At 50.9% G+C, this 143,180-nt stretch overlaps 1 long non-coding RNA gene and 1 pseudogene across 1 annotated transcript; one reads left to right on the top strand and one right to left on the bottom strand.

Moving 5' to 3' along the window:
• Window positions 1–21,259: 21,259 nt before the first annotated feature.
• On the top strand, window positions 21,260–69,796 carry LOC112646790 (uncharacterized). Its single transcript, XR_007410920.1, has 4 exons — window positions 21,260–21,885; window positions 63,778–63,914; window positions 64,387–64,612; window positions 64,889–69,796. It is a non-coding gene; the product is annotated as an uncharacterized LOC112646790 (long non-coding RNA).
• Window positions 36,236–36,783, bottom strand: LOC112646789 (60S ribosomal protein L21-like; annotated as a pseudogene).
• Window positions 69,797–143,180: the final 73,384 nt, after the last annotated feature.

The following is a 143,180-nucleotide window of genomic DNA, read 5'->3' on the forward strand; positions in this document are numbered from 1 at the left end:
ATGAGTGGTGGGGGAGAAGAGGCTTAATGCAGGTTACCTCATGCCTCTTGGGGGCTGGTGGCCCGGAAGGTCAGCAGATGTCCCTGTGATGACTAGTACCTGATTCTCCCACATGCCAGGGACTCAGCCCTTTGTTGAGAAACTGCACTGGACCAAGTGGTAGCAAACCAGAGTTCATACCCGGTGGGGGGCTCATGGCCCTCCCCTCCTGGGTTAGAGGGTGTCCCTTCCAAAGGGAAGTCCTCATTGGTCCTGTGGGGGTAATGGGCCAGTCTGTCTAATTCAGCCCTCCCTGGGGCGGTCTAATTGCCCATTTAACCTTTGTGGGCGCTTAATTAAGGATGTTTAGTCTGGCATGCTGCGCTCGGCTCATTAGGGTCAAGCTCCTACCTTCCCTCCAGCCCGTCAGAGGCCCAGACAGACCGGCTGTCCGAGGCGTCCCCTGAGAGGAAGGGGAAATGGAAGGTTTCGCTCAAGTGCTGCCCAGCCCGTGGTGGGTGTGGGCTGACCAGAGTGCACTCGTGGGTGGGGCTGGGGAGGACGGCTGCCCCCAGACCAGGGGCACTGTGGCTGGGGTGGGGCAGAGCTGAGGCAGGCTTGGATGGTTTACTTAGATAAGGTCTGGCAGTAGTGCCCCCCCCCCCCCCCCCCATTCACATTGGAGGCCATCAGATCCAGGGGTTTGGTCACCGCTCTTCTGGCAAATTCAAGGATGAGAATCGGCACAGCCAGGGCAGTCCCAGAGACCACCTTGTACAGGGATTGGCAAACACTTCCGTAAGGGGCCAGGTTGTTAGTGTTTTAGGTTCTGCTGGCCTTGGTTATGACCACTCTGACTGCCACTGTGGTGTGAAAGCAGACGCAGATAACATGCAAATGAACAGGCGTGGCTGTGCTTGCTTCATTAGCGCTTTATTTACCCAGAGAGAGTAGGCCCCATTTGGCTGATCCCAGACCCAGTAGATCTTTCTACAGGAGGAATCCAAATACCTCTCCTTCCACCACTCATTGTAACTCACAAGTTGCAGCACTCAGGAGCCCCCTGCCCCAGCAAACTTCATCTTTCTCAAGTGTCATATGTGCTATAGCGTTTATCTATTACTTAACCTTTAACTGACATACTGTTTTTATTAGATTCCTACTATTTCTTTATTGTGTCACTGATAAAGTTTTGTGCTCTTAACTACCTTTTCTCATAAGCCCTATGGTTGTCCTGCAGTTTTGCACAATTCAGTGGTTTTGAGGAATGCACATGCCATGTTGTAGAGGGATTGACTCTATTTATAAGCCAGGCCTTCTGAGTTCTAGTCCTGTGTTACTACTGTATTAGTTAGGATTGGCCAGGCTTTGTTGCAGTAACAAGAACATCCTGAAATTTTAGGCTGTCTCCATGTTGTGACTTGGGATCCAGGCTGTTGTCATCTGGTGGTTCCACGTCTTTTCATGTGGCTCCCATCATCACCGACAAAGCAGAAGGGAAAGCGAGGGTCCTGGTGAGTGTTTCCTAGACAAGGTGTAGTACTGGCTTAGAACACTTCTGCCCACACCCTGCAGATCAGAAGTCAGTCCCATGGTTCCCACCAGTTGCACGGGAGGCTTTGAAGTACAGCCTTCCTGTGTGTTCCAGAGGGAAACAGGATTTGCAGAGTGTTGTCTGTTGTATCATCACCCCTGTTCACTCACCCTTTAGTAATTCACTGAAACATTATGCCAGGCTCTGTTCTAGGATCTGAGGAAGTTGTAGAGAAGAGCCAAACCCAAACTAAACTATAGAAAGGAGCCCTGCCTTCCTGGAGAGCACAGTCTAAGGGATAGATGGACAATCTGCAGATGAGTAAGATACTGTAAGAGACTTGTGCAGGTGACATTGCTATGGAGTGAAAAGAAAGTGAGCAGGTGGGAGAGTGTTGGGGTTGGGGTGACATCATCTCTTTAAGTCGGATGTGTGGTCCATAACCCTCTCTGGGAAAGTGGCATTCTAGAAGTGCCTTGAGAGAGATTCTATAGGGAGCCATGTGGAGAATGGGGTAGATGACTCTCAGCCAGTACACACAGCCATTGCTGAGGCCTGAAATAGGAATGTGTCTGGACACTTCGATGAACTACAAGGAGACCGTGTGGCTGAGGAACAGGAGCAGGGTCAGAGAGCTGTCACAGGGATGGTTGCCCAGGAAGCTGTGGACTGTTCTCCAGACTTTTAGCCTGAAACCAGAGCTGTTCTTGTGATTGCTGCCCTTGAACCCGGGACATTGTTTCTGCTTCCTGGCTCCTCCACTGACCACAGGCACCATGTTCTTCCATAGATAAAGGAAGTGGGCCTTGAGAGCATAGTGAATCCCATTTCCCAGAATCAGTTATAAAACTAAAATGAGAAGGTGGGGTTTGTGTGTGTTGGGGATCATAGTTCTACTTTACGGTAACATGCACTGAATATCGAGGTTGTTGGGGAGTGCATCCTGGGAACCATGGGTCAGCGACTCTCACTCCAGCTGACCTCTGTCCCAGGACAGCGTCTCACCCATTCCCTAGTGGTCCCCCATGGGGCCGCAGACCTGGTGAGAACACTGTGCTACTTTTCCCTCTGTGGGAAGGGGGCAGGCAGCAAATAATTAAATTGATGTCGACATTTATTGCTGTGAAGGCAGTAAAAGCATCACATGGCTTCCTCATAAAAAGTCATAAGGCCTATTTACAATCCCACATTATTTTTGTGGTAATCCAAACCAGTGACATTTTCTGAAGCCCTTATGTGTTCAGCTGGGATGGAGGGGGGTGCACATCAAACCATCCATCTCTTGACCGGGGTGGAGGGAGCCTGGTTTGTTTGGATTTGTGTGTTTTATTGATTCAGGGCAAATGTCTTTTGGCCCATTACCCAAAAGGTCAAAAGCTGCCATCCTGGCATCTCGTGGGTAAGGGTCGGGGATTCTACAGATGTGCCCAGCAACTCTGAACCGACAGTGTCCTTTGGATTGTCCAAAATACCATCTCGCATTCTGTGGCCACTTGTCAACTTTCTAGAGATGTGTTTGCATGGAGCATGAGTTAGGGTTGCTTCTTGGGAGAACAAGTTGGCCACACAAAATAGAATATAAACCCCAGCAATTTCTCATCCAGGAATCGGCCCTGCAGATGCACTCACACATATGCCCCGAGGCCCATGAGTGTTGAAATGAATGTATTTCATTTGAAATATTCAAGTAATATCCGAAGTCAGTATTGAATATTGAAACGCTGAAAATGCTGAAAACCACTGAAATGTCTATGGGTAGATGATTATAAATAACAGATGGTGCGTGTCTGTAAACTGAGACCAGGTCACCACCAGACAACTGAGGGCGGTCTGTGTGTGGGTACAGCATGTCCTCCATGGTGCAAGATGAAGAAGCAAGATGCAGAAGACTGTTTAGAATAAGCCCACTTATCTAGATTTTGAAAAAAAAATTATGCTGATACTTGTGTAGAACAATTTTGGAATGATGCACAAGTAACTATTAAAAGTGATTGGTGGAGTGGTTCTCTTGGTGTCTGCTCCACACGGTCACCTAGGGACTAGGGCTCCTTCCTGCAGACCCTGCGTCCTTCGCTGCCTCCTCTGGATTTGGCCACCAGACAAGGGAAGAGCTGACAGGTGTACACTGATGGGCCAGGATCCAGTTGTGAGGCCATCCATCCCTAACCACAGACAGGAATCTGTCTCAAGGGAACAGTCTGGTGACCAGCTTACTATGGATAACACAGCACAGAGCAAGTAATGTCCTTGTCCTTTCCTTCCAGGCCTGTGCATCCGTGAGTCTAGCCCTGACCTGAGGTGAGTCATGTTTCCTCTCTGAATTTCATTTTCTTCAGTGAAAATGTTGGAGAAGATACAAGGTTTTAAACTTTTCTTGGTAGATAGCTCCCTTCAAGTGAAGTCGACTGCAGAACCCAAAACAGACGGCTGCAGGTAGGGGGTGCAGGTGGGGGGCCTAGAGCCCTGTGTGCCCATCTCCCCTCTTGCTCTTGTGGCGCAGCCCTGGACCTTCTGGGGCCCTGCGGATCCTGTGTGCACGCTGTTGCTGGCCTACATAGCTTCTAGTCATGATGTGATCCAGCCAATCTCTAGACTCTTCAGGGAACTTTCAAAATTTTGCTGTGTTCTCACTTTGGAAAAAGCTGAAGACGTTTGAAACCAGGGCCACTTGGCTTAGCTTCCTGGTTGGCCCTGGGATGCTCCTGCAACCTGCTCAGAACCACCTGCTTGGCGCTCCCAACATTACTCTACCACAATTTATTTTTTTACTAGGGGGAAATGTTTAGCATAATAAATCGTGTGGTCCCAGTGTTCCCTGAACCATTTCCATGGAAAGGGGCTCCTGAGCTGGCCTTCAGATCAGGACTCTATCGGTGGGAGCACCTGGTTGCCATGGCAGAATGGAGAAAAGGTCTTGTCTGGGACTTTCCAAAGTCTGCGGAACCGGACAAGCACATCTGCTTTGAGGAAATAGGAAAAGGCTCAGGGATGACGTGGCGATATTGCTTTATTGGGTGGGGGACAGTTCCAAACCACATTACAGATTTTTTTTACAGTGATTTTGAAAGGGAATTCATATAATCTTGGCAATTTAGACATTAAAGTCTCAAGGCTCTAATGGGCCTAAAATAAATATATACATATTTTCCACCAATTTAAAAAATAATAATCCTAAACCAGAAACTACTTCAGTCTCGTTTCTTGAATTGGCTTGCTTCCTTCCCACAGCCGAGTAGGTTGAAAGAAGCAGAGAAAGAGAAGGTTCCTGCAGCTCCCCACTTGTGCCAAGAGCCTTTGACCTTCCACTTGGGTCAGATCAGCAACATCCTATTGAAACGTACAAACCTGATGATGTCTTACCCATCCAGAGATGGCGTAAGTAGTGAGGGGTACCGAAGGACCCAGGAAATGGCTCTGTTGGCATTACTGCCTGAAAACGGGCCAAGGATTTCCTGATGCTAGTATTCTCAAATTCCCTTATAGACACACGCCTCCATGAATAGGCAACGTCCACCCCATTGGGCATGTCTTGAACACAGGTGAGACTGGACATTGCCCTTGGTCCCCTGACCTATTGTTAGGTCCCCAGGGAAAGAAGGAGATGCCAGTTAAACATGCCAAAGATCCTCAGTGTTCTGTGTCCTCTGAGCCCCTGGCCTGTGATGTTGTGCCCTGAGTCTCCTACCCTGTCCACATTCTCCGCGTTTGTAGACGAAGAAGCCCCAGGGCAGGCAGAGCTTGGACAGAGGCTCCGGTAAAGTGCTGAGGACTGAAGGTGGCCCTGAGTCTAAGTCCCGGGTGTGTCTCTTTCTTTCTCTGTGAGCGTGGACACAGCATATGGATAGTAACAGTAACCAGAGCTATCTTGTGCTGGCTCTTCTTTACCAATAAATCAGATGGAAGCATTTTTGTATCTCTCAGAAAAGGAAGAGATTTAACTCAGAGGATGAGGAGCTCTCCCAGCTGTTGGCAATCTGGAAGAACAAGGATCAGGACACGTGATTGCTCACACCCATGTTGGCCTCTGGCATCATAGTGCCTCTAGCACCGAGGCTGGTGTTTGGCAGGAACCCCAGGCAGCGGCTACCAAACCTGGCCTGTGGCACCTTCCATGTGTCCGCCCACTAATACCAGGGGAGCGGTGTCCTCAGGCTCTCCCCTACTTCTCAGAGCTCTCCTCAGCACAAACGTGTACGTGGGATGGATGCTGAGCACTCACCACTTGTGTCCTGAGCGATAAGCTTGACCATTGACATTTGAAAACAAATCATAGCTACACCAACAGGACCGTAGGGAAGACTCAGAATGGCTAGAAACCCCCTTGAGAGGCTTGGACAGCAAATGGAAAAGTGCTGTTGGTGGCCAGGGACGTTGGCCATTGGGCTTTGAACCAACTATGCAACCTGGAGAGTGCAGGAGCTGCATTGACTGGCTGACAGGACCTGTGTCCTCTGGTACTCCGAATACCTGGCCTGACGCTGCCCTGAGCAGAGCCCCGCCCCAGAGCCTCTTCCTCCTCTGAGTTCCAGTTAACTCACTTTGTCTAAACCATACACGGTTTCCTTGGCTAATGGTTCACCTTATACAGTATCTTTTTCCTAGGTAGAGTTTTTAGCTTCTTGAGGGCAGGCAAAATGTCCTCAAATCTTCAGGCCCCACAAAGAAATGTTTCTTTAAAGTAACATAAAAAATATGTGTTCATTAGAAAACACTGGAAAATGCAAGGAAGCCCAAATAAGGTAACCCAAGTCTTTGATAATCCTGCCCCCCAGAGTGATGTGCTGCTAGTATACAGTGGCTCCACTTTCATCTCCCCCGTACTCACACACGTATAAATGTGAGCCCACAGTAACACATCACTAACAAGCTAACAGAGCTCCTGATGCCTGCCAGGCCCTGACTGTGTTCCTCACTGTTTGTAGCAATCGCAAACACACTGAACCTCTGTCGTTAGGCATGTCCCTTCCTTCCTCCTCTGAGGGACCCCTAGGAGCAGGAAGCCCCCCTTCTTCTTGGCCCTCCATGCCATGAGTCCTCCTGGGATAGACCCTCCACATCCCAAGGGGACCTGTGATTTTGTTCATCAGCCGAGTCTGTGTAACTAACCGGGCCACAAACCAGTGAGGTAGAACCTGTTCTCCAGTTGGCTTTATCAGTAGGGGAAGTGGGCTATCTATCTCCATGTGCCCGTGTCTCTACCGTCCCTGCTTGGGGTGGGAGAGACGGGGGTGCATATTGACCCCTGGCCACTGTGCTAAGTCTTTACACACCTTGTCTAATTAATCCTTGGATAACAGAGCAGTTGGTATTAAATGGGCATTCTTTTTTTTTTTTTAATTTTTATTTATTTATGATAGTCACAGAGAGAGAGAGAGAGAGGCAGAGACACAGGCAGAGGGAGAAGCAGGCTCCATGCACCGGGAGCCTGATGTGGGATTCGATCCTGGGTCTCCAGGATCGCGCCCTGGGCCAAAGGCAGGCGCCAAACCGCTGCGCCACCCAGGGATCCCATGGGCATTCTTTTTTTAAAAATATTGATTTATTTAATTAGGAGAGAAGAGAGAGCTCAACCACACACAGGGGGCGGGGGTGAGCAGAGAGAGTGGGAGACAGAGAATCTCAAGCAGACTCCCCACTGAGTGCAGAGCCTGACACGGGGCTCAGTATCACGACCCTGAGATCATGACGCAACCCAAAATCAAGTCAGACACTCAACTGACTGAGCCACCCAGGCGTCTCAAAATGGTTATTCTTTTAGGGGAAAAGCTAAAGCACAGAGAGGTTAGTGGCCTCCCCTCAGTCACATAGCTGGTACCTGGTGAAGCGGGGTATGCCCTAGCTCTTTCTCCTCCTCCTCCTCCTTCTTTTAAAACAGTGTTACTGAGATACAATTCCCATACCATACAGTCACTCATTCGGGGTATACATGTCAGTGTTTTGGTGTATTCACATGTAAGTGCAATGGTAACCATGGTCACTTTGAGAACATTTTCATCCCGACAAAGGAAGCTCCATACCATGCAGCTGTCACCCTGTCTTTTCCCACCGGCTTCTTCACTATGCCCCCTACCCCAGCATTAAGCATGACTAACCAGCTCTCAGCCTCTGTGGATTTGCCTGTTCTGGACGCTTCACATAACTGAGTCAGACAATACATGGTCTTGGCGTCTGGCTGTGTCCCCGAACACGATGTTTGCAAAGTTCATCTATGCTGTGGCGTGATTAGCTCTCCATTTCTTTTTGTTGATGAATAGCGTTCCACGGTGTGGATATCCATGTTTATCTGCTTGTCAGCCAATAGACCTCTGGGCTGTCCCCACCTCTTGTCTAGGCTGAACCGCTGTCTTTCTGGAAAGAATCTTCCCCGCCTGCCCTCCTAGTGGGTTGGTGGCTTTAAGTGAGGGCAGCACGGATGGCAGAGAGCCCAAGCACTCCTAGCTTCTAAGACAGGCCAATGGCAATCACTTCCCCAACCTGCAATTTTGGCTCAGGCCAGGGAGGGGCGCGGCCTGGGCCCTGGAGCCAGACCACCGGGGCAGCCAGAGGGGGAGGACTGGTGAGTTCAGAAGCAGGAAAAACAGATGTCACAGCCCTCTCCTCCACAAAACCCGTCTCCACAGTCAGCACTGTTGCCCCAAGGAACATTGTGTTGTGACCTGGATCACAAGACAGGAGTTCTGGTTCTCTTTGAATTCTGAGCACCTAAGCAGCAGAAATTCCTGGATGGGTTGGGAAGAGGGGGAAGATGTTCCCCCCACCCCAGAGATGTTAGTGCCTGCCAGGGACAAACTATCCCAGACAGAGAGCCCCTGGCGGGGCAGCCCGACCCAGTACCCTTGGGCCTTGAGGCTCATTTGGAATTGGCAGCTGGCGTCCCAGAGGGGCTCTGGCCCCCACATGGGATCTGTGTGTGTGCCTGGAGCCTGTGGTGAGCGGGAATTAGAGTGACCCATGTCGCCACTGTGACCCATGTCGCCGGCGGGGCTTGCTGTGCTCAGCAGCGGGGGTGGCCAGGCAGGCTGTTTCTGGAAAAAATCACCCTGCTCATTACAGGCTTCGGGTGGGCTCCCAAGGGTCAAGTTGGGTTTGTTTGCCTGTCTTGGGAGTCGAGGAAACTGTGGCCCTTTTGCTGCTGGTTCAGCAGAAGCAAGGCTCCAAGATGGTGTCGATGTGCTGCCAAGGACAGTAGCAGATGGCAACCTAGGGTTGAGAAGGAAGAGGGTGTGGACTGAGAATGTGGGCTGGAGAAGGTCAGAGGGTCTCCTACAAAACACAGAGGGACCCACCTAGCTGACATGTTGTAACAGCACAACGGGTGCCGGGTACACCGAGCAAGCATGGTGGCTGGTTTTGTCTCTTTCTATGCAGGGAAAGTGGAGACTCAGAGTGTTTAAGTGACCTGCCTAAGGCACGGAGCTGGCAGCAGAGGTTGGCCCACACCCCAGCTTCCGACTGTCGCTCTCTTCTACAGGTTCATCGTAAGTGGGTCAGGTTCTTGTGTCCTTGGTGGTCTGGGGGGCAGAGGCTGGCAGGGGACACATGTTATGCTTCCCAAATGCCTCTTGTTCTTGTTCTGTTTTTTAAGTTGGAACAAAACATAGATAATGTGAATTTACCATTATAACCATTCTTACGTGTACAGTTTGGTGGCTTTAAGTACATTTATGCTGTGTGACCATCCTCACCATCCACCTCCAGAACCTTTTCATCTTCCCACACTGGAACTCCATCCCCATGAACCACCCCTCCCCAGCCCTGGCCCCAGGCTGTGGCCCCAGCCTGGCCCCCATCTACTTTATGTCTTGATGAATTTGATGACTCCAGTATCTCATATAAGAGAATCCTCTAGTATTTTTTTTTTTTTTTTTTTTTTGTGACCGGTTTATCCCATCGAGCATAATATCCTCCAGGTTCATCCACATTGTGGGTGGTGTCACAACTTCCTTTTGTAAAGCTGAAAAATACTCCTTTGTGTGTGTAGACCACATTTTGCTCATCCAGTCATCACCCCAAAGGCTTTCAACATTTCAGTCCTAGACCACTTCAGTGAGCTGGGGAAATTATGGCGTCTCTCCCAAGGAAGTGTGTGGTTGCACTTTGTGCTAGACATGATAATGGCCCCTGAATATGTTGCCTTCCTTAAGCCCAAAGCCTTTGACAATGTGAACTTAACATGGCAGGAGGGACTTTGCAAATTTGGTTAAGTCTAGGATCTTGAGATGGGGGACGATCCTGGATGGTCCAGGTGGGACCAGTGTGATCACAGGGTCCTTGTAAGGAGGACAAACAGGAGGTAGAGAGGGAAAGAAGAAAGAGACAGGACCCTGGAAGCAGAGGTCAGAGTGAGCCATTACCAGAAGGGCTGTGAGCCAAGGGACAGTGCCTTTAGAAGCTGGGAGGACAAAGAAACAGATTCTCCCCTGGAGCTCCAGAGGGAACACAGTGCTGCTGACACCTTGATTTTAGGACTTTTGACCTCCAGAGCTAGATGGTGATAAATCTGTGTTATTTAAAGCTGCATGATTTGTGATTTGTTACAGCAGCTACCGGAAACTCATACACTGTTAAATTTGCACAATGAGTGTCAGGGCTTCCTGAACCCTTCCTGAATCTCCATGAGGGGATTCTAGGGTAGGAACTGCACTCTGATGCCAGCATGTGTGGCTCTGCAGCCTGCAGTGTGCAGCACACACCCTCCTTTGCCTTCACAGCAGCATGGGCTTGGCCGGGGGCGGGGGTGGCGGGGTGGCTGTTGGACGGAGGTACACAGGATATGTCTGTGGGTGTGAACTTCAGGAAGTCTCCTTCAGCCTGTGTGGGCTGTTCACACTTCCTAGTACACTTTCCATTTCATCTGCACTTAGGATTTAAAATCTGCCCCCTGTGGATGTGATTTACCTTTTCTGTCCTCCGTGCTTTTTATGTCTACTTGGCCTTGTCTCACTGATGACACTGCCAGGAGCTTCTGTCTCTTTTATCTTGTCCCTAATGGAAGAATCCAGAGGAACACTTCTCTTCCAGCCTCAAGACAACTCATTACTTGACTAGAAATAAAATAGAATTTCAGCGTATGTTTTAACTGGGTTGGAGTTCTGCTTCTAGTGACCTGTGGCTCCACGGTGAAAACTCACCTCTGTGACTGCTTTCCCTCACCATACTGGCCAGCTGCTGCCCTGAGTCTTCTGCACTGGATTTCATGAGTGTGTTTCAAACAGGCATCAGAAGAAGTCCCCAGCTTTAGTGCTCACGTCCACCTGTCAGTTTAGTATCCTGTTCGTGGTTGGGAGTGCAGTGATGACACGTTAGACGGAGAGGGGCTAGGTGCTCTGGACCCTGAGATGGTGTGGTCCAGAGCTCCATCTGCTTTCTAAGATGGAAGTTCAGAGGTCCAGGCTCACAGAGGCAGGCTGCCTCAGCTGGGGGTGCTAGGTTGAATTTCCCGGATGAAGGATAGCCACCTTGGTGATGGCATTGGTGTCTCTCCCAGCATGGCTGGAGAGATATGTCTGTGATGCTCTGAGCCTGAGGAGGAGCCGATGGGGTGATCCTGAGGAGAAGCTGGCTCTGTGTCCAGCAGGTGGGAAGAGCATCCACATGGCATCCAGAAGCTTCCATGGTACCTTGCCCCAGCCTTGTTGTCTCCATGTCACACACTTGGTGTGTTCCCCATCTGTGTTCCCAGGGCAGGGTGGGAGATTTGAGGTGAAGGCCCAACAATTTAGCATCTGAACAGTAGGCTGTACCCCTGTCGAGAGAGCAGAGGGAGCAGCCCCCTACCTCTCCCTAGGAGAGTGGTTTTCTGTGCCAGTGGGGTAGCTGGTTTTGGGCTTGAAATGCTTGAAGGAGTGCTTGGGAAGATCCCACAAAGGGCATTGGCTGGAAAGGCAAACTGAGGAAGGCATGCAGAGGCCCCCCTGCCCCGACCTGCGGTTGTCCGGGCGGTCAGGGGACCTAGAATCTGGGTGGGACAGCTCCAAAAGGTTGATGGAAGGGTTGGCCCAGTGCCAGGTGCCTGCTGGCTGTGAACTCTCTGGGTCACCAGTGGGGGAGAGCCGACCTCCTCTGTGGGGTCTGGAAGACACCCTTGATCTAGCCACCCTCCCTCTGTCCTGGAGGCTGGCCCTGTGGGAACAGCCATGGAGCGAGGATGCAATGGGAACGGCTCTGATCTGTGAGTGACCTGAGCTCTGGCCTAGGGAGGGAGGACCGGTCCCTCCTTCCATCTCCTCAGCCCTCATTCAGCCTTCTCTTTACTTCAGCCCCCATGTTCCCTGGTGGGAATCGGATATTTTGAGACTAATTTCTGCCTTCAGGAAAGGAAGGCTGTAGTAGGGGTCAGAGTGGGTCCAGACATGGGGTTTGGGAAGGCCTATGCTCTATTTGCCCTGAGGATTTCCTTTGAGACATGGAGTCTGAACAAGCTTTTCCTATAATTAAAATAAGCTGTCACCTTACAGCTGTGGTGTGAGAGGGGCACAGTGTCTCCCTCTACCCTACGGTGGCTAGATTGCTTCTCAACCAGACTTGGATCTTGGCGGTAGCCCCAGAGTGTGAGCCCATTGGTGACAGCGGGTCCCAGGCCAGGAGGTTGTTTCAGCACCAGGGAAGATGACTGGTGGGTGCCTTTCTCTAGAACAGCTCACTGGTGCCAGCAGTGAGGAAGGGTGTAGTAGGACCCCCCGGACCCATCCAAATCCAAACCTGGGAGTGTGACCTTATATTGTGAAGGGCTTGGCAGATGTGATTAAGTTCAGGATCTCAAGATGGGGCTGACACAGGATGATCCAGATGTAGTCACAGGTGTCATGGACGGAGGGAGAGGGACATTCAATGTGGAGGGGCAGAGATTGGGGACATGGCCACCAGCCATGGTGTGGCACCTCTTGAAGAGGCAGGAAGTGGATCTGCCTGGAGCCTCTGGCAGGAACCATCCCTGCCAACACCTTGACTGTATCCCAGGGAGACTTGGTTTGAATTCCTGGCTTGTAGAACCACAGGGGAGTAACTATGAGTTATGTGAAGCCACTTGGTTTGTGGTGACTTGTTTGTGGCAGCCATGGGAGACAGGCCCTGGTGGGGGGGGGCGGTGCCTGCCTGCGTAGGAGCAGGGAAGACATGCCAAGGAGTGGGAGCTGAGGACCCAGGCAGGGTTGCCAGGGCCACATGTACTCGGAGCTTTCCCATCCACTTTCACTCACGGATCAAGGAGACCCTCTGAGGGGCACAGGACCACCCCCCCCCCCCCACGGTGGGAAATAGGCTCAGAGAGGCACCTTGCCCAAGATTTCCCGCTGTGTGAGGAACAGCTCCACGGTCCACAGTTCTCCAGTCCACCATGTCACCCACCCACCATGTTACCCACTCCTGCTAAAGAAAACACACCCACAGTCTTCAGGGGCTTTTTGCCTAGAACCTTCCACACTGTCCTTCTGGGATTCTCAGGAACAGAGCCCAGCCTCCAGAGCTCATGCATCCTTGACGATGCAGGACAGAGAAAGAGCCCCTGTCACTTCTCGCCCTAGAGCAGCTGGGGATGTGCCCAGGCATTGTGCAGGGGATCTGGCTTCATTATACCTTGAGACTCCTCTGGAAACCTCATTAGGCCATGGGTCCCAGGTGGGGACTAGGGTGAGGCCAGAGGAGGTAGCAGAGGTGAACCCACTCATGGGTGCTGACTGTGCATTGCACAGTCTGTACATAGCCAGCTCAGTTAGCTGTTCCCCCTGCAGTCCACATGGGCACCCAGTCCCAGTGCCTGCAAGCACGTGCTCTGGGCTCTGTCAGTGGACTGGAGGGCCACCTTCCTGAGCCTGCTTCTGCAAAGCTCCTCCAGAGCTTCTCCCTTCAGCCTTCCACATGGGCCTGCACTGTTGAGGGTGTGCTGTGTGTTGGGATGGTCCTGGCAAGAGGAATGGAGGATGGACCTGAAATGGGCCAATGGGAGGTGCAGGGGAAGGAGAGAGGGCCATGGAGGAAGAACTGCAGATACCTGGTGCCCATGAGCTTCAGTGCGGGACAGTGTTGGGGCTGAGGACAGAAGTGGAGGGTGAGAAGAGCTGGTGCAGGTGCAGTGATGGGCCAGAGCCAGCCCTTTGGGTTGTGAGGTGTTGGGGATAGAGGAGGCAGGGTGGGTGGGGGGAGGCGGGTGCTGGCTGAGGCACTCACAAGGGTGCCCAGGCATGTGATGCAGGTGAGTGGAGGGACCCTCCTGCCATGCTGTGCTGCTGTGACACTTGGTAAAACCTGTCTGGGGGAAATTTGTCCATACTTATAGAAATTATAGATGTCGTACCCTATTTTCAGCCACCCCACTTGGGCTTGGTCCTCTGATTAGATTTGTGTGCATATGAGCTGTCGTGCACAGAGTCATTGGTCTGCAACTTTACGAGATGGGAATCAACCAAAATGTCAGTTAAAAGGACTAGTTGAATTATGAGTCATCCACATGACAGAGAGGTGTCCTTTGTGTCCTGATGTGGGAGACTCGGTGAAGATGGTGGTGATGGTAGACATGGAATAAATAGCCACCGTGTGCCACCCTCTCTTCGTGCGGCACCTCACGCATCTGAGCTAGGTTGTAAAGTGAACAAATCTGGATATAGATTTGGTGAATGATCAGTGATGATTTGGTAGAAAAAAAGCTTTCCAGAAAGTGTCTCTGGAAGTGGGAGCAAGTGGAGTGATTGGGGAATGGTGGGGAGAGAATTTGCTACTGGATACCTGTTTTTTTTTGTTTGTTTGTTTTTTGTTTTTTTGTTTTTTTTTTGCTTATTCTGTCCTGTAAAAATTTTACCTGTTCAAAAAAAATCAAATTAAATGGAAAGAAATCAAGTAAAGACCATTGAATGAACTATTGCTTTGGAGGAGAACTGTATGAAAAGCAGGTATCCTGAAGATGCTATGACCCCAGCAGCCACCTTCCTTTTCAAGCCAACTGTTTTCCCTTAAGTAGAAGTAGGAGAGAAACATACACAGAAATAGAGAGAGAGAGGGAGGGAGAGAGACACACAGAGACAGAGATGGAGGTAGTAGAGAGAAACAGAACCCTTCACAAGTCTCCAGCCCTGTTTTCCTAAGCACTTTTTTTTTTTTTTCCTAAGCACTTTTTAATGGGCTGCAGCATGGCACTCAGCAACTAAGACTTTGCCCCAGAATTGTGGGCACGAGTACAATAGAAATACGAGGGTTTTCTTGGTGGCACATTATTTATTAACCATCATGGAAGGTATACCAGGGTAGCTAAGAGATGGAGCGGACAGACCTAGGCTTGGTTCTAATAGACTCACCAGCTGTGTGACCTTAGACCAGCCAATTAATGTTCCTGATCGTGAGGCTCTTCATTGGCAATACGGGAAGAATAATAGTACAGCCTATTAGGATGGCGGTGGGCACGTGGTCACCGACTTTGGTGATGATGGCTGTCATCATCAAACCCATTGCGGTGCTAACTCCATGTCCCTGCAGGTGCGTCTTCTGCTGGTGTCTGGACCCAGTGTCCATTGGATCTCACTGTGGTTGGAGAGGGGACAAAGAGTGGGAAGGGACACTCTGGCCTTGAGGTCCTCATTGGGAGCGTGGTGCTTGCTGGTCGCCTCCTGTTGTGCTCACACAGTCTTGTCCAGAACAACTGCTCTTTCTCTGGCCATCCACTCACTCAGCCACCTTATTTGGATCTCTCCCAGTTCTTCACAGCTATGCTGGTGTGTGTGTTCTAAATATTTGCCTAGTAGAGCCCAAATTCTCTTGCCCTCCATCCCTGCTCACTCCTGGATGATTGCACAAGGGACCTAGCTAATTAGCACCACATTTTAATGGCAGCCTCTTCTTTGGAACAGGTGTGGTTTTGTTTGATTTTCTTTTTGCCACCCAAGCATGGAATCCTTTCAGAGCTGAGCTGTGTTCATTTCACTGATAGACACCAAGAATAGATCCTTAGCTCACTTCACTGTCTCCATCCACGGGAAGAGAGTTCTAGGGGATTCTGCTGTTACTTTTTTGTGTAGAAAGGAAGAAAAAGTTCCTCCAGTTGAAAGAGAAAATTGAGTTAACAAGAGGTGACTTTTTAAAAATTTATTATTTTAAATTCTAGTCTAACACTACATTAACATACAGTGTAATATTAGTTTCAGGTGTAGAATTTAGTGATTCCGCACTTGCACATATCACCTGGTGCTCCTCATGACAAGTGCTGTCCTTAATACCCATCACCTATTCCACCCAATCCCCACTCCTGGTAACCAGCAATGTGTTCTTTACAGTTAAGAGTTTCTTGATTTTCTCTCTCTTTCTCTTATTTTCCTTTGTTTTATTTCTTACATTCTACATATGAATGAGATCATATGGTATTTGTCATTCTCTGATTGAATTATTTCATTTGGCATAATACTCTCTAGTTCTATCCACATCCTTGCAAATGGCAAGATTTCATTCTTTTTAATGGCTGAGTAATATTCCATTATATATATATATTTTTTTCACACACACACACACACACACACACACACACCACATCTTCTTTATCCATTCATCCATCAATGGACACTTGGGCTGCTTCGATATCTTGGCTATTGTAGACAATGCTGCTATAAACATTGGAGTGCATGTATCTCTTCAAATTAGTGCTCTTGTATTCTTTGGGTATTTACCCAGTAGTGCAATTCCTGGATTATAGGATATTTCTATTTGTAATTTTTTGAGGATGCTCCATACTGTTGTCCACAGTGGCTGCACCAGTTTTCATTCCTGCCAACAGTGCAAGAAGGTTCGTTTTTTTTCTACATCCTCACCAACACTTCCTATTTCTTGTTTTTTTTTTTTTGTTTGTTTGTTTTTTTTTTTTTTTTTTTTTTTTTTTTTTTTGGTGTTTAGAGTTTTTTTTGGCCACTTACAAACCATATCTGTGGGTCCAGGGGGTCTCATGCATGTCTATGGAACTGAGATTTTTCTAGAAATTCCATGTCCCCTACACTTCCTCCCCCACGTCCCCATCATAGCAGCTGGACATGTTGGTTATCTATTGCTGTTTAACAAATTATCCCCAAGCATAGCCACCTGATACAACTACAAACATTTACTGTCTACCACAGTTTCTGAGGGAATTCGGGAGTAGCTTAGTGGGGTGACTCTGGTTCAGGGTTTCTCATGATGAGGGGCTAATCAGGATGGTAGTCAGGTTGGCTGTCTCACATGAAGGCCCGACTGGGATTGGCGTCTGGTTCAGAGACAGCTCCTCATGTGGCTGTAAGCAGGAGGTCTCAATGTCTTGCCACATGGGCCCCTCCATAGTACTGGGCATTTTAGATACTATATTACAGCAAATGCGGATCCTGAATTATATTTCTGAGAGTTATTTTTATTTTATTTTATTTTAGTCATTTTCCTGGACTTAAGCTCCGAAACCTGTCTCCCCTACAGTGTGCAGCCACTGCTGTCTCTGCTCAGACCTATTTGATTCTTATTTAAATTTGCAGCCTGGCCTCCCAGTAGTCCCCTAGTATTGGTGTACACAGCTAGCCAGTGTATGTGACCAAGGATGTGCACAAAACCTTGAGCCCCAAGCCTTCCATTGTGTGCAGTGGGTCTCTGTGGCTGGGGACTATATTCACAGCTGGATCTGTCTTCAAGCTGCCTTTGCATTCACTGTCCAGTGGGCTTCTTGGCTTTATTTCTCAGAAAGGCAGGGATGAGAGGAAAGCTTACCTTGACCTTCTATGCCACTCTCATTTCCAGAATCCCTATTCAGCTTCTGGCATCTTCACTGTTCATCCCACTGAACCATAGCCACTGGTCCCTGGAGCCAGTGCTTCCCCTGCAGGTTTGCAGCTCAACATCACTAGCTGACTCCCACTCCTAAATTGAGGGTGCCCCCTGGCAGCACAACTGCTGGATTCCCAAGCAACACTGCTTGCCTGTTAAGGGTTGAGGAGATGTCTAAAGCTGAACATGCCTCAGAGTGTGCATGAATGTCTTGGGCCTCCGTACGCAATCAATGACCATTACCTGGAGGCTTACAACAGAGCTGGATTTGGGAGTTGGATTTTCTCCATGTTGTCTCTGTGCTATGACAGCTGCTGTCGTTGTAGGTGAGAATTTTAGCAGTTTCTTCCTGTTACCTCTATTTGCTTTCCCTGATTTTGGACTTGTAAGATCAAACTCCTAACTTTAGTGAAATATCCTCCGGTTTCTAAACTTACTGCTGTGGCCCTGCTGGCTGGGATGGCTGTGAGGTGTGAACCCATGAGAGGGACTCCTTCACTCTGGTAGAACATGCATAGGCAGCTTTGTCCACCGGATGCCTCTGCTCCTGTCCTGCACATATGCCTCTGCTCCTGTCCTGCACATGGTGCTTGAAAGTTTGGAAGGTCAGAAAATATACACTCTGAGAACAAATGTGGCTCCAGCTATAACCATGAGAAAGGGTCACCAGGACAAGAATCCAAGCAGATCTGAACGACAGAGTGAGTTGAGACTCCCAAACATAGGGTGGGGGGCTCTGCAGGTACTTTGAGAAGAGAAGCCATGCCATCTAAGTGGCTGCTAAGAAGTTGGGACTTGTAGGGCTTGCGTGTGAATTTGGGCCATGTGAGAGAGTCAAGGGCCTCTGAAGGAGGTCCATGCTTGGTCCATGCTTCGTCTGCTGCCAGTGATGCCATGAAGTCTTTGTCATTCATGGCCACCTCTATGTCCTTGTTTGCAATTGCCTGAATCACACCCAGGGAAAACATGGGAAGGCCAGTGTATGCTCAGAGGGGGCCAGAAGGTGGAAGGGAGTAAGGCCTAAAGAAAGGGGATGTTCACAGGCCGGGCCAGAAAGAGGCTCACTGCTCACACCCTCTGTCCTCATTCGTAGGGTCCTTATAAACACCCTCAGGCCTGGCCCTGTCCAGGCAGGATGAGTACATGCCTGGATGCCTCCACCCAGCCTTCCATGCTGGGCCCACAGTGGGACATGGAACACCCATGTTTTGGGAAGCAGCAGGGGCATGTGACTTCCCCAGGGTCCCAACAAGGGGCATGTCAGAGCCTGCATGATGAAGGGCAGCCTGCAGGCCCCAGGCCCTGCTCAACCAGAGCCCAAGTAAACATGGCTCCAATGATCCCAGAGCACACCAGCTGGAAAGAAGCCTAGAGGCTCTTCTAGTTCAAACTTCCTCAGTTGGAAGAGAAACTGAGGCTCAGAGTGGGGAAGGGATCTCCTGCAGCTGAGGTAGGCCTAGGACCCTGGGCCTGGATCTTCATTCTAGGACTTCCTTGCCCCCCACCCCCACCCCGCCCCTCCAGGGGCATTCCAGAAGCCTAGCTCCCTGCAAGTGAAGCACTGGGCCCCTACTGCCTCCTTTCGCCTTTGGGTTGGTATGTTGGTGGGGGGAGGAAGGACTAGAGTTTTAGTACTTTAAATTCCTTCAGCTTACAAAAGGAAAACACAATGATTTTTCATTCTTGAGTTTTTAAAACACAAAACTTGATTTTTCTAGAAATCCGATTTCCTGGTGTGATTTTCATTGCTACTCCCTGTCCAGTATGCAGTTAAAAAAAAAAAAAAAGATTTGCTACTTAACGTGTCTTATTAGTTAAAGGAAAGATGAGCATTTAAAAATGTTTTATTATGGAAAATTTCAAATGTCTACAAAAGTAAGAGGCAGTTCCATGAACTTGCTACCCAGCAGTGGCTGGTGGAGCAGTGGGAGTGATTTCTCCATCCTTCCATCCACTGCCCCCAGCCAGGGTTACTTTGAAGCAAATTCCCAACACTTTATCTTTTCATCTGTCACTGTTTCAGAATCTCTGAATCTCTAAAAGATATTGAGCACTCTCTTTCTTATATAAAATTTTTATAAAAAAATAAAATAAAATAAAATAAAATAAAATAAAATTTTTATGTTGTGATAATAGTGGATTTATACATCTTGCCAGAAATAAAACAGATGCCTTGCACACTCAAGGGCTCTTCTATTAGGCAAAACCATGGTATTATGATCACACCTAAAATATTTAGCACTCATTACTTAATATCATCCAGTATGCTCATATTTACATTTCCCAAATGGCTTATTGTCTCTCATTTTAAGTGTGTTTTATTGGTTAACTTTAATTAATTAGTTGTCCAAGTTCATCATGTACATCCAGGCTGTCTACAAAATCTAGTTAATTAATGAATTGAAAATTTTAGCAGCTCTTATTGACATATAACTGACATTCTGTATGAGCTACTCATTTAAAGTGTGCAATCCAGCGACTGTGTAGTAGCTTTTATTTTTTATTTTTAAAAAATATTTTATTTATTTAGTCATGAGAGACATAGAGAGAGGGGCAGAGACATAGTCAGAGGGAGGAGCAGGCTCCGTTCAGGGAACCCGTTGCAGGACTTGTTCCCAGAACAGTGGGATTATGCCCTGAGCCAGAGGCAGATGCTCAACCGCTGAGCCACCCAGGTGTCCCTGTGTAGTAGCTTATAATTTAAGAGGTAACATGCACCTATCGTGGGAAACGCAGACAGTGCCAGCTTGCAGAATGTTAGCATGAAAGCTGTTTGCAGCCATCTATCTCTGGTGCATGTCTCCTTTCATTATGTAAATTTAGTAACAATTAAAAATAATATACATATGTAGAAGACAGATGAGCCAAAACAGGGGGAAAAGTTTACCCTAAATCCTGTACCTGGGCTGAACCACCAAATCTAGTTCAAATTCCTTCCCATCCCTGGGGGTGTTCCTTTTATTTTTTAAAAAACGTGAAATTTGGATATCTTACACTTCGTGGGAGCTAGCCCAAAGTGCTTTCTCTTTGCTGACTCTGTGAGCGGGGCCCAAATGGCAGCCAGGGGCCTTGTGACCTCACCGGGGTCCCTAACCTAGGTATCCATGGGGAGAATTCAGAGCACCTAACCACCTGGATGGAAAAATATTGCATATTTTCCCCAACTGCTAATCGAAATGTAGCATTTCCTCCCATCATGGATAAAGGTAACAAGTCAGTAGCACTAACAGAATCTGTGACTTCGTCACCAGTGAAATCACAGACATTTCCTGTTGTAGTACAGTCACAGCTGCTATTTTGAACTCTGATCTGTGCAGGGTCACTTTGAGTTAAGGAAGCTCTTACACTGTGAGATCCGTGCTCCTGAGAAAGCACATATGGGGCTATATCTCAGTTAAAACTAGTTTAATCTTACTGTATTTCAGTGTAATCATTTCCTTTGTAATCCTGCAAGCTTTGTGTATTTAAAAACATTCTGTGAAGTGGTTCGTTGGTTTTATAAGACTTCCAAAGAGGTCCAAATTCCCTCAAAGGTTAAGAGCCTCTGGATTGGAAAGAAATGTTTTTTTCTGAGTCACTGATGATTTACTCTCAATTTTTAATTTTTAAAAATTCAAGACCCCTTTAGAGAGCACAGTTGCCTCCCGCTTCCCAGCCAAGCCCATTCTCATTTTTCAGGGCCAAAGGTGAACCCGGCGCCAGGTTCCGGGGGAGAAAGGCAGCGGGAAGGCAGATACTGGGATGTCTCTGCCACAGAGAGAGCTGGGCAGGGCTGTTTTTGGTGGCCGTCTGCCCTTCCCTTGGATGCGTACACAGCTGGCTCTCACAGCACCGAGCCTGCCCTCCTAGAGGGATGCTTTCAGGAAAGGGTTCATCTCCACGTCCACGTGTCCTGGTGTCTTTGGACATGGGCTGGATGGGGGATGTACAGACCCCAGAGGGGATGAGGAGGGCCCCAGCTCCGCCACATTCAGGAGGTGATTCGCCTGCCTCTGTGCTGTGGGGCAGGAAGCCCTGGGGGCCCTGGAGGTTTATGGGGGAACAGGTCAGTTCAGCATAGAGGAACAAAGACTCTGTGCCGCCCACTTCCTGTGTGCCAGGAGGGACAGGGTGCCTTCCCAAGTGATCTCCACGACACAGCCAAGGGCACAGGCTGATTGGTGCCAGTCAAGTTCTCCCCAGGCCTTCTGCCACTGGCCCCAAGCCCATGATTCTTCTATTACAGCCTCACTGTGGATGAGCAGGAGGTTCCCTTTGAAGGCAGAGACTTCAGGAAACTAAATTCATTTATTCATTTGGCCAATACTGAGCCTGAGGGCATGGTGTCCAGCTCCAGGAATGTGGCAGTGAGAGAAGCAGGGGCAGCGCTGGCCTCACGGAGACAGATGATTGGAAAGGAAATTTTACCATCAGTGGTGACAAGTGCTCCAGAGGACAGGGTACCACGCTGGAAATTAATGGAAGGGGCGCTGGCACGTCCTGGGAAAGCCTCTTTGAGCAGATGATACCTGAGCTATAACCTGGAGGGTGACAAGCATCCAGACATAGAAGGAGGAGGAGGCGGAGGAGGGACGAACCCTGCAGATAGAGGGCAAAGCTTCTAGAAGGGCCCGGAGGTGAGAAAAGGACTTGGTGTGGGGAGAGGCCGGCAGGGCTGGAGCACAGTGAGGGAGGTGGGTACGGGTCGGGGGTCAGAGGTTGCAGAGTATCTGGCCTTGTAGATCATGGGGCCAAGTTTGCATTTCATTACAAGTTTGAAGCAGGGTTGTGGCATAATCCGAAGGAGTGCTGCGGGGTGGGCTGCTGTGTTGTGAGTGTCTGTGCTTGTGTGGAATGGGAGGGTGGCCTGAGCTTCCGGGATTCTCAGCTGTACCAGCATCCAGGCTGCCGAGGGTTAATGTAGCTAGGCCTGGCTTCCCTGGAATTACTCTAGGTAAAACCTCCCACTGTCCGTACTCTCCTTCTGTAACACGCAGTGCCCTCATACCCTTGGCACTCACCTTCCCAGGGAGCACTGATGACAGTCTGTGAGGACCCCATATTTCCCACCTGACAGCCCTCTCAGCCCACCCAGGCAGACCAGAGACGCAGTCGGTGAGGGATGGGACGGGAGGATAGATACCCCAGACTCCTCACTCCGGGCGGGGGTGTGCCAAGGACAGTCCTGCACCGTTACCCCAAGGTTCCCAGCAGGACCCAGCTGCTCAAAGATAAAGCTGAGAATTTCAACATGCAGCAGCAAGCAGAGTGTTAAGCCAAGCACGACCCGGACGTCTGCTCAGGACTCACCGCAGCCCCCTCCATCTTCTCATAATTCTGCTTCCTTGTTTGTTGTACTGTTTTTATTCTTCTTAGCGTATGCTGGCTGGAGTGGCTTTGTGTGAGGTGCACCAAGAAAGCAGTGACGGGTCCTATGACCGGGTCCGGGGGTGGGCTGGGGCTCTCCTGGGCTGGTTCTTCTACCTCAGGGGAGCTGCTCAAGGGTAACCCCACAGTGACAACGTTGGCAGAGACCTCAGGAAGGTCCAGCTCAGGGGTGTGTGTCCACCAAACCACCTCGGCCCCTGGCTGTTTGGCTTAAGGTCTGTCTGTCCTGGCGCCGGGCCTTCCGGCCTCTGTGCAGCAGCATCCTGGCTTCTGTGTTTTAGGGAGACTTAACGCACACCTTTCTAATGGAAGGAAATGGCTCACAGGGGAGGCAGCATTTGGCCCCAAAGCCCAAGGCTGAAAACCCTCCAACCCAGCTGGCACTTCCAGGGTTCTAAACACGCAATTCAGAGAAGACAATGCAACGTGCAGAAAGTGTTACTGCGGGGCCCGGGGCTCAGCTTGGGGCCTTGCAGGAGGCCCCCCACCCCCAACCGTGTGTGGTGTGACCAGGGCTCTGAGCTCAGGAGTGGAAGGGATTTGTGTTTCCTTGAGGAGACAGCGAGCTCAGCAAAATGGATGGAAGCATGGGCTTCGGAGCAGACAGGCCTGGGTTCAGATCTGCTGGTCTCATTAGCTGACTTCTGTCATCTGTAAAACGGGATGAACGGCAGCCCTTCCCTCCCAGTTGTGTGGGCAGGACCAAATGAGAAGACGGCGTGCGTCACAGTGCCCGGCACGGAGCAGGTGTCTCACGTGTACCCTCTGTTGCCGTGATGATTCTGTGGAGTTTGTGCCTGACACATAGTAAATGCTCAATAAATTGTGACAGTAACAATTATATTGATAAATGGTGATAGATGGAGTACTTGCAGGTCGGCCTGCCCTCAGACCCTGGGCTCACCCCCGATTTTGAGGCTAACTCCTGGGGAGCAGGGCCTGATGAAGGAGAAGACAACTTTGGTGACAGAAGTGCCCCCAGCCCTCCAGCCCCTGCAAAGCCACCTCAGTGATGGTGGCTGATCAGCCTGATGGGGAGGCCTCGGCCTGGGGAATGTTTTCTTTCCATCTGTCTCTCCGAGACATTTCTTGCCAATCAGGGCGTTGGGAAGGCGGGTGGGAAACAATGGAGCGCGTTGTCCTGCCTCCCGTTGACTCAGCCGCCGGCAGAGTTCACTCAGCGTGTAATCCTCGAGGCATGCGGAGCCTGCGGCGCGGCCCTCCGAGGGAGGAGGATAAATCGCCCCCTGTGTCAGGGAATTGGAAACAGATTGCCGGATGGGCCAGCCTATCCCAGGTGGCCTCTCCTGGGGCCTGGCCGGGCACCGCTGCCGTCACCCTCCCTGGGGGGTGTCTGAGAACACACCCCTGCTGCCGGGCCAGCCAAGCCTGCGGTGGTCAGGTTGGCCTCACCTGGGAGACGTGGGCTCCCACCAGTACAGCGTCCTTTTCTGTCTTGTCTGCTTTTATGTTTTGATGCTTATGTTTCTAGCAGAGGCTGCTCTCAGTGGCAGAGGGAAGCAGGCACCAGGGGGTTCAGATTGGGACTGGAAGTCAGTACATAGGGAACCGGGGGCAGTGAGCCTTATCAGTGACCTACGGTGTGGCATTGGCCTCGCTCCTCTCCTGCTCCGGGTCTCCGGTCCTTACCGATAACATAAAGCCAGGATCGAGAAGCCACACTGTGTTGCATGAAGGAGGCAGGGAGGAGCTGTCTTCCCAAGAGGAGGTGGGAGGGCCAGGATGCAAGAAGGGAGCAATTTAGAGAGAATTTAATCCAGTAGTTCCTCACCTTGACTGCACAGCTGAGTCACCTAGGAGTTAAAATACCAGTTCCCAGGCTCTCTCCTGAAGGCTCCGGCAGGCTGGGGGCTGGGGTCTGAGAATGGAACGCAGACACCCTCCCTTGGAGACTCAAGGCAGAGCCAGTTTGAGGGGCTGAATCAGCTTTTTGCTGCATAGCTGAAACGTTTTAACAATGTCAGCATGATTTTGTTGGCTCACCGTGCTCCCTGCACCTTCCCTTCCCTCCTTCCTCTGTGGCCTTCTACTTGGGATGTGGCTGCTGCTTCCTACCAACTCGGGGTTTTCCCACGTCCTATAGGTGGGATGTGGGCTCTTCACCTGTGAACTTGGGACATCAGCAGGCTCACTCACAGGCTGGCTGTGTGGCTGATGAATGAATGTGTGCAGCCACATTGTTCATGACACCAAGCCCCATTGTTCATGGTGTATCTGGGCTCCGGATCTCCAAGCAGTCACTTTTACCAGAGATGTAAAGAGAGAGACTCAGACATACAGGTCATATAGCAGATGCTCACCTTTTTGAGAAGCCTGTTGGATGGTAGGTTGGGCAAGAGGGAGATGAAGAGGGAAATCATGGGTATCAACTTTGTCAGGAGTGCGATGCTGTGGGACACTGATGGAGTGGCCCCCACTTGGCTATGGGAAGTTGGTTCCCAGGTCCCTCACCTTTTGGAAGAGGGGTTAGCTTTATTACTATGGTGATTTGGATTGATATAGACTCTTTGTCATTAGTAGTGATTATCAGCACTCAATAATAATGATGGTGGGGCTGCTTGTAGGATGTGTGGGGTTCCAGGCAGCTATTTTTTCCTGGGTTTGTATCTTAATAAACTATCTTAATGAGTCCACATCAGTGTCAACACCATCCTGGTGGCCTAATCTCATGCAGTCCTGCTGACACATACTACATCACCAATGGCACAGGCCTGGGATAACTCATAGGTGCAAATCCCCAAGCTCCTTAGGGCATCTGGTCGACCTCTCCTGTGGAGGTTTGGAGGGTGGGAGGGAATGAGGATAGAGGCTTGAATGAATCCCCTCCTAGCTTGGGTGGCATTGCCTAGTGAGCTGGTCCCAGACACTGGAGGGAGTTTAGGAAATTTTGAGGAAGGTGCCCCAAAGTGTGGGGCTCCCTGGGGTGGGTCCTTGGGGGTAAGAGTCCTACCTATTCAAGTTTAAGAGTGATATGATGTTCTATCTGTATATCATTACAATTATACAATTAAAATAATTTTTATTAGATCCCTGATGTTTATGTCAGTAAGTATTATCTTTGTGATTTATTGGCTATTGTATTAGTTGGGATTGGATTCAGCTATGAGTGGTAGAGACTGGAAAAATAGTGCCTTCACGATGAGAGAAGTTGATTTCTCTCTTGAGTCGTGGGCTGTCGGGACTGGTGGGCGCCGCTGCTGCATAGCCTGCGGGGACCAGGCCCTCCAGCTCACCCCTTTCCCCTCCCAGATGTGGCCCCCGTGGACCAAGATGGCCAGCCTGTCCGAGTTCTTGGCAATGGGATGGAAGAAGATGCTCTTTTGTTCCTCTGCCAGAGGGCCTCACTCTCGATTGTTTTTTTTTTTTAAATATTTTATTTATTCATTCATGAGAGACACACACACACACACACAGAGACAGAGACACAGGCAGAGGGAGAAAGCAGGCTCCATGCAGGGAGCTCGATGTGGGACTCGATCCCAGGACTCCAGGATCATGCCCTGAGCTGAAGGCAGGCGCTAAACCGCTGAGCCACCCAGGGATCCCCCTCCATTGATTTTAATTAGAAGGGCAGTTAACCTTGATCACGTCTACTTTGTGGGCCCAGGGTGGGAGGTGACTGCTCCATCTCGGAACATGGAATAGCAGCTGTCTTCAGGAGAGTCTGAGCCCCTGGCTCCTGGCATGGGCCAGTGACCCCAGTCACCCCAGAGCTCCTCCTCCCCCATTCCCACACTCCCACCGGCGGCCCTCTCCCAATCTGCCGCTCAGGCTCTTCTCTCCCTCACTCTCTGCCCTTCTCTGGTGTTTATGATTTGCTCTGCTAGAGGGTAGTGGCCCTGACCCTTCCCCACGGGGAAGAGGAGAGCTGGGGGTGGGGGCTCTGATAGCCGGAGGGGGGTGATGCTGGGCGGCCACCCACCAGACAGGAAGGAGCGTCGCTCCTCAGCCCCGGACTTGCTGTCTGTCCTGTGATGAGCTAACATTTGCTTATTTTCCTGAAGGGTGTGTGAGTGGTGCTAGAAGCTCACCTCTGCCTCTCCTCCCCCTCAGCCCCCTGCTGCCTCGAGGTCCAGCTCAGTTCAGCTGAGTGACTGTTTATTCAGCACTTCCCACGTGAAGTATTTGGGATGATTTCCGTGGGAGAGTTTGCCAGAACAAATCAGGAGATCAAAATGTCCAAGTGTTGTCAAGGTTCTTGGGACTGATTCCTATTGCTTTCTGTTCCCATGGGTAGGGCAGGAGGCTGCTGTTTTTACCATGTCCTCGCCAGCACTGGGTATTATATTGTTTTCATATTTTACCAGATGTACCCTTTGGAGGTCAATTTTTCTCACAGGCGGTTATCCTCCGAGATGCGAGGACTGGGCTCTCCCAGGTCTCAGGCTGAGCAGGGCTCTTGGAAGGCAGGTGGGAGCCTATGCGAAGGAAGGTGGGAAGATAGGGACCCTTGTGCTCTGCTGGACAAAGTATAACCTGGTGCAGATCTCAGGGAGCTCACGCTGGTTCTTTCTGTTCTGATGGACCACCTGTGTGTACTTGCACTGGGTGTGCCCCTCCCTGACAGGCATCATCAGTCCCCAGAACCTGGGAATGTGTTAGCAAAGGGACTTGTCAGATGTGGTCAAGTTAAGGACCCGGAGGCGTGGAGATGATCCTGGATAATCCCAGCCCAGTGTCATCACAAGGGTCACTGTCAAGGGTGCAAGGGAGCCAGAGTCAGAGTAGGACCTTAATGAAGGAGGCAGAAGTCAGGATGAAGCAGCCAAGAGCTGAGGATGTGGGACCTCTGGACACTGGGAGAGGTAAGAAACAGATTCTCCCCTGGTGCCTCCAGAAGGAACCAGCCCTGCCTACACCTTGATGTTAGTCCACTGGGGCCTATTTTATTTTACTTTATTTTTTTTAAAGATTATTTATTTATTTATTCACGAGAGACACAAAGAGTGAGAGAGAGGCAGAGACACAGGCAGAGGGAGAAGCAGGCTCCATGCGGGGAGCCCGACGTGGGACTCGATCTGGGTCTCCAGGATCACGCCCTGGACTGAAGGCAGGCGCTAAACCACTGAGCCACCCAGGGATCCCCTGGGGCCTATTTTAGATGTCTGCCTTCCAGAATAAACTGCAGGTAATGAAGTTGTGTTGTCTGAAAGCCATGAAGTTTGAGATCACTTGTCACAGCAACCCTGGGAACTGAGTGTAGCCAGTGGTTCTGCTTCGGTGCATTTCACGAGGTCTGTATGGGGGTGCGGGTGAGGGTGTTTGTGGTGGAGGGGGAGCCGGGGAGGGTTGGTGAGACCCGTGGGGAGTGGTGGGCTGGTAGGGGGTGGGGGGAGCGGCATACCAGCAGGCTGCAGGGCTTGGAGATGGCAGACCAGCTGTGCACAGAGCGCCACGGGGTGGGGGACCCCCAGTGCTGACCAGGGGGACACGGCTGCACACTGGAGTGGTGGAGTGGCACCTGGGAGGGCCTGCTGCTCAGAAACTGGCGATATTGCTATCTCAGTCCAGGTGCTAATACCCTGGCCGTGGTCAGTTTGCACTTAGGGCAGGTGCACTTCTCCATATGAATATTTTCCTTCCATTAAAAGTTCTACACTTTAAAAAAAAAAAAATCACATACACAAAACAGCAACACACACCTTTCAAGAACACCTTTAAGTCTGTGGGTAATATGAAGCACAGTAAAAGGCCCCCCATGGTGGAGGGAGCAGGAGAGCTGGGTGCAGGGATAGAAGGGTGTTTGTGACTCCAGATGGAGAATGGTAACATGCTGTTAGGTCCAGAATAGAAAGGACCGGGCTCTGTGAGGCTGGGGGAAGTTGAGCTGGAAAGCTTCTGGAAGATGCCTGGGGAGTACAGGAGGGGTGCTTCCCCTCCCTTCTATCCCAGAATGGTCAGATTTCACTGTGAACGTTCAAAATACCAGATGGAAGACTCTGTACACAGCACAGTGGTGTGGACGTGGGCAAAGCCTGCCTCTGCCCCAGAAACTACTCCCTGTCACGGGAGGGAGACCTGGGCCGAATCAGTGGTCCCAAGGGGTCCATGAGGGCCCTTTGGTCTCTTCAGCAAGGCCCGAGTGCTAACAAAGGGTCTGGGTTCCTTGAATAAGATGATCATGTTGTGTTGGATCCATCAGAGGCCTGTAGCAGCCCGACTGGAGCGGAGGGGACAGGGGCTGTCCCGGGCCACACGCTGATGCGCTGGCCCCTGTCAGCCGGGTCCAGACAGGCCTCCCTTTCCTGGGACTGCTGTGAGCTCAGGCCAGGGGTAGCAGGTCTAGTGGCCCCCGTCCCTGCTGTACCCCTGCCAAGGCCACCTGCAGAGAGGGGACAGAGGCCTCCCGCTTGGGAGGTGGGAAGCAAGTCCACTCAAAACCACCCGCCTCAGCACTGCCTCGGCCAGCCTTCTACATAAACACAGCAGTGTTTAAAGAATCCGCAGGGAGGTGTTTTGGCCTGGAGGGAGGGAAGGTTCCGGGCCTCACTCTGAGCCAAGCCAGGACCCACCCATTCTTGGGGCAGAGTAAAGCCATCATCCTCTGTCATTTCTCAGTCCTGCCAAGGTCCTGCAGCAGGAGGTGGCTATTGACTATGGAGCTGCATTTGGGCAGGCTCTGGGTCCCCTCCTGGAACACGGTGCTAGGTGGAAGACTTGAGTCCCTAAGCACTGACAGAGGAAATTCCAGGGTGCGTTTGCTGATGGACGTGTCTTGGAAGGCGGCTGGTTACATTGGCACCGTCCCAGCACTCTTGCTCTCCCCTTCCTGCCCTCCCACTCCCCAACTTCTCTTTTGTCTTCAAAAGAAAAAAATATCAAAACCAGAGAGATGCCAGAAAGCACAACCAAAACAACCAGAGAGAACCCTACTTGGTCAAGAAAAGTGACAAACGCTTAAAGGCATAAAATCATCACCAGCACCTTTATAGGAGCTTCTGTTTACCGGCTGGAAGAAAGGCAGTCCCTGCCCTGAGGGCCACACACAAACTTTGCCATCTTCTAAGTACCTACAATATACTGGTTTTGTTTCTTGTTAACTGAGGCATAGTGTAAATACAGTCAAGTGCACTCCTGTGAAGGGTGCAGCCCGGTGAGTTACTACATATGTGTCCCTGAGACACAAAGAGCTCCCCAGCACCTCCTTCCTCAGCAGCGCCCGTCACCCCAGCTCACCATGATCCTGACTTCCACAGTATTCATTTTGCAGCTTTTGAACTTCGTGTCTGTGGAATCATGCAGCAGGTCCTCTTCTGTGCTGGCTTCTCTCACTTGTCTGACATCCATTCGGGTAGTGCGGTGTGGCAGGTCTGCTCTTCTCTTGCTACCCAGAATTCTGTTGTGAGAGCATGTCCCAGTGTGTTTACACATCCCCCTGCTGACACTCATTTGGATCATTTCCATTTTTTTTGGACACTTTGAATAAAGCGTCCACAAGCCTTCTTGTGTAGGTCCTTTGGTGTCTCTGTGCCACTGTAGCCCCATGGTGTGCAGACATTGTTACTGTCCCCACGTCATAAATGGGGAACCTGGGAGATGACAAGTTTTAGCACCTTGTCCAAAGTCCCAAAGTAAAGAGCAGGGTTGGGATTCCAGCCAGACCCATGTGCTGGAGAGCCACGCTGTTTGCAAAAGGCACAGCACTTCAGGAGTAAAGGGGCAAAAGACTCCAGGGTTGTGAAGCATGGGCAGTTTGTCTGAGTTCCCCTCCTCCTCCCTGGCAGAGGGATGCCTGGCCCATTCCACACTCTCCATTCTCTCTGTCCTCACCCAAGCCCAGCTGTGTGCTCATGGCCTGAGAGAGCCCCTGACAGCTGTATTCGATGTTCCAGAGAAATGCAGGCTCTCTCTCAGCTGCTGGGGGAAAGCCTTGCAAATCCTGTGACAAACCGCTCTAATCTGGTGTTTAATGTGGAGCCTGATGTCGGCAGCAGCGAGTGAGGGCGCGGGCTTTGGGAAACACGATCGGTGCCAAGCCTAGGAGCGTGCATCTGGCCCTCGCCAGGCAGCCAGCCTGCTGATCCCCCAGCTGAGCACAGCTGGAGGCTGGATAGCTTCACTTTGGCCTCATGGGCTGGGTTTGCTGACCCTGGGTGGATGTGAGCAATAATGAAATGACCCACGTGAAATGCCAGCACAGCCTCAGTGAATGTGAGCTGGCTTATTGTTTTCCATTGTTCATAATTGGGGCTTATGACCTGAGCAATCTACCCCACAGGTCCCTTATCTGCATCCCTTATCTGAGACCCCGGGGGGCATATCTGTTTCAGAATTTGTTGGATTTTAGAACGTTAAATCATTGCTTATATTGTATATCATTAACAGCCCCGTGGGATCCTGGGCATTCTGGGTAATGAAACTCACTGAGTTTCTGCAGCAAGCTGTATGGGTTTGGAGCCTTGACCAGCCTCACCACTCTCTTCAGGGATGGCTCCACTGCCAAATGAGTGTGCTGCAAATTTGGGAAGAAACTTGTATGATTTGGGAACTGGTGATACAAGGTTAGGTCATGGCTTCAGACCACTGTGAGATGGATGAGCTTATCTATGAAGAGTTCATAGAGCAAATACAAGGGACACACTGTTCATAATCTTCATAATCACAACGTGAGTGTGCTTGTGTGTGTGTGTGTGTGTGTGTGGTGTCTCTTTGATTTTGTTGTTGTTTTGGTACATTTCTAGCTCATGAGTCTGCCATTTAAGCAGAGCCCTGTGGGGACAGCTCATCTCTGCGTGGAGGCTTGAACGCCGCAGGTGATTGATGGCTGGGTTCTGGGATCATCTGAAGGCTGGCTCACTCACATGTCTAGCAGGTAATGCTGGCCGTTAACCAGGGACCACAGGGCACGGTTAGTCACCCACTGCACTTGGTCTTCCTGTGGCTGCTTGGACTTCTTTTCAGCATGGAACAGCGGTCTAGACCTACAAGGTGGAGGTGAATGGCATTGTTATGGTCTAGTCTTGGTGGTCATTTCCATCATACTTTACTGGTGGAGACAGTTGTAAAGTTCCCCCCAGGTTCAAGAGGAGGGGACATCCCAGTACTGAATGGGAGGAGTGTCAGCATCACATCCATAAGAAGAGCATGTGACATGGGATCAGTTATGGTGGTAATCTTAGAAAAATACCTGCCTGCCACAGGAAGGCCCTCTGGGAGTCTCTCAGGTGTCCGAAGTCTGGACAGCCCTCCTGCCAAGGCATAAACCACTGTGTGCTGCCTGGGAGCCTGTGGCCACCTCCAGTCTCAGGACCCTTTAAGCTAAAGATAGTTATTGGTATCCTTATTAGTGGTAATCTTGAAAAAATTTAGATATAATTCTATAATATATTTATTTATAAACATAGATATTTATTTTATACTTTTATTTATTATGTATTTATAATAGCATTTCCATATCTATAATAGATATTTGTTTTATATTTATTTATTTATTTATTTATTTATTATTTATTTATGGATTTTATTTATTTATTCATGAGAGACACACACACACACACACACACAGAGGCAGAGACACAAGCAGAGGGAGAAAAGCAGGCTCCATGCAGGGAGCCCGATGTGGGATTCGATCCTGGGTCTCCAGGATCAGGCCCTGGGCTGAAGGCGGTGCTAAACCACTGAGCCACCCAGGCTGCCCTTATTTATTTTTTAAAACATTTATTTTATAGGGGTGCTTGGGTGGGTGTCTCAGTCTGGTTAAGCATCTGACTCTCGATTTCAGCTCAGGTCATGATCTCAGGGTGGTGAGATCGAGCCCAACATTGAGATCTATGCTGGGTGTGGAGCCTGCTTAAGATTCTCTCTCCCTCTCCTCTACCCCTCCCCACTTGTGCTCTCTCTTTCTTTCAAAAGAAACCACATTTATTTTATACAATTACTGTATTTTTATTACTTTTACACAGTTGCTTTTACTTTCTACATGTAGCATATTGTATATAATATAGTCACATTTGTATATGTAAAATATATTTATTTATATATAAACATTTTTTAAAAGATCTTATTTGAGAGAGAGAGAGCTAGCAAAAGAGAGCATGAGCAGGGGTTGGGGAGAAGCAGGGAGTGGGGAGAAGGAGAAGCAGGCTCCCCACTAAGCAGGAAGCCCAATGCAGGCTGTTCCCAGGACCTCGAGATCATAACCTGAGCTGAAGGCATATGTTCAACAGACTGAGCCACCCAGGCGCCCTTATATGTAAACATTTTGTAATGATTATAAGATTTACCACTTTAATTACTGGTGATCCTCTAATAAAGACTAGAAATTTATGATCATATTGGGAGTATCTATCAGAATGTTGGCTTTTCACAGGTAGTTTCCCTAGGAATCATGTCTCTTCCAGGAGGAAGAATTTTCTGAGGGTATTTTTAGGCAGTATTTCTGGGGATATTTCAGCACAAGTGAGGAGAGTTAATGGCAGTGAAAAGGGAGCAGTTGGAACATTGGTACCTAAAGTTTCCAGCAAGTGGGTTATCCTAGGTTAGAATGGTTAAGACAAGTAAAAAAGCCAAAAACTTTACACAGGCTCCTGGATTGCCTAAACAGAGAATGACAATCCAACTTAATTTTTAAAGAAAGTCGTAGACACCCAGAACTGGAGGGAGGCTTGAGGATTAGGTAATCATGTGCATCTTAAGTTGGGGTGCACATAACCCCAAGGGTCGACAGAATGGGTGAGAGAATTACAACATAAACATACTAGGCTTTGGTTTTCCCTGGATGCCAAGCAATCTAAGACGTTTTCAGTATTCAAACAAACATGGATATATTTTGGAGTAGAATGTAGAATCTCCATAATTTTTAAGGATTAAACAGAAAACTTCAAAGAAATTCCATACTGGCAGCAGCCTGGCTTGAGGGAAAATCATGGAGAGCTCCCATCCACCCCCTACAAAGTCCTTGCTTGCTCTCTGTCATAGGGGACACTTCGGGGGAAAAGCATGAGAAGCCATGTACTAGCTGACAGTTCCTACTGTGTGTGAGCTCTCCACAAGACTAGTTCCTGGGGCAAGAAGTACTGAGGAAAGGAAAGAGAGAGAGGGTGGAAGGGAGCCGAGAGGAGGAGATTGCTGTAGGCCAATCTCCAGGAAGTGCTGGAGCTGTTCCCTCTAGCCCCCAGCCACTGTGGCCACTGACCAGAAATCCAACTGGTCTGCACTGTGGTGTCCTGTAGTTGTAAACACACACTGGTTTTCGAAGACTTCGTATGAAGAAGAATTCAAAGTATCTCATTAATTATTAGATTCATTTTATAGTGAAATGACAATATTTTGGGGATAGTAGTTTAAATAAATAGATTTTATCTATCTATTTATGTATGTATGTATGTATTTTTTTTTTAATTTTAAAAAATTTTTATTTTATTTTATTTATGATAGGCACACAGTAAGAGAGAGAGAGAGGCAGAGACACAGGCAGAGGGAGAAGCAGGCTCCATGCACCGGGAGCCCGACGTGGGATTCGATCCCGGGTCTCCAGGATCGCGCCCTGGGCCAAAGGCAGGTGCTAAACCGCAGCGCCACCCAGGGATCCCTATTTATTTATTTTAAAGGTTTTATTTTATTTATTTATTCATGAGAGACAGAGAGAGGCAGAGACACAGGCAGAGGGAGAAGCAAGATCCCCACAGGGAGCCGTATATGGGACTCGATCCCAGGACAGGGATCAGATCCTGAGCCGAAGGCAGACGCCCAACCGCTGAGCCTCCCAGACATCCCAATACATTTCATTTATTTCTTTAATGTGTCTATTTAAAACATTAGAATTATTTATGTGGCTTGCATTATATATTTTTTTATTGGGTGTATTGGGTTAGAGTATAATGTAGAGCAGATAATAGATCTGATGTAATAGACCATAGAACTATGTCCTTCCTATAACATCTTGGGTGACTAGTTTTGGGCAAAACAAGCTACTGAAAAAAGTGTTTTAGGTAAAGCCTGTATCTTTCCTGACCTCCAAACAAACATTGGGCTGGCCTACCTCCACCCTTTTGTTGACCCTGTTCTGCTGGGAATTTCCACTTCCCTTGACTATTCTAAGCCAACCCATCCTTCAACACACAGCTTAAGTTTCGTTACTGTCAAAAGTATTCTTTGTCCTGTATCTTCCACTCAGCTCCACAGAGAATCTCTCCTTCTTAGAAGTTTTAACAAGGTTGCTCTCCCAATAATTAATATGATAAATCAATAATTCACTCATCAATAGTCTTTATTCTCTTATGGGCTAAAAGCAATGGCATGACTTTTTGTTATTTCTTTAGGAGGTTGCTCAGTCTCTCATTGTTGCTCAGGCTCACTCTGAAAGTGAGCAGGAAGGTCAGAACCCAGTGGGGGAACCAGTGAGTTGTGCCACACTTCTTCCCAACACTCAGTTCATTCAGCTGCATAGGGCTGGATATCCCCATCTGTTTACCAGGGTCCCACACACAATAGCAGAAACTATTGGTTAGGGGCATCAGGATCCCCACCAGTGCTTTTCTCTAGCCACAAAGGCCTGCATGAGTCAGATATGCGCTGCTTCTGCCTCCCTTCATGCCAGGGGGTGTCAAGTGACTCCATTCTGGTTCAATAAGCCAGAGGAAAGTAAAGTCAGCAGAGAATTTTAGGGAAGAGTTTTATTCCTTTGTAAAGGAAAAGAAGATATGTGAAGAGTCATGAGAAGAGATTTTTTTTTTTTTTTTTTTTTTTTTTTTTTTTTTTTTTTTACTGTCCTGGCCCTGCCACTGAATGTCGTTGAGGTGACTGGTGTTGCAGCAGCCACCTTGGTACCATGAGGTGATAATGTGAGGGGGAGAAGTTGAGGGTGGCAGAACAGAAAGACACAAAGGTCCTGGGCAAGGATGACATTGTTGTGTTGCCAAAACAACCCCAGGACTACCTACTTACAGATTTTTAAAAATGTGATATAACTGCATGTTTTTATCATTTAAACCATCTTTAGTTGAGCATTTCTGTTCCTTACACCAGAATGCCTCCTAACTGGTATGCACTCCACATTATCACAGAGAAAAAGAACTCACGCATTAACCATAATGTGTAGTATAAATGAATGCTTCCATCGAAGCAGAAAGCGACAGTCTTACCTTTCCAAAGTATTGACCAATCTGAACTTGAATAGCCCTAGCAGCTATGGCTTCTTGGGGCCAGGCCTGGTGACCCTTGACCAGCAGTGTCTCATTTAATTGTCTTGACAACTCTGTGAGGTAGGCACTGGAGCCACCTTTACAGAAGAGAGAACCGTGGCTTGGAGGGGTGACATTGTGTGTCCAGAGTCACATGGCAGGTAGTGAGCAAATTGGAACCCTGACTGCCACCACTGGCCTCTCATGCTTCTGTGACCCAAGCTTCATGTGAGTCTTTGTAATGAAGCTGGCACATAACACCAGGGAAGATGTGGGAAAAAAGATAGAAAGAAAAGAAAAAAAGAGAAGACCTAATCCACCCTCTGTCAAAGGACATGCTTGCTACCTATTCCCAGGCTACTTACTACTTATTTGGGGCTGCATTAAAGATGTTAGCTATTGTAAGTTTTTCTTTCCTGCAGGTAGGCCATTTCTTTTTTTTTCTTTTTAAGAGAAACACTTTTACAATCCTGAGGTCTTTTATTTTCTTTACAGTTATCATGCCATGAATTCATAGGGAATGGGTTCCAGCAGTTCAGGCTCCTTTCCATTGGTTCTCACAAAGTGTGCTTCTCTGGGTGGGGCAGGCTGGCGCTTCAGTTGGACCCAAGTACCTTTCTCTTTGGCTTCCTTCTTTATCTGATCATTTTCCTTCACACACTTCAGGAAGTTATCTCGGTTCTTTGAGTGTTTAATATGCTCAATGCGGACATTAATTCTCTTGGCAAGAATCTTGCCCTTAACTTGTTTGTTTACAACAATGCCAACAGCATGCTAAGTAACATCATAGACTCTTCCAGTTTTGCCATGGTAACATTTGTGGGGCATTCCTTTTTCAACAGTGCCCATTCCCTTGACGTCCACAATATCACCTTTCTTATAGATTCGCATGTATGTGGCCAAGGGAACAACTCCATGTTTTCTAAAAGGCCTAGAGAACATATAGCGGGTACCTCTCCTCTTTCCCTTTGTGTTGGTCATTTTGACAAATTACTGGAAGATGGCGGTTCCAGCCGAAAGGAGGTAGGCCATTTCTAAATGGACACATCACATTCTTGATCTCAAAATAACACATGAAAGACATAAGAAAGAGAAAATGTTCAGTAGGTTTATAGTCTCTCCCTTATGCCAATAAACAGAAGAGGCAAGAATATAACAGTAGAGTCAAGGTGACCAACCTCCAAACACGAAACATGCTCATCAGAGAAGTTGAAAAGTGTTAATGGAAAGGAACTTAGTTCTGCTTCAAGTTAGTCTGGAATAAATCTTCTTGTGAGAGACGAAATGAATTTGCTGTTCTAAGAATGACCTGATTTCTCACAGCCTGTGGTCCGTGAAAACCGGTGTTTTAGCATTTTTTTTTATGTTATTATGTTATAATCAGATGTCCCAAGAACTACTTTCCCCAACATCCTTTGTTCCAAGTAGAATTACAGATGAGTTTCTTTTAAACTCTCAAAAACAAAAACAAGAGCCGTGTATATAATATAGAGAGAACTTGAATTTTCTGTATTGTACAATGAACATAACTGGAGTCCAAACTTTGATGATGCAATATTATTAAGCATTTTTAAGTGCTGATGGTATGGCAAGCATAGTGAAATGTGCCCTGGCTGCATTAGCTCACTACATCCTTGCAGAAACCTTGTAGTTGGTTCCAATATTATGGCCATTTTACAGGTGAAGAAAGTAAAGTTTAAGTACCCCATTTGTTATTACAGAGCCAGGATTAGAAGAACTCACATTTAATTTTAAGTCCATCTGACCCTGGAACCCTTTCCCTAACTGCTAGTCTTTTTGGAAATGACTCGGGAGCTCTCAGGAGCAGACCCTGAATCAAGGATTTGAGTGCCTTCATTTCATATGCACACACACTCAGGAATAGGATTGTTCATGAGGTGGCTGTGTATTTCATATTGTAGAAATCGACAGGCAGTTAACCAGAATGGTGGCACCATTCACTGGCGGCTGGGAGGTCCAGCAACTCGATGCTTCCAGGGCAGTTGACATCAAATCTTTGGATTTCAGCCATTCTGGTGGGCGTTAGTGTTATCTCGTTACTTGCATTTTCTCAGTGGGAAGGCATGTTTAGTGCTTTTTCACATGCTTATGGACCATTTACATCCTTTGCGAGTTGCCTCTTCAAGGTTTTAGCCTATTTTCTACTCAACTGCTTTGTCTTTTTTCTTATTGATTTGTAGACGTTCTTTCTATATTGAGTCCTTTCTCACATATGTGAATTGCAAACACACTCTCCCATTTGTAGCTTATGGTTCTACTTATAAAGTTGTTATCTTTTAGGGGTGCCTGGTGGGTTCGGTTGGTGGAGTGTGGAACTCTTTTTTTATTTTTTATTTATTTTTTTAATTGGAGTTCAATTTGCCAACATATAGCATAACAGCCAGTGCTCATCCCGTCAAGTGCCCTCCTCAGTGCCCGTCACCCAGTCACTCCCACCCCCCACCCACCTCCCTTTCCACCACCCCTTGTTCGTTTCCCAGAGTTCTTGATGTTGGGGTTGTGAGTTTGAGCCCTACGTTGGGTGTAGAGGTTACTTTAAAAAATTGTTATCTTTTGATGAACAGAAGTTTTTAATTTTGATGCAGTACAATTTAGTGATCTTCCTTTTTTTTAGTGCTTTTTCTGTCCTATATAAGAAATCTTTGCTTCTCCATTGATCTTTAGAGCAATGGTCCCCAAATGCCTCTGGATTTTCCTTGAGGGTGTGAGTTCAGCTGGCATTCTTGAAGGAGAGAATAGCTTGCTTATTCCCTGGCCCCAGCGTCCATTCCTGGATTCTTCCTCAGAGGAAGAGCTGTATCATATGGAGCTCTGGGAAAGAGGCATGTGTTTATGGATCTTGGATGAGTGGGTGAGGTTTCCACCTCCACTCTCCATTTGGATGAGAATTCTTTTGAAGGAGGATTTTACTTCATTTTCAGATATGAAATTGGAAAGTAGCTTGGTTTCACTGGAAAAGTGTGTCCTAGAGTTACTGGAGTTTTCAGACACTGTGTCTCTGTAAAACAAACAGTAAAATGAGGAAAGGAGGGAATGAATATTAATATGATGGTGGCTGGGAGGGACAACAAGCGAGCGGTCTTTGTATTTCCCTGCTTTGCAAAACTGAAAGGGCAGTGAAGCTGCCAGCCATGCACACAGTGGCAGGTCTGGATGGCAGCCCTCCTAGGACTATTCCAGTGACAAATTTTTCAAGGAAAAGACTTTGCTATGTGAGAACCCAGCATTCTGTAATCATAGAGCTAAAGAGAGTAAAGTAAACGAAGCAATTCCCTTCCTGCTGCAGAAGTGCTCATTCCTCCTCCGCAGTGACTGCGTCTGCCCCTTCCAAAGGGAAAACGGAAAGTAAGGAAGGGAGACTGGAAATTTAGAGGCAATTTAGTTCCTTCCTTCCTGCCTTCCCGCTTTCCTTCCCGTTTGTCTTGCCTTCCTTGCCTATCCCCTTTGTGCTGGGTTACCTCCTTGGGCCTCCAGTCTTGGCTCTGTCCCCTTCAAGGTGGGGACAGGAATGGTGCCATGTCCCGGGGCTGCTGGAGGGCCCAGAGTGGTGGCCGAGACCTATCAGCTGTCCCAGGGCTGCGGTTCCTGCTCTGGCTTTGCTTTAGGGAAGAGTGAACCTTGGGACATCGTCTCTCCAGATGCCTTTTCAAATGATACACTATAATGATTTGATTTGTGACACAAATTTATCCTTTCTACTGGAGCTTTGTGGCTGGCTAATCAAGAGGCCAACGTTTGACTTGACACTTTCCTACTGATTCTTGGAAGTACTTTTGATCTAGAGAAATGAACCAAAGCCATCTGTTTATGATTCTTCCCAATAATCAGACTGTCCTCCAAGAAATACCAATTTCCAAAGACAGAAAAAGTGTTGAGAAGTGACCAGGAAGTGGAGGTTAGCACCATGTAAGCAGAGGTGTGAGAAGGATTCCTATTTAGGAATTTAAGCAAACCAGAAAAATGTTGTATCTTTTCTGCTCCACTTTGTGAAATGCTACATTTAAAAAAGCAATGAAAAAGAAATGAAAAATCTGGCCAAGACGGTTGTCTAGGTCATTTTGTGTCTACGGTTCTTCTTGAGTTTGTAACTAATCTTCAATTTGTAGACAAGGAAACTGAGCTCCTGGAAGTTTTGTGGCTCACTGAGGGACCTACCGCCCCTTTAGTGCAGTGAAAAGGGGCTAAAATAGTTTGTGATTGACTTAAATAAATCCAGAAATCAGATCCTTTGTAGTGTGATATCTTCTGACCTACACGGTTCCAGAATTACATGTGGTCAAGTGGTTGGCTTGTTCCTCTTCTGGGAGTTTCAGACTGTTCTTGGATGGGGGCAAGTCCAGAGGCCAGAGCTGGTGTTATGTAGGTCTATCCCTTGTATTTGGCTAATGGCATCCTGACTTTCCCAGAGGAGACCCTTTTCTCTAATTTCCTTCCTTACAGTTGGGCTGAGCTGGCCCTCTATCACGTTCCAGGGTTGGACACTTTCCCAAGACCTATCGATAACCATTATTCACCCCCAGAGCATATGGGTCAGCTCAGGGATGGGCATGCAACCCAGGTCACCAGTCAGAGCTGGCTGTAGCACTTCTGCTGGCATTACTGGGACGTCATCAGCACAGAAGGGCAGAGCCATAGGCAGGGGAACAGATGGGATCTTGACATCATGTGAGTCTCTTGTCACTGAAAGAGTGCAGGCCAACACAAGGTAGGAGTTGGGTTGTTGAGCCAAGGGTTGAAAGTATACCATACAGACATTCCTGTCACTTTTCATCTTATAATAACAAAATTATTAAAATAAAATTTAAAGTGTTCAGATAATGCCATACTTTAGGAAAGATCAGGACAGTGACCAACCCAAGAGGCCCAGCAATGACTGTGGTAAACATGAGGCTCTGGCCCCTGTTCTGGCTCTCTGCTTCCTGGATGAGTGTCAGGTCTCTTGCTGAAGTCATTTCTTCAGCTGTAAAATGCAGACAACACTACCTGGAAGGGTTGTGATGAAGATTTAATGAGATAATGTGTGAGAAGGTGGTGGCCCTGAGAACTGTACCAATATTGATGGGACAGATGACTCAGGGTCCAAGCAACCTGACTGATATCACTACCAGGGTAGCAATAACAGTGCCCGCTAGCAATGGTTGATCACTTCCCTTGTCAGTGAGCTCTCACTGCATAACAAATGACCCCAAACATAGCAGTTTCAAACAGCTCTGTTTATTTCACTCAGTATAGCAGTTTGGGCTGGCCTCAGCTGGCAGGTCCTTCTTGTCCTGCTGGGGCTCTTTCAGCATCTGTGGCTGCGTGTTGTTTCACCTTGGGTGGCTAATCCCTGCTGGGGCTCCCTTGCCCACCCATGGGTACAGGTTCTGGAGGAAGAGCACAAGACCCTGGGGGGCCCGCATTCAAAGCTGTGGCTACTTCGGCTACTCTCTTGGCCAAAGCCGTGGCTGACCAGCCTGAATTCGAGGAACAGGGAAATAGACTTTGCCCCATGGTGGAAGGAGCTACATCTCATTTCGGAGGCTGGGAAAACTTGGGGCCATTTCTTCGGTCCTGTTAGATTCACTCTCATTCACGTGCTATTCTAAGTGCTTGACACGCATGAGTTCATTCTATCCTTGCAACAATCCTCTTAGGTGGTTATATTACTGATGCCTCATCATTATTATTATCCTCATGGCATGTGGAGCGTGATGCAGCTTTGAGGTCTCAGAGTGTGTTTAGGTGAGCACAGGGGAGAAAGGACCAAGACGTGAGCTCTGTTTTAATAACTGAGACTTGCATGCCTCCAAGCCCATGACATCCTGAAACACCAGCAGCCATGACTGGCTGAAGGCTCACTGTGAATCCTCACAACAAAGTTGCCAGTGCTGGGATGGTCTTGTCTCCATTTTCCAGAAGAGCAGACTGAGGCACATACAGGGTTGGTGGTATGTCAGGGGCACACATCTAAGGAAAGGCAGAGGTGAGACCACTTGTGCTGGACGTCTTCTCTTGGCCCTGGGGACCGGTCTTCACCTCCTCACCCTGCTTTGTGCTCCAGGAGGCTGATGGTGTGGTCTGTGTCAGTGGCATCCTTACTCTCCACTTTCAGCGTGGGTTTGGCCAGTGAGGCCTGGCAGGGACCCGAAGGTAGAAGGACAGAGGTTGGGGTATTTGTTCCTTTAGCTTTCTTCTGCCAAGCTCCTCTACCCCTGGCCACAGATCTGGTCAGGTGGCCCTCACTCTGCTGCTACCTTGCCTGGGTTCTGGTGCCTGCTGCCTCCCCTCCCTGCAGCCCTGGGGCATCTGCACTGTCCCTGTGGTTTCCTTACATTCTGCCCATACCTTCAGCAGTCCCCTTGTTAACTGTACTCAAATTCCCTCTTTTAAATGTGCCATCTGATTCTTGCTGGGACTCTGAATGAAATACCACCTGACTCAGCACTCTGTAAGTTTAATATTTATTGAAAGGATGAAAGGATTGGAATACTAACAACAAAAGTGCTAGGTGATACCCCACACTGAGCTCCTTGAACGATGAAATCAAAAGTCCCAGATGAAAATGAGACAAAATGAGGTTGTCTCCATGCTGGCGAAGGCCGGAGGGTCTGTTTCTGTCTGGACAGACACCAAGCATTGAGTACTGTTTCTGTGTCATTTCCAAAGAGCTTGGATTGCATTTTAATTAATTTGCCTTGAAATTAACATACTTCACTTTTTCTTGAGCTTTGCTCAAACTTTCCGGCATATCCTATTACAAGGAAATGCTTCTATAAATCAGAGTGAGTGTGGCATTAGAGACTGAGAGGAGAGACGTAGATATTTATATGTGGGTGTTTTATATTTTACTCTTGTGCAAAACTTTTATTTTTATTTTTTATTTTTTGTGCAAAACTTTTAAATGCATGTTTGCAAGAGGTATTTCCCAGACTGGCGGCCAGTAAATTCTGAGGACATTCTGAATGTGCTCCTGCTATTGCCAAGTGATGCGCTGTCATCCAGGCACACCCATTTACACTGGATTGTGGGTGGAGGAGACAAAAGTCAGGTCAGACCTGGGATCCAGTCTGAGCTCGGCCATCTAGTAGCTTGGGCGTGTTATTTAGCCTCTCAGCCCTTTTGCTCATGTATAAGCTAAACCAAGGCCTCACAGGGGAGTCAGGCAAAGAAAGCAAAACTCCCAGTCCTCCAGCACTCCCTCCACACTCCAGCCACCACTGAATGGTTCCTAGTTGGAGTCTTAACAGCTGTGGGGACCCCCAAACTTTTAGGTCTGCACTTCTCCTAGAAGGACTTGAAATAGCTAAAGGGCCACCTGCAGAACAAGATCTTGTGAAAACAGTCAGGACGTCTCATTTGCAGAGAGGATGTCTAGTGGAGGAGTGTGTTCAAACTCCAGTTCAAATCCTGACTCTGTCTCTCGTTAGGAAGTACCAGTGGGCATGCTGCCTTTCCTGGATCATGGCAGAGAATAAAGGTTGCTGTCTTAGAAGCGTGCCTGGGGGCTCGCCATGCCCATGAAGCCCTCAGCCATTGCCTGGCACCTCGAAGTGCTCCCAACAGGCAGCAAAGACCAAACAAGAGGAGAAAAACATGTATTCATGCAACTCAATAGATATTTGCTGAGCTCCTGCTTAGTTTGTTATACACAAGCAGTAGAGTGATGAATGAGGTAAACATAGCTCCTTTAGGAGAAGAAAGACATTTTATCAATGACGCAAATCACTGAAGAATTACAATTTTTAATAAAGCTAACAAGGAAACAAATAAAAGAGAGAACCAAGGGAGTTTCCTAATTTAGAGAGGGTTACCCAGAAAGGAAGTAGCATTTGAGCAGGAGGCTGTGTCAGTAAAGGTGATGGCAGCTGCTGTGCACGAAAGCTCCCATCTCAGGGTCTAACACAGTGAGGGTTTGTTTCTTGCTCATGCGCACTTAACTGTGGATCAGTTGGGGTTTCTCCACATGGTGATTCTGGAACACGGGATCCTTTGATCTTCAGCTCAGCCTTAATAATAATAAAGAGTTTGGCAGGGCTGTAAGAATGCAAGGTCAATAAACAAAAATCAATTGTGTTTATACAGTGGCAATGAAAAATCTGAGAATGAAATTAAGAAAATGATTCTGACGATAGCATCAAAAAAGATAAAATAATTAGGAATAACGTGAGCTAAGGAGCACAAAACTTGTACTATGGAATATTGTTGAAAGATATTAAAGAGGGCCTAAGTACATGGAATGACACGTGTGTTTATGTCCTGAACATATAGAAATACTATATACGAATGAACAGTTCTCCCTAGGTCATAGGATAACATGGGGAGATATCCAGCAATGCAGGATGTGTCCAATCATATGTTTACAGTGAGTGGATATGAAAAGTGCTTCTTGGATTGTAAGACAGCTTGGAAGGATCAATGATACAATTATATCTGCACATATAGAAATTTTATATTTTTGTATTTTGTACTATTAAAATATATTTATATTTTACATTTCATGTTAATTTTATGTAATTGAAAGCTTCCTAAACCATAGAATAGTTGGGGGTTCACATGGTACAATTTGATCTGATCCTATATATTCACTGTATATGTATGAAAAGTATTTCCTAGATTAAAAAACAGCTGGGGTTTCAGTAATGCAATGTAGATACAAACATGTGTATACAGTGTTTATGGATGAAAACTCCTTACTAGATCTTAGGATAGCTGGGGCTCCAGTGACTGGTGTATATCTGAACATATGGACACAATGTCTGTGTATGAACACACTTCCAGATCTGGAAAGCTGAGGTTCCATAATGGTGTGTATCTGACCAACACACCAGCATATACAGTGTATCACGGAAACATAGCAGTTCCTCTCTCATGTGCATTTCCCCCTCCCTGATTGTTCCTGATTGTTTTAATACCAGTGGACCCTGATTGAGGGCTGGGTGTTACTTTCCTAAGCTTTTTATATATGTTATCCCATTTAATCTTTTCCAAGAAACCTGTGTGATTGCTCTTGGGTGTGTTATTTAGCCAAAGCCTCAGAGAGGGTAGGTAACTTGCCCAAGATCACACAACTAGTCATTCGCAGAACGGAGACTTGAACAAATTTGTCTGACTCGTGAGCTCTTGGCACTTGCTAAAAGGATAGAAATGCTGCCATTGTGTGCCACGTTCTCTGCTTGAGTCCCTGGGGAAGGGGAAAAGGCTGGTGGCATCTGCTTCCTCTGTGGGGCTTAGACCCTCTATCTCCTCATCCCACTGCTCTCTGACTGTGGTCACATGTGAAGTATTGGGCTGGGCCCTGACTACTCGCCAAGCTCTGGAGCAGCCTACAGGGTAATGTGCTGGGACCACCATTCAGACCTGGGCTTTTCCTGGGACCCATGCTACCTGGGAAGTGCTTTCTGTAAGCTTCCCTAGAGAGCACCATCTTCACAGACTTTAGTGCACAGAGAGGTATGTTAAAACAAAACAAAACAGAACAAAAACAAAACCAAGAACCAAATTCCAAGCAAATATGGCCCGCAGTCTGCAGTCTGCATCTGCTTCCCCGGTGTTCCTTCCTAGGAGTTAAGGGAAGGGAATCCTGACAGGGCAGGAGGTGGCACCACAGGTTGGGTTCCCTTCCTCTGGGTCTGTGAGCCCTGAGGTTGGTCCAAGAGGAATGGTTGCTTAATAAATGCCTTTTCTTGTAAATGGTTGGTAAATCTGCAAGAGTAAAGGTAAATGAACTTGGGAAAACATGCTGGCCTCTCTGGGCTCTGGAACATGCCTTGTCCTATACCACGCATGGGCGTATCCTAGAAAAAAGTATCCTAGAAAAAAGGTTCTTCAGCTGGGTTCTTCCCACGCAGCACTTGGCACTCTGTGGCAGTGATGGAGGGTCACAGAGGGAACAGAGGAAAGGGCCTGTGGGCTGGGGGCTCCTCATCTCCAACAGAAAAGCTCTGTTTTAAATATTTGTTTCATACCCTGGGAGATATTCTATGGAAAAAATACCCTGCTCCTGGGTTACAGAGTTGACATGTTTTATGAGCATTGAGTCACTGGAGTCAGAAAATGAACCAGGTACAAGGTCAAGATTACACCCAAGAGTAAGATAGGCTAGATCAATATGGACATGGAATCCCGTTTTCATCCAGTTTCCAAGCAAGCAGGAGCTTCAGAAGCTTAGTGTGTGTGATCCTGCCTCGGTAGCAGGATCTGCTTGAGCAAAAGACCTCAGGATTGTATTGTGTGGTAGGAAGTGGGTTGGGTAGTCCTCAGGATTGCTCCTTTTGGAAGCAACAAGGAGTCTGAAGTTGACAGAACTTCAGACAGAATGCAGGAGGTCTGGCGTAGACACGTCCTTACAAAGTCATGGCTGGGTGTTCCAGTGAAGGGTTAGCTCCCATCAGCTGATGAGTTGGGGGTCACCCTGTACTGAAGGGCAGGCATGAGTGGCAGCTGCAGGGAGGTGAGGACCAAGCCCTTACACTCAGCACTACAGCATATCCACTTATAGGGTTAGTTCTTTAAGGTAATACAGAGAATGTCTTTGCTGGATGCAGATGGGTCCTTAACAACTCCCAACCACATTGGGAAGGTCTCCTTTCTACCAGGGAGCAAGGCTCAGCTCAGAGTCCGAGGAATGCAAATGTAGCTGACTTTTAAAAGTTATATTTCTGAATAGATAGTTGGCTTGTACCCTGCAATAGTGCCAATGTCATGAGAGGCGGGAAGATAGAGAGGTGTCTCCCTCCAGGTAAAAGAGGCTGACAGGATGGGACAGCGTGGAGAATGTCACCCCAGGCTGGAAAACACTGCTGCAGAGGAGGTCGCCGGAACTGTGGGAAATCTGAAAGTGCCTCACGCACTTCGTGGCAGCTGCATGTCAGTGACACCTTTCTGAATTTCACAGTTGTGCCACGGTTCTGTCAGAGGCTCTCGTTGTGCTCACCCCACACTACAGTAGAGCCGGCAAGAGGTCATGATGTCTGCAAAGTACTCTCTCCAGGTTCAGCAATCGTGTGAGTGAGTAGCCATGTAGGGGTGTGTAATGGGTGTTCAAGTGTGTATGTGGGGATGTGTGTGAGCACTGTGTGCATGAGTCTGTGAGTGTGTAGCCTTGTGGGAGTAAGGACTGCGCTCTCAAGTGTGTATGAGTATGTGGCTGTGTGGGGTGTGTAGTGTGCATAGGAGTGGGTGTGTGGGTGTTTGGCCGTGTGGGGGTGAGTATAGTGCACATGAGTACGAGTGTGTGTGCGTATGGTGTGCCCACGAGTGTGTGTGTGTGTGAGTGTGTGCACTTGGTGTGTGCACAAGTGTATGTGAGGGTATGTGGCTGTGTGTGAACGCTAAGGTGCCAATGTGTTAAAGAGTGAATCTAGGTGAAAGACCATTTGACTTACAACTATTTTCCAAACTAAAATCTTTTTTAAAAAACAGAAAATACTTGGTGGTTCAGCATAGGTGTGATGTGCTGGTGGGAGGCAGCTATGTGCTCCTCAGTCTGAGGTCGGTGGGGGGCAGAGAGAACGAATAAATCTCTTAGGTGTCCCCCAGCCTTCACGTCTGAGGGTGCCATACCCCCCAGCAAATAAACCACGTCCATATATTCCACCAAATAAAGCACATCTATAATGTAGCTGGGAAAACAAAACAAACCACGATATTCGGCAAGCATCGTACAGGGGCCTATAAATGTGCAGGTTCCTCTCGTAAATGGAGCACATGCAAACACATTCTGACTTCCTCCCTCAGCAAATGCTCTTGCAACGTAAAAACCGATCTGACTGATTCTTTCTTTGCTCCCCACCCCCTTCCCTGGTGAAGTTTACTAGTGAGCTCTGTTTGGTTCTGGCCTTTTGCAGTCAGACTTTCTCCAAGCACCCATTCTTCCTCCCGGTTGCCTAATTGTTATTTCTCATGCAGCATAAACAGCCTCCACAGGCATCTGTTTAGTTTCCGAGGGGGTCCTGGTGAAAGGCAGGGAGCCTTGGCCATAACCCATAACCTTAGACAGCCTGGCAGCCCCAGAGCACAATAAAACCTGTGCCCTGGCCTCATGGTGGAGCATCACTATGTATCCTCTGTAGCAAGAGCCCACAGATCCTGGTCTTTTCTTCTCCTGAGTCTGGCAGGGAGACCGGCTGACCCTGGAGGGTGTGATAATCCCAGGACAGGCCACGCTGTAGCCAGCAGGATTTGGGACTGGCTGCATATTTGGAGATAGAGGCCTCAAGACGAGGCCTGGGTTCCAGAGCCATGGACCTGGGAGGGTGGAGATCATTGTCCAAATCCTTCCCTCAACTGTACCAGCCTTCTGCTCTTCCTTCCTTGGCCCTGGCTGCCTTGCCCTGGCCCCAGCCCCTCTTCAGTGGGGAGGCCCGAGGAGGAGTTCAGTGCCTGAGCACTTCTTGGGAGAAGGCTATGCCCTGCATCTGCCTCTCAGGTGATTGCTGTGTGTGCACAGGGAAAGATGGAGTCTGAGGGTTCTGTGTCCTGGAGAATAGCAAATGGGGCTGAACTGGATCAGTGGCTTGTCCAGTATGTCCTGTGGAGCATGAGGGATACCATAGGACAGGATGTTACAAACACATAATAGGATGTTATACGAAAGCTCTAGCTCCCTCAGGGGTACACAAGGTTTCTAGATGTTACTTGAATATGGACAGTTTAAGAAATCAACTTCCATAGAATTGAGCTGGCCTGCCTTCCTCTTTTTTTTCACCTCCTCCTTCATAGCGCTCTTCTATTTTATTGAAGAAAAGCATAGAATAATATTATGATAAATTACCTCATGGTTTAAGACAAAAGGGGCCTTTGAGAGTACATGGTCTTCAAGGGTGGTCCTCAGGGGAGAAAAGCAAAGAGAGCTTCCCTAAGATGTTTTATCTAAGCCTTTTTTATCCAAATGACAAGATTAAGGTAAAGGTATATTCTTTGTCTATCTATTCATCCATCAGTCTATCATCTGTCCATCTATCCATCTATTCATCCAGTGATCCACCCATCATCCATTCATCCATCCATCATCCAACCATCCATCCATCCATCCCGTCACCTTCCAATCCATCCATCCATCCATCCATCCATCCATCCATCCATCCATCATCTATCCATCTGTCCATCCATCCATCATTCATTCATTCATCTATCCATCATCTACCTATCCATCTAGCCATCCAGCCATTATCCATCTATCCATTGATCCATTAGTCCATCATCCAACCATCCATTCATCCTGTCATCCTCCAATCCATCCATCCATCCATCCTTCTTCATTCCTATTTAACTCATCACCTGTCTTCTTTCCACCTTAGAATTAAAATTCCAATATAAAATTGTGTTTGGAGGCATCTACTAACACATTTGAATGGACATAAGGAAGACATTTTTTTTTTCAGTTAGAAAGTAGAACTAATTTGGATGAGAACTATGGCAGGCATTTTTCTTAAATTGAATGGGCTTCATAAAATTGCAGCTCTAAGTTTGAGATGAAAATTTACTCTATACATTATGGCACTGGGGAAGCAATATCTACAAATGCGGATTGGAGGTGTGTTGGTGACTTTGCCATTGGTGATATGTTTTTCTGACTTGGTGATCAGCCCTGAGAAAGTTTTCAATAAGTAGAATACCACCCCTGTCATGTACACAGTAGTCACATTCCTGAGAAGTTTAACGCATAGTGAAACATTTTATTTATGTGCAAAATACAGTCAGATGGGCTCAGATAATTATGAGTAGGATTTAAAAATTTATGGCCCTCCAGGGTGTATTTGAAAATGCTGTGGGATATAGGACCATTTATCAATGTAAGCTGCAAACTTGGAGGTAATTGGTTCTGCAGCAATAAGAACTAAAACACATGCCGTGAGATTAATCTGAAGCAGAAAGTTATCAAAGTAATTGAATGCTCCTGGATGCCTTTTACCAGATGGATGAAAAGGAAAGTTTGGTGAGATTGAGGAACCTGCTCGTACTCACTCAGCAAGTGGTCAGGGGGTCTGGGTTCAAGTTCAGCATCACTCCAGAGCCTACACATACTCCTCAACAGTGTTTCTCCAACTGTCATGCACAGGGCCTGCCTGGGTGCCAAGTTTAGATGCAGATTCTGATCCCGCAAGACATAAGAGGTTGCATTTCTAACAGACTCCCACCTCGAGCTTGGTGTGCCATGCAGCCCTCTTCTGGCCTGTTATGGAGAAATCTACTTCCACCGCTAACCTGGATTTCCTTTGAATTGTAAAACCCACTTTTATTTTTTTTACAGTTTTATTGAGATATAATTGACATACAACACTGTGTGAGTTTAAGTTTACAGTGTGATAATGTGGTATGTGTGTATGTATTGTGATGTGATCACCGCAATAAGGTTAGTTAACACCCGTCACCTCACATAGTTACGTGTGTGTGGTGAGAACATTTAAGATCTACGGCATTGGGGACTTTCAATTATACAATGTGGTATCATTAGCTGTAGACCCCATGCTGTTTCCTAAACCCCCAGAACTTGCTCCTCTTATAACAGGAAGTCCCTTCCCTTTGTCCAGCATACCCCCTCAAGCCCCCACCCCAGCTCCTGGCAAGCCACCTTTCCATTCTCTGTTTCTGTGAGTTTGGTAAAACCCACTTCTGAGATGGGGGGGGGGATCCAGGGCCTGAGGGAGTTGCTGTTTTCACACATCTCACACATTTTGCCACAGAACAGAGCTACTGAGTTTGTGACAGAGCCCAAACTGAGTTCCATCGAACCTACTGTTTCCATTCAGGCATAGCAAGCTCAGAGGGTAGGATGCTTTGTCAGTAATAAGAAGTTGTTGGGTTTTTTTTAAGATTTTTAATTTATTTATTCATGATAGTCACACACACACACACACACAGAGAGAGAGAGAGAGAGAGAGAGAGAGGCAGAGACACAGGCAGAGGGAGAAGCAGGCTCCATGCACCGGAAGCCCGACACGGGACTCCATCCCGGGTCTCCAGGATCGCGCCCTGGGCCAAAGGCAGGCACTAAACCGCTGCGCCACCCAGGGATCCCAATAATAAGAAGTTGTAGATGGACAGGACACTGCACACAGCATGTCTGATCAGAGCCACATGTGTTCGCAGGGAGTGTCCAGTGCCCTTTGTGTGTTTGCTGCTCCCGAGGCTGAGGTGTGGAGACTTGGTCATCCTGGGGGCTGGTGGGATTCGCTGTTCTCCTCACAGGTGTGTTGCCAGGCAGGCAGAAATATCTTCACACTGTGACCATGTGAACCTTTCCACGGCTCTTCTAAATGGTGCCATGCCACAGTCCATTAAGGCAGAGTCTTCTGTGGGGGAGCAGAGGTTTTGGAAGGGAGACTGGCTGGACGCTGCTTTTGACAAGGGCCTGCCCTACAAAGGGTCTTGTCTGGAAACAGTCCTGATGTGCAGAAATCAGAACCCTCATCTATTGCTGGTGAGGGTGTAAAACGGTGCAGTCTGCAAGCTCCTCAGCAAGTTAGAGACAGAGTTACTCCCCAACCCATCATTCTCCACCTGGGTATCTACCCAAGAGAAACAAAAACAGGAATTCAAGCAAAAACGAGTACAATGATGTCCACAGCAGTATTAGTCCTCATAGGCAAGAGGTGGAAACAATCTAAATGTTAATCAATAGGTGAGTGGATATAAAAATGTGATCTATCCGTATGATGAAATATTACTTTGCCAGGAAAAGAAATGGAATGCTGCCAAATGCTATGATGTAAATGAGCCTTGAAAGCATTTTGCTAAGTAAAGAAAGCCAGCCAGAGTGGCCACATATTGTAGAATTCCATGTATAGGAGAGGTCCAGAATAGGTAAGTCCAGAGACAGAAAGCAGATCAGTGGTTGCCAGGGGCAGGAGGAGGGGAATAGGAGTGATTGCTGATGGGTACAAGATCTCCTTTTGTGGGACGAAATGTTCTGGAACTTAGTAGTGGTGATGGTTGCACAATGTAGTGGATGTGTTAAATAACACTAATGCTAAATTTTATGTTATGTGTGCTTTAGCACATTAAAAATTTTTAAAAAGAAATAATTCTAATCAGAGTGGGAACTGCAAAGGAGCATTTTTCCATTCACAAATGCATGGTTTTAGACTTGCTTGCTGTGGGCATCCTGATGATAGTTGGGTTCCTTAGACTTACGAGCACCCCAAATGAACAGAGGGAGCACCAGCCACAGGTAGTGAACACGGGTCATACATGTGCCACACACCAGATATGGTTCTGAGTGTTCTCATGTACTATTTTTTTTAATCCACACAACTGCTCCAGAAGGAAGGTTCATATTTTATTTTCGCTTTACATCTAAGGAAACCAAGGCAGAGAAAAATAAAGTAAATTATGCCTCCCTGGATCATAGAAGTAAAGTAGTGGGCTGCACAACTGGATTTCAACCAGAAGTCCACTCAACAAAGATCTCTGACATGTGACTGATGCTGAAGAGAGGCAGTTCCCAGCAGAGTCTAGGCCTGGGGCTCTGAGGGCTCACTGTTGCTGGCAGGAAGATGCCACTTTTGGAGTAAGTGGAACATCCGTGCAGTTGTCATGTGGCAGGAACTGCAGACATCAGCTCCCTCTGCTTTAGTTTCTTCTGTGAGATGGAAAGCCTGGATCCGAGAGCCAGTGACCAAGATGGCGACACTGGGACAAGGACAGGCTGGGGAGGAGTGGTGACAGGTGCTGCTCAGCAGATCGATGAGAAGGCACGGTCATTGTTCCCAGTCTGTTGGTTAGGAACAGAGGCTCAGAGGCGCGGCATCGCCTGTCCAAGGCCACACACAAACTACAGATGCAAGCCTGATTGAGGTGGAAGCATTTGCCCCGTGCACCGCAAAATGCATCTCTCTCCACCCAGCCAGTGGTACTTTGTGTCCTGGTCCTCCAGCTAAAACACAGTGGAAGACTAAAAAATACAGAAAGAATAAAACCACACAGAATAAAATAGAAATCACTCAATGTTATTATCCTGAGAAACTTACCATCACCCTTTTGATACACTGCCTGTAATTTTTGTCTATTTGTGCACAAACACACAATATTTATATATCCTTATAAAATTAGGATCATGCTAAATATAAGTTGTTTCATACATTTATTTAATATTTTATGTTTCCTATTGATTCATTATGAGAAAACTTGAATTTTAATATCTGCAGAGTCTTCTATCATCTGGATCTTCCAGAATGTTAACTATATCACTAGTGATGGGCATTTAGGTGGTTTTCTCATTATTGCTCTTAAAATCGACACTGCTCTGATGGTCCTTCAGTATACATGCTGTGACTATTTGGCATATAGCAGGTACACAATTGATAATTATGAATTAGTTAATGATGGTTGAACAAATGAATTTCTACAGGGTGGTTCCTTGTCCCTGATCTGCTTGGCTCAGGTAGGTTTGCCCATACAGTCCCTTTGCTCTCAAGTGTCCTGATTTGGGGAATTATTATTTTTTAAGATTTTATTTATTTATTCATGATAGACAGAGAGAGAGAGAGAGAGAGAGAGAGAGAGAGAGAGAGGCGGAGACACAGGCAGAGGGAGAAGCAGGCTCCATGCAGGGAGCCCGACATGGGACTCGATCCTGGGACTCCAGGATCACACCCCGGGCCAAAGGCAGGAGCCAAACCGCTGAGCCACCCAGGGATCCCCCTGGGGAATTAATTATAAGGTCCCCTCAACCAACTAGTATGGATCTTTTTGAAATTTGTGATGCACATTGCTAAATTGCCACACAGATGTGTAATACCAATTCACACCTAATCTGTAATCTATCCCTAATTACCGAGGGCTTGATTAAAAAGTTTTGCTGAGAAGTTTGGGAAAAAGGATTACCATTGTGAGAGTTGAATTAGTTTTGTGAAAGTCAGAAACATCTTAAGTCCATTTCCCCCTTAAATCTCACGTTTTTAGAATCCACACTGGTCCTGTGGGGAGCTTGTAATTTATTATTTATCAGCATTTTGGGTGGGAGAAGTCATGATCCTGAAGCTATTTGGATTTGAATCCCAGCAGTCACTTGCCAGTAGCTGTGAAACTTGGAACGAGTCCCATAACTGAGTCTCTGTTTCTTCCTCTGCAAAATGGAAATGGATATACCCTCACTTCAGAGAGTCGTAAGGGTTAGACATCAGCGTCCAGACCAGGAAAGTCAGTTTCACAGATTGCTCAAATGCAGTCTTTTGCCTTAACGAGCCATCCACCCAGTTATTTAGCAGCAGCACCTGGTGCTTCCTGGTTCCCACACGCACACTGGCTGTTCATTCTTACAGCGCTCCAGCTTGATCCCGGAACCTGCTGGAGGATCAGGTGGGTGCGTGCACAGCAGTGGTGAAAGGCTCCTTGCTTCACTGCATCCCACTTGCAGATCATCACCCTGCCTGAATCCCAGGCTTTCAGAGGGTTAGCCTAGTAGGTCATGGCTAGGAGGACTGCATGTTGAGAACACGGTTGCACATGGTAACACATCCTGTGACTGACTTATGCTCTGATCAACTGAATGTGACATTTAGGGAGCTGTGGTAACTCCTGTTTCCTTGCCCTAGCAGGGCAGTAGACCTGGGAAATTGTCTAGTCAAGATCAACAGGAGAGTTTTGAGATGATCTTTTGGCTGGCCTTCGTATTCTGGACAGGGCAGTTGGTGATATGGAATACGGCCTCGGTCAAAGGGGATGGCTTGAAGAACTCTCACTACAGTCCAAAACAGATGTTTTAACAATTTAAGTGAGATGGATTGAACTCTGGCATTGAATTTCTCCTGGATATCACGGCACCTAAATACTTGAAGGAAGAAGGCTGAGTAAGCCCCAGAATGCATCTGACAATGATGAAATGACCTTTGGAACATTCTAGCAAAGCTCAGAATCAGGGCCAGTCAGAAGCAGTTCTGGACAGAATTGTCAGCTGCCTGGATTTTCCAGCTTCCACTCACCTGGAGTATAACCTAGACAAATTCCTCTCTGTTTTGACACAGGAAAAAAAAAAATCACGTTGGTAATTGGATGGGATGGGTGTTTTCTACTTCAAAGTGAATTGTGGTGGGATCCCTGGGTGGTGCAGCGGTTTGGCGCCTGCCTTTGGCCCAGGGCACGACCCTGGAGACCCAGGATCGAATCCCACGTCGGGCTCCCGGTGGATGGAGCCTGCTTCTCCCTCTGCCTGTGTCTCTGCCTCTCTCTCTCTCTGTGTGACTATCATAAAAAAACAAAACAAAACAAAACAAAACAAAAAAACAAAAAACAAAGTGAATTGTGGAAACACAGTTTCATGGAGTCTTCACGTTTCTAAAACCCAACAGGGACACTCAACTGCTGAGCCATGCAGGCGTCCCATCTTGTAAGAATCTTAAGCTACCTAAGAATCTACATAACATTATTTGAAGGTGGACTGTGGTCACATAAAGATCTATATTATAAATTCCAGGTAACGGCTATTTTTTTTAAAGGTGTATAAGCATGACCCATTCTCACATTAAGAAAAAACAAACATATTAATCCCACACCATCCTTTAACTACCATCATTCCTCTTTTCTCCTTTCATGCTATGTCTCTCAGGAGTGTTGTCTATACCTGCTGTTTCCATCCACTAACCTTCTCTCAGCTCCTTAGCAGATTGTAATCTGGCTTCCACTTCTACTGTCCCACTCAGGCGACTTTGCCAAAGTCACCAGCAACCTAGACATCGCTATCCAAAGAGACAATTTTCACACCTGCCTTCAGACCACAGGCAGCCTTTGGCATGTGGCCACCCCATCCTTCCTGAACACTGCCTCTCTTGGCTCTTGTGACATGCACCCCCTGATCTTACTCTTGCTCTCTGATTGCATCTGCTCTGTTCCCCTTGCTTGCTCATTTCTTCTCTATTTGACCAAGAGACGTTTGGATTCCTCAAAAATTGTTTGTAGGCCTGCTTTATTTCATACTTAGCACTTTTTCCCCAAGCAAACCCTTATACCCACACTCTTATTTTCCTTATTTCCTTATCATATGCATCCTGGATCTCTCCTCTGAGCTTCAGTCTGTATTCTGAACTCCTATGGGCACTGCAAAGTCAGCTCAAATCTCAACATGTTCCCAAAAAGGTCACCATTTCTTCCCTTAAAGTGGTCTTCTCGGAGGGTTATCTGTCTCGGAAGACGGGACTCCCAACATCACTGCTGCCATCATTCATTGACTTTGAAAATGTTTATTGAGCACTTGGTATAAGACACTGGAGATATGATGAGCAATGGACAAGGTCCCTGTTGTCCTATGGAGTTCATGCTGCAGCAGAAGAGACGGACATTAAGTAGGTAAAGAAACAAACATACCACATAATTTCAGGTTAAGTGTTCGTGCCATAAAGAGAATGAGAGCCGGGTGAGGATCACTGATGGGTGGGATCAGTGGGTGTGACTGTGCTGGCCAAGGCACCAGGGAAGTCTTCTAGAGGCAACACTGAGTGGGTACTTGGATGAGAAGATGGAACATGCAAAGGGCCAAGAGGAGGAAAAGGAGGTGAGGGCAAAGTGATTGTAAAGTCCATCAGAAACCTAGGGATTATTCTTCACTTTTGGCTCTGGAAAGTCTCATCATTGTGTGTCTCAGGTTCCAGCCCTAGGCCAGAGCACCCTCATCTGCACCTTAGGCTGCGATCCCAGCTACTTTGGTGGCCTCCCTGCATGCGCCCCTCTCTCCTGCCCAGGCTCCACATGGCAACCCAGTCATCTTTTCAAAAGGCAAATCACGGTATTCTGTATCCTTTCTTCCTACTTTTCTACTTGTGGCTTCAAAACAAAAGATGGGATCTCATTTTCCTCCCTTTGAACATGGCCTGGTCCTTGTGAGAGGCTCAGTGAAAAGAATTGTAGCAAAAATGATGTTTCGCATCTTTAGATTGTCAACTAGATGAGGTGGCACTGCTTCTGCTGGGTTCTATTTCCTGGGACATGTGTGCCTAGATCTGCTGCGGTGTGGTCAGGAGGCCTCTGGCATATGGAGAGGCCCTGTGTGGATGTCCTGACCAGCAGCCCCGGGCCCCTAGCCTTCCAGGCCCCACACCTGATGCTGTGGAGGTGAGTCACTCAAATTGCAGATTCATGCGCAAAACGATTATCATCGATTTAAATCATTAAAGTTTGGGAAGGTTTGTTTCACAGCTAAATGGAAATTGAATATCTACACATCAATTAAAAATGTATTTATAACCTGGCCTTCTTCCACCAAATGCAAATCTGATCCTGTGCCATACCCTCCCCCCCGCCCGCCCACCCTACCACCCCTGGCTCTTTTAGCCACCTGCGTAGCTTACAAACCCTGACCCTTCCCTTCACAGGCCATCCTGCTACTAACTTGCCACATGCAACCCTACAAGTGGCCTTCCCTGCCTCTAATTTGACCTGCTCTTGGTTACTCATGCTGTGCTGTCCCTGCTCAGTGAGCTAATAAATCTAACTTGGTTGTCTGAAGCCATGTTTCTGGTGGTTTTGGGCTTGGGGCTTGAACGCGATAGTGTGCAAAATGGCTCATATGCGGGGGGTCGGGGGAGACAAGTGTCCCCGAGCTCTCTGCCCTAGTTCTTTTCTAGCCACATCTGCAGCCGTACCTGTTCCAACTTGCTTTGCTTGCTCTGTTGTGTCCTCAGACCTGCCATGCCCCCTTCCTCCGACCCCCTGAACTCATGTGGGGCTCTGCTCACCACGCTCCGATGGTTTGAATAGTCACCATGTCCTTCGACATACTCCTTCAGTGTCACTTTGCACTTCCCGTGTGGCTTCCTCGGCTGGGAAGCTGTCTGGATCTCTCAGGCCAGGTCAGCTCTGACTGTTTTAGGCTTTTTTTTTTTTTTAATTTTTTATTTATTTATGATAGTCACACACAGAGAGAGAGAGAGAGAGGCAGAGACACAGGCAGAGGGAGAAGCAGGCTCCATGCACCGGGAGCCCGACGTGGGATTCGATCCCGGGTCTCCAGGATCGCGCCCTGGGCCAAAGGCAGGCGCCAAACCGCTGCGCCACCCAGGGATCCCTGTTTTAGGCTTTGTAATACCCCCATCTCTTCTCGGTTTCCTAATGTGCATTACAGCTGGAACTTCTGTGGGATGAGTTTACTAGTATCTATTTCTGTTACCAGGCAGAGTTCTCTGGGCCTGCTTTTGCTGACCGGTGTGTAGCATATGGTGTTATAAGTATATTCCTGTGGCCTGCAGCTGCCTTCTTAGTGGGCCACAAATGGGCAGGTGTGTCAGGAGTCAGCTCATGGATTGGCTCAGGGATCCGGAGGCAGATGACAGGGCTGGATCAAGGCATACGCTGAAGAGTGCTACAGCCACTTCCATCCTCTGTGGCCTGAGATATGGGGAGAACAGATAAACATGGGACCGATTGATAAAATTCCTTTCCCAGGAGCCCCATTTGGCCTCTGGTACCCTCCACACTTCACTGGGAAGGGCACTGGAGCCAGAGTTAATCAGAGTCAGCACGTGCTTCCTTTGGGCTCAGGTGCAACAAAGATACGGAGTTGGTTTAGATGGATAAAAATATAAAAATGGGCAGCCCCTTGGGCTAAGGTTGGGGGGGACAGACATGGCCACTTGTACATGGCTGTGGTTGTGAAAATTGCTGTAAGTTGGTGAGGGGAAAATAACTAGCAAGTGATTTGGAAATTTGAAGTTCACATAAAATCTGACCCTGCAGTCCACCTTGGAGCTCTCTAATTCCCACAAATGGAAAGCACCAGGATGTACGGTCCCTAGAGTAGGCCACTTAGTACAGGACATGGAGGGCCTAGCCAGAGGCAGCTGTGGGATGGATCAGGGCATGGCCCTGCAGGTAGGATCTGTTTGGCGCACAGGTTGCCACTAGACAGCGAGTTGGTCGGCAGAGTGATGAGGAAGTACTCAGCCCACAGGTGCGTTGGGATGGTCGGGGAGAGTGTGTGGGAATTCTCGGACAACAAGGAGAGTGAGGAAGCAAACAAAAATATTTCAAGTTGGGGGAGAGGCAGAGACATATTCTGATAAAATGAAAGAAGAATAACCAGAGGTATGGTCGGGAAAAGCGCTTTTATTGTTGATCAAAATTATTTGGCTGATAATCTAGAGGGGAATGGTTCACTGGGCAAGAACAAAATTAGATTCTATGCCTCTCTGGCGCCTCTGTTCTGATGGCCGAAGCCCTGGACTCTCCTCCTGTCTGCTCACAGCCTTGGGGGGCTAGCCCCATCCTGGGCCTTCTCTGACCACACCAGTGGACAGAGCGCAGGCCTGGCTCCCCACACAACTCAAGTCTTCCAGTGCGTTCTGCAGCCTCCACACGACCCCCTTTATGCCACATCATGGCTTTCTGGGCTGGGGTTTTCCATCTGTGAATTCCCTCTCAGTGCTGGAATGCTGTTTGTTTCGCTTTTTTGTTTGTTTGTGGTGGTAGCTATTTCTAGTCTTGCGGCTCTGCCGGGGGGCCCTGGCGGCTGAGGGAGAGGGACCCAATGTGAGGAGGCCGGGTCTGCTGCACTGCCTGCCGGTGCCACAGCTTTTCATCCTCACCCAAGACACATGAAACAAAGCAAAACAGCAGAGACCCCCAGGCCCACCAGGCTCTGGCTTCAGCTTGAGTTGGGGTGTGGCATGTAGTTCAGGTTTTATCCTTCCCTGTGTGCTCATCTGCAAAGTGAGGCTACTTTGTGTGCAAGCATACTCATTGTATCGCTGTTGATAATTGTGAAAGAGAAAGAGAAGGTATGGAAAAACATGGATGTTCCAGTGGCTGGGCAGGGTAGATGGGGCTTCAGCAGATGGTCCAGCAGGTGTTACAGCTTGTGTAAGTCCAAGGAGCATTCCCCAGCAGGTCTTGCAGGGCCCCGTGTCCTGGCCACGGTAGAGGAGGGACCTTCAGGGATGGGAGGGGGCCCTTCTAGAGGGGCCGGGGGTTCTGAGGGTCTGCACTGCATGACCGTGGAGCCTCAGCATCACCAAGGACTTGGGAGATGAGTGTGGATCAGACGCAAACAACATCTGTTCACCTCTGATTTATATTTCTTTGTCCTTTGCAATTTTGCCTTTTTTATCACCAAAGTAGTAAGGACACTGAACATTGTAGAAGGGAAAGGAGTTACCAGTAATCTTATCAACATCATCCACCAGGCAGGGTTAGACATTCTGGTGTATTTCTTTCTTGGCTTTGGGTAAGCATCTGGCTATTTTACATAATTTTGCACACATTTTATAGTGTAAGCATTTCCTTATACCCATTTTCCCATTGAAGAGACCATGTACTGTGCTGTCAGGATGAAAGCCTTTTGGGGTCCCAGAGGGACCAGGCTAGAGGGAGGTATTAAGAGACACCAGGCCAGGAGGTGTGCTTGTTGCTGAGGCATGGCTTTGGCCGAGTGGCTCCTCTCTTCCTGGTGTCACACAAGCCTGGAGCCCAGCTGTTAGTTATGATCCCTTTTTGCAGATAAAAAAGCTGAAGCCCCTCCAGGTCAAGCAGTGTGCCCCAAGCACTTTGAAGAGCCCAAGCCCTTTGACCCCAAGGGCTGCATGCTTACCCTGCCTGTTATCTTACCCTGCCTGTTGGCATGACTTATCAGTATGGTACTGGGGCATTTCCTGTTCACCTTCTCATTGAGGCTTCGTGGGCGAAGGTGGCTTCAGGAGACAGCTCCCAAGGCTGGTGGTCCCCTGGGCTGGCAGGTCCCTACACCCAGTGGCTGTATGGGAGAGCAGCCTCGTAGGGTTTGGGGCCCACTGAGCCTACCTTTATACTTCCCCTCTGGTTCCAGCTCATTCCCTTGGCCTTTCTGTTCCTAAGCCAGTTCTGGTGAAGACAAGAGTACAGTGAAACTTGTTGCCTCTGCTCTGGGGTTCCTCAGCAAGAGGCAGCCCTGATGTGGCCGGTTGACAGGAGGCAAGTGGAGACAGGCCAGGCTGTGAGCTTCAGATCCCAGGTCAACCACGTCCTAGCAGCGCAGCTACTGTGACTCAGCCCTCTAATCTGTGAGAGGGGCCAGGGCCTGGGAAGCCCCATAAACATAAGGAGCCCCCATAACACTCTGACAATTACTGCTTGTTTATGATCGTACTAGCTGTTTACTAGAAGTTTACTGTTCAGTACCATAGAAACCTCCGTGGCTCAGTCTAGAAAATCACTCTGAAGAAGGATGGGGATGGAGGGACTGGGTGCCTGGGCATTGCTTCATCCTCTCTGTCCTGTCTGAAGATTGAATATTAATGAGGCTCTTCTGGGGAAAGCATGTTTTTTCTGCTAGATATCCTACCCGTCTGCCCTCCCAGCCCCAGGGAGTAGGTATAATTTTAAAAGGGGGGGACTGGGGCCAGATGTTTGGAATCAGCTGTCAGGGGCAGGAGACAGGCTATGGTTCTCATTGCTAGGTCTTCTGAGCCCCTTTCCTTGGGGCATCAAATATGGGATGTGTTCCCCATGCTGGCGTTCATGTGGTGCGGTGGAACACGCAAATCCAAAACCAGTGGCAGGGACATATTTGTGGTGTCTCCATCCGTGCATGGTATCTGAGATCCTGAGACCCCCCCCCCCCCCCCCCCCCGGAAAAGCTCAGCCTGCAGAGGAGCCAAAGGGCCGGAAGCTGAGTTTGTCCCATCGCCACCTGGTGGCGTCCCCGTCGCTGCAGGGGGAGCCATCGCTGCAGGGGCCAGAAGGCTTGGTGGGGTGGGGGTGGGGGGATGCTGCATCCACGTTCACTATGGGGGTCACGGCTGCCAATACCAGCTCCCTGTGAGCACGCCAGGTGGACAGCTGGCCCCTCTTTGTTTTCCTATGTGTCTGTCTCCCAGGGATAGGGCCTGTCTTTTTGGCCAAGCCTAGCAGGGAGGCCCCGTTGAGGCAGGAGGTTCACCCCAGGGTGGTTTCCTACTCTGTCACCTGTGCCAGGTTTTCGGACATGCAGGCAGACTCAGCGGGTGCGCTCACCTCTGTGGGCAGGGGCAGAGGCCTTCTGGTAATCCCAGCTGACAGGCTGACATTCAGCTGTGAATTGGATCTAACCAACTGCAGACAGAAAACAGGATTTTGGTTTATTTATAGTGATCCTGTCACTACACTCAGCGCAATGGGACGTTACTGTAAAAATAAAAGATAAATGGCAACGCCGATGAAGTTAGCCTGGCTCCTGTCGCCGTGGCCGCCCCCTCTGTCCGCTGAAACCTACCTGGGAAACATCCCTGAGATCAGACCCCTCCTGAAAGGGCCCACGCACGGGTGGCCAAAATCGCTGTGCCTTGGTGGGATTGTTTTGTTCTGAACTTTTCTACTTTCTGAAAATCCTGTCCCAGGAAATACCAAACGGGAAGAGAGCAGGCAAAGGGAAATTCCTTCTGTCACTTCAGCTGTGAGGTTCTTTTATTGGTAGACTGCAGGTTTCTGAGCAGTTTTAGATTTACAGGAAAATCGAGTGGCAAGCCAAGTGCCTGTGTCTACCCGCCCCTGCCTCTTTTCTGATTACCAACATCGTGCATCGGCACAGCACACTCGGTGCAAGGTGGACGCATCATCATCGTGGAGAGCCCGTATTTTACACGAGGGTCACTGCTGGTGGTGGACATTCTCGAGGCTCTGTCAAATGTACCATGTCACATATGCACCATCACAGGATCACACAGGAGAGTTGCATCGTCCCCCAAATTCCCGATAGCCGAAAAATGTTAAAGCCACTTTTAAAGAAACAGAGCTATTATAACTTTCAGAGCTGCATAAATTCCCAAGGAACGGGAGAGCCACCAGGGGCTGGAATGTGGCTCCAAAAGGAGTGAGGACAACATGGGTGTTCCTGTACACATGTATACATAATGTTAGTGTGTACACATATTTTATATTTAAAAAGGGGGCAGCCCGGTGGCCTAGTGGTTTGGCGCCGCCTTCAGCTGGGGTGTGATCCTGGAGACCCGGGATCGAGTTCCACGTCGGGCTCCCTGCATGGAGCCCGCTTCTCCCTCTGCCTGTCTCTCTGCCTCTCTCTCTCTGTGTCTGTCGTGAATAAATTAAAAAAAAAATCTTTAAAAAGGAAGGCATGATCTTGGGGAGTGTGCGTCAGCCCACTGAGTTGGGCTATACCTCCCCCTTGGATTTAGGATGGTGATTTTGGGGTGCACTAGCTTATGGAACATTTGCTGTCCACATGTTGCCCCACAGGGGACAGTGCCGCGAGACCAGCTCTGAGTCGAAGTGCACCTAATCGGGGATCCAGCGGGAGGCAGCTTTCTCTCCTTGGCACGTTCTTGCTGACACGTGTCCTCCTTCCCGTGCGCCGACCCTGCGTGAGCACAGAGGAGCCTCTGGGCTCCAGAGATAATAAAGCTCTCTTGCCTTCTGGAGTTTCAAGTGAAGTGAGTGAGGGGGCCAGGCCAAGTGCCCGGACAGAGCATGTTCTCAGGTCCGACTGACCTGGCCACTCGCCACCGCGAGCACATCTTCTGGGAAGGTAGGAGGCCCCGCCTGGTGCTGGCCTCTTCCTAAACTAGACCCTCCCAGTCCCCAGTTCCAGAGCAGAGGGTCCTTGACGGTGTTTGGGGGTAATGGACACCTTGTCACGTCTGTGTGAACTTGACTTATTTGCTCTAATTCTTATATTTCTCCTCTGCGTGCAGGGCATTCTCAGATTCCTGGATGCTGATACATTCCTGTCCCATCTAGGATCCGGCAGCGTCTGCTTTATTCTCCAGAATCCCTGTATTTGCCCCAAAGATGTCCCTTTGCCATTTTTCCTTCTTGTATTCCCTGGCTTTGGTGTCAAAGAAGATGAAAAAGTGCCGATTTAGAATTCATTCCTAAGAATGTGAAGACCGGGCATTGCTGGGTGTCTCTGGACTGCCGCGGCTCACTGCCGGCCAGTCAGCTGAAACCCAGCATCAGGAACGCAGGGTCTTTATGGGAACTGCTGTTGTCCGCCAGAATCATTCTAAATATATTAAAAGTAGGTTAACTTACTATGCTTCCTGCATTTATTCTTCCAGCTGAAATTTCCCTGACTTTTTTTTTTCCTTTTCATTTTATTAGGTTAATAAAACTTGGTTTTCCAGCATTTCGCTGCCCCAGGAGGGCAGTGGGCCCCCTGTCCAATTCATCAACTGCCTAATGAGCGGCCCCGGAGGTCCCGGCCCGTCCATTCCAGAAGCTCTCTCTGCCTTGTAAAGGTGAGGCCCACGGGCTGCACTGTATATTTTGTCTGTTAGTTTCCCAAATTCTCCTGCCAGCTTGACTGTCACTTTTCGGGATTTATATGAGGCAGCGGCATGGCGGGCAGCTCCCCTCAGTAGGGGAACCTCTCCTTTGCCTACTCTTCACACACACAACGCACTCTGTGCCATAAAATAATGTTTCTGTAATAAAACGAAGCAGAAATGTGTCGATGTTAGCATTTTAGAACATTCCAGCACCAGGGTTGTGGGAAATACCTCCGTTTGCATTAAGCAGGGAAGCTCTGTGAGTAGGGGATAAAATCATGTGAAAAAAAGGCTTTTAGTAAGAAGAAATGGTCGGGGATTCAAGTATATGAGTGACAAGTGGAAGGTGTGCGTGTGTGCGTGTGTGTGTGTGTGTGTGCAGTCTTCACGCTGTTTTTACACACACATGCCTCCCGCCCCTGATTTATTGTCTGTGTTTCAGAGAAGGACCAGTACAAGGGGAAGTGGGTGCTGCTAGTGTTCTGGCCCAGGGTCTGGATTCTGTCCTCTTCTGGAACAATTTTTGTCGCCTCCCCCCGCCCCACCCCCCAGCAGGCTCTCTTGCCTTCGCCAGCTTGTCAGGACGCTGCCAGCTTTGGGCGTGGCACCCCGTCAGCCCCAACATGGTGGGAGAGCTGGGATCTGAGCCCACGAGCTCGGGGACACAGGTCAGCTCGGCAGCCTGGGGGAAGGAGACACAGCCGGGAGAGGCGCTGGTGGAGGTGGGGGGTGGCCCCTGGGCTGGGGGGTCCTTGGGCCACAGGCCCCCGCACATGCTCATGGTAGCCGGCCTTGTCAGTGTCTGCACTGGGAGTTCCAGCTTCTCTTCTCTGGTTCAAGCTTCCAGGAAACTCATGGCCCTTAATTAACAACACTCTGGAGGGCGTGCATGATCGCTAATAAATTACTCCCTACGACCTGTAACTTTCTTCCCGTCTTTCCAGCCGCCCACCTCGAGCCCAGAAGAGCAGGAGCGCAGAGGGGCGGTTATGCTTACGGTGCCTGCAGGACAAGACAAAGTGGAAAGCTGCTCTTTGTCACCCACCCGGCCCCGATGGCAGCTAACAGACCTCATCCACACAATTGGCTGGGACTCGACTCCCTTGTAACACCAGGTCCCTCTTCTGCAGTCTCTGTGCACTCGTGGAGGAGCAGTGTGGAGGGTCTCTGAGGCCAGGGGGAGCACCAGCATCAGCCAGCACCTCCGTTCTTCGACAGAGGGAAGACGCGATTGCGTGGCTCTCAGCAGTGACATCAGAGTGTCCACGTGCCCCCGACCGTGTGCCCCAGCTGTATGCATCCTCCTGGTTCCTGTCAGGCATGTGTTGGGGGCTCAGAGTCCACATACGGACGACCACAGCAACCACAGCAGCTGTTCTGACGGGGCTTGGAGGGAGTGGGCCCCGCTCACGCCCACCCCTTGAAGCCCCTCAACCTAGGGCCGGGCTTTCTCAGTTTCCCGTTGCTTTTCCAGGTACTCAGAGCATGGCTCTGGTGCAGGATTTCTCCTGGAAAGGGGCCGCTGCTGTCGCCGGGCACTCGAGGTCTCCTGAAATACACTTTGAGGGGTTTTTGTCTTGTTTTGTTTTCCCCACTCGACACCCTTGAATGAAGTAGGCTGTTGGCCTTCCCACAGAAGGATTTCCCATTATCCTGTGCACTTGCAAGGGGCAAAAGCCCAGCAAGCAGAGGTAGCATACGGGGTTCTCATCACGCGTTCCTTCTGGTCTCAACTGCCCCCAAAATGCTGCAGCTTTTGCCCCTTCTCAGTAACTAATCCCCCACTGCATTCCCCACCCCCTTGGACCAGCCCACCCCAAGCTGCTCACATTGAAAGGAGCATTCATGCTTGGGCCATCTGTTTGTTTAAACTCACCCCATGCGAGGCCATGTTAAATGCAACAGAATGGAGAAAAATGTAATTCTCTGTCGGCTTTTGATCAAAGCGAGGACTTTTAAAAAAATTCAAGATGGATTTCTGAAGGACAATGTGGTACACATTCCTTGTGTTTCTGAGCTGCGGTGTTTAGTTGATTTGGGGAAAAAAAATCCCCCCCCCCCGCCTTTTGATCCCATGGAGAAAACACTCTCACAAACACATCTCGGCCCCACAAACATTGCAAGACGGCGGGAGGGTGGAAGGGTACGGCCTTCTCATTTATCAACAACACAGGAGAATTCGGAATACGACTCACTGCAACATGCAAGCCCTCTCCTTCTGTGGGAATTCAAGGCGACATCCCTGCCACCTCAGGACCCAGGATGCTTGCCCCGCACCCAGAAACACACGTCTTGGCTCACCCCTCCAGCTCTGTCGCCACCAACCATTAAGAGTACATTTCTCCCTGGCTCCTTCAGCCTCCCAGCAAATGCAAATAAAAAGTGCTTAAAATGGTTAACATTTCCTGTCACTGAAGGCATTCGTGAGGGGTGGGGGTCGCTGAGTTTTAAGTGTATTTTCATAGGAAAACTCATTTCAGATCTGCAGCAGGGACTCGGACAACTCGCACAGAGTCTCAGGGTCTGCAGGGAGCCCGAACACTGAGTCGGCCGATGGTCCTCCACATTATGTGGGTACAGGAGAGCGGGTACCCAGGTTCACACTTAGGCCCGCCCGGGGCCCCTCTCCGGTCTCACAGGGAAAAATAAAATAGGCTCTTTCCCACCATCCTCCCGGTTATTCATTTTCTTTTCCTCTATTGGAGAGAAAAAAACCCCCCCAAATTTGGCAATTTATTTTGTTGTGTTTCCTCTATTGATTGTTTAGCTAGTGATTTTGCCAACTTCCTGGATGTTCATTTCTGGTCCTGCACAAAAGAGCCACATTTCCTTTTGGAACTGGGACCAGGAGACAGAGCAGCAGGCACTGGAAATTGTGAGTACTCCCCAACTTTCTTCCAGCTTCGCTCTGACCCTGTCTGTCCGTCTGGCCTGCCTCCCGAATCTTTCTCTAACCAGTTAACTTTCTGTGTGGCTCCCTGCGAACCCCTCCGTCAGCCCATAGCAGCACTCTGACTTTCAGGAAGGGAGCCCCTACCATGTCTGTAGGAACCTCGGATGGGAAGGGGAGGGGAGTGTGCTTACCAACGGAGGACTTCAGTTCTCATTTTAAGGCTCCGAAAGATGGTGAAAGCCAACAGAAGCAGGCTGGTTTATTTCAGGGCGAACAGTGAGTCCCTACTGAATTTACCTCATAAAATGAATTTTTAAATTTTCATTTTCTCATTTCATTCCAGCAGAAAATGAGTTTGCCTTTATAATGTCCAGATCTTTCGAACTCTATGGAGTGAGAAATTAAGTTACAAAATGTAAATACCTTGGTTATACCCCCATATATATATATGAAATGAATATATATATGAAATGAAGTAATTCCTGACTGTAATGCAATAGCAAGCCTGATTTTAGGCTCCTAGGACACTTTAAAAAATTTTATGACGTGTAATAAAGAAAAATTAGGTTTGGTAAAAATGTTTCTTTTTAAAAATGGGTGCAATAATAAATTCAATTGTATTTCTCATTTAACATAAATTGTTTATTTTTTAAAATCTTCTGAACGTCTTTGTCTAATGTTGGGAGGACTGTAAAAAAAATGTTAATATTCTAGGCCACAATTGACTTCTTTCCATGAAACTATTCTAATGCGTGTGGACAATTGTAAAGCAATGCAGTTCTCTTGTGAAAGGAATACCCTGCCTTTAATTAAAAGCAATTAATGCTCAAATTTCAAGGCAAATCCACTGATCAGTTAGGGGCATGGAGAAGGAGAAAAGCAAGCCTGCTATTTCCATAAGAAAGTCCAGAAATCAACATCGTACAGATGTACAATCGGAACGTGATTATATTTAAAGGAAAAGTTATATAAGCTTCAAAAATGGTCGTTGTTTTGCTTAAGTGCCTGAAAAAAGGATTCAGAATAATATTTGGATTATCCCAGTTTTGTGCTCTTGTGTTCATGGAGCCTTGTCAGGTTAAAGAACCCCAATGACAAGGGGGGCACGAGTATGCATATGTATGTCTCCCCTATGTCCCCAACTTGGGGAAGTGTGGGGAGGGAAAGGTGGGTGCTGACCACTGGAAAAGTAAACCTTCACCCCAGAAATTCATAATTAATCTAAAACTCTCAGATTAAACATAGCAATGCTCTCATCTTCCTTCACCTCCTCAATTTGGGGGTTGCAGCGCAGGGCGATGGGCTAGAGAATTTTTGAAATTGCTGCAGACCAGAGGTGTGCCGAAAGGCTGCGGCGCTGTCCTGTGCGTCTGCCTAGAGTATCCTGTCCTCATCCTCCTGGCCGTGGGGCTATGGCGCTGCGCGACTTCGACATATTTTGCAAGCTTTCTAGTTGGGATTGCTGGAGCAGAAAGCTTGGCGGCCTTACACAGCTTCCCTTGCTGCCCAGCAGATGGCGATGTTACTTCTGGAGTGGCCCGCAGGGGTGGGGGTGGGGAAAAAGCTGAGGTTCAGCCCGAAATCAGGGCAGGTCCCTGGTCAGGTCCCCCTTCCCTTCTCCCGGAGCCCGACCAGCCAGTGATGAACGTAAGAAATAAAAAGTTTTTGAGGCCTCACTTGCAACGTGCCAAGCAGTCAAAGAGTATTTGAGGTATTTAAGCCACATGTTAATTAGCAAAAGCCTCGGCCTCCTGAAATGGTCTAAGACAGTGCTCAGCCTACGTTCAGAGAACTATTTCCTGGAAACGTTCAAGATAAAAATGGAAGAAGCTTAGCAGCTATCTCAAAATCAGATCTATCGCCTGTTTATGTTTTAGGGGAAAAAAATGATACCCTTAACGATACTCCTGTAATATTCACAAGAAGTGTACGTGCCATAACATTGTGAGGAATTTTATATGCGTGCAAATGGACAAGTAAAATCAGGCATGTACCGTTGGTGATACGGTCAGAGTCTCACCTTCTCAAAAAAGGCTTTCCATTTGATGTGAGGAATACGTGCGGGAATATCCACCCTGGACTGTGGGTTTTCCGCTATCAGCACCTGCTGAAATGGTGCTACCAGATTCTTAGAGCTTCTCAACCTCCTCTTCCATCTCAGGCTGGCCGGCTACTCTTCTTCCACAGAGAAAAGTTTCCACTTTAGTTCAAGAACAACCAAACATTTTTCTGTCACCATCTCCTGCTAGAGAGAATCCCTAAACCTGACAAGCACATTTTCCAACATATGTAATGTGAAAATTAAAATGAAGACAATTTTGGATGGTTTCGGTGTTTTGGTTCTTCACGGGATAGCCTGATTCCTTAGTTTGTTTTAGGTAATAATTTGCACATTGTTTAATTTGAAAAGAAATAGCGGGCACATTGACACCTACTTGAAACAAATTGTAACTTAACAGCATCAACAGGAGAGCTTATTTCTTTTCCTAAAAATGATGTTATCATTTGTGTTTGAAAAATAAAAAGATGGCAAGGGAATTCATTGGACTCCTAGTGTGAAACGCTGTTTAAGGCATAGAAGTATGTTCATTTAGGGTAGTATGACACCTTCATCGTGTTACTGGTGGTTAATCATGTATTGTTCTTTAAAAATTTAATTGAATGACATGCCGGGTTGGTTTTTTTTTTTTTTTAACCTGTATATATTTACAAACTGTGCAAGTTACCCACTGCTTGTAAGTCTATGTATTAATACGATGATCGTGCAAGAAATCCAGCTGTTTAAATAAATTCTGTTCTGCTTTAAAGATTTTGCCCTTTGGGAAGAAAGTCATTTAAGTATTAAGTGACAGTGGCCAGCTAACAATAGTTAAAATGAAAATAAATCTTCCTGAAACTTAGTTCTAATTTTCTTGAGCAAAATACCAACCATAAAAAATAAACTCTGTTTATCGAGCCACATTTGTATCCAGTGAACCTTTGTAAGTTGATACGGAGAAAATATGAACATATGAACTCGTGTATCCCAAATACTTTGGTCTGCTAGCAGAACAGAGAGAGCTATTTGATATGTGGACACTGAAGAAAATACAGTTAGTGATTCTGGAGAGAGATCTGTTCAGATTTGTGCAGACCCAGAGAGGTGATCAGATTAGAATTAACATGAAAAATGTTGTGTCACTTGGCACCTTATCCCTTAAGGATAATTTAATGACACCAACTACTAATGTTGACTTACATTTCTGCTCCAGCCAACCTTCTTACCATCTTGTTTATTTTCAGAAATCACGTTTGTGACAGCTCTACTGGGCTGTTCAACAGCAAACATTTTCTCATTTAGTTGAAAATATTTTAGGCTTCAAAAACCCGGCAAGGAAAAGCACTTTCAGACTTTGTGTATATGAATAAACTTCTTTGGGGCAAGATTTTTTTATTTTTATTTTTTTTTTAGAAAATGAATTCAACCAGACTATTTGTCCAATTTTTCAGCCTAAAATATTTTTATGTTTCAATTTGCCAACCAGACTGATGGGACCTCAGTTGATACAAAGATTATTGCTTCTTCTTTTCTGGGCTAGTATTGTTTTTATTTTTTACTTTTTAAGTACTTTTTAAAAATGCTTTATTCTTTACTGTTTTATTTTGATGGAAGGGTAGAAAATGGACTGGGTACCATCTCTGCACGTGAGCTTACAGAAACCCTGAGGCCTGTGTTGCCAGCAAGCACCTCAGGCAGTCACTGCCTACGAGTGATGGTGCACTGTTGCTGGGTCTCAGTCCCATATTTGTAAACTTTCCTTTTTCTTTTCTTTTCTTTCTTTTTTTTTTTTTTTTTTTGAGAAAGTCACATTTGATCTCTGCCAGTAGAGGTGGGGAAGCTTAACTTCTCTCTTAAGAGCTGAATGCAATCAGAGATCTTATTTTGTGTTGTGTTTTAGTTAAAAGGTAAGAGAAAAGAGAAAAATCTACCCAAACAAACCAGAAGACCCACTTAACATCCAGTCTTCAACGTCAGTGGAGAGAGCCGTCAGCAGAGGGAATAAAGCCCCCAGGACACCATGCGTTTACCTCCTCCTCGTTCCCCCCAGAGAGTTGTCTCAGAAGAAGATGGAGAGTCATAGGGATTCCATACCGGGCTCAGCTGACATGTTTAAGCTACATGTCAGGAGAAAGAAGGCTGAGGTCCTTTGTGCAGAAACATGCTAGAAACTCAAATCCCTGCCTGTCTCTTGGAAATGCTCTCGCCCAGCGTCTCTGCGTGGTTTGGACAAACGAGCCTTTGGGGGTCACCTTTTCAGCGGTTTTCCCATTGCTGCCTCTGAACAGGAGGCGTCCAGCAGGAGCTGCCCCTAGGTCGTGACATTCTGTGCTGACCCTCTCCTGGAGAGAGGGTCTGGGCATGCAGGTGTTGCTCCTGTTTGTGGTCGGGCTTGCTGGTGACTGAGATAGAGCACGTTCCCAATGGGAGCTGTCGCCTGTCCACAGACCAGGAGCTCTCTGGAGTGCCCAGCTCCATCGCATGAGCAGATGTGGCCACAGACCCGTCCTGGACAGGGAGTTGGACAATGCCGTCCTACTCTCCCTGACGACCCAGTGCCCCACTTTGTTGGAGTCCTAACATTGGACATTCAGTCATTTAACAAATTCCTGTTTCTCGGTTTGCAAGTTGACTGTCTCCTCTGCTTAGAATCTAAGCATTGGGATTGTTGCAGACTTACAAGGGTGGGTGTTAATCCAGAGTTGGCCACATGCCAGGTACCGCCTGGGATAACTGGATGCTGAATCCCAGCAGGTGGACAGGGTAGGGAATGCCATTGTCCCCACTTGACAGTTGAGGAAACTGAGTCCTGGGGAGGTCGAGTGGAACTCTAGGGGCAAAGCTGCTGTGGAGGGATGGGGAGATCTGTGGGCTTGAATCCAGGCCAGTGGGATCACAGACCCCACGTACTTAAGCAGGCCCTCAGATACTGCTAAATCAGTATTTGTTGAGCAGGAAGATTTCAGAGGCATGGAGCTGTGATGCCTGGAACAGAGGTTTTAGAGCAGGACATTGGGGCTTGCATGGGGCTCTGACCTCTGGTGAATTCCTTAAACTTTCAGAGCCTCTATTTCCTCTTACATAAAATGGAGCTAGCAATCTTCCTTTTTCAGGTTGTGAGGATTTGAGATTGTGAATGCAAAGTCTGGACCCATAAAATGTGCTGGATAAAGGATCACATCACAACTGTCTCTGGGGCAGTCGCTGGAGCCCCAAAATGAGTGGGCAGAGGGGCTGCCTGGCATCACATCTTGGCCACCTACCAGCTGGGCACCCTGGGTAAGTCCCTTGGACTTGCTGGGTCTTGGTTTTCTCTGCTGTTCCTGCCTCAAAGCCTCACAGGTGGGAGAGCCGGACCATGGTCTCCGTGAAGGTGTTTGCACATCCTGGCAGTGCTCCCAGGCTAGTGCCTTGCCATGGGAAGCATGGCCCACAGACCAACAGTGTCAGTTAGAAATACAGTCTCAGGCCCCACCTAGACCTTCAGATCAGACCCAGGTTTATGTGCAAGTCCTGGCCACTGGAGAAGCGCTGCCCTGGAACACATAGGAGACAGAGGCCCCCATTCCAGGGAGGGGCAGATGGCCCGAGGCTGGCCGTCTGCCAGCCTTTTGCCCTCGTGTCCCCCCCCTTCTCCCTTCCTTGTTCGCCCTGTGCTTCAGGGGCTGAGAGGCTGCCCGGAACAGGCTCCCGCATCCCTGCTTCTGGCTGGTCCGACAGTGAGGCAGTGTGGGGAGGCAGCAGGGGTGGGGGAGGAGGGAGGAGCTGCAGTGGATTTGGCAAGGGTGCTGCCTCCAAGGACAGGCCCTTGTCAACCCTGGCTCTTCCCATCCATCCCCTGTCAAGGGTTGCTAGCAGCTTCCTGGGCCTGCTTATGCCCTGAGCTCCACTCGTGGGCTTCTGGGCTTTTCCATCTCCACAGAAACCAGTTCCAAGTATCGAATTTGTTCTGTTTCAAGTACTCAGTGAAGTTTTTGTTTTCCTTGGTTGGATCTAGTGACCCACCCAGGTGTCAAACACAAGGAGCAGGGGTTCTTGAAGTCAGGTTTGGTCAAGGGTTGCAGCTGTCCCACTGACATGTGCTGCAGACCCAGACAAGTCTCCTTCCTACACTCAGGGAAGGACTGACTCAGTGAGGCCTGCTCCTCTCCTGCTCCAACACTTCCTGTGCCCTCGCCCCGCCCTCCTCACCTACAGCAGGTGGGATGCATAAGTGGTCTGAGGTCTTCACCCCTCCCTTGGTCCAAGCCCTTTGCTGAGGATCTGTAGCTCCTTCTGCCAGAAGGCGGGTGGATTTCCTTGTCACGCTGGATCTGGGTTTTGCCATCTGACTTGCTTTGGCCAGTGGGGTATTAGCAAACATCACACAAGCAGAAGCTTGGAGAAGCGTTTACCTGTTTCCAGCTGTGCTCCGGCACCCTGCTGCCAGTGTGAGAAATGCCCATGCTGGCCTGAGGACGGAGGAAGGCCACGGCAATGCAGAGCCTGGTTGCCCCACTTGGAACCGTGGAACTCCCAGACATGTAAGTCAGGCCCTGTCAGCAGGTAGCCCCACGGACCACCCCAGACACACCGGCATAAATGCTGTCCTCGTGTGTCACGACGCTTTGTGCTGTTGTCCTGTGGCTTGGGTGTCTTGAAAGCTGACTCTTACACAGTTACAGGGCAAGGAGCCGCTCTCATGGTCTAACGTGGCCGTTGAGAGCAGGTTGTGCAGCCAGACTGAGCGAGACAGGGTTTCAGCTCAGCTGTTTCCGAATGGCTGCTGTCCTGGGGGCAGTCAGTTCATTTCTCTGGGCCTCAATTTTGTCTTCTATAGAGTGGGGATGACAGTAGGACCTACCTCAGGGGGTGATGTGGGAACTGAGGTGACCATGTCAGGCAAACAGAACATAGCTGCCAATGACTGTTGTCAATATTGTGAGTGGGATATGCGGTCCAGACTCTGCTGTCCTCTCTCCGTTGCCTGACACATCTGCCCTCGAGGTGTCAGCCATGCTCACGGCTTGCCACTCCTCAGAGGCTCCATACTGTCCTCTGCCTCAGGGCCTTTGCACAAACTGGTCCTGCCCCAGGACTGCCGTTTCCCTCTCCAACGAGCAGGTCCCCTCGTCTCTTCAAGACCCCACTGAAGTGCGGTGAAGAGCTCAGGGTAACTATCGAGATATTTCCTTCTTCCTCTACTCCTTTTGGGCGGTTACATGCAAGAGCGTATTCTTCGTTCAGCTCCGGGGTCACTGTGGGTTAGCCATCTCTCCCATGTGGCAGAGGGACCATGTGCTAAGACTCTCACCATCATGTTCACCCTGAGGTACAAGATAGAAGGACATGGTGTCATGAGAGAAAAACACGTCCACGCAGCAAGACGAAGCTCTGCCCTGCCCATGCTGGAAACCCAAGCCCCCTGTGACTCTACTCCCCTCCCTCCTTCATTCAGCCGGCACCCGTCCCCAGCAGCAGCTCTTTATGGAGCAGCTTCTCTGTGTGGGGTGCATGGGCAGCTCCAGTTTATGGCCGTGGACAACAAGCGTCGTCGTGTCTGCAGTGGCCCGCAGTCCATCGGGAGGACGGCCCTGTGTGGGCAGCCACAGGCTTCGGGGGGAGTGTCAGACAGGGCAACGGGCTTGTGGAGGAAGGGGTTTTGGGCATCTGCACAGACATATGAGGGCTCAGCCTGGTGAGGGGCGCAGGGCCTCCCTGTGGGGGCAGCTGTGGTCTGCGACCTGGGTCAGAGCATGGAGGCCAGGGCGGGTGACTGTGTTAGCTTCAGCACCTCTGCCCACAAGCAGGTGGGCGAGTCTGGCCTCTCTGGTTCACCGACAGAGGCACCAGGCCCCTCCTGAGAGGGGATCCCCTCGGTCACAATCCAGGAGGAGACGGCAAGTCTGGGTGTCGCATGGATATCTTGGGAAACTGGTTTCGCCAAGGAAATAAATATAAAATAAACAAATAAATAATACATTTATTTTAGTAAGTAGAGGCAGCCTGCCTTTCCATACCCCAAGTAAGAGTAAGAATGTGGTGACCTGGGTGGCCTGGCCAAGGGTCTTCTCAGACAGGTGAGGGGGAGGGGTCCTGGCCTGGGCAGGAGTGGTTGCCATGGAGATGGCCCGTCTGCCTCAGGTGACCCTTCCTGGAAGCAGGGGTTGAGGGGCAGCTCCTCACATTCAGATGGCGCACCGGTTGGAACCACGGTGGTTGGCAGCCGCAGAGCGGGTTGTCTGAGGCCTGAGGGGCTGGAGGCGGGCAGTCTGGGCAGGGGCCCTGGGTCCCCCCATCTCTTGGGCTCTCGGTCACCAGGTGCACACCACCCCTGTGAGCCTCGGCCCCACACCGCAGAGAGGCGTGCCGTCCTGTCACTCTGGAAGGGCCTTTTTGGGCAGGTCACCTCCGTCTCCCTGGCTGCCACAGCGTCACCTGACCACTCTCTACTGCAAAGGAGTCTGGGAAACTGCATATTTTTAGTTGGGTCCACTGCCAAGCCAAATAAAACCAGAATCCTGTCAACAAGGAGGAATGGGGTGGGGAGCCAATGCGGTCAGGCCGCCAGCAGAGGGCTGAGAGAGCGGTGTGGGGCACATGTGACCGCTGTGTGAAGCGCTCTCGGTTTGAAGGTGAGGGAGACATTTTTCTTTGCAAAAACCCCTCTAGTGAGATGTTCATCACTTGGCATTCTGAAGCTCTCACTCATGGTCTCATTAGGAACAAAATGAATCAATACATTCCTACCAGTTGGGAGAATAAGGGGTCAGGTTTTGGCCACAACTTCCCCCAATGTAGGTGGCTTCTTTCTTGACCCTTGCTTCACGGAGAAGGAACTGGGAGTCCACCCGATAGTTGGTGCAAGAGTGGGGTTCAGATGGCAAACCCTTGGCCCCACAGTCCTGGCTGTGGCTGGTGAGGGTGCTGTGGGGCCTGCGCAGAGACCGGGGCCTGTGGGAATGGGGGTGGGAGCACGCTGGGGAAGGGGAACCCTCTCAACCACACCCTGGGGGGCACCATGGCCTCCCTTGTCCTGCTACAGCCCCTGCACCCCTCAGGCTCCTGGGCAAGCCGGGGCTTTCTGCAGGTGGGCTCTCTGAGTGCAGAGTGTGGCCCTGGGAGCAAACTCCTTCTGGCTAAGCCTCCTCTTGTCCCGGCTGCACACTGAGGGGCCAGAGAAGGCTCTGCGACAGCAGCCTGTGGGGCTGGGGTCCTGGGGCAGAGCTCAGAAGTCCACCACCCGCCTGTGTTCATGTGCTCTAAGATGCCAGGCAGGACGCAGCCTCCCCTTGAGAATGGCCTGGTGCCCCGAAGGAGCACAGGAGCTGTGGTTGGCCTGGCCATGTATGTACTAAGCCTTGGGTGCCATGGGGAGGCTCCTGGGGGGAGCGGGAGACAGGCCCCTTCCTCAGCATCCAATTCCTGGCAGGAACTGCCGCAACATTCTCCAGGTTTCCTTGACAGGGTTGCTGTGAGTTTAAGAAAAACATTTCAATACTTAATGTTTGTGGAGCACGGATCGTCACCAGGCCCTGCACTAAGCCTGGCAGGGGCCGGGCTCTCTGGTGCACAGCTGGGTGTCGGTGCACAGCTGGGTGTCAGTGCACACTCAGGGCAGCGAGGATCACGCGTGTGCCCAGCATCTTGAGCCTCTCCTGTGCCAGGCGACTCTCTCCTGAGCCCCGTTCCCCCACCCAGCACAGAGCAGGGAGTCCCTCAAGAAGGTCCTGTGTCTTCCCTCATGCGGCACGCGTCAGTGGGGGCAGCCCCGCTTCTTACCGTGGCCATTCCTGGAAACCCCATTGTAGGACAAGTGATAAAGGAGATTGGGAAAACAATACAGAAATTACGTTTCGGTGAAGTCGTGTTCCTCAAATGGGGCCATCCGTCAACGGGCTCCTATCAGGGATAAACAGCCCTAAGCAAAACAAGGAAGCCAGCCCCACCTTAAATTGGAGAATACTTTTCCTCAGTCCTGTAAGTAGGCAATTATGGACATGTCTGTTGTCCCAGGGACCCTGCCGTGACACCTAACCAGGTTAACTCCGCTGTGTCTTAGGTCTACTTTAGGATTCAGTTAACATGTAATTAATAATCCGTCTCTCTCTTCGGTGTGTTGAAGGGCTTTAGGGCAGTCTGTGGAGGAAAAAGTTTTCTCAAGAGACTTGCTCACAGAGATCTGATCCTACTGCACCTTCTTTCTGGGAAGAGGCCCCAGAGCCACCCGAAATTCATCTTCAGACCTGGGAGTGCTACCGAGGTGGTCAATCCACGGTTTTAGCAGGTGATGCTTTCTCTCTCTCTCTCTCTCTCTCTTTCTCTCTCTCTGTCTTGCAAAAAGAATTCTGAGATGCAAACTTCCATGGCTGACACAGACGCCAGCGAAGAAGGTGTTCAGCTTCAAGTCACAAATACTCCCACCTGAAGTGCCTGAAACAGGCACAGGACCCCTTTTGTCCCGTGATGAGGCTGTCCAGAGAGAGGCAGCTCTGGCGTCCGTGCATTTGCTCAGCCAGGCAAACCTGCATCTCAGGTGTTTGCATCCGTGCCCTGTGGTTGCTATAGCAAATGGCCACCAACTTGATGGCTTAAAACAAAATGTGTTTATAACCTTCAGTCTGGAGGGCAGAAGTCTGACACGGGTCTCACTGGGCTGAATCGAAGTGTCAGCAGGGCCAGTTCCTTCCAGGGGTGAATCATTGCCTTTCCCAGCTTGTAGAGATGCCTGCATCCCTCGACTCAGGGCCCCTTCGTGTCCTCATGCAAGCCTGCAATACGGTGTCTTTCCACCCTCCTTCCCATCACATCTGTCCCCCCACTGTCCTCTTCATCTTCCCTTTTCCTTGTAAGGACCCTGTGGTTACACTGGGCCACTCAGGTAGTGCCGAGTACTCTCCCTATGTCAAGGGCAGCTATTAGCACCCCTTTCCATCTGCAGCCTGGCTTCCCTCTTGCCATATAAGCTAACATTTTCACAGGTTCTGGGGGTTGGGATGTGGATGGTTCTGCAGGGCAGCATTCTGTCTGCTACACTGTCATTACCTGTCCCGTGATGGTCTCAGGATAGCTGCTGCATCACCGGCTATCACGTCTGCATTCAAAGGAGGAAGGGAGGAGCAGGGCCCCAGGACTGAGCCAGCTGGGTCTGTGTCTTTTGATCAGGAGTGCAAAGGGTTTCCCAGAAGCAACCCCGAGGAGTGCATTTAGGGGTGGCCAGGTGGGTGTGCAGACCCCAGCAAGCACGTTCATCTGTGGTGTTTGCTGCAGCCCCCTTTACAACTTTACAAGTTCCTGAATGCACTGCACAGGGTCATGGTGGACCCGGCCCCAGGAAGCAGGGAGTGGTGATTCCCAGAGCACGTCTGCGAAGCTTTGCATGGAGTGTTGTTGACAGGAGCTCCGGAAGTTCTGAAAGGGAACTGGGGGGTCTGCCCCTGGAATAGTGGGGCAGGTTCTGGGCTTCGGAATGGGCTGTCCTGGGTCCCAGCACCTTCTTGACTTGAGAACTAGAGAGAGTGGGTGTACAGCAGCCACCGACTTGTCTGGTCCAGGTGGGTGCTCAGTGCAGCAGGCATGGGACCAGTGGGTGAAGAGTGACAATGGGTGCATCTGGAGGTGCAGGTATTATCTGTCCTCCTCTGTAGGGCAGAGGAAGGAGTGTTCCCCCCACCCCCCCGCCAGGGCTTCCATTTTACAGGCCATTCTGTCCAACCCAAAGGAATCATGCCACACATCAGACCTGATTAGAGATTGTGTGTTCTACCTGGAAAACTCGCACACGTTCTGTGTTCCTGGGGGGCTTCTGGGATGCTTCATTGTTGATTTCTTCTCCAAAACACCGGCTCTGCCTGAACTGACTCAGCAGACCTAGAGGTAAGGAAACGGATCTCACGGGCAGTGTGCGTCCCTGATAGAGACAGGAGCTACTGAAGACCCACTAGATAGCCCCCCGATGCCTGTGGCACAGCCTGGCGCTCCTCCAGCCCATTCTGGACACCACGTGCCCCAAACAACCTGGGAAATAAAACGAGTCAGTTCAGCCTACACCTGTGAACCCTCCCTGGCTGGTTGCTGGGCCAGCATCTTATGGGGACCACAGGGAGGAACAAGGTGGGAGCCAGGCAGGGGGAAAAGGAGACAGACACACAGCTTCCAAGTGTTAGGTCTCTGCCCTGTGCAGGCTGAGATACCCCTGATTGCTGCTGGGTGACATTGGGCAGGTGACTTAACCTCTCTGGCCTGTAAGGGTCTTGGGGAGGATGGATGCATGGAGGGGGCGCAGGGGAGTGGTCCACACAGAGCACACTTTTACTGCTGTGCTTGTTACCCTTTCTGGTGCACACAAGCAGCTCCCATGCTCAGCACCTGGATAAAACCCGCCAGCCGTGTGGCCCTACCCAACAAGGCTGGAATTCCAATCTGCTAGAGTTGGGTTCTTTACTCACACTCTCAGAAGGAGGCCCCTGGGACGTCTTTGAGGGCAGCCCCTGGGTCCACACTTAGCTCCCTTGGCTCCACCCCATGTCTTCTCTGTGTCATGTGTCTCCTGATGGAAGCACAGAAGGGGCCTCTGAGGTGCCCGTGCCCCGGCTTGGCTGGGAGGGCTGATGGGACAGTGCGTGATGGCTGCGGCTGCCGGGACCCTCCATGCACGCCAGCTGCTACTCTGCTCATGAGGTTGCAGGAGAACACTGAGAGGTAGTGCCTACCCACAGCCCCAGTTTGCAGGTGGGGAAACTGAGGCACAGGGTAGCAAAGCCACTGGCCCAGAGCACCACAGCCAGTGTAAGGTAGGGGTGGTGTTTGAAAGAAAGCCTGAGGCCTTAGGCCAGGGATTGGGGGGAGTGAAATCTGTGCCCAGGCTCCAGACCCTGACCCGATCTGTGACTCCTCCCTGCAGGTCCTGTCCCAAAGCTTCGCCGGAAGAGTGAAGGGCGCGGGGCAGCTTCCCTGCAGCGAGGCACCTCAGGCACCTCTGTCATGTTCCTCCAAGCTCCCCCCAGCTCTCTGTCCCCAGGGGGAGGTGAGAACCTGGGAATTCTCTTATCTCTGCCGGGCAGGATGCGTCCTGTGTTGTGTCCCACCAAGGTTTCCAAGCTCCGTGATGAGCTTGCAGATTTCTGCGGGCGATTGCTCGGCTGCCCTCCGGCCCAGCCTGGGGGGGAGGTGTTTTGTTGGCCCCGTGGCCGGGCTCCCCGCGTCCCTGGCCTTTTCAGCTGCTCCCGGCCCTCGGATCCTCGCAGGCCCGTCCCAGCGGACAGCGGTGTGAAACGCAGGGGTGAATTCCTGCCCTCTGTGTTTCCGCCCATTCTTTGTGTAGAGGCAGCAGTGGGTTCCCGGCCAGGGCGGGGGCCGCGGGGGCCGCAGTGCCCGGCGTGGCCCTCAGGGGCGCTGTGCAGGCGGCGGGCAAGACAGGCCCCACCGTGCCTGCTGTGAGAGGCGCTCTTAGGAAGCCGGGACTGGGTGGACACGGGAGTTCTGCACTGCGGGGTGGGCAGGGGCTCTGAGGCCCCTCCGGTGAGGGCTGTTTCCGAATGCAGAGTCTCAGGTCAGCCTGGTTGGGCCTGGGGTGTCGTTCAGCCCCAGGTCGTCCTGCCGAGCAGGTGTGTTGGGAAGTGCCGGCTGGCAGCCTGGTCGCTCTGGAGTTGTGCTGAGTCTCACCTTCACTACGGGCTCCTCGTCTCTCCTGTCCTGGAGCCTCTAGGACGGTTAGTCTCCTCCACTACTGACTGGGGTTGTTGGGAGGAAAGATTGATTCTTAATGAATTCTTACCGTCCACAATGACCTTCTAAGACTTGACCGTCTTGGTGGTTTCTGATCATTGCAAGCACCGGATACACCCTCGCTGAGCTCAGAGGCTTGGGGTCAGAAGTGCCCAGCACCCTCTGAGGCCCCGTTTTAGGACCGTGCTACTTGCACTGGGAATTCCCAAGTGTTGACAACAATACCAGGCTCACACTCTCTGTTGTCCCCTGCGGTCCGGGGACCCTGAATTGGGAAACGCTGAGTGGTCCTGCTCTTCTCAGAGCTGAGGGCATTGAGGCCAGAGAGAGACCAATTCTTCTCAGGACCGAAAGTCAAGGAAGGCAGTGGGACACAAGAAGCTGTGGGACAGTGAGACCTCAGAGGTGCTCCTGCCGCATGTGACCAGTGAGCTCCCTTCTGGAAATGTGCGCTGAGGTAGCAGCAGGCTGGGCTGCAGAGAGAGGGCACACCAGACCCAGGATGCTGCTCATGCCTCCTTTCCCCCTTGGGTAGCGTGGGCTGTCACAGCTCTCACTTCCCCTCCTGGGGCACCCCAGTGGCTGACCTACACTGTCTGAGGGTGGAGGTGGAGGTGGTGGTGGGGCCTGTTTCTCAGGTGAGCCAGCTGGAGGGACTGCTCACCTCTCCAGGATGCCCACTGATGGGGGGGCTGGCTTTGACTTTTGGCCCATGGGCAGTTGTCACCACTGTCACATCGGCAGAGAGGTAGCTGTGATGCAGTGGCCGAAGCCAGACAGGTGGCCTGCCCCTCTGGCAGAATCAGCAGGTTCTTAGGAGGGGCTCAGAAAGGCCCTCTCCTGTTTGTCAGCTCCCACTGCGCTTCCTGTGAGTTGCTATTAGGGGGAGCCCAGGAGGATCCTCAGAGCTTTGGGGTCCTTGTCTTCTGTGAACTCTCTACTTTGTCACAGGGAATCCCCAAATACTCTCTGATTCAGGGTTTCTGTTGACCCAAGGCAGGAAACTATAAGCTTGGAGCTGGTTTTGTGTTTATTGGCTTATGTTTTCCCAGAGCAGGTGTGTGTGTGTGTGTGTGTGTGTGTGTGTGTGCAGTAAAATGTGAAATGTGGCAGCCAGACCAAATGGCCTCATGCTGTCTTCCTGAGACTTTTTTGGGGGAGGAACACACACACACACATACACACACACACACTCACACATATTCAACACACATTGGTTCACACGCACACATAACTCACGTGCACACACGCACACATCAATTCACACACACACTTAGGCATACCAACGCACATTCACACACACCCGTTGACACACCAATATGTACCAACAAACATTTACACGTGCACACATCACACACATTCACATGCATAGCAACAGTCACGTGCACACACACAAGCCCCCCACATATGCACACACCCATTCACACCCACCTATACATACTAACACATATTGACACATGCGTGCACACACACACAAACACACACACTTGAACACTGTAATGGAACCCACCTGCAGGCTGTCTGGAGACTGGGCGTGGGGGAACACAGGCGTACTGCTGCTACCGTTCCTTCCTACCTCCCTTCCAAAGCCCCGGGGTCAGGCATCACCAGCCTGGCATCCTGTCTGTTCTTCCCAGAGCAGATCATTTCATCTGTCTGTTTCTGGGGGGGTAGCCTGTTACCTGTTACACGTCTCATTTTAACTGAGGGGCAAACACAGCCCCTGCTCTCCGAGGCAGGTCTGTAGACAAAGTCTTTTTTTTTTTTTATAAATTTTTATTTATTTATGACAGTCACACACAGAGAGAGAGAGAGAGAGAGGCAGAGACACAGGCAGAGGGAGAAGCAGGCTCCATGCACCGGGAGCCCAACGTGGGATTCGATCCCGGGTCTCCAGGATCGCGCCCTGGGCCAAAGGCAGGCGCTAAACCGCTGCGCCACCCAGGGATCCCTAGACAAAGTCTTCTTGAGGAACGGGACTAGTGTGGCTCATATATTCCCACGCTGATGGCCCCTGCCCCAGCCAGGCACTGAATAGAACCAATCCCCAACCACCAGGGAACCACATCTCAGGGAACGAGGGCATGTGAGGCAAGGAGCAGGGCAGTGTGCGGGAAGCATCCACAGTCACCTGCCAGTGTGGGCAGAAGAGTGAACCAGACAGCTCCAGCGCTGCAAGGGTGAGGGTGCAGAGGTCAGTGAAGTTAGCAGTGGGGCACGGAAGGGGCAGGGGTGGTGATGGGGTGAGGGTGCAGGGGAACCTGTACTTTGGAGCTGGAGCCCTCCAGGTGGAGGAAGTAGAAAGACCTCCCCAGCAGGAGAGGGGAGCTAAGGCTCAGAGGCAAGAGCTTCTTGGAGGATCAGGGGCTGCAGGTGCTGCGGGGTCGGCAGAGGTCCACGGACCTCAAGGTGGGCATGCCTGTGATCTCCCTGCTGGCAAACTCTTGGCTGGCTGGAGAGTTCTAAGGTTTTTTGTAAGCATCTAATACAGGTGGCCTCTGAGTCCTAGGATTGTTACCAGGAGCCCCCAGCTCGTGCTGAAATAAATCCGTCATGTGTGGGATGATGTCACCATTGGGATGAACTACTTACAGATTTAAAACCTTGTTTCTTAAGATTTTCTATCATGGAGCTGTTTACAGGAAGAGGGTCCTTCCCCAGGTGTGAGGATCAAGAGGGAGACCTGCCCAAGAGTGGCCTTTTTGGGCATCTCTTTTTTTTTTTTTTTAATATTTTTTTCTTTATTTATTTATGATAGTCACAGAGAGAGAGAGAGAGAGAGAGAGAGAGAGGCAGAGACATAGGCAGAGGGAGAAGCAGGCTCCATGCACCGGGAGCCCGACGTGGGATTCGATCCCGGGTCTCCAGGATCGCGCCCTGGGCCAAAGGCAGGCGCCAAACCGCTGCGCCACCCAGGGATCCCTGGGCATCTCTTTATATTAAAAGTTCATGCCATTGGGGCACCTGGGTGCCTCAGTCGGCTGAGTGTCCAATTCTTGGTTTCAGCACAGGTCATGATCTCAGGGTCGTGAGGTCAAGTCTCGGGTCACACTCCATGCTCGGCACGGAGTCTGGTTAAGATTTTCCCTCTTCAAAAAAAAAGATTTTTCCCTCTTCCTCTGCCCCTCTCCCTCTGCCCCTCTCCCTGCTTGTGTTTGCTCTCATTCTGTCATAAATAAATCTTTTTTTTTAAAAAGTCCATGCCATTATTGCTTTGCATTCCACAGTGTATGTGGAATATATGCAGAGGTATTTTAAGAAGCCATTGTGTCCCTCTCATTATGTTAGTGATGATTTTTCTATGTATCGTGTTTATCTTGGGTCTTCTCAAAGTCTGTTGGTTTGAAAAGCCAAGTGGACCTTAAGGTGCTAGATAACCTGAACAACACCTCCCCCTCCTAAATGTCAGTAGGTTTTCAGTGACAACATAAGCAGGATCCCTGTGAAGGTCGGGAAGAGGGAATAGTGATGCTCTGATGCTCCCCTCTCCCCAAAGAGTCTAATACAATGTGCGAGTTAGAACAAAGACAGCTTGCCAACTTCCCTATTGGGTCTTACTCTCACATAGCTCTCTGGTCTGTGGTCTGCTCTAACCACTCCCTGGCAAAGAGCAGGGACAAGATTCTCCCATGGAAACTTCTCTCTGTGGCCAAGAGCTCCAGTGTCTGGTCCCTCCTCCATCACCCTCTGTTCCAGCCCAGTTGTGGAGAAGCCTTCTGATTTGCTTCTGTCTTTGTATACTTCCATTTTCTTCAGATTGCTGGGGCACTGGGAGTATCAGTGTGTGGGCTGTTCCCGGGATATTTGGACATTTTCGAAGCCCTTGTGCAAATCCTTAAACTTTGCTCAACATATGTATATATAACATGCTACACTACACATATATCAACTTTTTAATTACTTAAATAATCAAATTAATAACCGTACACATTCTGCTTCTTACCTACGTTCAAATCTCATTCCTGCCACTGGCTAGCTGTGTGACTTTGGGCAAATCACTTAAACTCTCTGCACCCCCGTTCTCTAATCTACAAATGGGGGATAAACATAGCACCTGGGCCGTGTGAGGGTTAAATTAGTGAATACGTGCGAAGTCCTAGGGATGGGGCCTGATGTGGGCGTGTTAGCTCCTACCTATTAGAGGAGTTTGCCCCATGCTGGGGAAAGATAATTCGACTTCTCAGAACAGACAGTAGAGTGTGATCCTTTGCAGTGCAGGATCCTTCTTCCCTGTTCTGAAAGCCTCACGGAGACTTTTTCCAGCAGAGTGTAGGCAAAGGGTTTGGGCTGATGGAGGGTCGCGCATAGCTTTGTGGCAGCAGGGTGCCTCCCACGTTGGGGCGGGCACACAGTGGTGCCGATGGGGGAGGGACTAGAAATGCGTCCTCCCTGGTGGGCTGCCCTGGGGTAGACAGCCCCGAACAACAACCATGCAGGGGTAGGTCAGCTTTGAGCCTCTGTCTGCCCAGATTTGGCTCCTGGAGCAGCGTGCCCGAGTTTGCAGAGCTGCCTGGCTCCCATGATGCTCTCCTGGGTCTCCCAGGGCCTCTGTGATGTCCCCAGGCAGGCCTCCGGGGGCCTGTGCACAGGGGCCCTTCCGTTTGTGGTGGGACATGCCATTTGTCAGTGGCGTGGGGTGACTCGCTGGGCACCCCTCGAAGAGAGCTTGCAGAGTTCAAGGCTGGTCGCCCGGGCACTCATTATCAGATCTAATTGTGGGCTCAGATTTCACAAACCAGGGGGCTGCGCAGGTGGAGGACAGGCTGCAAAGGTCACGCCTAAAAGCTTATTAAACCGCTGGTGTGAAAGGTAAGACCATCTGGATGCCATTTGACAACTTAAGTGGTAATTACACCATTTGGCGCAGGAATTAGAGCTGTGGCTTGCACTGTGGCGGGGACAGCTTGGTTTGGAGGGGGTGGGTGGTTCTTTCGGGGCAGTCCCATCCTGGCATCTCGGGGCCCTCGTCCCTGCTGTGGCGCCTAGCTCCTGCACCGAGCTCCTCCAGCGTGCTGACCAGCATTGCCTCCCTTTGCTGCCCCGAGGCCCTGATAACCAGGAACACCTGCTTTCCCAGCGCCCTCGGCCCGGGGAGGGGAAAGGGGGCGGAGGCGGCTTCCCGCGGCGTTCCACCCCAGCAATATGGAAGTGTTTAGCAGGCTTTGCACCAGGCAGGGTAGCTGAGATCTGAACCTTCAAATTACAGCCATTCCCGGGCCGAGGAAAAGTAAATAAACAGTTCACAGCTGCAGCCAACTCAGCACAGAACCGGCTATCTCTTCTGATTGCGGGACAAGTAATTAAGTGGGAAATGTGAACCCTCAACGTCAGGGCGAGATGATAAAGGTCTGGGGGCAGTAAATCCCCCCAACTCCAGAGACCTTCCGATTAACCCGCGCAGGGCCGGCGGGGCGAAGCCCAGAAAGGGAGCGCTCGCTTAGCGGTTATCAGAAGCTCACTCGCTCAGTGAAGCCGCCCGCCCCACTGGGCCTTGTCAGGGAACACACGACGACGAGCGTGAGTCTGGATCCCCAGCAGCACGCCCCGGAAGCACCTCGAAACAGGTGCTGTCTCCTTCACGGATTGTTCTGAGCCTAATCGTGACCCCAGAAAGTTCACATGTTGGCAACCTCGGGATGTGACTGTCCTGGGAGAGAAAGGCCTTTAGAAAGGTGATTATGAAAGTAGATCAGCCCACTGGGCCCTGACCACTCGGACCCGTGTCCTTAGAAGGGATCAGGACACAGATGCGCACACAGGGCCGACCGTGGGAGGAGAGCGGGGCCGTGTACACGCCCGAGAGTGGCTCGGGGGAAGCCCGCCTGCCCACGCCTGGAGCTCAGACTGGCCGCCTCCCGAACTGGGGGACAGTAGGTCTCTGTTCTTGAAGCCACCTGGCCTGTCGCGCTTGGTTAGGGCCGCCGTAGGAAATGGAGAGCAGTGTGTGCTTTGCAGGGATTGCTGACAGAGGCGGGGCAGCGTGGTCCGTGCCGGGCCCCTGCAAGGTGCACGTGTGGCACGGGCTTCTCACTCTCACCACGGCCACGGCATCCCCTCTGTCAGTGGGGGAAGCTGAGGCCTGCAGAGGCTAAGCCAGTCGCCCAGGCCGCACAGCGAGGACGCGTGGAGAGAGCCTGTTCCCTGGAGTTGGGGTTCTCAAACCCAGCTGCACATGTCGCTTGGGAAGTCTTAGAAAGTAGAGGTTCTTGGGCTCCACCCCGATGAGGGAGGCAGGACCTGGGAATCGGTTTACAAGGCTCCTGGGGGGATTCTCATCTATAGTCGGGGTTCAGAACCGTGGCTTTACACCCAATCTTCTTGCTGGAATTCCTTAAAAAAAAAAAAAAGTAGTTGCACAGCAGGAGCTCATGTCCTCTCTCTATTCACCCTTTCCTCCCAGTGAGACTGCTTCAGTGTGGTCCTCCACAGTCGGCAGCTTGTGTTTACTGCTAGCACAGTCTCTGGAGTCCAGATGCTGGGGTTTGAATCCAGACTCCTCAGCTTACTTGGTGTGTGACTTTGGGCCAGTCACTTGACCTCTCTGGGCCTTGCTTTTCTTATCTGTAAAATGCGGCTAAAAATCTGTAGAATAACTACCTCCTAGGGTTGTTAATAACCGAGTTCTGTTTGTAAAGTGCCTGACAGTGCCAGATAAATGTTTGTTAGGAACAAGATCACTGTCTCCTATATTCGGCCCTTGATGGTAGGATGATGAAGGGGTAGGAATGGGAGACACCTAGTCTGACCAACTCTGTATTTCCCCCACAGCACAGAGGGAGCTTCCTCGCATTTTTGTGGGAAGGGACAGGGCACCATTTGCCCAAGGCATTCACCTCCATCTGCCCTCACCGCACATATACTGCTCCCATGAGGGGCATTGTGACAGTGTCTCGTAGAGGAAACCATGGCATCCGGAAGTCATAGAGGGATGCACACACAGAATCTGTGACTTGGTTTCTCCATAGAGGATGAGGTATGATTCAGAGAGCAAGGTGCTCTGACCAGTGTCTTCCTGTGTTCTGTGCATCGTATACCCCTTTCTCCCTCTGTACTGAATGCATGCTCTTTTTTATAATAAAGCATTTTTTAAAGAGTGATATAAAACTTGGCTGAGTCACCCCTGGCAGATCTTTTCTTGGAGCATGTTTTTGCATTTTATAGACAACCTGGTGGTCCGGCAGGGCTGGACGCCCCTCTGTCCTCACCTGTGGAGCACTTGCCTGCCTGTTTTCTGGCTTGTGGCCCTGGAGGGGATGGGCATATGTCACCCAGCTACATGTCTCTGAGAGTCTCTGTAGGGGGCAGGTCATGTAGCCAAATTCCGGAGGTGTTGGTTTTATGCAAGCGTGGATCTTGGGCTGGGGGTCTTTGGGGTCCTGTGTAGGGGACTTTGGGTCAGGCTGGGATGAGCTCCCAGAAGAAGCCTGGGAACAAGGGCAGGAGCAGGTCTGGGCCGCTGCCCTGCTGACCTCCTGCTCAGAGAGCCGTTACTGTGTGCTGGCACCAGGGCCCTGCGGCTCTGTCCCCACCTGCTGCTTCCCTGTAAGTGTCTATGTGTCCACGTCCTCTTCTGCAGGGCAGGAAAGTGGCATGATCTGCTCCATGGGCTGCTGGGGGCACTGGGCTCATTATAACAGTTATCATTATAATAGTGCATGTCACTTGGTAAGGAGGCTTTGGCAGTGGTCGTGCCTGCTTTTCTTCTCGTAGCTCTGAGCTGTGTCCATTTGCGGGACAGGGCCTGGAGCTCAGGCTTTTAGCCAGTAGTTAGAGCCTCAGCCAGGGGCTGGTGCCTCGCAGGAAACAAACCCAAATGCCCACCTTGAGGGAGGTGGCCATCAGTTGAGCGATGACCCAGAGGGATAATCACAAACCCGACAGGCCTAGGACAGGTAGGTCTAGGCTGAGGAGGTCACGTGGCAGGAGTACCAGTGGAGACCAAGTGATGTCTGAGCTGGGATCTGAGCTGGGCAAGAGATGAATAGTGTCCAGAGCAAGGAGCAGCCACGGGGACAGCTTGTCCCAGCAGCTGATTATCCCCCCTTCGACAGTAATAGAATGTTCAGCTAGGTTCAACTAGGTCCCTCGCCATACGGAATAAAGCCCGTGTGGCCCAGGCTCCTCTGCCACTGTGCTGTGCATGTGTCAAGCCCTGGCCAGTGAGCTGTGCAGACTTGGGAACATGCCCATAAAGCGAAGGGCAGGCCTTCCTCTTGCCCCTTTGTCCCTGCTCACTGGCTGGACACATCACCACAGCCCACATGGATGTGTATAAGGAGGAGGAACCCCAGTGATTTTGGAGAGTAGAACTCAGATCTTTATATGAGAAAAGCACATTCGACAAATACCTTGTTTTAGCCACTGATATTCTGGTGTCTTAAGTGCAGTGGAAGCAAGCGTTATTGGCAAGGGCCGGGAATCCCCACTGTAAGAGCGGGTCTTTGGCGTAATTTGGGGAATTACTCTTGGCCATTCAGCCTCTAATCCTGCTCCTGGTGCTCTGGGAAATAATGCAAGCCATACAACATCCTCTGAATTCAGCCAGGTGAGCTTTAGTTACATGGGAGTAATACTCATCTGATGCAGCCTTGTAGGTCATGGGACAGACTTTGATGTTTTCCCTGAGAGCCAGGGGCAGCCAAGGTTTGAGGATTGGTCTGCAGTGACATGGGCAGTAAATTCAGAGCCAGGACTTGGATGCAATGCCTGGCCCCAATCTTCTCTCTGGAGTGCCCGTCTATGCTGAGGAACGGTGTGGGCCTGGAGAGATCTCCAGTCGAGGTGTACATGCTCTACTCACCTCCCCCCTATCCTACCAGCTGCCCTGCCCACAGCCACTGGGGGAATTTGCCCCTGGGGGAGCCTGGTTATGGTTTCTCCAGCCCTGGGAGTCTTCTGGGAAAAGGTTTCTTCCATTCTTAGCACCACGGGGGAGTGATCTCTGGACTTCCCCTGGACATGGTCAGGTTCTATACTGAAGGTAGGCAGGTGGGCCAGAGCGGGGGGCTGGCCCTGACAGGTGCCTCTGAGCTGCTCCACCAGTACCTTCCCTGGACCCTGGTGCCTCCTTGCAACCCCTTTTGGCATAAGCCGGTTGCCATCATGATTTCTGTTCTCGTCCATGGTGGTGTCTTAACTGGGAAGTTGGTGCCGTGCCGGCATTCATCATGTGCATGTTTCACACTCCACAGGAGAGATGTTAGGATTCTTGGAGCTGTCGCTTCTCTGGGCCGACTCTCCTGAGTTCCGTTAAACTTTGCTTATGGCCCTACCTGCTTCTGTGTGAGACCCATTTTCTCAGGCCTTCTCGATTACGTTCCTGATGCTACCCTGTAGTTGACAGGATGGAATTGGGCTGCTGGGGTCATGTAGACTAGGGCATTGGGGTGCAGCCCCCACTCCTGGGGTTGGGGGCTCCACTTCCTTGTTCTGCTGAGGCTGGCCCCCTCCACATCCCAGAGCCCCCACCCCTAGAGTTGAGGGTGTTGGAGCACCCTCTTTGCCTTAGCTCCTGCACCCCAGTGCCCCTCATGGAGCCTCACTTGTCTTCTGGGGAAATGCACACTCCCCACCCTCCCATCCATGTCTCTCCTTAACGCTGAGCTGCCCTGAGGCCTTTCTCAGGCTTTCCTGGATCTTCTCCCCACTTGAGGGAGAAAAGAAAAGACAAATGTGCATTTGGTCCTAGAGTCTGTTTCTTACTAGTGGTGAGGGCTCAGGAATGCTGCTCATGATCCCTGTATCCTAGCGATTTTTTCACTCGGGGAATCTTTGCTTCCCAATCTAGGATCCAGGGGCAGCTATGTCCAGACATAATTCTTCGGTGGTAGAGATCTGCCCGGTGCCTGAGAAATGCTGTGTAGGGAAGGGGCACACCTTTGGGACAGTCCCCTCTTGAATCCTGACCAGGGACAGGCCCAAGGGTCATGACCCCTTATAACTGGAAACAGCTGACTTCTGGTTCTGGGTTCCAAAGTGGGCAGTCCCACCCAGCACGAGGACGTCATTGCAGAGGTGATTTTCATGAAAGCGGGTGTGGGGCCATCAAGCTGTCAGGGTGGACCTCGCCCCTCAGTCCCCTTCTCACCCATCCCTGTCCTTCTGCCCTGAGAAGGCCCAGCCTCTGTGGGTTCTACAGGGACCACCTTCACACCCAAGAGCAAGGCTAGGGCCCAGCAGGCACCCCACACTCCATGGGCTGCATCTTGCCACTCGGTGCCAACAGTGCTTCCAGGTTAAGCACCTTGTTAGAGTAATAAATGAGATGAGAAAACAGTATTTCACTGTATTTTTTCCTGGGGCATCATGACAGATTGAGGGCCTGTGGCTCGAGGCATGCTGGATGATCCCAGCTTCTGTGACCCTGAGGCTGGGGAGCAAATGGGCATGTCGCACACTTCCCCTGCCTCAGCCTGGCCAGAGTCCAAGGCCCCGGCCTCCTGCTCACTGGCTGTCCTGCCAGCAGAGCCTGTGGGAATGCTGGCCCTGCAGGAGCCCAGGCCTGATTCTCTTGCCCCAAGAGCCTGTGGGGGCCTTGTAGGTCCTGGGGGAGCACATCATCCAGATGGGCAGGCTGCCTGGCCCACAGTTGGCTGACCTGTGTGGGGAATGGGCCTGTCCCTTCCTCCAGCACCAGGACAGGAAGGAGCACCGACAGGGGGCGTCTTGGCACCTGATACCTTACTGGTCCATCCAGAACTGCTGCTTCATTGTCATGTGTGTGATGGTAAAGTGGTCAGGTGTAATCACTGTCCCGACTCAGAAATCAAGTCAGTTCAGTAGCCAGGGGCACTTGTCACTATAATAAATAGGGCCCAGCTCTCTTTGGGTGCTCTGTGCCAGACCCTGTGTGTAGATCATCTGAGCAGATTTTCCTAACAGCTCCGTGTAATAACAGTAATGAAAACACATCACTGTGTGGCTCTCACAATAGCCTAATACAGAGTGATTCCTGAAACCTAACATCAACCCTATGGGGTAGGTACTGGAGTCACCCCCATTTTGCAAATGAGGAAATGAGTTTTGAAGAGGCGAAGTGACTTGCCCAAGGTCCCACAGCTAGTAAGTGTCCAGTGCTAGAATTTCCCTTGGTTGGTCTCACCCTAGAGTTCATGCTTTTGACCACTAGCATGGTGTCTGCAGCATTAAAGCAATATTTAGGCAAGAACAGCCAAAGATTGTATCACTGGAGGCTGGTGCTCAGATAGGAAAGGAGCAGATTCTCTAGGAGCTTCCTGGAGTTGGTGAAACCCCAGAACCTGGCCTCTAGATTTAGGCAAAATCAAGTATAATTCTATCAATCAATAAAAAATAATCTAGTGATCCTCTAGTAAGCCCATCAGACGACTTTTGTGGATTTATATTCTACTTAATGCATCTGATACTCATCCAGGTCTTAGTCTGTACTGGGTGCTGTGTTAAGTGCTTTAAAGATACCAACTCACCAGTGCCTCTTCCATGGGAGGGGAGCTTGCCTACCCAGGGCCCCTCAGGACATACATCTGTGGATGCAGGGTGCAAACCCAGGTGGATTCTGAGGCCCCTCACTGCAGAATGTCTGCCAGCCCGAAGACAGGCCGATGTGACTGGGAAGACGGCCAGCCACCGTGTGGGTGGTGCAACGCGTGGGCTGGGTTGGGGGCACCTAACGGACCCCTTCCTGAAAGTAGCTTCCCTGTGCCTGCCGTTCTGGCTCTGGAGCTTTCCTTGTGCTGTCCGGGTTAAGATGCAGGTGCCCCTCACCCATCGCAGAGGTTGAGAACCTATCAGGTGTGGCACACCCAGGTCAGGACTGCCAGTGCCCGCTTCCTGGGGACCCGGTCAGCCTCTGCCGTGCAGCCTCCTTTGGAGGTGGATGTGGCCACTGACTGTGGCCACAAGTGATGTGTGCTGAAGAGGCCCCAAGGCAAGAGGAGGGCAGATGGATGGAGCCTGGGGCCCTGGGTGGCTCTGGAGCAGGGCTCTCCTCTGAGCACTCCGGACCGTGACGTGAGCATGAAACCAGCTTCCCCTGTGTCGGAACATGCTGCCTCTGCAGCACTCCTCCTGTCCTGGCTGATGCAACCTCCCAGTATCTGGGCAAGTGCAAGAATGGGGATCTCAAGGCCCCTTCCGATTGAGAGAGGGGTAAAGCCCCACCTCAGCCCTGCTGCCTGCCCTTGTTCTCTCCTGTGGGTGGCTTTCAGGCACTCCTATCCAGGCTGCTCTCTGCTGTCTCGGGGCCTTTGCATAGACTGTTCCATTTGCTTGACACACTGCCCCTTGACCTTACCCCTCCCGGGCCTTTAGTGCTCATGCTTGGATCACCACTTGAATGTTCCTTCCTCTGGGCCCCACAGTGGGGCTCAGTCACCCCGTTTTATGCCCCACAGCACTGGGCACATCTGTGATCTGTAAGCTCCTGAAACACAAGGACCATGGCTGCTAGGTCTGCTGCTGTGTCCCTCGCCTGTTGCCATGTGGGTGTCTGGTCCATTATTGTTGGCCAGTAAGTCAGTGAATAGAGTTCCTATGGAAGGCTTGCTCAGCATTGGGTGTCCATGGCTGTGTGCCCGAGGGCTCAGGGGCTCAGTGTCCAGGTCCATGCCACCAAGCCCTGCACCAGAGCCTGTCACTGTCATATCTGCTCTCCAGGGAGGCATGTGCTTCTTTCAAAATCAAACCAGAAGGCATATCACATTTTATTAAGGCCCAGATCCACCTGTGTCTGTGGTTAGAATGCATCTTGTCCTTGATGAGGACATATGTTCTAGGGTCTCTTTCCTCCCTTAAAATTCTTAGCCCTTTGATGATGGATCACAACTGGTTCTTAGGATGGAGGAGACGCTGTAATCGCAAGAACCGCTGCCCATCGACGGCCCTCTGTGCTGTTCCAGCACCTCCTGCCTCACTCAGCCTTCACGAACACAAACGTGAAAATCCTCCCAGGTGAGGGAGGGGTTGTTTCCACGTCACAGATGAGGAGGCTGACTCAGGGCAAGTAGCTTGCCCCAAGTCACACAGCTAGTAAGAGCCTGAGGTAAACAGATCCAACCATAGGCTCATGCTTACACATTAGCTAGGAAAAATCTTTCATAAAACATGGCTATAAAATATCAGGCATTTTTCGTAAGCATTCTACCTGAAAAGCCTTATTTGCTGTGTTAGCTTGTGCTGCTGTAATCAAGTACCACAGACTGAGTGGCACATGGGAACACCCACCCACACACACGTCAGTTATTTACCAAAATGTGTATGGAGCCCATCCTATGAAAGGAATGGATATGTATCTCACGGAGGAAAAAGGTTTTTTGAATGAAATAAAATACAGTTGTGAATATTAAACAACTGGAATAAGTTTCCTTGCTGCAGGACTTTGTGGAGTCCTTAATGTGCTAATGGGATTCGTGAATCCCTAGAGCAGGGCTCGGCAAACTTTATCTACAAAGGACTGCTAATAAATGCTTCCAGCTTTGCGGGTCATGTGGCCTAAAGTTGCCACAGACAGTATGTAAGTGAGTGGGTGTGGCTCTGTTGTAATTTTGGCCCTGTTGTAATTAAAACTTTATTTACAAGAGGTGAGCCAGATTTGGCACATGAGCCGTAGTTCACTGACCCGTGTCTTAGAGCATGAAGTACTTTCTAAACATACTGGAACGTGTTCATTCTTCAAGGAGTGTTCGTGTTCCGTGGAACACACTGCTCAGTGGGTGCCCTTGACCCTCGGGCGCTGTGTGTCTTTCTGCCACTCCTTGTCCGTTGTTTGTGTCAATGCTGTCGGGTGAGAGGATACTCTTCTGTGTGACTTGTCCATGGACTGGGATAAATCCCGTTGATCCCTGTTCAGACTTTACCCTAAGTCCAGACCGTTTTGGGTTGGGCCCTCGTGTGAGGTTTCTTAGTACCCGTTGGGTTCAGCAGAACTTGTGATGCTCCACGACCCACGTTATCACAGTATTTAATAACCCTAGAGATGTTGCACACCACAGAAAGGCTATGTTTTCCTCTTTCAGATTAGTGATCTTCACCTGTCACCCTGGCCTGTGCGCATGTGTGTTGGTGGAGGGTGACGAGGGCGATGGGGAGAAGACCTACAGTGCACGGGATGGGGACGCGGTTAATAAAAGTTTACACTTGTCAGCTACTTCCATGCACATGTGAAAAGTGTTTAGTCTTCGTGTTTAAGCCGATGGCTCTGAATTCATTCTGGATGGAGAGTTTTGGAGAAGGGGGTACTGTTTGTATTAAGATGGACGTGGATATAGTCTTTCAAGGTACGAAATTTGTGCTGACTTGGTCCAAAACACAACCGCATCTGGTTATGTCTGGTTTCGACGACTCCAAAAATGTCCGAAATTCCAGACAACCTCTTGGGCTTAGAAATAAAAGTCATTAATCCTGCATTTGAATTTAATATTTGAAATTTTATCCTAATCTTTTTTTTTCTTCCACATGAATTAACTTTTGTAAAGTTGGAAAGAAGCATACAGGTTCCCCCGCCCCCTGTTCTTTTTTTTTTTTTTTAAGGGAACATTCTTAGCGAAAGGGTATAAAATTAAACTAGGTTTGACCTTTTGAGTTTAGCAGATTTTCCACCTGGTCTGAGCAGGAAATGGGCTTCGCAGTGAGAAAGCCTCTTCTCTTGCTTCTGGGGAGGGATACGGCGTGCTCGCTCCAGGTGGAGAGCTGCTGGCTGAGCAGGAACGTGGGCTCCTCGCTGACTATCCATTCACACGTGATGAGATCGGGCGACTGGGAGATGGCCTTTCAGAGAAGGGCTCCAGCCAGGCCCCTTGTCTCATCTGAAATATCTAAGCCCCGTCTCCCCACCAAAATTACACATAATTCTGCAGGAATCTTGTGCGTGGGTGGACAGCTCTATCTTGAGTTTCACTGGCGAAGGGCAGCTTCTTTCTGGCATGAGGGGTGCAAGCCTGGGGCACAGGCCCAGCTGCCTAGATGATGACCTCAGGAAAGAGTGAATCTGGCAAGGGAGGGGATCCAAGAGCTGGCTGGTGGGGGGGACATGGAGGCTGGAGGGCAGAGAAGACAGAGGTCCAGGGGTGCCTTGCGGTGTGGGTGCTTTTGCAGTGGGATTCGGGGAGCATGCTTTGGCCTCTGTCACAGAGAGCTGGGGCCTCATGGGGGCAGAGGATGGGTTTCCTCGTTTGGGGTTGTCTGCGACAACATGTCACAGGGGGCCCGTGAGTTCCAGCAGCCTGAGTTTGGGTCCTGGCCCTACTTTTTATGGAGTGAGAGACTTTGGGCAAGTCTCATGACCTTTCCTAGCCTCAATGTCCCTGAGTGTAAAATGGGAATAAAATAGCCCCTTTCTCAGAGCGCTGCTGTGAGACCATACACTTCCTTGTCAGCTGGGGCCTGGCCCAGGGATGCCCATGAAAAGCAACACCCTCACATAACTAGAGAATCTTTTTATTCCTGAGTTGTGTGTGCTCGCCAAGGCAAAAGAGGAGGCCCGCCACATCCCCTTCCCCTTCCACCACCCCTCTGCCCTTTTTGTGACTTGCTTTTCCTTTCAGGGGTGGTCTCTGCTCCCTGCCCTGTGATGTCACTGCCTAAAAATGCCGGAGGCAGGCATGGGGAGGCAGAGGGGGCACTCGCTGTGATTCCTCCCCCGGCAGCCTTGCACTCCCCAGGGGCGGCCCTGGCCGTGGCTCAGGAGTTGCAGGCTCCTTCCCAGAGGAATTTATGATTCCTTGGCCGGAGCTGGTTTGCCCCACCAGAAATTAAACAAAGCCAGCAGAAGCAGAGGCTGCAGCCCTGGCTTCCCTGCTTTCTCCTCTGGGATTCATTGGGCTGCGCTCCAGCAGACGTGTCCACCATCAGACGGTGTGGGGCCCTGGATGGTCACTCTACGGCGCCAGGCCTCAGTTTCTTCAGCTGGGTGGGAAGGGGTTTGGACCTGCCGACTTGCACAAGCTCGTGGCCGAGTCTACATTAGGCGGGTGAAGTGAGTGTTTCCCAGAGTACAGGACACAAGGAGCCAAGGTGGCGCACGGGAGGCTTGAAATACCCGTTGGGTTCAGCAGAACTTGTGATGCTCCACGACCCACGTTATCATAGTATTTAATAACCCTAGAGATGTTGCACACCACAGAAAGGCTATGTTTTCCTCTTTCAGATTAGTGATCTTCACCTGTCACCCTGGCCTGTGCGCATGTGTGTTGGTGGAGGGTGATGAGGGCGATGGGGAGAAGACCTACAGTGCACGGGATGGGGACGCGGTGTGGGATTGCCTTGGTGTGGGATTGAAGGGAGCAGCAAACAAACCACAGTCAGCAAGACAAATAATCCTTGAATGCAACATTCAAAAAAATTAAAACCCCAAAAACATGCATGGTGAACAATGTATCAAAATTAAAAAAAATTTTTTTTCTAAAATTTATTTAAGAGAGAGAGAGAGAGGAGAGGCAGAGACACAGGCAGAGGGAGAAGCAGGCTCCACGCAGGGAGCCTGATGTAGGACTCGATCCCAGGACTCCAGGATCTCACCCTGGGCCAAAGGCACATGCCAAACTGCTGTGCCACCCAGGGATCCCCAAAGTATCCAAGTTTTAAGTGAAGTCAGGAGTGTCTGCAATGTTTCCTTGTGCCTCCTTGTGCCTCAGGACTTCGCAGATGCTACGGCCGGAGAGTGGTCACACTGGGATGTACAAAGTGAGTTCATTAAAAAGGAAAGGGTGTCCAATGTGTGTGGTAAGTGGCGGGTAGATCTCTCAGAAGGATGAGTAGGAATAAGAGCCAGTTTACAGGTGACGCTGTGAGCTTCAGGGAGGGGGGTGACTCTTGAAAACCTGCCCCCAATCTCATGCCTGGGATGCCATGCTTATGCCATGAACATCCATCCATTTGGCCAAAGTGGCCTGGTCCTAGAGGTCTTAAAGTTCTCGTGACCTGAGCCATGACCCTCAAAGCTGATCCAGTCCTCACCAGGTCCCCAGGCTGACTGAGTCCTCAGCAGGGGACATGTGCACACTCTTGGTCCCGACGTGGCCCTGGTTTGCTCTGGGGATGGAGGCACAGGCAGTGCTGGCTTTCACAGAGAAGACCCAGACACAGAAGCAGCGGGGAAGGGTCATGGCCAGTCTTCAGGCTCCTGAGACAGCCCTGCCCTTGACATCCATAGACATCCTATGTCTTCATATTAACCACCCACACCCCTGCTTTTGCCATAAACTGGTTGGATTGGGTTTCTTTTTTAAAAAATGAAATCATTCCAGCCAATGTAATAAGAAAGGGAAAGATTAGTCTACATGGGACTTTGGCTTTAGCCTGGTGGTTCTCAACTCTGGTTGCATATTAAAAACATCAGAGAGCATCTAGGCCCCATCCTAGACTGGTTAGGTGGGGGTGCTCTGGGAGGCAGAGCCCAGGCACCTGCATTTAGATGCACGGCTCAGGTGTGCTCACCAGGCCATGTACATGCTGCTCTTGCAAACTGGTAGCCCCTAGCCTGGTGCAAAAATCCCCAGTCTCTCTAGAAAGTTCCCTAACATGTACATAGGCCTGCCCACGTTGATTTTCAGAGAGTGGGACCAAGGCCTTTTAATTCATTTGCCATTCAAATCAAACGTACTGAGCACCTACTATGTGCACTGGGGATTCAGCTGGGGAGAAAATGGCCATAAGTGCTCCCCCTCACAGAGCTTTCAGAAGTAGAGCCCAAGACAAAGCTTCCAGTCTCTGGGAAGGGGTCCCAGGATGTTTGTTCCATCAGGGGGTGGGGAGGCCAGACAGGGTAGGGGAGGGACCAGTACAGATTGATGAGCAGGCCCTTGCTGTGAGCCACAAGACTCATCCTTGGGGGGCCCTTGGGGGCCGCAGAGAACCCATCTCATGCTGTACCACTGAGAGAGCCCTGCCTCGATGCTGGTCCCAGATGAGTGTCCCAGATTTCAGGCGCCATGGCCAGCCTTGTTTTCCAGGCTATCAATCGAGTTGTCCCCCGGGGGGTGGACGCCTGCCTGTGGTTTGGAGCGGGGGCACATAAACGTCTGCGGATGGGGATGTTTAGGAGCTGATAGCACTGGGTAGCCGCCAGAGCTCTGCAGGAGCAGAGCCGGCTTGGAGAGGCGCTGCGGTGTTGCAGACCCCCCCCCCCCCGCCCCCCACGCCTCCCATCTCTGCAGAAAGCCCTTGCTTCTGGGCGGCGCCTCTGAGTTCCCGGGTCTCCTTTCTGCCTGAAGGATGTGGAAACCAATCCTTCCCTAGGGATGTCCAGCTTGGCTCCTTGGCTTCTGCAGGGCTCTCCGACCTCCCCTCCAGCTTGCTTCACTTCAGGGTGACTGCAGTTGGGATGTGCTGTTCTTTCTGGGCCTTCTCTCCCACCACTCACCCATTGGAAGCCCTCCAGACCTGGAAGGTGGGCCTCGTCAGGCCTCGTCAAGACCCCAGTGAGGCTAAAGCCATTCCTCATCTTGCCTGGAAGATCGCCCTTTTTCCATGTGAGTTATCCAGAGCCCATGGACAGGCTTTCCTGGAAGCTCTTTGAATACTCCATCCCTCCTTCAGTCTGATTCATCTCAGATTCTGCGCATTTGGAGAGGACTCCATGCAACTGGTCTCAGATGGGGTCCTTTGGTTCTAACAGGATGATCTTGTCCTTGGTGGGAGCATTTCTTTGGCATCATTTCCACTGGAGAACCCACAGAATTCCTTGGTCATCTGTGTGCCTTGGGTAAGGCTGGCCCTGCTTCCCGGCCTATGGATGGTCATGACCTGGGCCTGGCCGTTCTGAATCCTTCACGGCACACCCCTCCACTGTAGTGCCTACAGGGGTAGATGTAGCACCGTCCGGAGCTGAGCCTAGTCTTCCCTAGGCCCTTCCTAGGGCTGCTGGGAGAAATGTGCTCCCTTCCCCAAGTCTCGTGTTTATGGAGCAGGAAGACCTGGCCCCTGAGGACTGTCTTCACTTGAGAACATGCAGGTGAGCATCATCAGGAGATGGAGAGTGAGACAGATTCCTGGCAGCTTCACTGGGATCTCTGGACCCAAACGTGACTGAGGCCAGGCCCACCCTGTCGGTTTTCCATTTGAGGGAACAACCAATGGCTTTTTGGAGTAGGCTGGCCTCAGAGAGGTTTCTAACATTGCAACTGGGAAGGAGTCCCAGCAAACTTTCCAGCAGGGATTGAGCAACAAGAACAAGGGGCTATGAGAGCACTGGGGGTTAACAGATCCAAAGGAAGAACGAGACATTCAGACTCGGTAGGCGGGGATCAGCCAGCACCAGGCATCTCGGGTGCCAGGAAGCCCAGGAAGCTAGGTATTTGGGGGAACCCATCCCTGGGATGACTCCAGTGGATTTCCACTCCCACGTGGTATTCCAGCAAGAAATAATCCCAATGGCCCAGCTTGGGTCCCACACCTGACCTGCAGCCGGGGCGCTGGATGGCCTCTCTGCGCCCTCACAGGACACAGTAGTGGTCAATGCCCCCAGGGGGAGGTGTTCTGGGGTGAAGCCGAGGCTGAGTGGTCACATGTGCAGATGCCACCATAACTTGGGAAACAGCAGACAACGTGAGAGTCATTTTCTTTCCGTTGGATTCGATTACCCTGAGGCCTTTTGCTCAGCGGCTTGGCAGAGGGGCTGCCTGTGGCAGAGGGATGTGTGTTTAAAGTCAGAAGTTCGGGATCCCTGGGTGGTGCAGTGGGTTAGCGCCTGCCTTTGGCCCAGGGTGAGATCCTGGAGACCCGGGATCGAATCCCACGTCGGGCTCCCGGTGCATGGAGCCTGCTTCTCCCTCTGCCTGTGTCTCTGCCTCTCTCTCTCTCTCTCTCTCTCTGTGACTATCATAAATAAATAAAAATTAAAAAAAAGTAAACCTAAAAGATGGAATAAGGGGAAAATAACTTTAAAAAAAATAAAGTCAGAAGTTCAGGGTGAAGGCAGCTCCCTCCAGGCCCCGACTTGGACATGGCGTGCCCTTCCACCTTGGGCTTTTCTCACGACCACGAGACCATCACGATGCTGCCCTCTCAGAGCACCTGGGGTGGCTGAGAGAGATCGGGGCTCAAATTATGTGTCAGCCCTTTTCGTAGAAGGGCCCGTCATGTCTGTCCAATTCCCATGCACCATGCGTGGACGCCGGCCTCTCAAGCCATGGGTCGCCTTGGGTACCGCTCACTCGCCACACGAAGACGTCCTTCTAAGTCACAGACCTCCATCTGGACCTTGAGTTTGAGAGCCTGTGCTCCCCTTGGAGAAACCCAAAGACCCTAGTCTCTCCTTTGAAATTAATTGAGATTCAGATGTTTTCATAAAACCAAGAAAACATGGGGCTGAGAGGATCTTTGTCTTCAAGCTGCTGCTGACATCCATGGGGATCCCAATGTGCAGTCATGGTTTTTTTTTTTTTTTTTTTTGAGATTTTATTTATTTATTCATGAGAGACAGAGAAAGAAAGGCAGAGACACAGGCAGAGGGAGAAGCAGGCTCCATGCAGGGAGCCCGATGCGGGACTCGATCCCGGGTCTCCAGAATCACAGCCCAGGTCGAAGGCAGCGCTAAACCACTGAGCCACCCAGGCTGCCCTCTTTTTTGAATTATTCTATAATAACTTAAAAAACTAATGACTGAAAAAGACAAAAAAGATTTCTCTTGAATTTTAAGTATTGGGGGTAATGGGAGCTGGCCCTCTTGGCTTGGAGGCTACACTGTCACTGCCAGTTACTCTCTGAGTAACCCCCAGTAAGCACCTTTACCTCTGGAGCCTCGGTTTTCCCATCTGTAAAATGGGAATAATAGTAGTCTGCCTCCTGACGTTAAATGAGTCAATGCCTTTAAAGCTGTTAGGATAGCTTGGCACATAGGAAGTATGAAATGCATCTAAGCAATTACTACTACTCCCAATTAGTAAAGATTTGGACACATGTCTGGCACTTTAAATGCCTAAATTATGTGTGCTTTCTCTGGGATAAGCTACATCCTGAATATAAATAGTCCCCATGCCTAGGTCTGAAGCCATTTATAGCAATTCCTGTTTCCACTGTGGATTTCAATTTTGCTGATACGGAGGGAAAATTTCAAGCCCTCTGCTGTATAAATTTAGTTAACATTTTATTGCTCGTGACTCTTTTATCACATGACTTTTGTTTCTCATTAAGTCAGTGAATGAGATTTACTAATAAGCCAAGTAAAATCTAATTAGGGTAGGGGCCTTTTCCTGAAGAATTAAGTCTCCTGTGGATGCACAGATGTTAGGAATTCAGGGTGAGTAATGCAGAGTGTACCCTTTGCTGCTTGGAAACACTGAACCTGCACGCACTCGCTTTGCATTTAGCACAAAAGCTGGTATAATTTTCATAGATTTGTTTCCTGAAAATGAATATTAGTTGCCTCAAGGATCAAAACCAAAAATAGATGGGAAGGACAATAGGACTGGCCCTGGCATTGAAATATGTATATTAAATACGACTTTGCAATTCATGCTCAGTGGGGCTATTATGAAAATAAGGAGAGATGCTTGAATTAATGTGAGGGCTTGCATTTCCTCTCTGGTTAATCAAATGTTCTGCTTCTAAGGCATGAGAGACGTGAACTTCTCTCAGTGAAGTGTCAACACATTGCTCACACCTGCCCGGGTACATCTGCGCACATACACATAACTGTTGGGGTCGAAATTACTGTCAGTGTTTGCAGAGTTTATCTCTCTCCTGCATCCTAAACAGAGTTCTGATTTTTTCCTTCCTAGATGTTTTCTTTCTCTTTTCCCCACTCTGTTTTGATGTTAGCGGCTGTTAATGCTTAAGTGTGTTTCCATTAATTCATTAGGGGCTGCAACCTGGTGATGCTCTATCAGTTTGTCTTCATTTATCAGTTGGCTAAGTTCATACAGAGACCCTGCCCCTCACCTACCAGTTGGTCATTCTGTGCTATGGTTCATAGAGGGGAGTGAGGATTTCTTTTCATTTACCCAGTTCTTGAGATGACATATTGATTCCCTATCAGTCTTCAATGTGATCAATTAGTTTTTCTCTTAAATCACTAAGAACTTGTAGATGCAAACATAGTTAATGAGTTTCCATCTATTGCGGTTCATGCCTGTGTGTGTGTGTGTGTGTGTGTGTGTGTGTGTGTGTGTGGTTGGGGCATTCGAGAAGGTTCAAATATAGGCTGCTTCATCCTTGTTTCCCTGAAATAAAACATGATGGAATGAAATTCCTCAGGAGGGGAGAAGCTCCCTGTCCCCCTGAGTCTTCCAGGTTTCGCAGGGTGCAAAGCAGAAAGGAGCAGGGGTGAGGGGCCTGGGCTGTGGAGCCAATTGACCTGGGTATACCCCTTGCTTCTTCAGGGGTGCTTTTGTGACCTTGGGTGGCTCACTCCTCTTGTCCCATCTCCTCCTGCCACCTCTCAAACAGGGGGAGTTGTGAGGTCAAATGGAACTGCTGGGGCACCCATCCCTTCATCTGGTCACCCCGAGGGGCAGGCTCTAGAGATAGTTCTATTCCATCTGAGGCACGTGGCCATCCCGAACCACAGTGGGATTTTGTACCCAGCCTCTCGTTTTCCCTCAGCTCTGGCTCCTCTCTGGGAAAGCTGACCCGTGGAGGTGTGAGTGTCGTACTGAACTTTATAGAAGGGCGATGGCAGTGGGTGGTGGGAGTCTGGCACACTATGCTCTGTTACTCTCTGATGCCATGGTACCTTCGGGCAAGGGGCAGGGCTTCCGCCTCCACCTTCCATGTCGCCTGTGGCTAGTCTCCTGCCGGCACTGTTGCACGGGCTGGGTTACTAGAGCCACCAATTTCATCCGTGCACCTGTTAAGCTTAACAGTCTTTCCCTTTTTCCCTTTCTGATCTGATCATTCTAATCTGTTTATGGGCAAAAGGACCAAGTTGGTTAGAACTGTGTCTAGACTGGGCACCTGGCCTTTGGCTCAGGTCGTGATCCTGGGGTCCTGGGATCGAGTCCCACAGGCTCCCCACTGGGAGCCTGCTTCTCCCTCTGCCTGTGTCTCTACCTCTCTGTGTCTCTCATGAATAAATAAATAAAATATTAAGAAAAACTGTGTCTAGACTAAGAGTTAATAAGTGCAGAATGAGTGTCGGGTCTCCCTGCACTCTCAGAGGAGCTCTGGATTACTGAAAACCTGGTAAGTGGACAGTGCTGGACGTCTCTGAGCACACACAAACAATAATGTTGTCCTTTATATAGAGAGAAGAAACACATTTGGAATCACAACCAATATAATTGGACACTTCTGTTTACAGCCAAAGAGAATAATTCCTTTCCTTTGGGGGAGACCCATGTTGCACACTTCTGACAATGGCATTGGTTAAAATGTGTGGCTTTCTAGCCAGGTGGTTCAGGTGGTCTGGGTGGCCCATGTGGTCCATGTGGCCTGGGTGGTCCAGGTGGTCTAGGTAGTTCATGTGGTCCAGGTAGTATGGGTCTTCTGAGTGGTCCAGGTGGTCCGGGTGGTCCATGTGGTCTGGGTGGTCCAGGTGGTGCAAGTGGTCCAGGTGGTCCGGGTGGTCCATGTAGTCTGGCTGGTCTGAGTGGTCTAGGTGGCTCAGGTGGCCCATGTGGTCTGGGTGGTCCAGGTGGTCCATTTGGTCTGGGTAGTCAGAGTGGTCTAGATGGCTCAGGTGGCCCATGTGGTCTGGGTGGTCCAGGTGGTCCATTTGGTCTGGGTAGTCTGAGTGGTCTAGGTGGCTCAGGTGGCCCATGTGGTCTGGGTGGTCAGGGTGGTCCAGGTGGCCCATGTGGTCCAGATGATCCAGGTGGTCCCAGTGGTCCAGGTGGTCCAGGTGGTCTGGGTTGTCCTAAGTCTTCCTGGATCTCTAATCCAGCATGTGCTCATGCATGTGATCAGGGGACTGAGGACTCGAGTGCCCTGTGTCTAGGACGGTAGCCAAGAAGCCAGCTGTGGAATCTGCACATGCAGATGAAGCCTCAGCTTTCACTTCTGTTAAGTGGGAGTGATAAGACCCATCCTCTAAAATTATTGTTTATATGCGGTGACATCTAGGAGTGTTTCATAAAATACCTGGCTATAGTAAGTGCTCCATAAATATGCATTTTCTTGTCCTATCACTGAGGTACAAAGGTTAGCTACCCTTAGAGAGGTTATTCATGTATTTGTTTTATTATATTTCTCCCCTACCAAGTGGTCAGTTTCATGGGGCCATAAATTTTGTCTGTTTTGATAAGATGACAGAGCACCTTTCCCACTGTGGTCAGCAAAATAACACTCTCAAGACACCCATGTCCCCATGTAACCTCACATGACAAAAGGTATTTTGCCAGTGAGATTAAGCCCGGGGTCTTGAGATGGGGGGATGATCCTGGATGATCCGAGGGGCCCATATATAAATAATCCCAGTAGATTAGTGGGGCACACAGTTATATAGAGGGCATGACTGGAGGTTTAACCCAGTCTGGGCAGCAGGCCAGGCAGCCCTGAAAGATTTGGGTTCAGGATGAGGCCTGTGGGGAGCTGGGGTCGTCCCCTGAGACAAAGGAAGGAGGGAAAGTTTACTTCTCGGCCAGTTGAGGTGGCGTTGATACCTCATTGTACAGATGGAACAATGCAGCTCAGAAAGGTCGCTCTTGGCACAGACAGGACCTTCCCCAAAGCCCAGCCCCGGCTTTTGGCCCCAAGAGCCATGGGGAAGAAATACTGGTGGTTTATGTGCACCGTGTCTCTGGCCATTAGGACCCAGAAATCCTGGGGTGCTGCCTCCATGTGCCATCACCCTCGAGCCTGCCCCTGCCCAGCGTCCTTGCGGAGACACTGAGCTCTGTAGCGAGCCCAGGAGAGGAAATGTCCCCCAGGCATTCCAGCCCTGAGAGATGTTTGTCCACGTGCATTTTCCTGCCTGTCACCAAAATCCCCTGGCTCACGTTTAATGCCGACTCTAACTCAATTTTCATTAAAATGTCAAATCCTAATTTTTCGTGGAGCAACTTTCAAGTTTGCCAGTGTACAATTAGAGCCCCCCACCCCCACCCCCCAATACCGGCAGAGCCTGGCATCCGGGACTCACACCTACTTGGGACATTCAAGACACTGTTCTGCTCCATACAAGCAACCCAGTCAGAAAATCCTGATTTATGACATTGCTCGGGCTTCCTGTTACTTTCAGTCATGAGCGTTTCAAGCCGCGCCCTGCGTTCCCGGGCTGCTCCCCCCCCCACCCCCAACCCTGCCAGCGCCAGCTTCCCGCTTACATAACGTCAGCATGGAGTAATGGACTTTCCAGGGCTTCCAATCATCCCAGACTCCATTCCACCACTTTTAAAACATTGAGGTTAAGTCCACATAACACAAAGTGGACCATTTTAACTGAACGGTCCAGGGGCAATTTAGTGCATTCAGTGAAACCACCACTTGTAACTGCAGGACTTTCCAGCCCCCTGGAAGGAGACCCCATACCCACTACCAGTCACTCCTGCATCCACCCCAGCCCTTGGCAGCCTCTCCTCTGCTTTCTGAATGTAGATTTGCCTATTCTGAAATATTTGTGTACATGGAATTGCACAGTATGTGGCCTTTTGAGACTGGCTTCTTTCATTTGGCATGTTTTTGAGGTTTATCCACATCCAACCATGTATCAGTACTGGATTCCTGTTTATGGCTGACTAGTAGTCCATTGCATGGATGTACTACAATGTACTATCCACTCATCCATCGATGGGCGTCCAGGCTGGTCACTGCCTTGAACACTTGTGTGCCAAGTTTTGTACATGTGAGAGCCTATTTTCATGTGTCTTGTATCTGCACCCAGGAGCAGAATTGCAGGGTCCTGTGGATTCTATGTTTATCTCTTGGAGGTATACCAGGCCGTGGAGGCTGGGACAGTTTCCTGGGGAGGGGACGGCTCCATGAGGACCCGGGCACATAGCAGGGATGGTTTGAGGCAATGGGATCGTGAAGGAGAAATGGCAAAACCAGCTCCTGGAGGCTTGCCCTCACCTCCTACCTGTCTTCCCCAAACCACTGTCCTCGCACTGAAGGCTTCAGCCCCCTGCAAGGCCCCTCGGAAGGGAGAGATGGCCGCATCCCTGAGCAAGGAGGTCTTTGCCCTGTGGATCACTGGGGCCATCTGAGGTGCTGGCTGCTGGCAGTGTGCGTCCCTCTGAGCAGACCTGGGCTCCTGCTGTGTCCGTTTCACCCCATCCCACTTTGGAGTGGAAAGGGCTTTGGACCCCCCGCCAGGTATGGGTTCCAGTCCCGGCTCTGCCATTTCCTCTGCTGTGCAGCTTGGAGCACGGCTCTCTACCACTCTGACCCTCAGTGGCATCATCTGCAAAACAAGAAACCACCATACCAAGGAGCTTCGTGGATGATGACATTCTGTTCCCCCAGCTCAATGGCATGGGTGTTGTTACCCCATCTCACAGATGAGGAAGCTAAAGAACGGATGGGTTAGGAAGTTTGGCCAAGGCCATACCCCTTGGAAAAAGGCAAAGCTAGGCCCTGAGCCAGGCCTTCTGCTGAGCCCTTAGGCCCCTGACTCAGGCTCCCGGCCCCATCATGACCATCTCAATTCCATGTGATAGCTCCTAATGAAGTGTCCACTGGCAGGTGGACAGATCAGGATAATACACCTGCTTGTCACCCACCCTAGCCCAGAAACGTGCTTCCCTCAGTGAGTCCTGCTCCGCGCCCCCCCCCCCCCCAGGCCTGGCTACTTCTCTCCCACGTGGAGTGTTTCATAGGTGTCTCTAAAGGGTGGGTGCTACACCATGTGTTCTTTGTACATCCCGGACTGGAGCACAGGCCTGACCCAGTGAACACTTGCTGCGTGCTTGCTGCTTGGGTGAGTGTGGTGAGCCTAATGCATCTCATGAACCAGCCTGTCTGCACTTTGCACTTTCCATGGGTCTTCGTGTAGGAGTCAAAGCTGGTCTCCGGAGCTAATGAAGAGCCCTCACCTCCCTGGGCCTGGGAGTGCTGAGACCTCCCTGGAAATGCAGGCCTGGAATCCCTCAGTGGGAGTAGGTGACAGTGATGGGTTGGATAAGCTCCCATAAACCCTCAAAAATACTGTGTGTTTATTTGGGGCCTCGTGTCCAGCTCAGACACCCTGTAGACAAGGCTTAGGAGGCCAAGGCATGGCCACCAGCACGCTCTTCCCCCAGCCTGCTGCAGCCTGCATGCAATGTCTGCCGGGATACGTGGCCGTGTGTGCTGGGAGTGGTCTGGCCACACCGGGTGCCCTGCCTGGGGCACCTCTGGACCTGCAGCGGAGGGCAACACTGAGGGATGAGGTGGGCCTTCCCCACCCACCTGTCCTCTCTGCCCTGTTCTGTGAGCTCCTGGGTCCCTTGTGTGACCCAGGTCCCCCTTGCTCCCTGTCCTTGCCCCACCCAACTCTCTGACCTACTCAGTCCAGGACATGACTTCCAAATTCCCAACAGAAATGAAGGGTCACGGATCAGGACCAACATCTCAGAATTCTGGGAAATGGCCAAGAGCTCCTGAGCTGTAAATTATTCTACATTTTCCACAGCCTTTCATGTGATTTAAATGAGAGACATGGAGAGTAAATCCTACCATAGGATAATGTGAAAATGGTGAGGGGTTTATATTTTTTTTATTAACATATAATGATAAATGCATGGTCTGTCATTGTTTTGAATCAATATATTTTGACATTATGTGATTCAATGATTGATAACATTTCACATTAACTTGTGCCTGATTGAGATGTTCAATGATAGAAAATATTAAAAGAAACGTGCATTAACATAAAATAAATGTCAGGTAAAAAATCATTTAAAAACTTGAAGTACCACAGATATTTAGTAATTAAAACTTACAGCAATGACATCTTAAATCACACAGCTGATTGCTGGCCATCCCCAGGGGACTTGACGTTTCTCTGACAAATGGTCAGATGAAGACAAGTGTATTTCCGTCTGTGTTGACAGCACGGCTGTGCCCCTCTTATAACAGGTGCAGCCTGGGTGTTGGGCACCTGGCTCCGTGCAAGTTCAGCCCGTTCTTACTGGTGAAAAGCTTTGGTCTCCCGGCCTGAGCAAGGTGTTGCTGTCGAAACTGGCTGCTGGACATTTAGATTTAAGATTAGTTCTGATTTTTCTCGGACCGTTATTCTATGGTGATCCTTCCCAGTTCCTCTGTTGACATATTTGCAAAGATCGGTGTCCTAGAGTGAATACTCAGGCTCCAGAAACAACGCCGAGTTTAGATCTTCTAGAAATGTTAACAGCGCTTCTCAGAATCACATGTCAAAACTGCCAGCTTAGGGACTTCTTTGTTTCCGTAAATTGTTATTTCTTGGAACACCACCCTCAGGATTTGAATAACGGAGTGTACTATGTGTGTAAACTTAATTGATATTTATTTTATTTGCAAGAATGACTCGCTCTAAGTGGCAGACCATGAGCGCACAGTTGTAACATGGTAACGGCTCCAGGCCAAACTGGCTGGCCTTCTGTCCTTGGAGCTCCCACCCCAGTCCCCAAAATGTGACTTTACCCCCATGGCTACCCCCCTGCTGTGTACCGTCGTCTCACCCCTGGATTACCACAAGAGCCTCCTAACTGGCTGCCCTTCCACCTTGGCCTTCCACCCCTGCTCCTCACTCCCAGCCCTGCAGGGTCAGGGGCTCGCATCTGAGAGATAAGAACAGTGACTCAGTGGGTCCGGGTGACCAGTCCCCTGTCCCCCCCTTCCCTCCTACCCTCTCCCTTCCCCCTCCCTCCTTCCTTCCCTTCCTTCTTTATAAGGATCTTATTGTTTAGAGAAGTTTCAGGGTTACAGGAGATTGGGCAGATGGTATGGAGCCCCCCACCCCCAGCACCCCTGTTCCACTGTGCAGTCCTGCAGTCCATTCTTGACAAGGGCTGAGCTGATACATTAGTAACTACAGCCCATCGGGCTCACTCTTGCTGTTGTACAGTCTCTGGGTTTGGACAAGTGCACGATGTCACACAGAATAGTTTTACTGCCCCAAAGGTCCCCCATGGGTGGAGCATCTCAGGAATTCCATCCTATACATAAATGCCTAGCAGAGGCCTGGCCCATGTCAGACCCTCAATGAAGCATTGCAGTCGCCTTCTAATGTGGGGTCCTCCTCCCAGGTGTGAGACCCATCAGGGACCCATTCCATCCATGGGTGCTTTGCCCCCCAGTGCAAGTCCTGTTGGCTGAGAAGGGCCAGGCCAAACACGGCCCTTGGGCTGATTCTTAGCACCCATGAGCAGCTTCCATGACTTCAGTGAAGTCATGACTGTGGGTTGGCCATTAACTGCCCCACAGGCCCTGACATCATAGCTCAGAGGCTGGGCAGGTCAGTCAGAGACCCGCAACGGAGGATGGAGGGTGTAGGAAGCAAGAAGTGACGGCAGGGTTCATTGATGCAAATACTGATGAGCGACGGTTGGTACTTCATGGTGGCTTGTCCACTGCTTGTCCAGAAAGTGGTTAGAATTTGGGTGGCTCTGGTGTCTGGCATTCTTTCTGAAGGAAGTAGCTCAGAAGGGGGGGAGCATTGACATCTGCAGCCAGGTTGTCGTAATTTTCAGTGCAGAGGCGAGCTATAGAGGCAAAATCATCTGTGGTTATGGGGGTGATGGGCATTTGTCTCAGTGACCCATTGCTGCCTAACAAGCCTCCCAGATTTAGTGGCTGTAAACCGTGATTTGTGTCTCTTATGACCATTGGCTGCCCAGGTGGTGGCATGGCTAGCAGCTCCGTGGTGCCTCTCCACGCAGGTGGGCTCGTCCCCACTCACAGCCGTCCATCCCAGCACTGATCCTGGGGCCCACACCCACCCAGTCACCTCTGCTCCTCACAGCAGGGCCACACCCTGGTCTGCAAGTGCTCACCAAGCCTTCACTTCCGTCACGTTACCTGATGTCCCACTGGCTGTAGCCAGCTTGGGAGGGGACGGTACAGGCTGGGGTGCTGGGGGCCACTGAGGTGACCCTGTGCTGCAGCTTCAGGCACCCCAGGACACGCTCAGAGGTGAGGCCCACCTTCCCTGCACATGGGTCAGCTGCACCCCCCACACTCGGTGCTGCGCCTGCGAGCTGTGGTCTGTGGGGGTCTCTCCCACTGGAGCCCCCTTGGGTGGCCAGGAGGGAAGAGGTGGAGCTTGGAATCTCTCTGGGGAAAAGGTGCAGCCTCAGGCCGGCCACGTGATGCGGGGGATGGCTCTCGCCCAGTTGCCCTGTTGCCCTGTTGCCCTGTCAACAACGGCTTTACCAAGTTTAGTGGTTAGTGGTGGGGTCTCTGCCCAGTACTGGTTACCACCCCTTGGCCTGTTCCCCACCCTTCACCAGGAGCCGCTGAACTCCGTGGATTTTCAGTACTATTGCGTTGAAGCTCCCTGGCCACCCTGCTTCACCTGCTCTGGGGAAGAGGGTCTGGGGTGGAGCGTGAGCCGGTGCCCCTCCTATTTGGGGCTCCTCAGATGGCACAGTTGTGTGCAGCGGTCTCTGGTCTCCCCTCCTAGGGCCAGAATCCTGAGAAGAGTCGAGAGCTGTGTTAGCCCCGCCAAAGGTCCTGGTAACCATGGCAACCCTCCCACCCCCCCTCCATTTATTAGGCCCTCATCTGGGGTCACCAGACACTGTGCAGGCACACGGAGGAAGCACATATACATTCTTCTTATTTTTACTTCTTACAATTTAAACGTGTGACAAGCATCCCCAGCTCCCAGGCTGTTCAAACACAGGCTGCAGGCCGCAGCGTGCTGGCACCTGCCCTCCGCACCATGCTCGCCTGGGCCACCTGCACCCTGCAGGCTGGAGCTGAGCCACAGGGCGGCCCAGCAGCAGGGCCCTGATGGCTGTGGACTCTGGAGAAGAAGGTGGGCCGAGGCTAGAGCACATCTTAGTCCGGAAGTGAGGTTTGTGGGCAAACACAGAGCAGCAATCAATGGAACCCGGTGCCTCGAGGCTCCGCGAACCTCCCACGGATCGTGATGCCACAGGGAGAGGCTCTCTCCCACTCCCCTGAGGGCCACTGAGCGGTTCCCATTCCCGAAGCAGGGCCTTCGGTGGGCAGTGGTGGCTCCTGGCGGGAGTGGCCTCACTTGGGTGCCAGGGATGCCTGTGGGCCACCCCGGACATGCTTGGTAGAGGAGGTGTTTGCAGTGCTGGCAGATGGTGGCGGGTCACTCCTGAGGGCAGTGCCCTCCGTCTCTCAGTCTCACTGGCGGCACCTGGAGCCAGCTTGCGGGGCACCCCATCCTGGTTGTTCCAAGTCCTCATTTATGCGGGCTGACCCCCGCCTTGCTCCGTCTGCTGACCCATTCACCTGGAGATCCAGGGTTGAAAGTTCAGTCCTTCCCATGTTGTCAGAGCACCTGTTCCACCAGGGTGCTCCTGCGGGGTGACGGCCTCCTCTTCAAACATGATGACTCTGCCCCCCCAACCTCGGTGAGTCTCTGGGCCACTTCTCAGGGCTGCTGGGAAAGACGCAGCAGACGTGCCAGGTGCCTCTTGGGGGGGCGGTGTTGCGGGTTCCCACGTCAGGGCAGGCAAGGGCTCGCCTCGCCCCCACCTCGAAGCCTGCAAGCCTGCTTTTTATTTGGGCGCCGGCCGGCCAGGCTGGGCCAAGTCAGGTTTCTTACACCCTGTTAGTCAAAGGCACGTCCGCCATCTGTGGTGCCGGGATGGGGCTGCTTGTCACCCTGACAGCTGCAGTCCCGAGGAGCACAGGAATGTAATCGATAGATCAAAGGGCTTCTTCCTGTCTGAGGGTGAAGACATTGGCAAGAGAATAAAGTCTTTGTTTAAAAAGGAGTGTCAGAGATGATGTCAGGTAGGCATCGTGTGTCGTTAGAGAAATACTAGCTCATTGTTTCATGTGGTGGCTCAGGGAGGCACGAGGCCCCATGCTTTCCTCTCTGCTTCCACCAGGGCCATCTTCTGGGCATGAGCTCTTGGCTGAGGGTTGTCCCACCGCTGGGGGACACAGGGTGACCCAGGATGTGTCACCATATGGTGTCAGTGGGCTTGTGGCTGAGGGCTGTCCTACTGGGGTGACTGACCCAGGATGTGGCACTGTGTGGGAGTCAGTGGGCTCTTGGCTGAGGGCTGTCCTACCATGGGGTGACCAACCCATGATGTGACACTGTATGGGTGTCAGTGGGCTCCTGGCTGAGGGCTGTCCCACTGCTGGGGGAGAGTGGGGTGACCCAGGATATAACACTGTATGGGCACCAAACAGGAAAAAGAAGACTGGGATTCACCTGTGCCCACCATTCACCATCTGTGTCACTGTGGGTACATTGCATCACCTCCCTGAGCCTCCATGTCCTCACCTATGATATGGGGATACACACAACACCCACCCAGTGCAGTGTCTGGAACTTTCCATCAGACTCCAAGTGTGGGGCAGGGCTGCCCTCTTCACATTCAGCACTGTATTCCCCACTCAGCAGATGGAAGAACGGCATGGTGGGAGGCCAGGACTCCGCACACGTCATCGTCGTCATTACCACTATTACTATTTCTTCGTTCACCGAGGACCTCAGAGTGGTCACAGCCATATGAGGCTCAGCTGGTGTGGGAGGGCAGGGGCCAGCAAACTGCAGCCTGGCCATGTCCGGCCTACTGCTTGCTTTTGTGAATAAAACTTTATTGGAACCTGGCCATGCCCATGCATTTGTGCAGCGTCTGTGGTCGTTTCTGCACTGCATGGGCTGAGTTAAGCAGTCAGTCAGGGACCCAGCACGCAGTCTAAACTGTTTGCTCTCTGGCCTTTGGAGAAGGAGTTTGCTCACCCTGGTCTGAGGCCTCCCACCAGGAAGGGATGGATGGTAGCGTCCCCCTGTCTTCCCAAGAACAGCATTTAGCCCCAAAGCCCTGGCAGGGAAGAAGAGAAAGAGCACCAAAGGGCCTCACTTGCATCCTCCCGAGGCAGGTGCACAGCTGCCTGCAAGGGTCTCCCGGGCCCCACCAAGGTCACTGTTGCCATGAGGGGTCCACAGCGTGGGCCGGGGGAAGTGTGCGGACAGGAGCCGCAGGGCTGCAGGAGGGCCGGCACTGTCCCGTACCCTCCACTCCCTGGTGCCGGGTTCCAAAGACCTCCAGGTCACTGAAGGGTCTGGGAGATGGGTCCCCACCCTGACTGTGACCCCTGTGCCCTATTCTGCACCTGGCCTGCTTTGCGGTCCTCTATAGCACGTCCCACGTTCCAGGCCTGATGTGTCAGGTGCTTACAGTATTGGTTACTGATTATTTTATTTTGAAATTTCTCTCCCACAACTGGAACATAGATTCTACAGGCCAGGAACGTTTTATCACTGGGTACCCCATGCCTAGCCCCAGATACAGAGTAGGTGCCAGGTGACGATTGTGGGGTGCAGGAGAGAGGCTCCTTCAGCCTCTCTGGGCTCCCTCCCCACTCCCCCCCCACCCCACTCCCATCCCCGCCAGCTAGTAAGTGGGAGAGCTGCCTCTGTCTCCCAGCCTCTGATGAAACCCCAGGGCAGGGAGGGGGGGACGGAGGGTGGCGGGCAGGAGGAGCCTGATTAGCTGGCAAACTGAAGCAGGGGTGAGGGATGCTGATGTCCCAGCCTGGCTTGGGATCAGCCATGCCACCTTTCTGCCAGCTGCTCCAGGGCCAGGCTGCCTCAGTTTCCAGCCGATGTCCCTTACTCTGCCTGTGCACCCCTGCTGCCAAGGAGCTCTGCTGTCATCTCTCTGCATTGTCCCTGCTCCCTCCCTCCCCTAGCTTCAGCCCTGTGCCTCTCTTGCCCAACAGAATGCTGCTCCTGGCCTGCTGGGAGGTCAGCCTCTGCTCCAGCTTGCCACTCCACACACCTCTGTCTCCGCCGCGCCACCCGCCACGATTCCGACACACGGGAGCTCGGGAGTGTCATGTAAAGTAAGAAATATAGCCACGGTGACCTTTCCTCCAGGGGACGCAGGGAGAGAAAGCCTTCGGTTCGGAGGACGAGAGCCAACACTACTTCCAGGAAGAGTCTTGTGGGCTGCGTTTGCTTCTGGGGCTCAGCCGAGGGGGCCCCCCCGGGTGTGGACTGGGCACAGGGATGTGGGTGTGCAGAGGTTTGGGACAAACATGGAAGGTGTGGGTGTCGTGGGGAGATGGGGCGGCCAAGGGCTGTTGGAGGGCATGTGGACAGAGGAGTGGCGGGGCTGGGACTCCCCAGGGCTGGAAGCTGAAAACCCCGGACCCCGCTGGGGGAGGGGCATGAGGGAACCGAGGCCTCCCCACTCTCTGCTGGCGCCAGCGTCCTATGGTAGGAGTCACTCAGCTCACTCAGGCCACCAACGGCCACAGAGACACACGGAATCTGTAACAGCTCAAGGGATGTCGGATGCAGAACCCTAATGAGGAGAATGCTAGACTGGGACTGAGGAACCCTGAGTTCAAATTCCGACACGGCGGTTCCATGCGCCAGGGATTTCCCTCATACAGCAGAATAGTTGAGGCTCAGAGAGGGCACCTGTCTTGTATGACATCACACAGCCTAGGTGGCGGCAAAGGAGATTTGAACTCCGAGAGACTTTGAGGTTAAGTGACACTCATAGGGATGAGGCGCATCAAAAGAGCCCTCACCCTCAAGGGCCTCTGCACCCTGACACCTCTGGCACCTCTTTTGGTGGAGAGGAGAGCCTGAATTTCTCACCTTCTCTTTCTCTGACTGCCGGGGGTTCCCACTATGGTAAAGAACAGCCCTGGGAACTTTTAAAAACAACCTTACAGACATATATATTTACGTAGCATAACATTCAGCCATTTCAGATGTGCAACTCCAGGCTTTCAGTAACTTCACTACAACAGGTGGTGTGGCCTCACCACGAATGAGTTTTAGAACATCTGAGACATTTTTGCAGCTTCATAAGCATTTTAGAATCCGCTTGTCAATTTCCATAAAAAAAAAAAAAAAAAAAAAAAAGAGACAAAAAAAGACCTGCTGGAATTTTGATAAGAATTGCACTGAATCTAACCAGTGGTTTGGGAAAACCACTAATTTAATAATAAAGAGTCTTCCCGTCAGTGAACATAGACTGTGCCTCTGTTTGCTTAGATTTTCTTTGGCTTCCTTCTGCAGCATTCAGTGATCTTTCCCCTCCAAGTCTTGTACTTATTGTTAAATTTATTCCTTGGTATTTTATTCCTACGATGCTGTTGTGAATGCTATTGTGAATGAATTTCTCAGTTCTGTGTCTAGTTGTCCCTGGCTGGTGCATACCTGGCTTTGGGGTCTTGCTCTTGTGTTCTGGGACCTTCTGTATTAGTTCTTATGGTTGTGTGTGTACGTGTGTGTGCACATTCCTTAGGATCATGTCGCCTGTGGGTGGCTCAGTTGTTGAGCGTTTGCCTTTGGCTCAGGTCATGATCCTGAGGTCCTGGAATCGAGTCCTGCATCAGGCTCCTCACAGGGAGCCTGCTCTCCCTCTGCCTGTGTCTCTGCCTTTCTCTGTGTATTTTATGAATAAATAGATAAGATCTTTAAAAAAACTAATTTTCCTTTCTTTTTTCTAAGATGATGCCTTTATCTTCTCTTGCCTGATGGCATGCCTCTGGGCATTTGCAGTCACACCTCGGATGGGCATGACCAGTGTGACCATGTCGCTTTGGCTTCTCCTCCTCCTCCAGCCTGAGAATGAGGCTTCCAGCCACCCTGCCCCCTCCCCGGAAGCCTGCTGGTCAGGGTTGGGGGTGTCCACCGCCTGGATCCTGGCGTCACATCCTGGCTTCATCATTTACTCACTGTGTGGCTCTGGGAAGTTTATGAACCTCTCTGTGTTTCAGTGTCCGTGTCTCTTTGGAGAGGTGGTGACTATGCCATCCATGAGCTGCATCAGCGCCTGCCTCGGTCACCCCATATGCGTGGGCTCCTGTTACCACTCACTCCTGTTCTTGGTTTAAGGGTGAAGTGAGGCCATGGCAAGTGTGTGGTGATTTAGAAGCTTCCTCTCCTACAACGCTTTGCCTACACAGAGACACGGAAGCCTGAGCAGGTGCAGGTGTGTGCTGGGCCCCAGGCAGCGGGCGTGCTCTGTCATAGTCGGCCCAGCCCACCCCAGGTCGCTGCAGGCCGGGCAGTTCTGCCCCAAGCAGTTTTCACTTTGGATTTCACTCTTGTTGTTCCAGTCCAGCACCCCTGCCCGGCCACATTTACATAAATTATAGCTGCCTCAGTGACTTTCTACCAACAGGGGCTCGTTGTCTACTGAAAGCCATCACCCACCTGCCTGACCGCCTGCTGGCTCCCATCTCCCCGGTGCAGCTCCGAGACACCTCATCTGGCTGGCCTTCTACCTGAAGGAAGGCTTGCAGGTCCCTCCTGCGATCAGCCATGCCAGGTCCTGACTCCCGCCCAGAATCTGTGTGGCCTCAAGCAAGCCAGGTCATGCCTCTGAGCCTCAGTCTCTCCACCCACGTGAGCATGGTGATGAGACCTGCCTTCCAAGATCATTCAGGAACAACACGCGTGGAGTGGTTGCAGCATCTAGAGCCAGCTTCTCACACACTGCTCAGATCTGCACGTACCCCGGGGGCTTAGCCCAGGGTATGACTGCCACTAGATCTGGGGCTCCCTGGAATTGCTATTACAAGTAGAGTGGCTAAGGAGGCTGCTTGGGGATGATGAGCCGTGAGGGGATGTGAGGGGTGGGTGCTGTGTGGGTTTTGGGGGAGGGCATTCTAGGGGAGCAGAGTGCATGAAAGGAAGGGCAGTGTGGCTAAGTCCAGTGAGTGAGCTGGAGAGAGTGATAAGAGATGAGGCCAGAGAGGTGAGGGGAGATAGACCGTTTAGGATAAGGCCTCAAACTGGACTCTCAGTTAACCAGAGTGGAGATGCTTCACCCCAGAGCATCTCCAGGCAGTTGACAGCCTGGGCAGGGTGCTGGAGCAGATGAAGCAGGAGCACAGAGCTTTCTGCCTGGGGTTATGTATGAAGAATAGTGCCTGCTCAGCAGCTACTCAGGAGGCCGAGTGCATCAGGAGCCGAGAGAGAGTGGGGTGATGTAGGGTCTGCCCTGCTGGCTTTGGGCTTGAGGAAGCAGAGAAAGTAAGGCAGCAATTCCTGATAACCCAGCAAGAGCTTGTGTGTCTGTGATGTCCTTGGCCCCAGCTCACCCTTCAGTTACAGGTGCCCAGGTGGATGCAGATGCACAGGGGCCCCTTCACTCTGGGCAGCTACTGAGGGGCAGGTGAGCCTACCCGGGAGGGAGTAGGCATGCTGGGGCCCCGTATGCAGTCAGGAGGTGTGCCCCCCACCTGCAGGAGCGTCTGCAGCCAAGGACTGTGGTGAGCCGTGTGGGCGCTTGTCATGGGCTGTGCACCGAGGGAGGATGCGTTTCCCTGTCCTGGCTGTGTGACGCACCAGTAGTCATGGATGTGCCTGTTTTGCTCTGACAGTTTCCCTGACCCTGACGCATTTGCATGTCCTGCTTGGCTCCGCTGGGCCCCAGACTCCATAGGTCGGCCTTATTTTGCCCTCGGTATTTAAAGGGACGTATATTAAGTTCCGAGTCAGAGGGTGGATGTTTCCATGATAAAAGGCAAGGGCAGCTAGAGGGGGCACAAGAGGCCCCTGAACGGAGAGTTGGCATCAGGAGTGCCGTTGGAGGGCTTCCTGCACGAGGTGTCATTGTGGTCCTGACATGAAGGATGAGGAGGGGTTGGGGGCTGAGAGGCAGGAACAGCCTTTCAGGAGGCTCAGAATGAGCAAAGGCCTGGTGGTGAACCAGTGGGCATTCAGGGGGAGAGTTCCTGGAGGGCACTGGGGATGTGCATGGCATTTGGAAAGGACCAGCTTGAACTGGCAGCGTCCAGGTCATGAACATCATCCCTGTGCTGGGCAGGGAAGGGGGGGCAGCACGAGAACCTGGGGCCTCCCGACCCAGTTCATTCATCAGGTAGGAACTAGCTTTTTGGGATTGTCATATGGCACCTGCAATGAAAGTTCCCAGAGGCAGAGAACACACAAGAAGGCATGAAAAGGGGACACCTGGGTGGCTCAGTGGTTGGGCATCTGTCTTTGGATCAGGGCATGATCTGGGATTTCTGGGATCGAGCCCCATGTCAGGTTCCCTGCATGGAGCTTGCTTTTCCCTCTGCCTGTGTCTCTGCCTCTCTCTGTGTCTCTCACGAATAAATAAATAAAATATTAAAAAAAAAAGGTGTGAAAGGAAGGCCAGATGCCCTTGCGTCCTAAGTCTCTCTGTGTGCATCTGCTCGGGGGGCTCCTCTCGTCATGGCTGGCTTCTGTCAGCCCAGCCTGGGAAGATCATGGCGTCAGCCAATATGGGTGTGAGTGTGTGTGAATGTGCGTGCATGTGTGTCTGGATGTGTGTGTGTGTGTGCATGAGAGTGCACAGGCATGTGTGCCTATATGAGTGTGTGTACGAATGTAGAATTGTAGGAGTGTGCATTGTGAAAGAGTGTGCAACTGTGTGTGTACAAATGTATGAGTGTGACACTGTGTACGAATCTGTTGAGTGTGTGCATGTGTGCGAATGTGTGTGAATTGAGAGTGTGCGTGTGCAGGAGCAGGGGCACACGTGTATGCATGTGTGCAAATGTGTGAGTGTGTGCATGCGTGTGCGTGTGTGACTGAGTGGGACATGTCCTCTGTAGCAGACACTCGGCTGCTCACCCACGCCCCCTCTGCGGCCCTCCGCCCCCTTCCTCTGACGGGCCCGAGCCCCCTGCCCAAACCAGGAGTTGGTGTGATGATGGCGACAGGGGAAGCAAGGAGATGTGGAAGGAGTGAGGGCGAGAGGGAGGTGGGGGGGAGAGACGGGCCTGGGACCAGGAGACGAGACCGAGGCTCCCGCAGACTGTCCTTGGCTCCCTGTGGAAGGCAGCGGCGCCAGGAAAGCCAAGGCATTCGCTAAGGTGGAGAGTTTCTGGCCTGGCACTTTGTGCCACACGCTCTTCAGGGAGCGGAAGCTGGAGGCCGCTGGAAGCAGAGCTGGCGTGGCTGTTGTGGGCGGCCTTCGGGCACACCGGCCCCTGGGGCAGGGCAAGGCCAATGCCACCCACCCCCCCACTCGCTGCGGCCTGGAAATACTGACAAAATGCCACTTTTGGAGGAGGTGGGGCTGGTGGATGGGGCCCCTGTGGTGTCTGAGGGCTGTGCAAGGTGGAGACGTTCCTGCCGCCCGTCCAGGCCGGGCTCCGTCAGACGGCGCGGACTCCAACTCGCCCACGGTGGCTTTTCTCCCGGGGACATGCTGAGTCAAGGCCCCAGCCCCCTGCTGACCTCAAACTGGGACCCCAAACCCCACTGTCCGGCTTGAGCTTGGTTCCCGAGCCAGCTGGACCAAAACATGTGCCCAAGGAAGGCAGGCCCAGGGTGCAGCCAGAACTGAAGAGGATGGGGTGGCGGGGGGTGGGAGGTGCCCCAGGCCCGCCTCCCTGTAGGGCTCTGCGGCTGCCGCTTCAGAATGGAATGGTGAGCCGAGGAGACCCAGGCCCAGGATGCTGGCTGCCTTGGGGGAACGTGTTGTGGGACTGCTCCAGGCTTCTGTGCCCTGCGGACCTGGCCTCACCCCCAGTGTGAAGGGGCCTCCTTGCCTGACACCTTCTAGCAGCAGGAGCCTGCTCTGCTGGGCCCAGGGCAGCCACAGGTGGATGAGAATTCATATCCAGAGCAGCCCTAGCGGAGCCCCCAGCTCCCTGGTCCCCAGGAGGAGACATGCTCAGATGCACATTTTACTCAGGTGCTAGGAAGAATAATGGCCTCCAAGATGCCCCGACCTAAGCCCTGGAGCCTGTGGATATGGAACCTTCCTCAGCCAAGGGCAGTTGAGGTTGCTAATCAGCTGGCCTTAGGTACGGAGATTCTTCTGGATTTTCTGGATGACCCCAGTGTAATGACAAGGGTCCTTAGGGAAGAGGCAGAGGGGGCTGCCTGAGAGAGATGCCACTAGCTCCTGTTGGCTCCAAGGATGGGGAGGAGGCCACATGCCAAGGAATTCTGGGGCCTCTAGAAGCTGGAAAAGCATGGAATGGGTTCTACTCCAGAGCCTCCAGAGGAATGAGGCTGCTGACACCGAGATTTTAGTCCAGTGACACCCATTTTGTACTCCCCCCTCCAGAACTATGAGACACTCAGTTGTGTTGTGGGAGCAATACATTTGGGGTGAACTTGTTCTGCAGCTCTTGGAAACTCACTTTCACCCCTAGCACCCCGGAAGGAGCAAGCTCCAGCCACCTCTGGTGAGAAGGGCTTGATAAAACAGCTCCTGGGTGGCGCTGGCTTTTCTCCACGTCCCCTCCCTGCATCCCCTCCATCTCTAATGCTCATCCTAGAGCCTGCGTCTAGGGTTGGCCCAGACACCTTCACCCAGTTGCTCTGTGCCAGCCAGGCAGCCGGCTACCAGGCGAGCCCTGATCGCACACTCACCGAGAATTCACCTACTGTCCAGAGGGAATGTTGGGAAACCACTCGCCTCACTAACCAGGCAGAGTGGGCTTGACCATCGGCAGCCTGAGCTGCCGCTTGCCTGCCCCCAACCCTGGGAGCTCGCTCAGCTACCAGACCAGGAATTGGATGCGTGGAGAAATGGGGGCTGTTGGGTGCAAGGCCACGCAGCCAGGACAGAGTGGCGGGGGGAGCCAGGCGCTCGGGTGCCGGTGCACCATGTGTCCTCACATCTTCCCGCGGTGGCACTAAGGAGAGAGTGCAGGGGAGGAGCCCGAGCCCTGGCAGGCTGTTACTTAATAAAAGGGTACATTGCTTTTGTGGATTGTGTGATATTTGTTATATTTATTAGTTTGAAACTTTGGAGTTTTATTTCTTTTCTCATTATAAACAAGTATCTACTTTCATACCAAATTTGGTATGAAACATGTGTGTGTGTTTTAATGATAATCCTTCAATATGTGTGAGCTTAAGTTAGCACGAGACTTAGATTTGCACCTGAATCCCTTCCCTGACACAGTGAGGTGGCATAATGGGGCAGGACGTCTGACAAATGGGTCAGGGCAACAGCAGAGCAGTGGCAGCAACAGAGCAACATCCTAACAACAGAGCAACAGCCCAACACAGTAACATCCCGACAGCACAGCAACAGCCCAACAACACAGTAAATCCCAGCAACACAGCAACATCCGACAGCACGGCAACAGCCCAACAACACGGCAATCTCCTGACAACACAGTGACAGCTCGACAGCATAGTAAACCCCAGCAACACAGTAAATCCCAGCAACACAGCAACATCTTGACATCACGGCAACAACCCAACAACACGGCAACAGCCCAACACAGTAACAGCCCGACAACACAATAACAGCCCAAGAGCACAGTAAATCCCAGCAATACAGTAGATCCCAGCAACACAGCAACATCCTAACATCACCGTAACAACCCGACAACAGAGCAGTGACAATAGCAACCCAAGGACACAGCCATGGCAACACCATGGCACCCACAGCACATCGTTGTCGTCACCAACAACGCGGCCACCTCGACAACACCTGGCCTCAGCCCAGCCCCCACCCACATCACAGGGCTGACATGGATGGAGGGCACGCTTCCCCTACTGCTAACTGCTTTGTCAGTGAGCCGTGTTGGTTACTTGCCCCAGCCTCATGGAGCCGTGATAGGCAGATGGCACCGTGCACACTTGAGGTGCCCATGTGATGGCTGGAGGCACATGTGTGTTGCACGGTGGCACTGCAAGAAGGCCGGTACCGCCTCCGCCACCTCACATTTAAGATCTACTCTCTCAGTGACTTTCAAGTACACTAGACGGTCCCTACACTGCACCCGAGCTCTTGGCTGCAGGTTCGGCCTGTGACCCCCGCGCCCACCACTGCCCGCCAGTGCCTGGTGACCCCCTTCTCCTGCCGGCGCCCGGAGTTTGGCTTGCTCAGACTCCCCTGGTAAATGAGATGGTGCAGGATTTGTCTTTCTGTGTCTGACTTATTTCACCCAGCACGATGCCTTCGGGGGCCATCTGTCCCAACATCACGATTCCCTTCTTTGTCGTGTCTGACACTCCACCATGGCCGTGACTGGCTCCCCTGGCTTCCTCTGCTCATCCTCCCACGGACACAGCCCCTTTCCTTGTCTAGGCGGCTGTGAAGGATGCCGTAGCAAACGGGAGGGCTGGCGCCTCTGTGACATCCTGATTTCATTTCTTTTGGAGGAGGGAGGTGGGTTCAACTTGTGTGTTAATGCTTTTTCCACTCTGCTGAGAACAATCGGATAAAATTCATCCATGAGGAACTTTACAATGTTACATGCAAACCATCTCAAACTCTAACCCAAGGGTCTTATCTATAAATTCAATTATAAAAGAAACTCCAAGGTTGCTAAATCTTAAGCATGCTCTTTGCCTAGTAACAGCCTCCTGGGGGAAATCACCCACCTTTTCCCCATGCTCTTTTATTAAAAAAAAAAAAAGAAGAAGAAGAAGAAGAAAAATTAAGAAGCAGAACTGAGAAATACCTAGTGAATTCCAGGTCAGCAATGTAATGTCAGATATGAAGCTGTTTCCCCGCTGTCTGGGCTGCTTGCTGTTTTCCCTCCAGGGAAGGGAGGACAGGGCGACCCCGAGCGGAGCCGGGCAGCGCTTCCCGGCGGCCTCCCTCAGTGCCAGTGGCGGGGCGCCGTCGAGGGCTGGGTGACGCTGGGCGAGGTGCTTCGATCCCCCTGCCGTCAAGGGGCAGTCTGCTCCGTGACATCCCCTGCAGCCTGTGGCCTGGGGCTGGACTCCTGGCGGCGCTTAGAGTTCTGGATGTGGCCAGGCGGATGACGACGGAAATACGGCGAGTCAGGAGTATGCGGCCTGCAGCTGTGCCCCCAGAGCCAGGAGTGAGAGGCGGAGATGACGTGTGCACAGCGTCACGGCGCGGGACCTCAGGACCCGGCCCGGCCCCGGACAGGGCTCGGCCTGGCGCCACCACCCAACCGAAGCGCCGGGTGCCGCACAATGTCTGTGCCACCTTGATGGCAGTCTTTCTCCTACGGCTGGTGCTGCTTCCAGGCCCTCCCCGGCCCGCAGACACCTGTTGAGCGCTTAGCATGTGCTGGGAACTGTCACGCTGCTCTACGTGCTCACCCGGGCAGCTGCTATTGCCTTGAGACACGGGGGCCCCGAGATGCCAGGGCATGTGCGCCAGGTACACGGCTGGCCAGTGGCGGGGCTGAGGTTCTGACCCGAGCTCATTCCCCTCGACATGCCACGGGGACCTCCTCAGCCAGCGGACCTTGGTGTGTCCCTTGAGGGCTGCGTCCACCCTGGAGGTGCGGGTGGGCAGACGCCTTTACCCTAAGGACAGATCGCGGCTGGTGGGCGGGCTGTCAACTTCATGCACTCCAAAGAGGCCCGGCTGTGCCTGACTCAAATCCATTTAAGAAAATTAACCCTGGGGCTCTCGCCCTGCCTGCAGCTCCCGGAGGCAGGAGCTGTGGAGCTCTTAAAAGGTGTGAGGGCAGATTAATGGAGTCCATATGCCCCGAATTGAGAATATCTGTGTGCTGGGTGGGCTTATCATCAAACCTCTTAGGATAACAAAGGGTGGGACAGTTCAAAGGACCGGCTCTCCCTGACGCTGGGCTCTCGCAGGAGCTCGGCACCAAACCCGCTGAACAAATATTGCCGTCTTGCTCCTCTGCCTGTGAGCCAGGCCTTTGTCTTCGTGATCTTTCCTGTTCCCTTTTATTCTCTGACGGCGAAGCGGGTGTTTTGTGGGAGCTAGCCCTGTAAAGGACTGATTTATAGCTCCATTTGGGAGTGAAACGGCCTCTGGTGGTCCGTACCTGGGCTTGGCCAGCCTGACCGCTCCAGGACCACAGCCTGCCCCTCGTCTACACAGCCAGCTGGGGAGAATGTGTACAGGGTGCACCAGCAGCTGGATTCGAGGCTGGGATCCTGTGGCCCCAGGGCTCACGCGACACTGCTGTCCACCAGCTTGTTCTGTGAGAGACTCATCAGTCCATTTTGGGCACAGGGGGCACCGGGTGGGATGTGCTTGCAGACTGGTTGTCTCCATGGCCTTAAAGATCGCAGTGCCCCTGTCTGCTGCACTGCTGCTGAGCTTCTCCTAGCTGTGGTCCTTGCTGGGTAGTTACTGTTTTCTGGCAGTGCACTTGAGTCACGGATCCTCCAGGCTCAGAAAAGGGGCATTTAGAGACTCCTGGTGATCCAGTATTTAACCAGAAACTAACTAGGATTTATAGAACACCCACCCTGGGCATAAGGCTTTCAACTGGGATGGGGGATAGTCATACAAGTTAGGATGTTACATATCTGCATTGGTGTCTGATGAAGGGTTCCATGTCTGGAATTGTCTACTTCCTCCAGGAAGCCTTCTTGGAGTGGGTTGATCTCACAGTCACCTTTTCTTTCCTTTTTTTTTTTTTTCCCCACCTTTTCTTTCTTCCTTTGCTTCTTCTTCCAGAACATAATTTGGGCAGATGGGAAGTTGCCCAGTTCAGAGGAAAGAGTATGCCTCTCTGAGCCTTGATTTCCAAACTTGTAAAATCAAGGCAGTGATAGAAGGTCTTTGTGGGGGGAATGAAGAATCACGGGGGTCCTGGCCAGTGGCTTTCATCATCAGCCACCTTTGCTGTCACTTCTCTATGGAGCAATGTTTGCTTTCTTGTGTTTTGGTTCCTAGGTCCGTGGCAAAACCTTTCAAAGACCTTCTCTCCGTACCCCACCTCCCCCTCTGATTCCCGTAATACATTCCTGGTCTTAGCTGGAGATCTCCCTTAGCAGTGCCCTTTGGAGCTGGAGGGTTACTGGGGAGGCAGTCTAGGGCATAGGAGTGAGGGAGGGGGGCAGGTGAAGGGCGTGTGATTGAGGTCCCTGGGGGCAGTGAGGGCTCGGTCCTCCCAAGACTGAGAAGCTCACGGATCGCCTCCTAGAGCCGGGTCCAGGATGCGGGTCTGAAATCTCATCTCCCCCACTAAGTACTACACGCCCCAAGGAGGGATTCACAGCTGAGTCAGCACTTTGCTCAGTGCTTTCCCAGCAGCCAGGCTACGCTTAGCTGCGCTGTAGTAACAAACAGCTCCCAGCCTCTGTGAGGTGGCAAACATTGAGCTCCCGCTCGTGCCATGCGCACTGCAGGTACAGGGGAGTTTCTGGGGGCAGCTGTCCTCCTCCGTGTGGTCAATTCCATCCGAGTCGATTCCATCTCACTGCCCCTTCCTCTCAACATGAGGCTTTCTCAGTTGCCACACGGCAGCAGGCATAGAGAGGCCTCACCTCCCCTTACTGATCCAGCCGGGGACCTCCCCGTGCCGCTTTGGCTCACAGGCTGAAGAACCAGGCACACACCATCCTCCCCAGCGGCAGGACGGCTGAGAAGCATAGTCTTCCTTGAGTCTGAGACAAAGAAGAGCTTGATCTGTGCCCACTGATCGTGTCTAGCACACACGTGCCACGTCATCTCCCTCGCCTGCACCCCACTCTGCTGAAGAGCTCAACGCCCTATGCTAGAAGGAGCCCTTAATGTGTCTGTTGCGATGGTGGACAGATGCGAGGTGACCTCGCCTGTCTGGCCCTGGAAGTCAAGCCCTCACAGCTGGGACCACTTACTGGGCATTTGCACACATGCTGAATTGGCAGAGCTTTCGGAATGTCGTACGTGGTTCCAGAACCGGACTGTGTCCCAGGACAGCCTCCATGGAAAGGTGTTTCTTTGCCCAAATAACCAGGGAAGTCAGCAGTTCTGTCTGGTTCTCGGAGAGTCACAATGCACATAAGCATAGTCAAGTCTCTGAAATCCTGCAGTTAAATAAAATAAACGCAAGACTCTGTTTAGATTTCCTTAGCCTGGTATTTGCCAAATCTCTGCTCCCCTTACGGGGTAGCAGGTTAACTGTGGTGAGTTTTACAGTTGGCACAGGGCCTGCTGACTCACAGGTGTTCAGTAAGCCACAGCCAGCATTGTTAACTCAGCCCCACCTCTCCCACCTTGCGGCCGATCGGACAGTTCCATCTGTGCCCCCTGGGACCTGTTGCCTCCGACATCTATAGCATATCCAATGGTGTTTCCATGTCTCAGGGCTTGGGTCAACCTGGGGACATGGGCTTGTCACTCAGATGCCTGTACCCTCTCTTCTTGTGAGGCCAGGTCTGGAAGATAATTTTTGAATTAGACTCACAGTGTCAGGGGTGAATTGTCCTACTGTGTGCTTTGCATGAACCACTTTCCTTCCTGGGTCTGATTTTTTCCCATACCTAGAATTGTCAGTAAATGGTCACTAGCATCCTTCTGCTCCTAAAAGTTAGCACTCACGATTCTTTTTAGCTATGTCTAACCATTTCAATTTCTGGGTCATTAACAAAATTCCCTATTCCCATGCTGGATCCTCTCTGCTTGCTTACCAATCCCTCTCAAGAATTGCACCATTTAGTAATAAATTAGGTCCCTGGAGGGATATGGGATTGTCTAAAATTCTTGCTAGAGTATGAATGACTGACAAGGAAAATTCGTCTGTCAAGGAGCTGTGTGATAAGGAGCAAAGGGTTTGAGTGAAGGAAAAGCTGGATCACGGGAGAGGGTGGCTGCTGAAGTGCTAGAAGTGGAATTAGGCTGGGTCATTTAAGATAAATGTAGTTTACTTCATTTGGGGATGGAATAATATGAGGCAATTTCGCATTGGTAGTTGGGAGTGCAGAGCCAGAGCGGCCAGCTCGGCCATCCGTGAACTGTTACGTGACACCTCATGGCCTCATCTGTAAAATGAGGATTGTAATAATACCTAGATTTTAGGATTGTTGTGTCTATTAACAGAGCTAATACATACCAAACACTTAGAACTGAGCCTGGTCTGTTTTTCTAAGCGTCTCTAGTACAGCAGGACAATTAGAAAACGTAGGGGAAGCTCAGAAGAAAACAGAAGTCGCCTTTAATTTATCACTGCTGGCACTGAATGTGTATCTTGGCATTTCTATTTTCCCTGGTTGCTGTAGAAATAGGGTGCTATGTGTGGTTGCACAGGTTGTGCACTGCATAGCTCTGGGTGCCATTCAGGGGGTGTGGGTAAAATGGCTCCCCCTAGAGGAACACGCAGCAGTGATAACCTCCTCCGTGACAGCTTCCCCCTGCTTGTTTAGCAGGGGTATTAAATATCCCATATTTCATAGAACACACGTGAGGTTCTGCTCTCCTGGGCACTGCTGGGGCTTTTGTAGGGCCTTGTTCCCTCAGCCACCCCAAGCGGGGGCTCTGGAGGGGCAGAGCTGAAAGGGATTTGTTATTACTCTGCCCAATTAGCCTCTGATTAAAGGTTTAAAAGGCGTAAAAGGACAGGACTGTGAGGGGCGGGAGGAAGAGGAGGGAGCCTCGGCTGTGTTTATGGAGCAATAAAAGGAACATTATGCTCCGAGGCTCCACTGAACGTCTCCACAGAAGCCGACCCTCTTGCCAGCTAATACAGGGCGTAATAAATACTAATCCCGCAAAGGGGGCCCCTGGAAGCCATCGGAAAGCCCTATCTCCCTGTAATCAGAGCTCCATTAATCTCCCGTCTCCCTGTGCTCAGCGTCCCAGCCCTGCAGCCGGGGCCCCACACTCGGGATGTCGCAGGCTTGGAGCCGGCCTGGCTGGCCTGCCTCGGCCCTGCTGCCCCGTGCACCACTGCCCCTGTCCCCTCAAGGCTCCTGCCTCCCTCACCGGCGCACTCCTGCACTGGGCTGGGGGGGCCGGGGTGTCACAAGAGGCCCTGCAGGGCACTGCACCACCCCCGGATGCACGAAGCCTGTCATGTGTGTCACCCGGTGCACTACATTCTACAGTGCCCTCGGGCCGGGAATCTGCATTCTGCAGCAGGGGCCCTGGGACCCAGCTTGCATGAGCAACTGCTCTGGGCTCACAGCCGGAAGTGATGGAGTGGGGCTCGGACCCTCAACCTCTTGACCACTGTCCTGGTTGCTCCTGTTTGGGAACGTCCGTGTGCCTGCTGCACATGCACCCAATCATCCTGCGTCAATGTGTGTATTTTTCTACCCTGCGATACCCTTGAAACAGAACTCTCCTATGCTTGCAGGGGTCTGTAGGACAACCCCATGATATGATGGGCCACTTCGTCACTCCCTGCCTCAGGGGCGTGGAGAGTGAGTGGTCACCCACAGGGCCGCTTAGCAGGGAGCGCAAGTAAATAGTCACCATGAACACTGGCCCTGTGACCGTCACGCAGGCCTTGGTGGGCTGGCTGGTGTCTTCCCAAACGCCCCTTTGTCACACACCTACCCACTCTCTCCTTCCTTCCCCTCTGCCCTCTCCAGCTGCACCCACCAAGCCATCCTGGGCCATGCAGACATTGCAGTCTAATCACGTGGCCCCCAAAGCTAAAAATAGCACAGGGGCATCTTGGGGTCTCTCGATGACCTTCGTGGCTCCGGTCAAGTGTACGTGGCCTTCCTAAGCTAATTAGCCCTGGCCTCTGACCCCACACATCTGTATTTGGGTTCCAGGGGGCAGACAAGGTCCTTTTCCCTAAACAGTCGGACAAATGCAGCGTCCCATGGTCTGCTCCACTGTTGGGGGCCCTGCTTGGAAGCCCCCAGGTCTGGGGCTCCGGGGCAGAGGTCATTGCAAAGGGAGAGGCCTGTGGGCACCATATACCCCAGGGTCCGGGCAAACGGGATGGCTCAGAAGCCACAGGCTTCTCCTGCCTCACTTGGTGCCTTTGGGCATCTTGCCATGGCAACACACGCTCTGCTTTGTTGCCTGTCTCGGAAGGGAAGCATCCATGTGGGACGGTGATCATTGCCACGGTGTTGATGATGAAGGCTGGCCTAAGTTACCCCTCCCCTGAGGGCAGTGCTCTGAAGGCACCGTGTCAGCTGCCCATGGCTGCTCCAACACACTGTCCCAATCTGGGGGCAGTAGAGATGTTGTGTCCCCAGTCTTGGAGCCCACATGTCCACAGTCAAGGTGTGGATGGCGTTGCTAGTGCCTTGCCCAGTCTCTAGCGGCCCTTGGCTTGTGGCTGCGGACCTCCACTCTGCTTCCGTGCTCACATGGTCTCATCCTCCCTCTGTATGTCTCTCTGTCTTCCCAGGTCCTCTTTTAGGGACACCAGTCATTAGATTCAGGCCACCACCATCCACTGTGACTTTATCTTAATTATATCTGCAAAGATTTTATTCCAAATAAGGTCATGTTCTGAGGTTCTGGGTAGATATGAGCTTTGGGAAGGCACTGTTCAACCCATGCATGCATCAAGCACCCCCATGCATGCACCAACCACCCCATGCATGCATCAACCACCCCATGCATGCATCAACCACCCCATGTATGCATTAACAACCCCATGCATGTTAATAATCCCATGCATGCATTAATTCCATAATATTTTATTCCCACTTCCCAGTGGAGGAGATTGAGCTTTAGGCCAGTAAAGCAGTCACCAGGCCAAAGTGAAACTTTAAACCCCTCAGCCTGTGTTCTGGGGGCCCCAAGGGAAGCTTCTTTGTAGTCTGACCTCTAAAATGGAAGCTATTGGAGCTGTCCACGGCCAACAAAATGGACGAAGCCTCGGGTGGGCCACTCCCCTTACGGATGAGGCCTTGGGTGGGCCAGAGGAGGAGGAGGAAAGGCCTGGCTTCTTTCTCAGCTGGGTGCTGGGGCCTGTGGAAGACAGATGGGAGGCAGGACAAGTCCCAGCACAGAGAGTGTCAAAGTAAAAAACTCTAGGGGTGTTCATGAGCTGGGCCATGGGCGGCCACTTAAAGGGACTGAAAAGTATGATTTGAACCAGAGAGTAAGATGTGCATCGTCACCATCACATATTCCGCGGCAGGAGAGAAACTGCTAGTCGTGTGAGCTCTGGGATCCGCTGTCCATGAATGGAACAGAGGGCAACCCTTCCCTCATGGGCTCCTCCTGTCCCCACCTCCAAGGGGCACAGGGGCTGGCGTGCAGGATCTGTGATTTCACACTTACACAAGCATGTACGGGTCATTAGAACCCAGGACCCTGGAGCACTCGGCACCGTACTGAGCATCTCTACTGTGTTTGTTCACTGATAGTCGTTCATCAAGCATCTGCTGTGAGTCCACTGGGGGTCCTCGACGCAGACGTAGCCCTGTTGGGAAGGCCCCTCTGTGCCCTGGGCCTCTCAGCCACCAGGGAGGTCAGCAGAGCAGTGCTCATGTTTCCATTTCCTGGTGAGGGAGCCAAGGCTCAGCAAGGCATCCCTTCTGTCTTGGGGCTCTTCCATGTTCCCATCCATAAAATGGGTGTAAGAACACCTACAGTCTGGGCCTCATATGCAGATGCAAGTGGCTCATTTGTACAAAATGGGTGCTGGTGTGCGTCGGTGCCCCATCGTAGGACCTGCTAGCAGCTCTTTGGGGCAGCAGGGTAAATAGAGGCTGAGCTGCTGGGGGCTGCTGAGGAAGCCACTAATGCGGCCTCATCCACGACCAGGGCCACCAGCATCCATGGGGAGAGCGAGCTCCAGGGCCCCACGAGGGTCCAGCACCCCCGCAGTACAGCCAGAACCTGGGAACTGGAATCTTTCTCAGCAAAACTCAGGTTCAAAAGTTCAAGCCTGCCGTGTTCCAGAAGGCCAGGCGGATGCTACCGCGCTCTGCAGCCATGCGCAGCCTCCCGCCTGCTGGCCCCTGACCACAGTGGGCTCGGGCCCTTCCATGCTCACCAGCCAACGCCGTACTAGATGGAAGGAAGGACACAGAACCTTTCCATGTTTTAAAAAATTGAAAGGTAAGCCTTGTGCTGCTCTCCCTTAGCACATGTGGTGGGACCACGTGCCAGTGCTTCAGGGAGAAGGCCTGATCGTCCTGCCCTCACTGTTCCACAGCTTGGTATCGACCCTTCACAACACACGTGAGGATTCCTGTCTGTGCACACATTCACTCAGCATCTGTTGAGCACCTACTGTGTCCCCAACCCTGCTCTGGATCCTGGGGCAGCCGACAGCCAGCGACCACCCCCCTCCCCTGGAGCCTGGAGTCCAGCATGAGATCCCATCACTTTCCATTGATGCAAAGACTCCACTTGTGTGGGCCACCCAGGAAAGGACATTTGTTGCTTAATGAACACCTTTTAAAAAATTAGGAACAGAGGGATCCCTGGGTGGCTCAGTGGTTTAGCACTTGCCTTCAGCCCAGGGTGTGAGCCTGGAGTCCTGGGATCGAGTCCCATGTCGGGCTCCCTGCATGGAGCCTGCTTCTCCCTCTGCCTGGTCTCTGCCTCTCTCTCTTTCTCTCTCTCTCTCATGAATAAATAAATAAAATCTTTAAAAAAAATTAGGAACAGGACCCCAGAAGATCTTCTCGGGCTGGGATGGAGCTCTCTGCACAGCTCCCCAGCCCTCGTGCGAAGCTGCAGACTTCGACGCAGGGGTGGGGCTGACCGATGCTGCTGGTGCCCGAAGCACGCTGCAGGTAGCCACCACCCCAGGGCCTGTGGGGGTCCAGCGCCCTCCTCAGTGTGGCAGGTACGGGCAGGCCTGGAGGAGGTTCTGTGGAGCCTGATGGGAGTGTGGGGCCTGGGAGCAGGGACACCCTGTTCCTCCACACCCTGAAGCAGTGCAGCTTGGGGGCCACCCTCCAGCGTGCCTGCGGAGTGCCCTGGGCCGCTGCCCCTCCGCCACGCTGACCCGTTCCAGGAGACCCCTCAGAAAGCCTTCGAGTGGAGGACAACCACCCGTGGGGCAGCCAGCGCCCTGCCTCCCCCTCAGTAACCAGCCCACATTCCAAAGGAAGGAGGTCTTCTGCCTAAGGTGATTTACTGCCTGAGCAATTTGTAACTAATTAGCCAACATGCAGTGATTAGAAGCTTGCATAATAATTACAGGTAATTGCCTCTTGACAGAGGGATCCATTGCACTGAGCAGCTCAGAAGGTTTCTGCAAACCCATGTGAGTGGTGGTGGGAGCCCTGTGGGGAGCTGCTCCGTCCCATCCCCGTTGTCCTGTCCCAGTTGACACTCGGGTGACGTCCTGCTGGGCCCACACCTGGATCACTGAGGGAATGCCCAGCTCTTCCCTTGATTGGTTCCAAATGTGGCCAGTGTCCCTCTCTTCTATAAATAGATTGCCCACGCAGCCCGGGTGGCTCAGTGGTTTAGTGCCTGCCTTCAGCCCAGGGTGTGATCCTGGAAATCCGGGATCGAGTCCCACATTGGGCTCCCCGCATGGAGCCTGCTTCTCCCTCTGCCTGTGTCTCTGCCTCTCTCTGTGTGTGTCTCTCATGAATAAATAAATAAAATCTTTAAAAAATACATATATAAATAGCTTGCCTGGTCTGGGTGCCATCCACAAAGACGGGCAGCTCTGCATAGAGGCTGAACCTCGAACCGCACCCCTCACGGGCACTTCCCACCCCATCTTCACAGGGCACGGCCAGACCCGTGACTCGGCTCCAGAAGTTTGTCTTTCCATCTAGGAGAAGGAGGATCCATTCTGCTTTCCAGGAGGCAGTGAGCTCTGGGAGAGCAGAAACCACAGTGCCTTTCGGGCACTGCCCCTGAGTCCACACCGTGCTTCATAAATACAGATCGTGGAAAGATTACCCCCTGGGAGAGAGAGTGCTGGGGCCCTGGTCTCGGGGTGGCAGCCAACATTCTGGCTCTTTCTCAGCCCCGAGGGCTCCCCCAAAGGACTCCAACCGCCAGTCTGGGTGCCGCAGGGGGCGCCCAGTCAGAAGTCGCAGTGTGGAGCAGGAACCGAGGTCAGGCCCACAGGTGTCTGGGCCTGAGGTTTTGAGATACAAACGTTGAATCCCCTGCCAACTTCTGCTTTGCTCTCCAGACGACACTGTAAAGTCAGCCAGGGTCTGGGTGGCACATGTGGCAAAGATCTACTCTGGAACCTGCCTTCATAGAAATCATTCAGAATGGGTGGTTGTCCTCGTTTTCCTGCAGGGGTTGGAGCCAGCCCTGCACAGCAGCAGGGGGTGGCCCTTTCTCATCCCCTCCCCCACCAAACGCATGGATCTATAAACACGTCAAGACAGTTGTAAAAGAGATGGATTTTTCTCTCCCAGCAATATCCCTATCGGTCTGTCGCCAGAAAATTCATGACTGGCTTTTATGGTCAAGTTCCCGGGCCATGTGTCTGGCACCACGTGACCCCGGGCAGAGGGCACCCAGACCCAGCTGGGCTCTGCACCTCACTAGGCTCCGTGGCGTGGAGCAAAATGCTTACCGTGCCTGTGCCTCAATTTCCCCATCAGTAAAAGGAGGATAAAAACCAGAACATCTGTGGCGTTAGGTGCACAGCGAGCCCTCAGTAATTCCTGCTGTAAAATTCTGGGATATGCCAGAGTCAGCGCACACTGGGTGCGTTTGTCACCTGGCAGGCCGTGCGGGGAGCCAGTGAGGCAGGTAGAAATGGGGTAAGATAAGGTTTCTGAATATAGATCTTTCAAGTTCAGAACCATGTAAATGCATTTCCTATTAATAATAAAAACGTTCAAACCCACTGCTGTCTGAAATCTATCCCGGTTAAAGCTGTTTTGTGTTATTTATTTATTTATTTATTTATTTATTTATTTATTTATTTAATTTATGAGAGGCACAGAGAGAGAGGCAGAGACACAGGCAGAGGGAGAAGGAGGCTCCATGCAGGGAGCCCGACATGGGACTTGATCCCAGGACTCCAGGATCGCCCCTTGGGCCGAAGGCAGGCACTAAACCGCTGAGCCACCCGGGGATCCCGTTTTGCGTATTTTCTATTGAAGTAGATGACGTTCAGTGAGCAGCCCCCGCCTCACGTGCACTGCTCCGTGGATTTTTCCAGTGTGCACACACCCACATGAGCATCCCCCAGACCAGCATCTCCAGCCCCTGGCAGCACCGTGTGCCCCTTCCTCAGTGAAGAAGTTTCTCTCTGCTTCTACCACGGATTCCCAATGCTCCAACTGCCCACAATGGGGCTATGCAGAAGGCTCTGTTCTGTGTCTGGCCCCCTTTCACTCAGCAACACATCTGTGAGCACCATCCCTGTCGTTGCCTTACAGGGGGTGTCAAGACTGTAAAGGACTTTGGTTGGGGGAGGGCTGTCATAATTGCTTGACTCTTTAAACTCTGTAAAACTTCTAAGGGAAATGTATTTTTTAAGAATTCGCTTCGCTGTGCTAGGAACAGTGTTAGGCCTTCGTGTGATCCTTATGATATTTAATCCCCTGATTGTCATGAATATGTATATTTATAGAGCATCTCAAAGAAGAGAACCACCCAGATGAACTGTATAGCAGGAATGTGACACCAAGCTAAAACACACTGATGAACAGCACAGGCCACTACTGCGCAATTGTCGTGGGGAAGCAGGCATCCACCTGGGTGGTGTTCACTCGCGCCTGAAGGGGGATTGCCATCCATGTGTCTGCACCTGTTTATTGAGCACCTACTACACATGTGCCGGGCATGGTTAGAGCCCAGGGTCCCTTCGGCAAGCAGGTTGTCACTTTAGATAGGGAGTGTTGGGCGCTGGCCAGTCACAGGATGTCATAGAGATGTGGTTGGTGCATCTGCTCCTTGGACAGTGTTCAACCCTGGCAGCTGGTCTTCTGCTGGCTGCAGAGTTTCTCTTCTGCCTCTTTCTGTGTCTCCAGCAAATGCTCAGAAGGTCCTATCTATTCTGTTTTTATCTCTAAGATTCATGCATTCAAAGGAATTCTGGCCCATGTGATTGTAGAGGTGGGCCACATCCACAATCCGCAGGGTGGACCAGCAGACTAGAGACCCAGGGAAGAGCTCTTGCTACAGCTTGAGTGTGATGGCCATCAGTGGCAGCATTCCCTCCTGCTTGGGGGAAGTGAGTCTTTTCTCCATTAAGGCCCTCACCTGATTAGATGAGGCCCACCTGCTTGATGGAGAGTAATCTGCTTTACTCAGTTTATTGATTTAAATGTTAATTATTCAGACTGGTGTTTGACCAAATATCTGGGTACCATGGCCCAGCTTCAGAGACTGCTCCATGGAGCCCTAGTGGTCCCATAAAGGGACATAAGGAGGGCAGGGTGGGAGTCCAGGGGGGCAAACTTGGGGCCCCTGAACCCTCTGAGAGTAATTCTGTTCCCTACACAGTCCCGCCAGTCTCTGCTCCAGCCCCGCTCGCACTTAAGGAAGCCCTGGATGGCTTGCTCCCCAGCCTCGCCTCTGAACTCCTGCATCCTGTTCTCCACCTCCTGGGCTTCTGGACGGCCACTGTCATAGCCTCACACTTTCAGATGTCACTGAACACGTGGAGGCTTTTCTGTTGAACTGCTATTTCGACATGCCCCTTCCTCCTGGAGGGGCACCTCAGTGCCCTGTTTCTGTCTATGCCTTTGGCTCTCCTGGACCTGAGAAGGGTTTCCCTCAGGCCATGCTGCTGCCAGAGGCCCAGGTGGGTGCCATGCCTGGTTCACCCCTGTTCAGGATCGATCCCACTTGCCCCCCCTGCCGCCCCCGCGGCCACTTGCCTCACCCCTGCATGTGGAAGAAGGGGACCTGTGCAGTGGGAGCCCATGGCGCAAAGCCATGTAGAGGCTGGTGGGTCAGCCCTGGGCTGACGGCTCGGTCCCAACGGTGATGGCCCCCCTGGAGTGGGAACCCAGCTGGCTCTGGCCACCTCGAGGGAGTATTCCTTTGGTGTGAATGTGTGTGTGTTAGTGTAGCCTGGGGAGGGGGCCCGAGGTGGGGCTCCTGGGGGCTTACTTGGGAACAGGTGTTGTCCTGAATGAGGATTTTTTTTTTTTTTTTCTGAATGAGGATTTTATGGGTAGGATTCTTCAAGCTTTTACTGAAGTTGTATCTCTACCTACTTATAAGATCTATACATTTTAACGTCTTGATTTATACATAAATGTTCATACGCTGAACACACCCGTGATCCCGAAAGGGATTATTGTCAGCCCCCAGAGGCCCCCACCCCCAGACAAGTGCTCTCCTGAGTCCTGACACAGAGGTGAGTTCTGCCCATTTGAACATAGTACAAGTGGACACATGGTACTACATTCGTGCGGAGCTTTGTCCACCCCCGCTGCTTGTGAAAGCTGTCTGCATGGGTAGTGACAGCTCATTCTCTCTCGCTGTGGGGTCTCCCACTGTGACTGCCACACAACTGACTCGTTGCCTCACCGTGGACGGGCATCGGGCGGTTGCATGCTGGGGTACTGACGAGCATTCCTGTCCCAGTTCCGGGGGATGCGTGGACCCGGGCTGGAGGGGGTGCACCCAGGATAGGAATTGCTAGGCTTTGGGGCACACACAGGATTCACCTCACTCGGACATACTATTGCTTTGAAAATGCATTTCCTGTCATTATTGGTGTTTATGCGGGAGGAGCTGCATGCAGGCGGGTGAACGTGGTTGGCCAGGTCCACTCTCCTAAGTTGTGGAGTTGGGTTCGATCTCAGGAAGTCATATTGTAGCCTTCAATGCTGAACTTTCAACCACCTCAGCACGTGGGAACAGACTCGCCGGCCCCACTCAGAGGGGAGGCCCGGGTCATTCTGACTCTGAAAGCATTGATCTGTATCTTAAATTCACAGCTTCCTCTCATGAAGGGGGTCAGCCTCTAAGGACACAGCTCTTTTGTAGGAGAAGAAAGTATTTTTAGCATACCCGGGATCAAATTTTGGCTCAGTGACCTAGTAGCTGTGTGACCCTGGACGACTTCATGTGAGCAGATAAATACATAAACCACACACTGAGAGGCTAAGGCAACCTCCCCTTCTGATTGTCTTCTCAGTGTCCCAAGTGAAGAAGTTTTACTTATGATTAAGGGAAAGTTCCTGAACCATGGGAAGCAAGCCAAGGTCTTTCATCCCTTTCTTGGCATTTATCTGGGAAGATAGTCCCTGTAGGGGCCACACATTAACACCAGAGCAGGACACGGGCATAGCAGAACCTGGTATTGACCGATCTTTTTAATGTGCCTTCAACATTCGTACGTTTCAGTGCCCCAAAACCATCTCCCCTCTCCCTCACAAAAGAATTCATATTTAAATGATAAAAAGAACAAGACATAATAGAGCTTGTTGTAGAGAAATTAGTTTTGCAGGTAACTTTTCCATGAGTGAGTCTTAAAGCTCTCTTGCTTGATCTCATACCAGGCAATGCTGTTATCAAGTCCACCTGAATTCTGGACACCAACTCTAGGGGGACAAGTGAGATATGAGCGGCCAGACGTGAGAAGGAACAATGGCAATGATACAGAGATAAGAGGGACTGTTTGTGTACATCATAGGATGGTTCATGTGTTCATTTGTTCATTCATTCATTCATTTACTCGTTTCTGCATCCACCTAAGATCCATCCATCATTCCTCCCTTTTTTCCATTTATCATCCATCCCTTCCTCCATTCATCCACCATCCATCCTTCCATCTCTCATCCATCCATCCATCTCTCCTCCATCTATCCTTCCTTCCATCCACCCCTCTATCCATCTGTCATCCATCCATCCATCCATCCCTCCATCCATCTCTCCTTCTTTGCATCCATCCTTCCATCCAACCATCTGGCAGTCACTAAGAGGATTAAAAGCAGGTCAGCCTGACTGGGATGTGCACTTTGAGGTGGGGAGAGGGTCAGCATGGCAAAGGATAAAGCTACTGAAGACTGTCAGAGGGCAGGACACAAACATGCTGAACTCCACCCCCCGTCTTTAGAAGCAGATGTAGTGTTGGTTGTGCTCCTCCATGTGGAGCTGCCCCTGAACGGATCACTTGCCTCCAGCACTAGCACATCTCAGGGTCCCCCCTTCTGGGGCCTCTCCTTTAGCCTGCTTCCTGCCTCCACTGGGCTTCCAAAGGCTCTCTGTCTTGAGGTCAAAGTGCCCAGAAGGCCACCAGACAGCTGGACCGGCAGTTGATGGCTAGAGCCAGACTAAAGCCCTCAGTGACAGTCGTGTTCATGGCATGCTTCTCCTGTGCAAAGCACAGTGGTGTTTACTTCCAACACTGTTCACGAAAGCTAGATGTGACATTTTCTACTGAAGATAAGGACATGTAGCTCAAGGAGTTAGGGAGCATTGCACACCCACCCCTGGTTAGCGACAGAGGTCCCAACACCAAGGGGCGACACTAGCACACACTTGGACCAGTGGGCCATCTTGCTTCCCTCTCACTCTGTGGTGGGAATGACAGCAGTGGCTGTGGGCCTGGCCTGTGACTGTCAAGTGTGATTCAGCTGAGGCCAAGTCCTGGCGAGCCTTTGCCCCTTAGTGAAGGTATGATTCTGTCTGGAGTCAGGGATCCTTGCAGACGACATGTGGCAGGAGGTGGCAATGTTACCCCCACACTTCTGGACTGGTTGGGGCTCTGGGTCGCAGTGGAAGTACGTCCAGGCAAGGTGGATGGGGTTGCTATGGGGCTGAGGAATGCTGACCTGGGGAAGACTGTGGTCCCGCGGAAAGGCCTGGCCTGCCCACGGCTCCGGGGAAACGGTCTCTCTGAACCAGCCCTGCTGCACAAACTTCCCCAACGTTCGGCTAGGCTGACACCTCCTCATGATGTCGGCTCTGATCATGGGAAGTCCCAGGTCCTTTCTGCCTCTTCCAGTTCCCAAGGCTTCCATGGATTGTGGCCATGTCCCTCCAGCGTCTCCTCCATCCTCATCTAGCCTTCACTTCTGCGTCTACATCTCATACCTTCCTCTTCTTGTAAGGACACCAGTTGTCATGGATTTAGGGCTCATTCTAATTAAAACCTCTACTAGCCCTATATCCACATGAGGTCATATTCACAAGTACCAGGGCTTAGGACTTGGCAGCATCTTTTTGGGGGACACAATTCCACCCATAACATGGTCTTGGTGGAGGGAAGTGTGCATGGTAAGGGCCCTGCTGACATTGCAGGTGCCTTGGCTCCTCTCCTTACCGTGTGGTCCAGGCCCCTGGCCCTCCTCCTTGGGTGCTCACGTTCCTTATCGTTGAGTTGAGGAGCTTGCCCAGGCTTGGCTTGGGGTTACCCCCAGATGCCTATCCAGATCCCTTAGAGAGTGTTGGAAAGATGCCAATGCTCGGGCCCTGCCTGCCCCAGGCCCCCTGAGTCGGAGACCCCAGAGCCAGGGGACTGTGATGGTTCGTCAGGCCGAGTGACTCTCTGGGGCGTACCACACCTTTGGCGCAGCACTCCCTAGGACTCTCCTCCAGCTCGGATGTTCAGGAGATCAGTGGCAGAGTGGGCAGTGGGTGTAAGTCTGGAGCCTGAGGACCCGGCCCACCCAGGACTGTCCAGTGCCCTTAGTCCAGAGATCTTTAAGGAAACCACATATGACAAACATGCCATCAAGGGATTTCCTTGTGACCTAAAAGTAAAAATTTGCTTTAAATTTCAATTTTTGGGGGTGGAAACCACTGAAAAGGTGTTAGACATATTTCTTAAAACACAGTGAACAGACTGTGCTAATATTTTTCAGGTGTCTTGGCTACCGGTCTTCTTTAGATACAGAAGTCATGTCGCTGAGTCACTTCAGTATCAGTAGTGTTTGGCCCCTGCAGTAAAATGGTAGTAGTCACTCCCAAATATGCTGATAATGAGAAAGTATGATTCCTATCTTTCTGCAAATTTAGAACTTATTTATTATAACCACTTGGTTGTCACAATAATATTTAGGCATTTGATGGCTTATTTTGAAGGCGGAAGTGCCTGACCTTGTGCCAGTCCCCGAGCACCGCCTCTGTCGATACCAGGGCGGAGCCTGCTCTGCCCACCTGTGCACCTGGCTCCACTGCGCAGTGGGGGCTGGCTCTCAGAGTCCTCCAGCACCCCTCGCACCCCACGTCTGTTCTGGCTCTCCCACCAATCCGTCTTTCCTGAGTCAGGCCTTTATGATGGATTTGAACCATGTGTATATCCCTCAGTCATCAGATGGCCAGCGGGCTTGTGAGGGCGACCCCACCTGGGTCATCTGAAGGCTCCAAGTAATTTACCGTGTCTGGCTCTCTCCTCCATCAACACCTAGTGGTAAAATAATTTGCAGCCGGGCCAGTTGGCGGGTGCCTCAGTGGACATCTGAGTGAGTCCATTTAACGGAGAGACATATAGAGGCGTGCTGAGACTCCACACTTATCGCCCTGTAGCACCATTGCTGTGAAGCCCACTTCGCTCCACGGCACGGCGGTCTGCTCTCCTCTCAAGACCTTTTTCTTAGCAGAATTCCCGATGGTCCTCTTTCCTCCTAGAGCATTCTGGGTTTGTATTAATAATGTGCCAAACCCTTTCCTATGGACTGAGCCGTAATCCCTGGCCTAGCCTCTAACATGCTGGCACTTGGAGTGGGCTATTGGGAGGTGATCAGGATCAGATGAGGTCATGAGGGGTCAGTGTCCTTACACAAAGTAGAAGAGACACAGGAGTGCTCTTTCTCTGCGGGCTCTCACCCCTGCAAAGTGGTGCTGGCACTGTAATCACGGGCTTCCCAGCGGCCGGGACTGTGAGAGCATAGGTATCTATGGAAGCCTTCCCACCCCGCCAACCCCCCTTCTCCGGCAGCCCCAGCAGACGAACATACCACTTATTTAAAATAAAAGTCAAAAAATAATAAAATAAATAAAATAAAATAAAATAAAATAAAATAAAAGTCAGTGGAGGACTTGAGAGTGATCTGGCTGCAACATCTGTCACCCCATTGATTGCCAGGGCTGATTTGGTGGATCCAGCCTGCTGGGTGGGCACCCCCTTCTTCCCTCCCTGCCCTGTGTGCTCCCCCCATAGAGGAGGACCGTGCTTGGGCTGAGGCTTTATGAGCTGCTGTGCTACCCTGCTAGAACTTCAAGCAAGCTCTCAAGGCCCATTTGTAAGAGAATAGAGGGTAGTCAGGCTTCCAAGTTTCCAGACACATCCAGATGAGGTGCTGCATGTGGCTGTGTGCCTTTCAAAAATAAGAGAAACTGAATAAATAAAATAAAATAACTCTGTGGAGTAAGTGAGCTAGCTCTTAGTCTCATTGCTCAACAGAACCAGTGGTTCTGATTTACCCGATCTCCTGGAGGCACTGGCATCTTTGTGAGTTCCTCAAGTGATTCCAGTGTGTGCTCAGAGCAGGGACCCACTGATCCCTTCTGTATGGGTCTTGTTGCATATGTCCCTGGCAGGCGTTCCTCCTCCTTTGTATTCGTCGTGGACTGACCGGGCAGCACAGGACCCAGGTTCCACCATTCAGCCCTCACTGGCCAGCCTGCCTGGTTCAAAGGTGAGCAGTGACTGGGGCCAGCCCAGCCAGAAGACGCCTGGAGGCCACCAACACTAGGAGGGACACACCTCCTCTTTCTGCTGGCCTTCTATCCAGACAGGTGTGGTCCTGGGAGCTGCCAGCCGCCAGAAGAGACCAGAAGAGGTCTGAGCACGGATCCAGAATTGAAGTGCTGACACACGGAGGGAGGAGAACCCATCTGGCCTGACATCGTTTCAGCGGGGGACCAGCTGTACCTGAAGCAGCTCCAACCGGGGCTGTCAGTTATGTAAGCCCGTGAACAGCAATTCTTAGGGCATTTCAAGGCTGGTTATTCTGTTGCTTGCAGTAGCTTTCCAATAGGTTCACCCTTGTCCACTGCAAAGGAAATGGGGGTTCAGAGAGGCTCATTAAAACTTGCCCAAGTTCATACAGCTAATCAGTAGTAGAATCCTAGGGAGCCTCTTTTTTGAGAGGAGATGGTAATTCACAGCATTTTAACAGAAGAACACAGCTACCAAACATTGAGGTGGACATGGTATAGGGCTGGCAAATCCTGGTTCTGCTGTTCACCAGCTGGGGTCCTCTCTGGACCTCAGGGTCCTCCTCATCATCATCACAGCAGAAGTTTTATGTGCATTACATGAGTTGCAGATTCCAAGTTCCTCGAGGGCAGAGAAAAATGTATTTCCTTCTCCACACCACCACTGCGTCGGCTCCCTGGAAAGATGCCTCTATATCTCTTGAATCAGGGAGTGCATGAATGTGAGCCCAGCACTGCAATGTCATAGTACTCAGGTTTATTAATACATAGCAACCGAAGCAAGTTCATCTTCCGATGATGGATTTCTCAACAAAGAAGACAGCAGGATGCATTGAAAAGGACACAGGCTCTGGAGTCAGAGGGCATTCAGCTAAATCCCTGCTCTGCCTTTGGGCAAATCAAATAAGTCTCTGAGCTGTAGTTTCCTGGTCAGTAAAATGGGTTTGTAGCCCTCACCTTGGAAAGCAGGGAAGAGCTTCAAAGTAGATCCCAAAGATACAGTAAGTACTCCATAAAGAAATAGTATTTACTATTATGTGTTAAATCAAGTATTCTAGGCACAGGGTTCATGAGCCAGAGGGCCAATATCAGCTGTTAGCTTTTGTCCTTAGCAGTAATACTCACTTGTTATCTGTGCCAGTCAAGAAACATTTTTATACCCCATATATACACATGTAATAGGCTGAAAAATGCCCCGTCCCCCCCCCAAAAAAATCCCCTAGACATCTACATCAAATCCCTAGAACCTGTTGTGGAGTTCAGAAATAGGGAGGGAAGTCAGTTTCTGGAGACATTGTTTGAACCCTGGAGCGAGTGATGCCTGAAACTCTGAACTACCCCCGGGTTGGCTGCTTTGTTATATAAGCCAGCAAGTTCTTTTTTACAGAGGAGCAAGAATGAGAATTCTTGCCCCAAATATGTGGAAAGACAGATCCCAGTGTGTGGGCTGGGGGCCTAGATGTGAGCTCACGCCCCTCTGTATCTCCCCCTTGCTCACCCACGTCTATGGTTTGCTGTGGCTCACACCTGGCTCCCCTGTGTGGAGC

The sequence above is a fragment of the Canis lupus genome, chromosome 5 (assembly GCF_003254725.2).
Source record: "Canis lupus dingo isolate Sandy chromosome 5, ASM325472v2, whole genome shotgun sequence".
NCBI classification, from domain to species: domain Eukaryota; kingdom Metazoa; phylum Chordata; class Mammalia; order Carnivora; family Canidae; genus Canis; species Canis lupus.